We start from the raw sequence: 140,079 nt of genomic DNA on the forward strand, positions 1-140,079 counted from the left end.
TCCTATCACGTGAGTTAATCTGCCGGTCAGGCGGCAGGCGAGATGGGGGCCCAGCGACGGCGCTTCTTTCAAGGGCCATAAAGCGACGCTCTTGGCGGGCTTCGTCTAATCGCTGCTGTCGCTGCTAAGCCGAAGACACAAAATCCACTCCAAGCGTAAGAGCATTCCCTTCGCGGGCGCCTTCCCTCGATCCCTCGTGCACAAAGAATAGGCTCTCGCCCTCGTGTTGTCTCGTCTTTTTTCCACAAGACCCCTCGGGCCTCCGGAAAACTGCTGGCGGTGGCACTGTCGTCGCGCCGTCGTGGTGTGTATACACAGAAGATAATCAATCAATTTCTCGCGCATTTCGTCAGCGCCTCGTCGTCGGCCGCCGTTTTTAAACAAAAGTACGCGCAAACTTTACCACAACCACACAATCGTCACCATCTCGCCGAAGGCACGGACAGGGACAGAGCGACGAACGCGGCGTCGGCCTCGCCGTCGTTCTCTCGGTGGGTGGGTAAACTTTTTCCTTGGAACTCTTGAAGGACCGGGCTCTGCACGGTCGCTGTGGTTCCGTTTTCCGGTGGATGTTATTATTTTTACCATCCACCACCACCACCACCGTTCCTCCCTTCCCAGTCCGCTTCCGCCCGTCGTGTGTGGGGCAATATGGAAAATGGATGTTTCACGGCGAGATATCACCGCTTTACACGGGCGCCGGGCTTCAAGTGTGATTCCACACGCCCAGCGCGAAACAATGGGACCCCGATGGGTCGATGGGTTTTCCCGGCTACGGCTCCGTTTCCGGTCGACCTCTCCCTTCGCTGACGATGCGGAGCCAGCGACAGCAACAACAAAACTTTGAAGCGATCGATGGAGGCGCCCGGTCCTTTTCGAGATGGAGGCGCCCAGTCGTTCACGTTAGGGAAATTGCTGACAAGAAAGCACTCGCTCTCTCTCTCGCTCTCTCTCTGTCGCCCAACCTCGATCGGTCTTGATCCTATTATGGGGTTGCGAATTGTTCAGTCATCCTTTTACTCCACCATACACACCAATAATACGGGTGGAACCAGGAAGGAAGGTGGCACATCCGATATGCCCTTTCGCGTGAACTCTTCTGCTTTTGTCGCTTTTCCGGCGCCGGAATCAGGCATAACGCGATGCTGGTTCGGTGTTCGAACCGGGCCGACGACGATCAAAGTTGCTCCACCGGGGAGGGCGTTTGGAAAGTTTTCATCGATTCAATCGACACCAGACAACAGCGCACACCACAAGTGGAGGGAAAATTTTACGTTTTTCCGCTTGTAAATTTGCTGTTGTGTACCGCCTCGCCGGGTTCATCGGCACTTTCGGCCCCGGGAGCCACTCTGCCAGGAGGATGACAAACCACAGGACACTCGCGTCTTGGGTTGGCAGACGCTGACGCTGGTTCGATAGAGAGAGAGAGAGAGAGCAGAAGTTCAGGTTGCGCCGTTCGGTGTGCCAACGAAACGGAAGTGGTTTCCGGCATACAGACACATGCACACGGACAAGACGGTGCCAACGGCAGGGTCGAGTTGGTTGAAACTTTTGCACCCATTACGACGACGACGACGAAAGGACAACAACGGCCCAACTTCAACCTACGGCGCGCAGCCAAAGGAAAATTCTCGAGGGTAGAGGCCGCCTGCTCGAACGGCGTAAGAAAGTTGATGCGAAAAGCTGATGCAGGCTGGAAATTACATTCCTCATGCATGTTTTAACGGGCTGTGGATGATGGCAGCAAACAACCGAGCGGGAGCAAAGAACTGCAGAGAGTTTTTGGGAGGGAAGCGCTCAGGAGGAGGGAAGGTTACGTAATTTGCGAACTAAAATGAAATGAACCCACCGCCACCGTTGCGCGCCGTTAGTTGTTGCTGAAAGCCAAACGGACGGGTGAGGATGGCGTGCTTCTATTGGGAAACCCGTACCCCGGGATGAGGGCACGAGGTTTAATGAAACTTTCAGCAGTCCGCTCGAGACAGAGCCGAATGTTCGGTGGCCACCGTAAACGAGGCTGTTTCACTGAATGATGTATACATTTTTTAGCGCCCCCGGGAACTATCCTGCTGTGCAGATGATATCAAATATAAAACAACTACCGAATAGCTGGTCCATTTGATTGCCCCATGCCGGTGGCTCGTTACACACCACGATTACGCCACGCTCCGCGATTTATCATATTCCGAGGCCAATCAGTCAACGGCGCTCGGAGAAGGCCCTTTTCGGAATGGGGGGGCAGCGTTTATTCATCCAACTTTAAGGGTTATTTTGCGTGCGAACTTGGCTGGCTAAGTGAATAATGCTCTTCACTCGCCACGCGCAACCCAAAAATAGGGGCCGATGGGGGACGTTTAACCCAACCTTCGGACTTGCTTACAGTTTTCTCGCGCTCACTTGAGTTTTTCCTTGCCTTTCGTTTGCTTCCTCCCGAACGCCCGATTATGGTCACCGTTCGTCATGTGTCGTGTCATTAGAACGTTTGCCCATGCCATTGCCAGCCTGTAGTAGTGCTTCAACAATCGCTTTCGCCTCACCGCCTAGTCGTAGTCAGCGCCACGATAATTAACCACGCGAACGGGACATGCTTCACTCATCACGCTGGGGAACCCTTTTCCGAAAGATACTCCCCCGTTCCAGGTTCCCAAGCGAAACAGAGTAGCAATGAGCAATGTCTTTGGCCTTGAAACGAGTTCTGCGGCATGTGTCAGTTGTGCGAAATTTTAATATCTTTCTTCCAAACGCTCGTTTCCTTTCTGGCGGCCTTCCTTCACATCGATTCTGTCATCTGCGCTCGTTGGCGCGCGTCCGGTTCCGTTCGCGCCGCGTAATTAAATCTATCAACCTCTCGTATGACCTGCATACAAAAAACGATGCAAATAAAACAAAACCACAACCCAAGGTGCTGGTGCTCACAAGCGTGATCTGAACAATCTGTACCAAGTGATCTATTACGGTGACTCGCAGGTCGAGGTCGGCAAACCGTTCTCAATCTCGTGCATCATCAGCATCGCCAACCCGGTCGAGTGGCACAAGGACGGTGAACCGATCCGGAAGCACAGCAACATCCGCCACGGCAAGGACGAGCACAGCTACATCGAGAGCGAGATGGGCATCGCAGGTAACGGGCGCCGACGCCAGGTCTTCTGCTGCTTTCGCACGCATCCGTACCATCATCATCGTCATCATCATCATTACGATCCCATCGGCACCCCGGGGTAGCGGTAGCGAGAGATGTAGTGTTTCTCGATAGCTTGGTGCTTAGTGATCAATTGGCCAATCGGAAGATATCTTCCTGGAAAATTCCATCTCAACGGAAGGGGCGCGCTGTGCCGCGTTCTGTAACTAGTTCAGGTTCACCTTCAACATCATCATCATCATCATCATGGGTCACTTGTGAGTAGGGCCAAAAATTGGAGCTTACCACTTGGCGCAACGACCGTGTGTGTCAGCCGCGCTCACTAATTGAACATATCCGTTATCCTGCGTCACTCAGACGCACTCGGAGTGGACTTGTCATGCGGGTGAAGGTGGTGGGCAAAAGAAAATGCACCCAAGACAAATATCCGTTTCGGTGGACGGCGTGCTTCCCACGCAAACCACCCACCAACAGTATGCCGTCTGGCTGTCAAAAACTGAAGAGAGTAAAAAAATACGATGGTGGACAAGAAAAATGTAAGCCGGCCCCACGGGAGACGGTTTTAAACACCCAACACGTGGCGTGCTTGCCAAGAGCAAAACAAATGTCGAATGTTGCACGATGTTGTCTCGCCCAATGGGAGCTCCAATTTGGTGTGATCGCGCAGAAAAAGAAATAGAGTGTAGAATGCATGCTAGAAATACACATCGTTTGATCGTGAAAAGGATTATTGGTCACAGTTATTGTACAGAGTGTTTATTCATGGGTACGAAACTAATTGGTGTTAAATGAAGGCGATTTACAGTTTTAAAATGTGTAATCATCGCGCCCAAAGCATAATGGATGGCTTCTCCTTTTGCCAAATGCACACAGGTCTTAGAGAAAGCTAGATGCAAACATGTTTAAATAGTCATTTTAGTTATTTTAGTTATTGGAGAAAATGTATTATATTTTTATTGTTATGTAAAATCATTTAAAAACGCCTTTTTTCTCGGAATAAATACTCTGTAGATAAAATTTTTAAATAATTTCATAATCTCATAAATAAAAGGATATTGCTCAGGAAAGTTCATTTGTAGAACAGATCGTTTCAGAAGAAAGCGCTTGGTAGAAATAAAACCATCACCCGATCATAATCGATCGTTCGTGGAAAATTATTTTGATTGCTCGTCTGTTTCTATTGGCACGGGCAGCAAGGAGTTAAAACGATTTCAGTCACCGTAGGGACTCATGCCCCATTTCGCTTGGCCGTTCACACATCACGAAGTTTCATATCAGTAGCATGCCACAGCAACGCGTAAGCTAGCAGAGAGATAGAGAGAGAGAGAGAGAGAGAGGCTTGCACATCATCGTAGTAGACGTTGCCTGGAAACGGCGCGTAAGGAAGTCGTACTTCTTGGCCGTTAAATTGATCGAGATTTTCTCTTCCCCACTTCGTGTTGCACGCACGGCCACGGCCGCTGCTCGGCCAAGGAAACCGAGACAAGATCGAGGCATCGATCAGTGTGCAGCGCGCGCTGCCGAAGCATCAGGGCAAGTACCAGTGTAACGCGCTGTACAAGAACTACCACCAGCTGTACGTGCTCCGGAACGGCTCGCTGCTCGGTCACGTGCCGATGGTCGGTTCGTCCGAGAAACGGCCGGAGGAACCGTTTCTCGGCACGGCCCGATCCACGCTGGTGGCGCCCCTCGCGATCGACCACCACCACTTTACGACGGCCGTAGCCCTGGCACCGGCCGCCATCGATCGATCGCTTCCGTCGGTCGCCGACGAAGACCTACCGCCGCTGCCGAAGATCGGCCACAGTCAACACCACCATCACCAGCAGCCGTCGGCGGTGGCGACGGCGGGCGGTGGGCACCGACACCACGGTGGGCCGAGTTCCGACCATAAACCGTACGGTGGTTCCGCCCAATCCACCAGCAGCAAGGAAGACTTGAAGCGATTCGTCGTCGCGGGACAAAAAGAGTCACCCGAGGGCGGCGGTGGCGGTGAGGACCTACGGTTGAAGGAGAAAGAACTGGAACAGGCTATGTCTGCGGTGGTGGTGCATGGGTCCGGTTCCGGAAAGCACCCCGCCGGTGGTCGCCAGCAACATCCACCACCGCCCCTGATCGAGGCACCGCTCGAGGGTGACGAAGAGGAAGAAGAAGAAGAAGGGGACGAAAGAGGCGCTTCGGGTGTCGATCTGGAGGACTCGATCGGTGGAAGCGATCGAGAGGAAGTGGAGGGTGACATGCGGACCGACACGGAGATCGTGATCGACGGGAAGGCCCTCTCGATCGAGGAGGACAACATCGATAAGTTGATCCAGAACAAGAGCGACATCAGTGGCATCATCCGGGTGGACAGCCTGGAGGAGCTGCAGCTCAATGGCAATCTGCTCCTCCAGCAGCGCCCGCAGCCCCCGCAGCCCGAGGGCGGCCCCACTGTGGACGAAGACGAAGAACCTTCGACCGGTTCCGAAGGAGCGCTGGACGAAGGACCACTACTGCCTACTGCACCGCACATACCGCGAACCGAACCAGCCAGTACTACGGCTCTAGCGACGACAACTACCCCGATGCCAACCACCGCTTCGACCACAACGACCACCTCCAGACCTCCAGAGGCGGCACCCGAACAGGGTCACCATCGGCAGCACCATCATCACGAACATCACACGACACTGAAGGCCGCGGCGAACGGGGCCGTCGCATTCGCCATCACCACCACGACCACGGCCACCATCACCACAACGGCTGCTGCCGGTGAGGATACAAGAATTTCCCTCTATTTTGTTCCGATTCGAGCAAAATTCGTGTTGCAAAACAATTGGGCCAAACCAAACCAATGGGCGGAAAACCAAACCAAAGCGGATCATCGGCAATAATTATTTGCGCTAGTTTTTAGTTTGTTTCACGTTTTACCTTAGCAGAGGGCAAAGTGGATAGTTTTGTAGTTGTTCAATGCTAGAAAGAGAGAGAAAAGAACGGAGGGAGCGTGAATAGTGTGTCCTAGAGTTCCGTTTTTCTTACTGCTAAGTACGCGTTCACGATTTTCTGTTTCAGCCCCCGCCGATCAAAAACCAAAACTAGGAAGGATTCTTCAAATTGTTCGCACAATTGGCTTCTGCGTGGGGCTCGCACCATGATCGGCGATCGGCTTGCACACCGGGGAATGCGCTTCCGGTTTTTACCCCCATATCTCGCTCTGTCTGCGGTATTCGCTTCCGACGTTCCGATCCGTTACTGTGCATTGCAATAAGTTCCGTCGAAAGGCACTCTGTTTGTTCATCGCTAGTCTTACGCCATGATTTTGTTACGCTTTTTAGCATAGTTAGTGCTGGTGCTTTTAATGTTTATCATTTCTGTGCCTAGGTTTTTGCCTATTGATTGCTTTCTGGCTGAGAAGTTTACTTTCATTCATTTGCTTCCATTTATAGTGTTTGCGCTGCGTTTTTCTTGGATTATTGCTTTCATGTTCAATGATTCGTCAGTCGATTATCATTTTTCGGTTCGGTTTTGCTGTGGGCGAGTTTAGTAGCAATAGAACACCCCCAAAAAAGACAAACAAAAAATGAACTGTACGCTCCAATCTGTATTGCCACCTACTTACAAAAAAAAAAACAGTTGCGACATTCTTGTGTACCTTGCCGCGCCTGCAGAGCTTGTGTATGCTGATGCGAGTTTACTGATTCCCCGTAGGCCGGCCGTGCGTAAATCGATGGAATAAAGCGACTCGTTTCGTCTATACTCTCCAACTTGTTTGCTTTACTGTTTTGAGAACCGATTAGCTTGCCCTCTTTTATTTAATCTTCTATCTACCTTCAATCTGTCTGTGTTCGTTTTCTATTGTAGTGCTCGATTATAACTCGCTAGCGGGCAAACCAATAGCCATCTTTTAGTGTTGCTTAATTTTAAATTTTCTTCCGTACCGTTTGCGCCGCCGCTGAGTTTGTAATGAAAAAGGAGCGACTAGCGAAGCACGGCCGCTTCACGGTGGATGCCGGGAAAAGGACGATTTTCCGGGCCCGTGAATCAATTTATGTGTGTTCATTAGCATAGTACCGTGTAGCGGTGCGGGTTATGCACATTTTGCAAAGTGTCTCGCCAACGCATCGTCGTCTTCACGACCCGCAAAATACTCGACGCGCAGCAACAACATAAGTCAGGGCCACTGTTGGGGCCCCGGTTTGTTCATACCTGTTGAGCACACATACGGGGCGAACATTAGCATAATTAGGACACCACATGCACACGCGGGCGTCCTTCGCAAAGAAGTGCGATAAGGTTTTGCCTTTCGTAGGCCTTCTTTAGGCATCAACTTTCGCCACCTTCTTTGGAGTAATAACCCTTCGAAGCCGGCTCTATCCGGTTGGAACCGGATGGCCTACCTGCAGTGCATCGAGCGGCCAATAAGGTTCTGCCATCTTTATCATAAATATTGCAAATGGGGCCGCCATTTCCTGTCGCTTTGCACTGTTAGCGAAGCCTCTCCCGGTCTGCTCTGCTGTGAGCCATAATGTGGTGCTGCCAAAGGCTTAACGGGGGAATAGTACTTGGCTCAAAATTTCCTCACGATGAAATGTGATCTTCCGCTCATCACGCCTTTTCTCGAATGTGGAATTTCGTGACGGGGATATGTCTTTGTTGTGCCGCCTCCGTGCGTTACACATCGCCCGCGCACAGTAAACGGATACGTTCCGAAGCGAAATATCGGTAACGCAAAAGTCAAACTCTCTCGTAAACCACGTGGCGGCCCACACCTACTGCTCGGAACACGGTCCTCGGCTTTCACGGGACGCCGAACCACCTCCGACCGGTTCTCAGCCGGTGGAAACTACTCTACAGGCGAGCATCATTTGCTCGAGACGGTGGGACCATGTTCGACAAAGTGTACTGCTGCGGAGCTAAGCTGTCACTGTCGCCGTGCTTTGATGTTTTCCCCGGCGGTCTTCTCGGTTATCGGTAGAAGATGAACCCGGGGACCCTGCAGCAGCACAAACGTCTAGCACGTAGCAACTTTTATACCGCACTCTTGTCTTACGTCGTCCATTCCGTTTCGTTGTGGCATATTGGTTTTGGCGGCCATGAGAGCAGACTCGGTAATAGACACATGAAACTAACCCGGCCCGGCAGTAAAAAGCCAAATTATGGCGCTGCTTCCACGTCCTGATGTCGGCAAGTGACCGAGCCCCACCAAGGTCGCAGTACGACTCGTCCCTCTAGATGACGCTTGCGGGCGACACTAAAACGCGGTTACGTCCAGTTTCTGGCCACTCAAAACCGGTCTCATCCGGCCATATAAAAGGCGGTGAAATGGTGGGTCCCAAATTTGTGTAGTCATTTTTTGGTTTTGGTACACCGCCAATTAGCTAGAAAAGACACCTTTTTACCCGCAATGTCCTACTCAGAGTGTGGCCCCAACCACCAGTTTTCTGATGGTCGATAGAAAACAAACACCGGTGCCTTGTGGCGCGTGGCGATGCGTAACCGATATCCGTGTTTTAATTGTTTGATTAGTAGTTCGAAGTTCGTAGTTCGCTCGTGTCCGAAGGGGGGTTTACTCAAGAAGTCTGACGGCCGGGGCGACCCTGCGGTGATGTCACGGAACGTCCGCCGCCGCGCCCGAGCTCCGACTGTCAATGTTTGCCGTTGTCCCCGTTTTCCCGCGTCGGTTCTAAACGATTGACAGTTTAATTGGCAGAGGATATGATGTAGCTTTCGGAACGAAACTGGAGGTTCCCCCAAGCCCCACAAAATATCGTCCAAACAAACGAACCGACAGGGAGAGAGAGAGAGAGAGAGAGATGTTTCTATTGGACCCTGCCATACAGCACGGAAATGTCTCAGGTTCCACCCGTTCCCCCGGGGGGTGCCGTTAATCTCTTCGCGATCCTTGGTCGTCGTCGCGATCGCTCCAGCCCGATGACGCCCTCCGGTCCGCGCAGTACTGGGCCGTTCGTGGCCGATAAAAATCGAGCGGTAAAAAGTCAACAGCCACCCATCACCAACCAGTCCAACCCAACCACCCACTTCCACCGGCGGCCCTGGTTTGAGTCGTGGCCGGCGATTGTAAACAACGGCAAATTAAATATTTATTAATTTTATAAATATCGGCAGCGTCGAGCAGCACCGGCAGGTTGCCGCCGGCTGTGTCTCATTTGCGGCTGCTACGGAGGCGTGTATATGTTCCGGACCGGTCCCCGGGCGAGTGCCACCGTCCGCGTTCCGTCCGGCCCTAAGCTCACCAAATTAAAAGCCAGATGACTGCGGTTTTCATTAAGTAATCATGGCATTTCTCGGGTGCTTCGGGGCGTGTGGCATTTTTGGGGAACGGGGCGACCAAGGCGGGGCTATTCCTCGACCCCCCTCCGGCCATCCCTCCGTCCGACGGTCAAGTTAATCCATCGGTTACACCTTCGAAGCAGCACGTGGCCTGTCTCTTTCTCTCCCTCTGTCCGATGAAACTGGGTCGGCCGGTAGACCTTTGGCCAGCCAGCATTATTGTTTTGCCGTGCCACAGCCTCCCGCCGAGCAGGTTGGAGAAGGATCTCTCCCGCTAAACCCACCGACACGCTCCTTGTAGCAATCCAACCACGACCACCGGTCGGCCAAAAGACGATCAGTCAAATTACAGCAAGATGGAAACGGAACAGGTGCTCGCTTGGCGGCCGCCTGTGACCGCCCATCGCATCGTCTTAGGGTGGGTGGAAAATTGGAGCGGCCCTTCCCCGACGTTCCGGCGTTGGAAATTGTGATGGCTTCATTCTCTGCTCAGGGTTGCCGCCGCCCCCGGTAGGAGATTTTTGGATTTTCGAACGGATATTATTATCCGCCGTCCAGTGGCTTTACGGTGGAATTCGGTTATTTGATGCTAGTTATTCTAAGGCCCACTTTAGCTGAGTATTGATGTTATTGCTCGAACCGATTAATTTGTATCCGCTGCTACTGTTTCAGTGCGGCAACAACTTTTGCATTTTAGATACCGAGAAGCGTTTCGATTTATCATCATTTCTGTACATTTTCCTTATCGAACGCGGCTCGTAGTTTCCCGCTTGTCCGTTGCATATTCGATTTTTCTTCGTTTTGTACAATTATTTAATGAGTTTGATGCAAGTTTCTACTTTATCTCTAGCCCCGACCCTTTGTTATCAGTGTCTGCTGCGCACCACCCGTTTGCGGCACTTTTCCACGCTCTGCGTTTCGGTTTTTCTTTCCCATTTTTCTTCCTCTTTCTCTTTTCCACTCTGCTTGCCAGCTGTGTGTCGATTTTCCTTCTTTTTGGTCGCTTTCCAGTTTTTCACTTCCGCCGTTTCCGTTTTATTTCAATCGTTTCCGTTTACAGCAGCAGCCGCCTCTCGAGAAACCGGGAGGTGGTCCCCTGATTCGATTATGAGATATATACTAATAGTTTACCCGGTTTTTCCGCCTCTTTCTCCTCTGTTGCTCACTTACAGATGTACTGCAGCCTAACTACGACGATGCCAGCACTAGTTTAAAAATTTTCGACCTAGGTAAAGCATTGACGCTCGGTTGTAATGTTACAAAGGATGGTTATGAGTTAAGTTGGTAAGTATCTGCTGCCCTAGTTCCTTATCTTTGCTGTTAAGATCCCTGTTCCCTACAGATTCCCTGCTCGTCCGCCTGCGGTTTTGGATCGACCAGATCGATTCACTCTTGTCGCCGTATCATGCCGGTCTAATCTTTTGTTCCCGGGCTCTCCACAGTCCACAGATGCGCTTACAGATTGCAATACCCCCATCATCGGGATGCATTTTAAGGTCAAGCGAGCGCACACCCAACCTGGGTCCACTGGCTGGGTTGTCATTAATATTTATCAAACTCCCCATTTGTGCTTCGTAACTATCTTCCTCGCTGTTTTTTTTTCTTGGGCTCGCTTCCCTTTGAGCCGAAATGGGTCAGCTTCCTTTTTTCGGTCCCCGTTCACTCTTTTGCTTTGTGTGGTCTTTTTGACCTCTGCCAGGTCGATATCGATTTTACCAGCAGGAAAGAAACAGGACGACGCTCTTCATGCCATCGTCTGTTTGGGATGCCGTGGTTGGTGGGTGAATCTTTTAAACCTCAAAATGTGTGCTGCTGGCGCTTGTTTGCTTCTTTATCTGTCTGGTCGGAGGAAAAACTTTTCATCGGTTCTCGCGCGAGATCGTGGCTTAAGTGTATCAAGTGCGGAACTCTGGTCCTTCGTCACCCTGGTGCGTGAGGTCAGAGACGTGGCCGCTTCTCGCCGGCTCCGGTGAACAATGCGCGGCGGGGTTGTCGTGGTACAAACTCAAACGCTAACTCTGTCTCAGGGAACCCACGTGCTATACGCGCCACCAGGCGCCTCCATCGATGGGGGGATCATAAAATTTTCACAACATAATTGTGGCCCAGAAGAGCGTGCGTTTCGCAGCACACCCGGCCGGTGCGGTGCGCGACGATGCTATTGATCCAACAAGATTACCGCCATCCGAAGCTCTCTGTCGGCGTGCTTCTTCCTTTTTCTCTCCTCACAAAAATCCCGACGGTGGAGGGTGTCAAAAGGTATTCAAAAAAAAACGGTGTGGTTCTGAAAGTAAACATCTCCTTAACACCGCCACACACAGACCTCCGTTTGGCTGACGTCAGCCCGTTCGGTGGCGTTGAACATTTATTTATCGTGTTTCGTGCTCCACACATTCTCTCGCATGAATGGCTTCTGACACTGACTTTTCTTTGGCCAGAGTGGGCCGAATAGTCTTCTTGGTGCGCGCCAGTCATGCAGAGGGAGGCAAGAACTTGACCTAAATAATTTGAACCCGCTGCTGGTGGTACCACTGGATGATGGAACGATGGCGCACAGTATCACTTCAGATCGATTTGTCGAAGAGCTAACTTTTGAAAAGCAATTCCCAAGCGTCGGAAACTTGATGCCCTGGCATTTCTCCCTGCCACCTTCTCTCGACAGAGAGAAATAACAGAGGCAGAGGCAGAGAGCTTGTGGGACCCCCGACGACGTTGACGTCAGGTGGACGATAAAGTTCTGCAACAAGCATCTTCTGGGTAATTAAACTGTTTATCTTTCGGCTTCGGCCGAGAACAACGGTGACGTGACGTGCCGTGCTGGCTTCCCGAGAACTGGCCCGGGCAAATAATCATGAATTTCCTGTGCACCCAGTGACGTCCTTTGACGTAAGCACACGTTCTCCGAGCTTTATGCCCTCGGCTAAAAGCATATCGTATTCCATCTTCCGTCAGAAAGCGTCGCCAGAGAGAGAAAGAGAGAGAGAGAGGAGCTCGACTAATCTTTTCGCCGCCTTTCTGTTTCAGGTCAAAAGACGGTAAAAACGTAAGTGAAATCGAGTCGCTGAAGGGTCGCTACAATTTGATTCCGGCGGAACGGAAGTTCATCATCACCCGGGCACTGGAGACCGATGCCGGCGTGTACACGTGTAGTGTGCATCAGCTGAATGCATCCAAAAATTTTACCGTAGTTGGTAAGCACCAAGGGCCACCGCCACCGCAACACTCGAGTAACTGTGATTGATTTTGTTTTTGGTTTCGTTGTAGCAAATGTTGTTGTTAAATTTGAAAGCACAGAGGTAGGCAAAACGAACATAGTGGAGGGCGAGAAGCTAACGATCCGCTGTATAGCCTACGGAACGGATCCGAAGATCACCTGGACAATCGGTAAGTGCGGACAGCGGCCGAAGACGACCCACCATTAGCACGTCCGTAAACGTTTTCGCGAATCGATAAGAGTCGCTGAAGCGTGACCAACGCGAAGACGCACTAGGGATGAAAAATGATATCGCTCGCTACATCGTCTAGCTCCATGATTGACGCCTTTATTTGTGGGTCGTTATCTTAAATTGTTCAAGCGATGATTGAATTTATCACTTCGCGCTCATCGGCATACGATGCCGGGTTGGATTTTTATTCAATTTGTTATCATATACCACGTCTGATTAGATGAAAGCGCTTCGGAGTGGCGCATGATGATTATTCAAGTGCTGTTTCAAATATTTGCGCATCATTGGAACACTCGATAAGGATTATCGCTTTCGCTTGTTCGCTTTTAACGCTGATTGTCAGCGTTGTCACTGCAATACGAAAATTACACCATCAATCAGATTGCGAGGTCAGGATGGGGGACAGCTTGAGGTCGTAAAATGCCCTCCAAGGAGAGAGAAGGAAAGAAAACATTTACACACATGGCTCACGAAAAGTCCATTATTGTGCCGTTAGTGGCTACTCCCTAAGCTGAGCAACATATTTCTTTTCCATACGGCGAACCGGCCACCCTATGGTCACTCCTGAATGCCGCGAGGGCTGTATCAGACCACACACTCACAGACATGAGAAGAGGCTCCGCCGTGTGTATTGTGTCGCTCCGCGCCCTGCTCGTCGCAGCGTTCACCTTGAAAGCCATTATGTTTGTCACTATTTTTATGCTGGAGAAGCAAATGAGTGGAGCAAAAGCCCTGGCGTGCGGCGGCCCCTACGACGCGGCCCACGACGAGATGAGAGCATTGGCGTAGCATCACCGCCACCGCCAAACGCAGAGGACGCGCTTGTACTTCTTGCCAACAAAATCGACGGCCAGAGAAATGTCGTGCAAAACGCAAACGGGGAACGACATTATTGGGACGCTCGGAACTGACGGTGACGGTGGACGGGCCCACGAGGAGGACGGAAGGAATAGGACAAAAATATTCCGACGCTATAAATAGCGGCGAGTGGGCGCACACGGCGAGGAACGATATCTGCTCACGGCTCATAAGCATTATCAGCTTAATTTAAAATTTATTTTTAATACACCGCCTGAAGGGGGGCGATTGTGTGTTTTCGTGCTGCTCTCTTTTGGACTTTTTATGGCTTTTCGTCGACCGTCCTCATTTGCATTCCACCACACGCGACAAACAATCGGCGTCCCCCCCCCCGTACTGGTTGTCGTGAGTTGTTGTGTCCTTGATGTGGCTCGCAGCCGGAACCGGATTATGGCAATCACTGCAGGTTTTTGAACACACTCTTTATGTGACATCGTGTATCATTGTGAAACGAACGTATTTTCCGTTGATCGCATACTGTCTCCCGCTTGAAATCGCCATCGCATTGATGGGAAAAACATCCAGAAATCCATAAAACAATGCCAAAACGAGCGCCCATAAAAGCGGTTGTTTGTTTGCTTTAAAATAATGACCATCACGCGCATTGAAGCCGATTCGCGGCCAGAAACCGTCCACTGTGGACACATTCGATTAACAGTAGTCAAATCAATAAACAAACACGATCCACGATCGACTGCTCGTCACGGCACCCTCCACTAAACCGGCCTCGGGAGACACCGATGAACATCTTCCGGCATAAAAAGAGAATGATTGACGTGTGCTCGGTTGCGGCACACAACAAGCCGTTCCCGGGCGCAATGGTGCCGGTGTTTCTTAAGCTATTGATTCTTTTTCTTATGCCTGTACACCATAAAATCGATCGGTTTTATGTTTCTTCATAAACCTGTCGCGGTGATCGATATGACGCTGTCCAGAGGCTGGTGTTCGCGACCGTCTTGCTGCGCTGCGCTGGTGGCTGCCAGCAAATAAAAAGACGATGGCACAGTTTACCGCTTCCTCGGCACCCACCGGGGGCTCGCACCGCAAACTTAATCTGCAGCTGCTCCGCTTTGTGTGCAGTGTGCAGAATTTGTTTACCCGTGAAGAGAATGTAAATTTAAATACAAAAACCCCGAAACCCCGAGCGACGGAGTCTCTCTCGCGCCGGACATAAACAACGCCGTTTATCTTACCACCAGCCGATGGGGTGGCGAAAAAGGATTCAACCGGAACACCACAAATCGGATAAATATTTACTACTGCTGTCAGTGTCAAGTATGACATCGTGCTATGTCATTGACCGCCCCGTGGGAGTAGTTATTTTTCGGTTATTTTTTAAACCAACAGCACACGCTGCTTGGAAGAAATGGTTTGCCCGTAACCAGAGGTCCTCTTTTAAAGCCCCAGCCGTTCCGAGATGATAAATAGAAATGTTGTTGTGACCGATTCGGTTTATTGATGACGGTGTTCGATCGATAAGTGAAGCCTTTTTCACCTCCAATTTGCGTCCGGACAAAACTACAGGACAGTGGGTAGCAGCGTAGACGAATGGAATAATGTGATTCGTTATAATTTCTTTACTTTGATCTCATTACGATCAACAGTTCGCTTCTGTTTGTTGGATTTTGCGGTCCCTTGTTTTCAATCGGTAGTAGCTCCGCTTCGGATTGTTGGAACGCGCGCGCATCGCACGGAAGTGGTTTCGTAATTGATCAAATTTAACGTCGCGGCCCCACGCTCCCTGCATACGCGGTGGGCAGACGGCGGCTCCAGGCACAAACCAGAGCCAACGCGCGCCGAACCCGTGCCATGGTATTGCAGAGGAAGCACGGAGCACATTAGTCTTGCGTGTTTCGGGAAGCGACAGCTAGCTCTGGGGAACGGCCAAGCACACACCTCACGCGGTCACGCAATCTTTTCGGCATAAATTAAATTGTTCAACATGACGACGACGGTTGGCGCCGTCGAAGAATCCGGGCGTGCGCTACGCCTGTCCTGTGTCGTCCTCTGCCGGTCGATCGACCAAAACATCGCCCTCCCTTGAAGGTGCCCGCGGTAGGACTAATGGATGCAACCACAGTCAGTGGATGGTCCGGGATAGTCCTGTGAACGGCAACCCCAGACACGGTCCTCTAATTTCCGGCCCATTGCCAGTGGTAGTTTTGCTTGGGAAAAAAAACAGGACGAAATTGCGAGAACATCCCCCGGCACACGAATCGAACGAAGACATTATCGTGGGGCTTACTAAAGCCTGTCACAAGCCAGAAAGGGGGGACGCTTTGTCGGGAGGCTGGACGCGGAAATTCTCGTCCACGACCGCGCACACGCTGGACAGCCCACTAATGGACTTTTGTTCTACTTCCGGGGCTCGCTTTGCAGCTGCGGCGGTGGCGTGGCTGTGTGTAGTTAATGATGGTCTTCGCGGAAGCGATGATTTTTGCGCAAAGTGTGTTCTCATCGCGAGCGCGAGCTACACAACCACCGCGTGGTGTGGAGTGTGTGCTTCAAGAGCACTATACGTGACTTGTGGTCTCTCTTCGGTACCTTCTTTCCGGTAACGACAATGTGGGGATGCGTTCCAAACTGATGCCACAAACAGTCCCCAACAGTACCACCATTTGTGGTAGGTCGCGAGTTCGTAATCGTGCTGCAGCTTGTTCGTTGACTGTGTTGCACATTTTCTACAAAGAAAGATACATTATCTTCGCATTAGAGACTCGTCGGTATTTTTTCTACAATCTGATGGCTTTCCCTTCTTCACAGGCAACAATACTTATAACGCGTCGAAAGATCGCATCGTGCTGCAGCAGGACGACAGGGGCGTGGAGAACGCAGTGCTCACCATCGAAAGCATAACGATGAACGACTACACCGACTATACCTGCGAGGCGCGAAATAATGCCACCGACATCACGGGCAAACCGGCGCAGGTCTCGATGACCGTTAGAGTTAGAGGTGCAGTAGTGTGTGCGACCGATTCCGACGGATCGACCAAACTAATCCTGCCGTTTTGTGCCTGTTTTAGGAAAGTACGCTGCGCTGTACGTGTTTTTGGGTATCATTGCGGAAGTTGTTGTATTATGTGCGATTATTTTAATATGCGAAAAAAGACGTAACAAGACAGAGATCGAGGAGAGTGATACCGACCAGAGTCCGGACCAGTAAGTAGCACCCGACCCCCACTAGCTCTCTAAGCCCCCATTCAGTCCTCCCGCTACGCCTCATCTCTGTACCCCGTAGTGTATCCCCGGATGGCCTCACCGGGGTGACTGACCAGCGTGGTAAACTGTATGGTTTGACTACAGCGTCCTGCCGTCGTCACCCCGAGTGAATGCCATATTTGTGTCGCGAACTGCGAGTTGACCGCGAGTAGTGATCCAGTAGCGCTTACGTTTTTTGTTTATCCATTTATTTGTCTCAATCTCGAGAACTCATCCATTTCCATCCATCGTCGTCCTATCAACCGTTCCGTGTCGTGTCACTGTTTCGTTTCGCTTCATAGTATCGTTTTGTGTGGTCTTTCTTTCTGTTTGATAACACAAACCGAGGGGAGGGTTCGTTTGGCCATGCTGCCACAGGTAAACCGTTCCTCGGTTCAGCACTAGCTGAGGGCTCAACTATCGATCGCTGGTCGGTAGCGTTGAACCACGTGGTCCGAACTTCGTAATAATTGCCAAGAGTCACTAGCTTTCCAAGCCTCGGTGTGAGTGGTTATTACTAACAAGGTGATGTAGCTAGCCGGTTTGTTTTCGTCACTAATCGAATGCCTTCATTCGCGGCAGTGGTTTCGCCATCATCGTTGGCCTCTCTCTTTCGAACCCCAGCCTAACCGCCGTTAGCGGTGGGCATACTAACCATTTCCGCCGTTAACCAGTACTAACCGCACTAAACCCGGCGGGAGAATTGTTTTCGACTCTCTGCCTCTAACCTCACGCGGTCGCTCGCTGCCTGACAATTATTAGCCCAAAACCACCGAAACTTTCCTAACCGAAGCTACCTTTTTCTTTCTCTCTCTCTCTCTTTTTCATTTCTTCCTTTTCCCGCTTCCCGCAGAACCAAGAACGGCTACAATGGTAAAGATTCCGAACTACGCCAAAGAAAGTAGAGAGACACTCGCGCAAACGGGCGAGAAATTCCGCGGGATGCCGCCGCGTGCGCACGTGCGTGTTGTGTGGCGATACGTGCGTAATTTGTGTGTTGACGAGCGCGGGAACCAACAGCTACCATCTTAATGCTTTTCGGTGTTTGTAATTTCTGTTGTTTTATTTTTCTTTATTTTCCTATCGAACCCGAATAACCCGGGATTTGCGAAACAAGTTTAGTTTTTCCGGCGATTTAGTGCCGCCTTTTTGAGTGTGTTTTTTTTTTCCTCTCTCGTACTCTCTCTCTTTCTCTATCTCACCCTGTTGCCAGTTCCCAACAAGCGCGATCTTACTAGATTTGAACTTTTCAATACCGAAGCAAGGGGTTGGTATCGTGCCCGCTTGCAAATATCTTGTCCCCGGGATCGTGGCAGGCCAGTGGGTTATTTCGAAAGCAGGGTCCCATTTTTGCGATCCAACTTCCCGGTCGCGGAGGCCCTGGGCCCGAATCGTACCGCCACGTACTTAAAGATTTCACTAGCCTTTGCGTGCTTCCCATCGTAAAGCCGCACCCGTACGCCACGCGACCCCACGTGCGTTGGCGCTTATGAATGTTGGGCATCAGCAGAGCGCCTGGAAACAGTGGGCGAACTTTAATCGAGTTAAACTTTTTTCCGTATCTTTCAACACCCCGCCCGAGGGCGAAACCTAGAGCAGTGATGTTGCCACTTTGTTGTTAGCCTTTGTCAGTATTTTAACAACGGAAACGGAACACACACCTGGTTGACACAAACCTACACCACCTAGCATACCTATTGTAGTAGCGACGACGGGCACCCGAGGCGGATAGGTGCACTTAGTGCCGACTAGAATCTCAATAAAAAGGAATTCGTTTCTTCTAACAACATCACTACCGCTGATGAGTTTCATTTGTAGCGCCAGATAGCAAGGCCATCTCTTGCTTCAGTCAGTAAGGTTGGGGCGGAAAACGGGTTCAAACAGATAATACATTCGCAACCGTCGTTGAACTATTCGGGTCCATGCATCGAACGCAGTTGGAAAGAAATATTTTAAATTGTTTGATTCTCCACACACCACCACCGTATTGTTTCCATCCATCGCCATAGCATCGCCGCATCGCTTCCGTTTTGAGTTTCCCTTCAGCATTGTTGCGTTATTGTTTCGACGACACCCTCCGGCTTCTGACCCTTTCGAGCGCGCAGTGCGGATACATTATTTGCATGCATTTCCCCGCGTAACACCTGCGCGTGCTGTGCTTCGGACGAGTCGTCGATGTAGTGGCAACGTAGTTCCGCCATTTCCGTTTAAAATTTACTAATTACTCGCTTGCACTACGCCCGGGCGAGAGCAGCTTCGCAAACCGGACCGAGTTCCTTGTAGAGTCAGTAGAGCGCCCTCTTCCAGTTGTATGAAACCTCATTAATGCCGACTCCCGATTTGTATGCAAACTAAATGTTGTGAACCAGTGACCGATGAAATTGACGCATTTTCTCTCTTCTCTCTTCCTTCCGTTTGCGTTACACGATGTTTGAACTCGTTACATTTCTCTGTTCCTACTACTACTACTACACCATCAACACCACCACTACTTTCTCGTGCGTGCAACAACAACAACCGAACGTGGTGCAACGGAAATCGGACCACTTGTTGCGAATGTTGCTAATGGAAAACCGAAACTTGTGATCTGTTAATGTTCCCCACTCTCTCTCTCTCTCTCTCTCTGTCTCTCGGTCTCACGCTGTGGTCCTTATTCGATTATTTTTCGTTTTCGTTTTTCTGTGTTTTCATGTATCTGTATGTGTATCTGTACGTGTTTCGATGTGTAAATGTACCAAACTCTGATAATGATTGTGCGAACAAAATGGTGAATTCTCCGTTCACGGTCGCACAGGAGAAGGCGAAAAAGCTCTCGAAATTACAACTAATGATAAGTCTAGCGCCGTACAACGACCGTTGGTCGAAATCATTAAACTAATGAATTGTTGACGTGTAGGTCAGGGTTTTTTTTTTCGAAGTGATGTCCTCGCTACAATACACTCGACTCGACATGCAGAGGGCCGCGTTACGCCACGGTCGCAGCGTCCGTGGTCAATCGAACGTTGAGCGCTAATTGTAGAAATAACGTAAGAAGCGATTGAGCTAGAGCGTAAGAACGAAACACGTTTAAACAAAACGGAGAACATAAACGAAGAACAACAGTTTACGGTAAGCATTAAACTAGACGAGCAGTAAGCTTCTAAACCTGCAAGGAGAACGAAGTAGACACCTTTAAAACTCATCACAACAAACTACGGATAGATACCGGTACTTTTGAGAATCTAGAATAAAAGTTGATAATGAGAATTTGAATTAACAAAAGCATTCACCAACAAACAAATACTGCTACTGAAAAACAGAGAAATACAGAGACGGAGAGAGAGAAGACAGGGGAGACCTAAGAACCACATTAAACAAACGAGAAAAGCAACAAAAACGGAAAATACCAAAACTCTGACACTAAATAACCTAATTTCGACTACCCTACAATGGGCAGATAAGTAGAGCAAAAAAGTAAAACAGTAATGAACAAAAAAATAAATAAAACAAACAAAAAATCAATACGACATGCATTAGCGTATAGTGTGAACTTATGATGCGAATCTTAAAGATACGAAATCGCAGAAAAGCGCAACCTCTGGCCGGCAGAGGAACTGGGCTGGCTGGGCGTGTCGATCCTGCCAACTCAGAGGCGCCGTGCGCAAGGGCCCGTTTTACATCCACCAAACCTACAACACCTCCTCAAATAACTCAAACATAGACACAGAGACAGAGAGGTGCATCCGGCAGGCAGCCGAGTAGCTGCCGGTCCGCCGATTGGTGGGCTAAAAAATTAACCACAGATGTCCAAAACACAGACACAGTTCAGCTGAGAAAACCCGTTGCAGTTTACGCATTGAATCCCACCAGAGAGTGACATCAAGTAGAGTTACCACTTACCGAAACAGCAAGTCAGCAGCATATTGTAATGAGTGCAGGAGGAAAAGAAGTACAGGAAACCCAAAGGCTTATTGCAAACACGTCGGTGCAGTAATTTTTTTCCGTACACCCGGTGCGACAGAACCACGGAACACGTTGCAACAAGGGATCGAGCGGGCGAAGAAATTTTGTAGATCAATACGCAAAAATTGCATCACTGTGTCCTTTCGCTGAAAGTTTTCCTTCTCGATGTCCAGACCGCCAGCGCCGGTAGGATGCACGTTTACGGATTAGCCAGAGGATTCGGTTTTACAAAATAGTGTTAAGCGTAAGGCTACAGAGGATGGAAAACCAAAACCATACACACTATCAATCGTCGAATCATTCCTAGCGCGGAGCAATCTTATCACCGTTTTCCCACGTAGCTTTCAAACACATGCTCAATCGGTTATCGGTTCTATTGGATGTGCAAACACTCACAAACCAGGCAAACAGGTGTAAACAATGCACACCGAAAACTGTCCAACCTACCCATCATCTCGTCCGAGTCCTGTACTCTCCTCCTTGTCGTCTCTCTCGTTAACCACCTACGTCCCCTGACCATCACACTGATGAAATCGATAGCTTTACATCCATTGTCCTTCATAGCGGTGATATTTCAACTATTACTACTAGTAAAAACTACTACTACTATTACTACTAATACTAAATCAACATGATGGGGTACGTTTAGATAATTGAATGAGAAGAAAAATCATGCTTTAAAAATTCTACCCTTTGAAAGACTATTTTTCAAACCCCAAACTGTCGGAGAAATGCAGCGAGCGGCGTCTTTTCGTGTTCTAAAGATGTAACCGACTGGCGGACCAGCTGGGTCGCTCAACTGCCTGCGGCGGTTGCGCCAGCTGACTTGAGACGACGATCTATTCCTCAATCTTCCAGTGAAGTGCCAGGACACACACGTAGATTCGTAGCGGACGGTAATACAGAACAGTAATAAGACAAGAACCCCCTGATTGTTTAGTGTTTTATCACGGTTAAGCGCTCTCTTGTGTTGTAGCGAAGGTTGTTTCGGTAAAAACAAAGCAAAAAACACAATTAGTTAGTAATCATGGTATGGTCAAATTTCTCGTCAAACGATTCTGGCACGTTGCTGCGCCGATTCAGCAAACGCCACTTCATTCACTCACTTGCAAACGAATCACGAGCCTGTCGCTCATCTTACCACACAATTCCCTCGTTCTTTGTATCATATAGTCCACGAAAGCAACACGGGCTTTTGGAGAGTTTATCATAGGGAACATTTTTAAAATCACAAAACTAAAGCAAAGCGGTCACAGGCGCGATTGGTGGCGCCGAAAAGGGTAGCTGACTGTGACCATCTCTACATTCACGCATTCGAACAGGAATCGGAGACTGGCGCACCAGAAAAGATTCATTTTGTACATCGATTGCTTCCCGCGCGCAACATCCCATGCCACGCGAGTTGATACATGGAGAAAGAAGACGACTGTGGTCAAATTGCTACGAACGAACGCAAGTGCAGGTTTGCAATTCGAAAGTATCTGCCAGTTGACCGTTACATTTCAAACCCCCTTCAAGCTCCCGACTCTCAGGCAAAGGGCTGAAGAGATGAATGAGACGATACAAGAGACACGTAGCAATTAAGCAACTGGCGATAAGTTGTAGTTGATCGGTATTAACAAACGTCAGCAGCGAACGTCTGTATGCTTTTGCACCACTGTACATATTGTAAAATAAGAGTAAACAAAAAAGCAGAGTAGCTTATCAGTTATAGGCGGCGAGCAGAGTGAACTAATATTAGGCAAAACTGGGGAAGTCGAATGCAGTCTTGGGCGCGTCTGGAGCGTCCCAGGAGCCAACAGTACGGATAGATCAATTCAGCGAATGGAATGCGCTAGTCAGTTGTTGATGAACAGCGTGGAAACCGGAGTAGCGAGCCCTATAGGCCGACAGACAGGGTCGAAAGGTTTTTGGGTTTTCCTTTTCCTCTCAATGTTCGTAGCGTTTCGGTGGTTAGTTTTTGATCTTTCTGCGTAGCACAGCCAGCCAGCAGGATAGCCGCGTCGTAGCAGGGCGTAGGTTTAGTGGAACTAGTAGCAGACACTTGTGGAAAGGCCCTGGCAACCCCAAAACCAACCCACAAGACACAACAGGACAGGAAACGCAAGGTTTTGAGGATAGGGAGAAAACAGAATTGTGGACGGGTTCCTCCGGGCACACGAAGGCTTCGAGAGTCAATCGCTCCGAGAGCGATTATTATTAACGCTACTCGAACATATTTATTTTTGTAGCCAACTTCAATAAAACTAAATTATGGGCAAAGAGAAGTATTAGGATAAAATCAAATCGGACTTAGCTAACAACACCGTGCGCACTTTTACTGGAGCGTATTACACCTAGCGGAGGAGACTTGATTTGGCAAATTTATGGTTTCTCTCCCTGGCTGTCGGATGCGCTGGCTTTTAGTGTTTCTACTCGAACGTTCTAGCTACATCGCGCAGGACAAATTTCTATGCAACTGAACGGCGAACGGATAAAGCTGTTGGCCTATGGCTTGTGAGCATTGTTGGAGCCATTCGAAAACCAAACCACCACCAAAAAACGCTCCAGCTCAGTGGCTCTGGCGCTCTGTCAAAAACTAGTGTCCATCATTCGCTTCTTTTCAGTACCGGTTCGTTTTGTACAATGTTCTGCCGATGGAAACCAGCAAGCAAAACTCCAAGTACGATACTTCCTCGCCTTTTCCCGGCACGCGCGAATGGTGGGAATAAATAAGCAAATCATTTGTTTACTAGTCGCCTTATCAGTAAAGAAAACAGACAAGAGACAGAGATTGTATGTAGACAATTTAAATGCTAAGCAAACGAATACCTGCTAAGGACACGCGTTGCATTTCACAGAACGATGCAACAGAACGCGTGCGACGTACACACGTAAAGTAATTGTGAAAGACGAGCAAATGCAATGCAAAAAAGGGAAAACAGAGGAAAACGGAAATTTAAAAACAACCCACACACTTTCCTTTTACTTCGTACTATAAAAGCAAACCGAAGGAAAGGAAGCATAAAAGTTAGAGTAGAAACCCAAAAACAAGGAAAAACAAAAGGAAACACCACCCACAGCGGGGCGGTGATGCTTCGGCGAATAGTGTAGAAAGAGTAAGTTCGAGGGAAAGAAAAAGAAACCGTAAGTGGAGCCTCTTCGAGAGCGTTCACTGCTGCTGCTGCCGGACACGAGTTATCAGAAGATGAAGCAAATGAAGACATCGTGTTCATAGCCTTTCGTATTGCAATAATAATAACTGAGAAGAGCAAGAGAGAGATAAAGAGCAAAAGAAGTATTACCTAATAGAGTCTTAAACACCCGTTCAACTGTGTTCGGTCTATTCGTTGATTAATGTTGTTTACCGTTTGTTGAATCGATTCAAGGGCACTGCTTTCGGGGGGGCCCCTTTCGGGCAATTGAACTTTGCGCCATGTTGCCGGGTTCCTGCAGGTGTGCGCTCTGCACGTTCGTTTCCGCCTTATCCTTCTCGCGTCCCGCGTCCCATTGGTTCAGCGTCTTCAGTGTACATGTCTTCGATGCGTTTCGGTTTCCGTTACTAGTTACTAGTTTTCGATAACCGTATCACCAAACTGTGCGCGTGCATACGCCAGGCACGATCAGCACAGAAAGCACACACAGAGACACACACTGTAGATATCTTGAATAAAATATTTGCAAATTGCGCATTATTATGCATAGGGCGACGGTGTGGTGCGACCGTTAGAATAACGTTTATTGAAATACGAACCAGGAGACGGAGCGGCAAAACGATGCAACAACAGATTTACCCGATTTAAATACGAAACTAATGCATGGTACGTTTTAAAACGAGAGCTAAACGCAAACAGGAACAACAATATACCACGGATGAAGCCCTCTTGATCCAGGATTTGTTTTATACAAACATGTACACAAACACATACACAAACACACACACATTATGTGTTCAAATTACTTTCTCACTAAACCATAAAAGGGAAAGAGCTGCAAAACCACAGCACAGTAAGACGGGGCGAAGAACGGTTGGGAAATTTTGCTAAAACCGGAAACTGAAACACTCCACCGCGCCGCGTCATCGTCGCCGCCGGAAGCCGGAAGCCGGATGGGCGCGACTGGCCCGATTGACTGTACAGGAATTTTGAAACGGATTCTCAACACACATTTCGTCTACTCGTCGTCGTTCGCGTCGCCCCTTCCCGTGGATGTAAGTTAAGCCTCTGTACATCGCAACTCTGCGCCACACCCAGGACTCACAGTTACATTACGTGCACACTCCACTGGAAGCTACCGGACACATTTGCGCACCTCGTCCACATTTATCAAATTCCACACGAAGAACCACACGCAAGCATTTTTACGTACTCGGAAAAGTTTACATCATCCAAACGAATGCACGACCGCGTTTGATCTTTAAAGAACTCGTATTCCAAAACCATTGTAGCTACAAAAAATGAATCATTAGCCAATTTTCTTATCGTATTTTCCTCTCGCGACCAGTTTGTGGGGAAAAGAGGATGTAAAGGTGCGCACGAGACACGTGTGAACCATTGCGGGTAGCAAGAAAAGACTCTTGCAAGCAAAAAGAGCTAGAAGAAAGAAACAACTCCAATCTGCGTGTCGCGCATTCGGGATGTTCGTCTGAGAGGAGGTGCGCGTGAATCCTTAGGTGCTGAGCCAAAACAGGAAGCTTCAAACCGTTTTGACCAGTGAGGGCAGTTTCTTTACTCAATTTATCTCTGGCGAATCCAGGCTACACCATTTAGTGTAAAGTTTATCAAACCCGAATGCGGGTTTTGGCAACTTCACAGCGGAATAATGGTTAATGGAGATGCGTGGAACGAAGACCGCGAGAATCGCAAAACACGAATCAAAAGCACAGCGTTTCCTAGCCCTTCTGTGGACGTCATCAAAAGATGATCCAATCGTGACCACGGTCTCTACAAATTAGCCATAGTTAGCGGGAAACTGATGCGGAAGTAAAGCCGCCATCATTTGCTTATTTACACTTGTTAACTTTTAATGCGTTTACCTCGTTACTTGCTTGTCTGCCGTAGTTTATTTGCTGACAGCCACCCATACGGGCGCCATTGTTAGCTGCGTTAGTAAGGACCACCACCAGGACCATTCGTTGTTGGCAAGAGGAAGTAGGGCCGCCATCGATGATAGCTGTTCGTCTTTTCCAGTTCATTTAAGCGACGCAATCCGCAATCGTGTTCGCGTACAATGATTACGGATGGATGGTGGCATCGGTTCAGCGCTACTTATAAATTTCACCACCTGAACTGAACTGTGTAATTATTAGTTTCCCCTACTGACTGTCCGCCTCCTGGAAATGAAGTATTTTGTAGTGCGTGAAAGTGAAACGCCAGACGTGCGGAAGTTCCGAGTTCTCAGCTGGAAATCGTGACCATCGGCACCACCGGCCAATGGCAAGAGAGCAAACATCTCGCGCGAAACTAAAAATTAAGCGTACCACGAAGGAGTACGGCCCAGCTTATCATACGCCCCATCTCAAGAGCACCAACCATTAAGCATTATACACAATTATACAACACTAAAGTCTAAAGCAATGCGCAGACGGAACAGTGAACCATTCTTCTTGCACACAAGAGGTACTGGCCACCGCCGAAGGGGCGGGTGAGGGTGAAATGAAGGGGGTTCGGAAACAAAGTATGTAAGAGGAGTCAAAACAAACCGAAAAGAAAACCAAACGAAACTAATTTGGCAACCCGCCGCTTCCGGTACGGTGCGCAGCAGCACAGCAGACACACAACGCACGAAATCACTGTGCCCGGGTGTGCAAGGCGCGCGGAGACACGAGAAAAGCCTGTGCCGCGGCGCTGGCCAACCAGAGTAAATAAAACAAACACCCGTAGAGTTATGATAAATAAAAGAAATGAAAAACATCAAACACAGTACACTCTCTCAGACAAACAGACACACGCAGACAAAGAAATGAAATATTAAATTAAAAGAAAAATACAAACAGAAGAGAGAACCTAAATAAACAGCAAACATAAACGAGAGAGCTACGTAGAGAGTGGATGGAAATGAGCATGGCGAGAGAGCGAAGAGAGAGAGAGAAAACCAGGCAAAAGAAAGCAGGAAAAACTACCAGATATTGTTATTATGTATAATGTTTGACCAATAAAAGAAAAACAGTTGATTTAAAATAACGCTCTGTCTTCTTCTGCCACTAGTTGAATGTTGAGTTGTTGAGTGGTTTCGTTGTGCAACTGTGCCTTCCTACGCTTTCTCTATTGTGTTGCTCTACCCTCCGTTCCATTGTGTTTTGCGTGTTTCCGGGACCTTGCGTCCTGCGCATTTATTTATCAGTTTCCATTACCGATTTCCCGTTACTGTGCCTGTTCTGCTTGTGTTTCGATTGTGTTGTTCAAACTCATACACTAAAGTCTTTTCGTTTTCCGTTGCCATTTTTCCAATCTTTTTCGTTTGTTTTTCTTCCGCCATTTCTTTGCAGGGAAAAGCTGAAGAAGTGATGCTCTCCACCCGTACCGCCTTTGACCGATGTTGTACATATGAGAAAGCAACCGACAGCAAAGCATTAAATCGCAACATTACAGGCCTTCGTCGAACAGTTTTTGCAGCCGGCGACCGATCGTTAGTCGTAACATTGTTCCGGTTTAGTCACGTTGCTCCCGCGGAGTCGTGGAACAGTTTTTCTTTTATCCGATTTGGTGAAATCAACAATTGTAACATCGCAAACACACATCCAATCGTTACGATTCAATTTAAAGAGAGTATTTGAATTGTCTTTTAGACCGCTCTTCACTTGTATGCTCCTCGTAGTTTGAGGATGTTTTATTTAATGGTTTTCAATGCAATGCACGTGTACGCAGCGGCGAGTTAGAAGTTATGATTGCGATTTGAACTGGAAGTTCAGCAGAGCCCCGATAATTGTATCACCAAAATCAAAACCTTGAAAAGCATTAGCAGCAGCCGCACCACCAGAAAAAAAAAACAGTGATACAATGCTAAACCATTGTTGATCGTTGTACTTTAGGAATAGGAAGCAAACGGTAAAACTATCAGTCTCCGGTGCGCCGGTTAAATCGACGGAAAAATATCGTTTTCTCCGTCAACAGAAGCGGCGGAACAGTTTGTAGTTGAACACAGTTGTAGAGCAAATCGGTAAATAGTGAAACGATGCAGTGTGTAGAATGAATTACATAAAACAGTAAATTAGGATGTACAACCGTACAACGGATACCAAACCAATGAAAGTCCACCACCAACAACTTCAATGGCATTCTTTCGATAATTTGTAGCTGCATAAAGACCACCATTTCTTATTAAGTAGATAGTGTAGGAAACGGAAACGACACCAGCGGGAGCCCATTTTTGCCGAGCTGTAGGAACGCCTGATTCAATTTAACAACAATATTATGAATATTTTCGCACGGCTGCCCGATCAACCGGTGCCAACTCAAGCAATTCGTTTTACTTCTTGTACCTTTGAACGCATGATCAAATGGATGCAAGAGCGGAACCTTTAATCGTTCAATTAAGCACGCAAGCGGTGACAGGCCATACTTGTCGGCCCAGTTACCGGCCGGTGATTTCTAAAATAATAAAATAATAAAATTACCACGTTCAGCGCGAAATCTTCACCGCTAAACCTCTCTTCCACATCTTCGCAATCAACTGGCCTGAACGGCTTTTACATTAATTAGCACACAGCATCGAGGGCTCTCATTGAAATCGCTTTGGGCGACATTTTTCTTTTTCTAATAACATCAACAACCGACAATGTTAAACTATTTCTAAGAAAACCAACAAAATTTAACCTAGCGAAAATAATAAACCAACCGTTTGTTTTTTTCTCTGAAGGCATGGTGTTTTTATTTGAATTTTCTGTAATTTGTTAACTAAAGATAACTGTGGGGCTACATCAAGCGTAACGTAATGATTTTGACATTAACGATTAATGCCAAACTGCTGCGGCGCTGTCAAAACGTTTACGGCTCGCGCGAGGCGTAAACCCGAGCGTAATTATTTTTTTTATACGCTTTGCTTACAAACAGAGAATAATTTATGTTTTTATTTGCTGGTATAGCAACAAAATCGGAAAAAACAGATGAAAAAATTCAGAAATCAATTAATTTCTCTTCTATTTCTATTTTCTTGGACCAAAAACACGAACGTAAACACGTTTCACGTTTCGTTTTTATATTTTTGCTGCCACACGAAGCGTAAACGTTTTGACATTACAAATTAATTTTACGCTAGTTTTCACGCTTCGTGTAGCCCCCTAGTAAAGGTTATCGTTTGAGTGTGTTGGTGACCGCGATTCGTCTAGGCCCCCTAGTAAGATTTTATATTGCATTTGAACTGCTCGAAAACTGCTCGACAGTTTGTCTTCTAACGTTACTTTGCGCCCCTTCGGGAGCGTTTGGGATCTCTTTCGCGTTCGTAAGTCACAAAACGCTTCAAACGTTTGTAACGCATTATCTCGCAAAATCATATGGGCGGTCTACACGCTACGATAACGATAACGATATCTGCGTAACTGACGTTTCTCGGAGATGTCATTAATGTCGCTGACGCAGATCTACAAATCTGAACAAACGAGCATCAATTTGTGAACAACCTGCAAAAGTTGCCGGCTAACTCCACCGCAATACTAGGCTGTTCAATGAGTTTTCGCCTCGATAAGAGAAACACAATTTCACAGGTCTCCCAGGACATCAACACACTGGTTTCAACGAGACTCCCATTTGTGAATTCCATAAATGTTGGCCATTTTCAAAATGTTCCCTTTTTTATCGAACCGCAGAACTTATGGAACAATCCAATTCAAGCCCCATCGCACGCACACACGCGAATGCCTGTCTCGCTCTAGCGTCAGCTATCTCTTTCCCATTGAAAGTCAGATATCAGAGACCAGGAACGTTTGCGAACCTGCAAGCGAAAACCAGGGACCGGGAACGCAGAGGTTTCACAGGTTTCAACATCTTCAGTTGGTCAGAAAGTGCAGATCCTAAAAAATTTAAATTCGAGCAAGAAGGAAATATTTGAAACGTACGTATTTTCCGGTTTCACGCGTACGGAAAATTTTCACTGTTCTTTTTTTTGTCGAACATTCGAACAAGAAGGAGTAATATAAAATTTGAAAACTTCTCGTAGCAACAATAATATCGTTCAATCGGAAAATCAGAGTGGTCGTTTCGTTTGCGTACTGTTGGTAATATTTCGGGACGTTAAGTATTTATCGGGATTTCGGGACGTTAAGGAAGTCGCGTATTCAGTGTTTTCGGTTGGTTTTGTGTTTCGGGAAAAGTGCTAACGACGATCACAGTTCCCGGGTCATTTACCTGGGAATAAGAAATAAAATAACGTGATCAAGATATGCCCGAATAAAGTGTGCCAACGAATGCCTGGAGGCTCTTCGAACCGTGGCGGTGAATCCTTTTCCAGTGCCGGAGCATTACGAAAGCGCCGATTAGCGAGTATGTGTCCGCCGTCGAGAAAAGAGGGTGCGGCGCGTACAACATAATAAGTGACGCCAGCAAAAGTGACCAGTGATCTCTTGACCGCTCGAATATAATTCTATTAAGAAGCTTCCAAGAGGTTCTCCGTCCCGCGACCTCCCCTGCGACCGGTGCAATTATTCTTCGCCATCGCTCGACATTATGCTGCTCCAGCCTGGTGTTTGATAATTCGGCGTTAAAAATACGTTGTTAAAGGCACCCAACAAGCCACAAGTTTACCGGATTGAAGTTAAATTCGAGTTTCAGGTTCAATAGTGGCATTCTTCAACGTTGGGTGTTGCCCGCGAGCCGTTTGCGCGTGTGTTGGTGATTTCGCGGCCGCGATCGTCGCTGGGCTTTTCAGCCGCGATCGCCACGAATCGAGCCGTGTGAGAAGTAACCGAAGAAACCAGGTAAATACCGCCTCGATCATTACTAGTGTCTGTGCCATCTTTTGGTGCTTGTTTTTGGTTGCTGCCGGAAAAAAGGTAAAGCCTGCGTTTTCGATGGAAATTCCAGACGATCGCCAGACAACAATGTAGCCAACGCTCACTCATTGTGTTCTTCGTCGAGCAGGAAATGGCAAATTAATTAGGTTCGTTCGCAGAACTGAGGTTTTATCGTTGTGCCGTTCGTTGGACGCTTCCAACAAATTCCTCGAATTCGCAACAGGAATGCACGCGAAATATCATTTCTTTTGAACGCGCGAAAAGCAACGAACCTCCGGATTTCAGGTGAAATTCCCGTGCGGCCCAAAGAGCGATAGTGGTGTGCGTACACACGGTAATTGTGACGAAGCTGATCACAATCCCAGATCCAAGGATCACTCACGAATACACACCTGTTGCTCCAAAGGGCGTGGATCGGATCGGCGTTTGTTGTGGATCGCGGAACGTGCAGGTGTGTGCGTGTTACAAACTATCATCCACGCCGATCATCATCACTGACGCCGCGGTGTTCTGTTTCGCTATCACTGTTGTGAAGTCAAAAAGTGCCCTCAAAATTACCAATAATAAATACGAGCATCATCCTTCGTTAGAGATTGATCTAGCGATCGTATAGCGAAATGGGTGTGATGCACCTCACGCACACGAAGGTGATCGTCGCAAGGTGCGATCGCGATCAAGGCGATGACGCACCGTTGTCGTCTGTCGTGTCGTGTCACCGAAAAGGGGTCGTTCCGCGGCCGCAACTGAGTCAATTAACGCGTCTCACTACGCGTGAGCCCCTTGTGCAGTTGATTGTTTCTTCTCCCGAACCAGACACGCACTCACGGCCAGCCGGTGGTCAGCTTCTCCGGTGATTCATCGTTTGGAGGCCGCCTCACAAACGAATTGTTTTCGCCGATCACCATATGGGTTTGATATGAATTTTCAATTACCGTTCAATCAACGTGTATCTGTTTCTAATTTCTCTGGCCACATGCTGTTCTGTTTGATTCCAGCGGCAAGGGAAACATGAAGTTCTCAACGAAAACGACACTGGATCGTTTCAGATTTGCCTTCTTTTCCCGCTCGATTAGGATTGTAGTTGTAGCGGAACAGAAATGAATTGCAAACCCTCTCCCCTGGTCAGAGTGCGTCCATGGGCCCTCGTCCCAAAATATACGGGGGACCGTTGATCACGTGGCATAGATTGGCATAGAAAATGTGACAAGGAAAGACAAATATTTTTTAAATTAAAAACCTCCTCCTAACGGCAAGTTCTGTATCACCCTCAGGTTTTTAAAACCGTTTATCTGCTCGATGAATTCCCCAAATCGGTTGCCCCCCTCGATAAGGCCTGTAAGTAACTACTCGGCGTGAAGTAAACGTTACTTTCCGCAATAGCAAAACCTGAGGGTATTGCGATAGACGGAATTCCTGAAACAACCCGTCAAAAGCCACCATCCGCAGCTTGTGTTTGTGTACCATCGACCTGTCGCCGTGGCAACGGCCGGCATTATTTGCCGGTTTCGATCCGCCAGCCGGTTTATTGGCCTATGGAAATTATATTTGCTTTGGCCAACATTGTTGCAACATTGTTGGAGAGGGTGTATTGGAATTAGAGCTGTAGTGGGAAAGAATTCCGTTTCGTTTTAATTTTTAGCGGCTTCTCTCGTTTCGGGCCACAAAATGGGAAGTGAGAAAAAATAAATTAATTTCCTGTCTAGACGGGTCTATACAGGTTGGCGTGTCTCGGGTGTCATCAGGTGAACGAGCGAAGGTTTTATAAGAAGTCAAAATTCTCATCGTTGATAATGTGTAGGAACAAGGGTTCCCTTTTTCTAATCTAACCGTCTACCGTTTACCCACCGATCGAAACGGAAAATATGCTATTCACGCTATTAAACCGTCGTCGTTGCTTTTTTTCAGGCCGCAACGAGATTCAATTCAGTAAATGTGAATGCAAATTAGTGCTTTTTGGGGTGGTGTTCAAGAAATGGCCATTTGACGAACAAACGGGCCTCAAAAACCAGTGGAGACCAGTGGTCGGCGAGAGGGTCGCCGGCAATGATCGATATCGTTTTTGGTGGGAACAACTGGCCACCGTATTCCTTATTGCCCTCCTCGTGGAGGAGACCCCTTTTTGTACACTCGCTTAGCTCACCGTCGGAAGTTACATGCAATTTTGGCCACCCGGTTCCGGTCTGCTGAATTCGGACCGCGGGTTGATGGATAAAATCAGCTCCTTCGGAAAGAGTATAATGAATAACTAAACAGAAAACTGCAACGCATTGTTTAGGCTGTAATTTTTTTTCGATAATTAAATATCATTAAATATTGCACGCTACAGCCATAGGTCCATCTGTTCTTATCTGTGGCTGCAATATCGTTTCCCCTTTCTAATGCCAGCACAGCACGACGGTACGCGGTTGAGGCAGCGTCTGTTTCTGACTGATTAGCTAGCTGCATTACCACATGTGTGTCTGCCGCACCGTAGGGACATCCCGGACTCCGCCATATCCTTCTTCCCAGTCTACGTCCGTTATCCTTCCACACCGGGCTCCGAGGAACCCGGGGTTACCCTTCGCTCGCGGTCTGTGCGAACAAACCATAATTCGGAAAATGCAAACGTAATGGATTTTAATGAAAAGAAGCAGAACCATCCGTCGCCGCGCTTGGTCCTTTCACACGCGGGAAAGGGTCTCGCTCGCTTTTGATGAATTTTGTTGGTAACCCTGTAATGGTCCTCTTATTGACCGCCGTCGTCTGGAATCGTTGATTTTCGAGTCCTGTCCCTCTTGTCCTGGGGTAAGCTTTCAATGGGGTCCTTTTGCGGTCTCGGCGATGCACCACGTTTCCAGGTACCACACGACCACAGGACAATTCGGTTCAAGTGGACATTTAACGGCGCCGGGACATGAGCCGCTCGGCGGGCCCGGGTTTTGTATGTTCATCAGTAAACATTTGTCAGTGGCTCTTGTTGAGTGTATGCCATGGTGGGCTACGCAAATACGCTTCCCGATAATCAAATGAAAAATGGGAAAATTTATCATTTATCTTCCATCGCCAGCGGATTTATGTTGCACCCGAATCGTAAGCCCAAAAACGTTAGATCATATCCGTCATTGATGTGTTCATTAAAATGTTTTGTCTTTGTCTACCAATCGAGCAAAAAAAATGTTGTAACCACGGCACGGGCAAGTGGCATGATTAAGGACAGTTATTTATCGTGAGACAGCAGCAAGAGAACATGCACCTCCCCTAGACCGGTGACGCTTACCATAAGGTCCTCAATGGATGCCGGACGACGTGAACACAGAGATCGGAGTCAAGTTTATCGCTCGATCTCGGATCGTTGAATTTTTGTTTTAATCAAATACGCTAATCGACCGACCCGCAGGAGAGTAGAAACACACCCCTGCAGCGATGTTGTGTGCCGGAAACACACTAGGATCAGTGTTGTTCGTGTGGCGGGAGGATAAAACGGAACGATAAGGGCCCGAGCTGAGTGGTACGAACCTTGCCTGTTCCTCCTGTACAGGACAAGGGCTCTGTTTTGAGTGCGCTTTTACACGCCATGCAGTTCAGCGGGCCTCCACTGACCAAACCATGATCACCGGAAGTCATATGGGGAAATCGTCCTAATCATGCATCGTTTAAATAAACTTTCCTTCATTACCACCTAAACATACTGGCGGAACAATTTTTCATCTTCATAAACCTAATGAACAATGAACCTAATGAATGAATGCAAACAATGTGTTTATGGCCTCGAGATAAGAATTCCACTTCCGCATTTCGAAGGAAATCGTCGGTCAAATGCGTTTTCCGGTGGTTAACTTTTCACGGTTCTTTCCCCGAATCGTGAGCCGATTCGCGCCGCGCCGAGTCTGATCCTTCAATCGCTAATCCTCCCGCAAGGCTAATCCTCGCTGTCGCCTGCACAAGCACTCTCTTTATCCTGTTACTGAGGGCTACTTCCTGGTTTCCGAGGAACTTCCCCCGCCGGTCCACGGCAAGTAGTTTGAAATCGAAACCACACCTTTTTTTAAAACTCAATTACACCACTAGAGAACTGTGACTGGTTGGGGCTGTGTTGCGACAAGTGGCCTAATTCTTCGTTCGAAAAAGTCCGGCCGGTGTTCGGTTTCCTGGGGCTGTCTAATTACCTTAGCCATTAGATACGAACGAGCTTGGCGGCGCGCTTGAGGTACACGAAATAAGGCAGCAAGAGGGACGTTATATACACCAAAAAGAACAGCTGTGGTATGGACTGTGTACCGATGCAGTTGCAGTTTAGATGCGTGGATTATCCCATCGGGAAGCGTCATGAAAGGCTACTGTTACAGAGTACCGGGTTTCTTCTTAAAACATACGATGACTTTACACTGGCTCGAAGATCGTGTCCAATTTGGAGCAAGTTTTCGGTTTCCTCCTACGCGGTAACTGCTCAATAAATTTATCTTAGGAAATTGGAGCGTAACGGATTCAATGAAATGCATCATCCATCCATGGCTTAGAATCTTCTCTTCAATTTGGTTGGATCTGTTTGCGATTTCCAAAAGATCCGTTCATGCGTACAATTGATCTCCTTCAACCGAAGACGATGATGAGCATTTGATTCGCCGGCCCTATTCCGATTGAGTGTCATTAATAATGGATCAGAAGCAGCAGAGGCGTACACAATTCACAATTGATGCACAAAACAAGGGGGGGTTGCATGTGTCTTTTTCAGCCCCTTAAAAATATCACCATACACGTGTGCGTCGCGCTTGCTTCTGTGCTTCACTCAGCAAATGGCCACATACTCCTTCCTATCTTCTCTACTGTTGAGGCATTGACGAATGTCTACGATGACTCTTTGGGTGTTTTTTTTAAGTTCCGGAACTGCTTCCATTGCTGATCGCGACTGTCTGTAGCCGTGCGCATTGTTATGCTCGTCGAAAGCCAGTTAGTTATAAGGGGATTAGCTAGCCTAATCCACGGGAGCGACGAGACATTCCATGTCCACTTCGAAGTGAGTGATAGTCGAAGTGAAGTGAGAAATCGATAGTCAATCTACTGTGTCAACCGTTGGAAGAAGGAACTTTTTTGCGGTTTAGCAAAGTACCAAGACACATGGCATATAATAATCATAAAAATTGCATAAAACTAGAAAGACTTCCATAAAGTGAAGCAAACCACAGACAACCGCACAGGCAGACTGTGAGACTTCGATGCACTTGACCCACCCATCCGGGGACACGTCCATTGCAGAAGGGGTAAAGGACCTGCAGTTGACGGTTATCTTCCGCCGACCGTTACCACCTAACGGGGTGCGCATGGGTCCTTTACGCCTTTCGAAGGGTGCCCTCGCATGACGAACATGCTGGCGGGTACAGCAGGAGAAACAAAAGGAAAACTATTTTTTCGAGACTACCAACCGCCATTTGCATTTTTTTATCCTACCTGCCCCCAAGGGAAAGCAAATTAGCAAACGAAATGTGCTGTCCTTGCCTGTCCACTTGCGAGCGTCACGTTAATAACACGACGTGTCTAGAGCAAGGACGCGGACGGACGGCAATAACCTCTCTAAGTAGCGTGTTGAGGGGATAACCCTTTGCCCAAATATTATAAAAGTTATTTGATATTTTAATCATTATTTCCTACCGAGTCGCACTGACCTGACCACCAACGGTTCGTTCTCTCCTCAAAATGGAGCATAATTTTTATTGCATTAGGGGCGGGCGGTGTTGCGTTGCCTCGAATCCGTGAGTCACTTCCTGGGTGGTAAGTTATTGTTTTAACACATTGCCTTTAATTAGGGTTACTTTATGCCCAGGGCACATTTGTGGGGCCTCATGGAAACCACCTTGCTGTACAACAATAATATTCACAGCAGTGAGGGCATCAACAAAAACCGATTACGATTTTTTATTTATTTGTATTGTACCATTGAATTGTTGTCGGTCAAGTACAGGTTGGATTGCATCACTTTATGAAAGTAATTTAAGTATCAAAACCTGCACCGCCCAATTGTTTTCGTTTCGCTTTTTCACCCCCAAAATATGGTGCATCGCAGCGCCAGGTGGCAATGTTTTTCTTTTCACTTATATTCATGTATTCCGGCCACGGGTTCAGCAAGTTTACTCTCCGGTTGTGGCTTGTCCTAATTACGACGCTGCTGTAACCACTTCAAAGCACACGAATGCATACGTATGTTGTTGCTGCTTCGCTTTGAGCAAAATCGTATTTATTTTTGTTACTGCTTTTCTAGAACGGTTCCGTTTGGACCAAATTATCCAGTTCAAAGAAATGAAAGAATGGTTTCAAAATGTATGCGAAGCAATAATATGTTGCAGTCATCGATGATGATTCTCGTAAGCAGGATGTGCATCTCTTTATTTTCCTTAATCTGGTAATTAAGAGTAGTCTGCAGCGACCAGTGACCCAAATGCAAAAAAAAATCTTCTGTGGCCCTTTCCCGCTCAGGAGAAAATATTGGGCATGCCCGATTGCATCGAACGGAGCTTATCGAAATCGGATTACTTCTCTCTGACTCTCGAAGCACGGAAAAAAACGTATCCTCGAAGGGGAATTTATTGTGCCACGAACCGTTTGAGGCGCGTGTTTTGCCACCGGAACCGGAAAGGAAATGGCGGTTCAGTTTGCGTGCACCCGGTCGGTCGTCCGTTGGTTGACTTCTTTCCCGGCTCGTCTATAATCCGGTAAATTCCCAAAACATGTATCGCCAACGGCGGGGATATGCAGTTCTCTGGTCAAGCGCACGTGGCCGAATGATTTCCACATTATTGGCGGCACTACTGCACCCATTTTGGTGTAGTGGTGTGATGGTAAAGGGAATCCGAAGAAGGGCAGCTGTTGCTGGTGGTGCCTCGTTGTGATTCGCGAAGGATTTGATTTCACACCATCTCATCGGCACACGACGCACGTGCCCGGCACATGCTCGGCATTTTGGATTTGCCGTGGCTTCTGTGAGGGAAGAACAAACGGAAGAAAGGACCTTTTTAGAGTGCGTGAGTCTCTGTGCCGTTCCAGCTGTGGATGATGCCGTCAGCTTTTCATTCGTACCATAAAGGTCCTTTTGAACCAAACGATCAAATAACGCACTCTCTCTTTCGCGTCAGGACATTCTTTTCTCTGTCGAAATCTCATTTTGATGGATAACTGATTTCTGTTATCCTGTGACGTGCCTAAGGTAGGCACGAAATTAGCAATGCAAAAGCAACTTGGAGTAATGTAAGACTGAGTGAAATTTGATACGAGTGAACCGTTGAAGCCGCCGGAACAAAGGAGAAGTGGTCCCCAGGGCTTATACGGTTCAGGAGGAAATATATTTTTTCAAATCATCTTTCAACAATGTTGTATGGTTTTATATTTGCTATTAAGCCTATATTATGCAATTTATTATTGTTTATTTAATTGTGCCACACAACATTCGTCGCACAATGTTTACTCAAACCATTTGTCTCTGTCGGCGATTAGTTCCTTTAATGTTTAACATTTGCTTTCCCCACGTTCAGTTGCGGCCATGCCGAATTGTTTGCTCAAATCCCGTTCTAATTACTTCATCATTTGCTATTTCCTTCTTATGAACAAACATTTTGAGTGTGCGATGAGAGAGAGACCCAAGGACGAACGGAATTCATTGTAGTGGGTCACAGTCGTGCAGAATGACCACCTCACAAAATGGCTGACCGGTAGGGGTGACGGTACAGCAGGGTCTGTCTCGATCCCTTCGACTCACTGTGCAGCTGCATCGTTGACCGTGGCTGCAGAAAGGAGGGGACCACTATCAAATGCAAACTGCAATACTGTCCTCGTGCTGCGTGTGTGGGTCAGTTTGTTAGCCCTTCGTGTCCTCTTTTCGGTCTCGGTCTCTCGAGCCCTTGTCACGACCGTAGCAGCACAAGGACGATGATTCGCTCTGCATGAGCGAATCATTTGCTGACAAACGAAAAGTGCCTCTAATAACTGCCGAGCAGCGAGAAACAGTGAGCCCAACATCTGTGAACATCCTGTGTTCGCAGGATATCCTTTCCCATTCAGGGAAACACACCGCGGTGGTGATCGCGCGGAGGTGCAATAAACTTGTACCCGAGCCGCGAGCGCGTTCCCTTCCGAAAAGGTGATGGCCCTCGTCGAAATCAGTACCATCACGTGGAGGGTGTGAGCACACTGTGTGCGCCTTGGCATCGGTTTCCGTTCCACTTTTTCTGCCGACGGACAGGGACACACACATTCCAACCTCATTTTCCCCTTTTTCGGCAGATGCGAACCGACGTGACGCGAGCGCGCGCGCCCTTCCGTACAGAGGTGATGGAAAACGATTGAAATGTATGTTTTTATCCAATTGTTTTGAAGTGATTTATGGCATGGCGTAACGCGAGAAGGAATTCCACCCTACACACTGCACCACGTTTTCCACGCGAGCCCCACGCGAGTTCCAGGCGATCATATTTTTACGATCAAAAGTGCTTCACGCAGAACACTGTGAGTGCATTCCAGTGTCCCGGGCGATAGTTTTTGGCGTAAAACTCCGTCAACGTTACCCATTTGTCAATCATCTGTTCGCTCTTGTGGGAATCGGAAATAGTCCCCTCCGTCGAAGGTGGCTTCAAATGGCGCATGTTCGATCAGGAAGAAACGTTCAGGTCTCTCTCATCCGTCGAACGGTCGGGACAATAAAATTGCACTCAATGTTAAAAGGAATTGCACGTTTCGGTCTATTTTACAATGGAACGTGTCCACGGTCCCAGCTTCCTAGGTCCTACCGACAGAAATTCACTTATGTTTGCATTTCAAGTTCCGAGCCCTTTCTTCCCCCTTATCCCGTTGATCGGCGATGCAACAGCGCTGGGTCTAAACAGTTTTTTCTTCTCCCTACTTTTGAAGGGTTAAAACTCTGGTTGTGGTTGGTTTGCCTTGTCAACGGTAGTGTCGTCCCTAACGTTGTAGCGTATAGCTTCCCTGCTGTTTCAAGTGAGATAAGAGTCTCGTTGTTTGCACAGGCTGAGAATGGGGAGGATGTTTGTTCCGCGTACAGCGCGGACTGGGTCAGCCACCATCAACCGAAAACCCACAGAGACACAGAACAAATAGAGGTAAAGGAAAGCAAGCAAAGACTGGTACGTCACGTGGATTGAACGAATATCCCTTTACCGGAAGCAATTGGGACAGGTAGAGTGCCTTGGCCCGGCAAAATCGGATTAGAGAAATTAAAAGGGAAATTGTGGACAGGGACATGTAACGTGCCGCAAAGACTGCCTATCATCGGCACGTGCCTCATCTTTGGGTGCGAAATTGTGTGCTGGAGTTTGCGGCAAGAGACCCTTTCCCGGGTTTTTCGTCAGCTTTACGCCACACTGGAGCCGTGATTTATCTTCCGTCAGTGTGTTATTGACATTAATCAGTGAATGAGATTTGCAATTGCGTGTTTTAGATGATCAAATGATCCTTAATGATGATAGGTGTCAGAACATTATTTTCGCTGTATATTTTTTGGGAAACTTAATTGCTATTTTTGGTTCAAAACTTTTGGAATTACGTTTCTTTTAATATTTTAAATCAACCTTCGAATTTATGCTTAGTGACAAGAGTCTTTTATTTGAAGTACGTTTGATCACTCCAATTTCAAACTGCCAGCATTCCTCTAAATCAAATATTAATACAGGAAAGTCTACGGCAACGGGAGCAACATGGTCTCTCGTTTACATTCTAAATGATGTTTCCTGTCGCTCGACTTGTCTAACTAATTGTCATACATATTAAAATTTAATAGACCCCTCCTGTTAATTATGCTCAAGAAAAGGTGGACTTGTTTTTCTTCTAACACCTCACCATTGCTGTCACTTTCGGTTTGCCGTCAATTCGTCATGTTTCACAGATCGTAGATCTTTCTTCAATTCTCGTAGCGATCGAGAGCGTCATAGGGGAAAAGCGCGCTGTCCGCGCTGCTCTGTGTCGGTCACAAACTTTAACCAAATAGTAATTTAATATCTTCTCTTTGCGCCATCCGCCAGCGAGAAATGTTGTCTACAAATTTCTATTCGATGCAGCAAACGGTTCCTGGCGTTTCTTCTTCTTTTTCGGGTGAGGACATACTTTCTTTCGCTTGCTCGTGTTCCGCCGATCACATGGAAGGCCACATGGGATGAACATGGAAAAAACGTCAAAACAAACACCACCGCAAAAGGCTCGGTTGTGGGCTGTGGTTGGGAAACGCCGAACGATCGAAGTTTGAGACTGCTGCCATTTTCGAAGGTAATGATCCTCTTGGGTACACACGACGGAGGACGGACGCCCCGTCGAAGGGTATATATTTATCTCAATGAGAAAATACTAATGACGACGACGACAGACGTGTTGAGCCTAAGACGAGGGAACAAAGTCAAAGAAAGTCGCGTGTCGCCCAAAAGACCGCCGGGGTGTCTCTCTGCAAACGAAGACTGTTGTTGTGGCCTTCACCGTCAGATTTATCGGTCCTCCAGTGTACATTATTTCTTGTACCGTCCTTTTCGTGGTCCAAAACCGCCAAGTATCTCAACAATTTCCGCGTCGTGCGCGTGCACACTTAACGGCACAGAGCGCGACCCTCACGTGGCTTTGTGGGTAAATGAAAAGCAGGAATGCACTCCGAATCCACGATGAGAGCGGAGACCCTAGCGCTGGTTTCGGATTTCCTTTCAACACCCGGAAAATGCGCCTTCTGCAAAGACACGTTTGTTTCTTGCGTCGATCGGTGGCGTCGATCTTTTTAAACCCTTAAGCACCGCGCCGCCGGGGCGCTTAGACCAGACGCCAGCTGCATGTTGGACCGTTTTCTCATTCTTTCGATGCATTTTTCGATCGGAAGCAACACTTCGCCTGGTTGGAATATTCTTTGGAATCGGGAAAAGGAAGAGAAACACTTGACAACCGAAAATGGCCAAAACTCGAATCGATCTTCGTTCCCTTCGATACTCTAGTGAACAGAAAATAGCTGTATTTTTCACACCCTTTAGGAATTGTTAATAATTGTTGTTTCTACTCCTTACTCTATGTGCTTAGATCAGTGCACTGCCTGGGCCTCCCCTTGGTGCAACGAATTTGTCATTTCCGCTTTTTCATGGGTCACAATTTTTCCCTAACGTTGGAAACCGCCCCAAGAGAGAAAATGCACCACCCGACAGTGGTTTTTGGTTTCCGTTCCGCTTCAAATGATTTCACTGCACGCGTGACTCGTGCTCGGACCCTAATTACCCTCGAGTGAGACAGAACATGGGGCACGGGTCATTCTTGGTACACCACCGGCCCACCAGCGCCCGTATCCGGTATGCTGCTGAGTGAGCATTATGTTCCCAACGCAACTGTCCGATCATGTGAGTTACGATGGCCCCGTGCACTTTTCGGTCATCTAAACATTTTCCCTATCAACTTTGGCCGTTGCAGCGCAGGTGCGTTGTGTCACAGAACTGTGGAGTTCCTCGAAACATTCGCTCGGGAAACCTTTCACCCAAAACTCTGTTCCACGTTAAATATGGCATTTGTTCTAAAAGTTGTATAATTCGATTCGGCAGAGAACATCATGTAATGCGTCGTCATGCATCGAGTGAAGAGGAGTTCGATTTTCCCGCGATCGTAAAAACCATTTCCCTGATCCCCGTTTTTATTGTTTTTCAGCATTTATAGACAAACAAATTTCTCCAAAAAACGGGAACCGGGCGCACTGCATCAAGTTTCGTTTCATGTTCGCCGAGGGTGAAATGCTTTTCTCGGTTAATTGTAAATTTATGACGAACGCTGAAGCGCAAGGATGATAAAAAACGTGTGGCTCCCAGAGAGAGAGACAGGCTCCTCTGGCTTTAAAGTAGGGAACACATGACTCCAAACGATAAATTCTTTCAGGAGAATGTTGTTTTTTCCCTCGCGCTGATGATAAGGGTCCTCTTCTAATAATTAACGTCCATTGTCGTCTAGCACATATAGAAAACGGCACATATCGTGTTCTGGCGCCTCACATCATTTTTCTACAACATAAACTACGGCGGAACGCGCGGGCATCAACAAACACCGATCCACTAGCGTGCCGTGATCAATTTTAATCGGGCGTGGTGTCTCTATTTTAGACTAAATTTATGCATGACTGGTATGCTGTATGGGAAAATTGCTTTTTGCCACAACATCATCCACCAAGCCGAACATCGCTAATGGATCAATTATTAGTGCTGTGCCCAACAGTTCTCGTGCGTCGCGCCCCGTGACTAGCTTCTGTAGTTTTCAAACGCAGTTGGGTAGCATAATAGCACAATGCGGCGGCGGCACTACCTCTGTTGTTGTTCTGTGTTCCGTTGTTCAATCTAATCGTAGGTTCATATTGTTCAAACTTTTGGGTACAACACAATTTACTCTTCCAGTCAAGTGTAGGATTTTAATGCTCGATTTCCGCCATCAGTTTTCGAACCGGAAATTAGTTTGGGAACGTTATTGGGAATTTTTCAAGTATTTCTTTCCATTCGGCTCCAAAGTTTGCGGCACAGCGTTCTCTCGAAAGGTTTGCTGTCAGATGGTTTATGTCCTATCCAAGTATTAGCGTGTGCCCTCCTAACCACTTGCGCCCTGTTCCGATAATACGAACACATTACGACACATTGCTGTTGGGCTGTGTGGCCATCGAGAGGCGGCCTCTCCCGAGGGAGATGATTGCACACTTGCAACCCTCCCAATTTCGGTCGGTGCTCTGCATCTGCCCCCTCCGGAAAATGTGTGTCAAGGGAGGCGCCGGGAACCACAATTCCGTTTGCGTTGCCCTCGGGGCAAACCCAGGAGTGGTGTATCCATCCTACCGTAAGAAACGCATCTTCCGGCCCATAATCTCATTTCCACGATTTGGGAGCGATGATTAGATTTGCACATAAGCGAGGGGTGCCAACGATGCCGGGCCACAAGCTGTCGTTCCCGGAGAGTCCGTCATTTAATCACCATCAGACGAACCGAATCTTCTCCATACATGGAAAGGCACATAACGCCGAAGGAAAACAGAAGCCGGAATTGGGGGAAAAGTCACCCAAAAATCGCGCAGCAAGGGAAGCAAGTTTGGTTTTTGGCGGCTGGCTGGGTCGGAATTGCATAAAATGCTAATCTTTTCCGCCGCCCGTCCACGTGTTTGACCGCAAGGAGGGTTTCGAAAGGCTCGAGGAGAAATCACCCTACGGGCGGCAGCCAGAATATTAATTGTGAAAGCGCGCACGGCTCCGGCGCGAAAGTGAAGAAAATGTTGTTAAACTTTAATGACTCACTCGCTCTCTGCGGCGCTGGCCCGAGATACGATCCGTCTTTCCGAAGGGGATTTAAAACCTTATAAAATACATTTTCACTCAGAACGCCGCCGCACAGCGAGTCATATATTTCACTTTGCCTGTTAAACCGTGGAAAATTGAACCGCACCGAAAAGCGAATAAATAAAATTTCCTCTTTTCTAAAACGCCAATGCTGAAATGTTGTTGGTGGCGTACTGCTGCTCTCCTTACACAGAACGTTAACTTACGTCATGTTAAACGATTGCGCTCAAAAATTTAATCAACCTTCATCAATAAGCTGTCGTTCTAAGTGTCTCGTAAGTTCCATTGCCATCGGCACAAGGGATGACAAGAAATAATTTATTTCTTCCACTCTATACTCCTTTAAGAACATTCTTTTTTAAGCTACTTTAGTCGTTTCAATAAAGAAATTTACAGCATTGGGATTTGTTGAGGAGCTCAAATTTTATAGTAACAGAGCAGCTAGAGCCATGAATTAGATTCTTCCATCGAAGGGTCAGAAAACTAATTTCATCTTGGATTAATAATGAATTATTCAATTCGTACCGTGTGGGAGGTTGTGGGCCTCGAATCCTTTAACCAGAGGCACACAACAACAAACACATTTGTGACTGATTTTCATCAGCGAGAGCATCGGAGAGAGAGAATGTATCGATTTTTACCGGTAAAACTCTCCGTCGTTACCGGCAACCGGCTTTTTCGGGTTTGCCTCCCAAATAATGGGATACGAATTTTAATTAAATTTTCCAGCCCAATGCCGAAGCGAAGCAGCAGCGCTTCTTCAAGCCATCAGCACACCAGTTGGGTGTAAGTGTAGTTCCATCCCGGGAAATGAGGCTCTCATTCGAAAAGAAGTCACGTTTCTCGAGTGATAAAGATAACAGAAACATCAGGCTTCCAAAATGACAACAACCCAAGTCGATCCCAAGAAGAAGCGAGAGAGAGAGCACAAGGACACGTCTGCGAAGGCAATTTACTCTCTGTCGGTCGCGAAAGGGAAAGTTTTGAAAATGATGGCACTTTCATGGCCATTTTCTTGTTTAGAGTTTCCCGAGAAAAAAAAACGACGACGCCAAGTTACGACCAGTGTAAAAACCGAGCTAGAAGAAGGACGTTGAACCTTGGCGCGCGCACTCAGTTTTAGTCTCTCTGGGGTTGTCTGGAAAAGCAGGGAATTTGAAGGGGGAATTAAGTTCTAGTTTGGGGAGGTGGTTTGGTCCGCACGCAGGGGGTTGTTGTGTGTGCAGGTGGACGATGGAAGCAAGATTTATGGGGCACAGCAACCGTCAACAATGCTGAACAAATTATTGGGGTAGTATGTGGCTCTCTGGATGGTAAGCGGCCGCTTTTACCAACTTCTTCACTTGTTTCTGGGGTTTTATGGACGCTCTTAAAATGCAGGTCAAGTAAAAGAAAGAGCTCTGCTTTTTGTGCCCGATGTTGGTTGACTTCTCTCAGCCCTTTAGTGGGTCATGGACGTTTCCTTTCTTTTCGATGGCCCAAAAAGGCCGAAGCTTAGAATTAGTTATCTATGATTTATGATTATGAGAGGGAGCAAAAGTAGGGGGAGCATCAAATAAATGGCCTCTTCTTTTTTATGTTCCGTTTGTTTTTTGGTGGGGCAAACGGCCACTAATCTTTCTGTTTTCCGGATCGCTCTCCAGAGATATCCTTTATTGGTTGTTTGTTGCCGTTGTGTTGTCATGGAATGGCCTCTTCTTCGATCGTTACTGTTTCTTATGAGTGGTGGTAAGCTTAACTGGCAAATACGGAAGCCGTAGATTATGATGTGTGATGATCTGCGGCGATCAATCTAAAAATGAAAATTGTTCGAAGCCGCCATCAACACCACCATCAGCCAGAAGGGAGTTACTTTTCCAGTTCATGGCGAAGGAAGGATACGAATCTCTGGACCTGACCCGGCGGAACGGAGCTGAACTAAAGTTAGAATGCGCCGCGCCTCATGACGTTCTCAACACTTCACTGTGGTCGATCCATTTTTAACGATCGACTGACCGGACTCCTCCTGGTTGTGATTAATGTCGATCCAAGCCACGTCAAAGCTGTTTCAACGCTGTTTTGTCTCCCTGGGCACCTTCCAAACGAGGGATCGTACCTCTTCTCTAGAAAGGGTTCATTCCGGAGATCAGTCGGTTGCTTCCCCGTGTCCTACTGCCAGCCAGCCGATCCATCCATTTCGCGTTTGTTTATGTTATCGTAGTAAATTATTTTCACCAAAAAATTTACTTCAGCCGTTCAATCCGATTCTCGATTCCGTGTGACGGTGGGTGGTGGGTGATGCTGCAACATTTTCTTCCGTCTATTACACGGATCCGCTTCTCGTGGCGCCGCAGTCCAACCGACCGCCAAGGTTTAATGCAGTTTGGAGTATTTTTAGAAGCCTCCATTCTTTTCGACGATGGTCCATTACTCTCCCCGAGACTGGAAATGCGAAGGAGCATTTGGCTTCACACGACGTAGTGCCGCAGCTGCTACTACTTTCCTAGTGGCCCCCCCTCGGGACATGAATGGATGAAGCATTTTTAGTTTTCCATAAAACATCTCTTCTCCGGGTTGATTAGCATGCATCGCACACGGCTCTAAAGTGGTCGAAATTATGTCTTGTGCGTCACGAGGAATGCAGAAAAGTAGATTAATTTGTTGCGAAGATCCTCCTCCTCCTCAACTCGCGTTCTGATTTACGAGAGATTGATTTAAAAACCAAAACCGAAATAAAAAACTGGCGTGTGGCCATCATAAGCCGCGTGGCGGCGGTCGACTCGCGTGTTGCTCTGCAATAACTAATGTGTTTAACCGATACGCACGCCGCCCCGAGGCACATGTTTTCATGTGGTTTTCATATTCATGCCCACCATCATCATCGTCTTCGTAGAGGAGGAAGATGCTCTCTCGAGGGAACATCTGGTCGGGAATCGCATTAACAATCCAGAAGAGGATGCAGCTGCAGCACACAGTCGATCTCCGGTTGCAATCCGTTCGCTTCCGTGTGCTCTCCGTACTCTTTCCGAGCGACCAACATATTGTAAAAGGCACGCCAAATTGATGTTTGTTGAAGAACGGCACCCGCGAACCCCTGAAAAGCAAACAACGGAATCTGGACCACGGAATGCTGAGAAATGGGAGTTTGTAATTGAAGCGTTTTTTAATAGATTTCTGTGAGATGAAAATTCCCGCTTTGCTGTGTCCAATTTATGTCTCGTTTTTATCCCGCAGACATCGAACATTAATTACTTTTGTGCACAATCTCAGTTTGATCTTTACTCTATATCTTGGAACATGTTTTGAAAATTCTTTAATATTTCACTACTTGACTTCAGCCTGTAATTGGTCAATAGACACACACCTCCGTTCTAGATTCCCCAGAACCGAGAAACCCTTTGATTTTTCGTCCGGACGAACCCATCTGCTGGAAGCATCTTACGCTATGCTTTTATCGATACGTCTGGTTAGTATCACAAGTTTCACAGCGGCAGGAACGTAAGAAGTGCTGTTCCGGAGCCACTCTTTGACGAGAACCAAAACGGATCGATATCGACGTTTGTTGGAAAACAAACCACTAACGAACTTGGGGAACCTCAGCACCACCACCAACCAGTGGCCGGCCAGTGTTGGCTTCATTTAACCACGAGTAGCCGTGATCCTCCGGAGCCTCGCTCGCGTTGAGTTGGTGGCTGACATGCCTTTCCCTGCAAGCAACAAATATGTGTGCCGTGCGTCTCAAACCTCTCAAGTAGACCACCGATCGGGCATATTCCTGCCAGATAGTGGCCTGTATGTTTTTCTCTCCTACACATACATTTGCCCCGATCGTGCCCCCGTCGCTGCTGGACCACATTTTTTCTCGCGCATCGGTGTCCGGTGTCAGGAAAACATATTCTGACGGCTCAAGTGGTGCGCAGAGAAACAGATAACGTTACATCACACCCCGAGGGGGGTGGCAACCGCAATTCTTAGGCGAAGACAAGATTTGAAAAATCATCACCACCGTTTCGGGACCACCCAGGCACATGTTTGTAAACGGCCGACAAAATCGGTTTATTACTCCGTTTCTTATTCAGCAATAATTTTGTAGCAAAATGTGTCTCAATAGTTCTTTGGTTAATGACGGACGTTCGCTGACAGACACCGTCAGTGACCCCACGCGTGTCATCGTGATGATGATCATTGTGTTTTGGCTCTTTCGTCACTGTGCCTGTGCCCCACAATGCATGAATATGTTAAACATGCAACTAACCATCGCGGTCACGCTCTTATGGAAGTCGCGCCCTGACCACGTTTTGTTGCCGAACAATGCTCAACACGAAATAAGAAGGCCCCAAATGAAGTCAATTGATTGTCGCTGGGTCCATTCACGTTCCATCGATTGTGCGCTTGGAAAAGAGTATTTTCACGGTCACGGCCGGGCTTTGAATGGCGTTCTGTGAATATGTTCATGAATTTCCACGAAAAAAAATAAAAACATTTTGGATACTTGGAAAAAGGTTCTTTGGGTACTCTCGCAACATACTTTTCTTTTATCTCTTTTCAGAATGGGATAAAAAATCACAAACGATAGCCAAAAATGCCGTGTATTTTTCACGCCGTTTTTCTTTCCAGAACGGCGAGCACTCTTCCGAAGCGCTCGTCGCGAATCAAAGTGCCGTGAAATGAAGTGTCACATTATGGACCTTTTTTGCTTGCCCTTTTTTCCTCTCTCTGTGTCCAGGATCCAGGAGTTTTTGCGTGGCACTTGTCGTTAACCTTTATTAACCCCCGGCCTCGGCTGTGACCTTCAGTAGTCCTACTATCGATTTTCCGGTTGAGGGTCTCCGCTGTGCCTGTTCAGCGCAACAAATGGTGTGACTTCTGGCAGTATTGACCATATCTCCCCGAAAGGATTCGGTTTGCCATTATTTAGCGCCACGGTTCGAGTGTCGCTTCCGAACGAAATCACTTTACAGATTTTAAATACGCATCACGATGGGGGAGAAGGCAGTGCTAAAATTGGCTTAAATGTGCCGTTCTTAATCGCTGATTTAAATCCGACATTCAATTTTCCCGGGGGCTGGCGCCGTCGTGTGCTACTGCTGTTGTGCCTGTCTGTTCTGGAAAGTGTCGGAGATGTGGTCGACGGAGTTGCGCCACCACCCAACCGAGCGTAATAAATTCATTTCCATTTTCCAACCAACGAGGAAGGTGGTGAGCGAATGAGCAATAGATAACGATCATGGCGCGATTTTTTTTTTGGTTCAAAATGTGAACTTTCATTGTGCGAGATTTAATTACATCCCTGACACATGAACACTCCACTTCCACTTCGCAGGAAAGGAACAGTAAATGGATGCCAAAAGATTGAAGTCTGCGCCCATACATTCGTGGCGGCGCCATCATGATAAACGATCTTCGAGAGAGGTCGTTCGTCCAGGCGCTTGATGACTAATTATGGTTGATATATGGAGTAACCAAAGGGGCCCATCACCCAAGTTTAATGGCACCGTAGTGAACCCAAGACTATGCGGAGTCAATCGGGGCGAGTAAAGAAAAGGATGTCCACAGTCGGTTCGGATAATGAGTTTATTGTTGAAGACTTTCGGAGGGACCTCATTAAATACGTTGGCTTATGATTTGATAATGCTGTCGCGTAACTTTTCCCAAAGTACTCTTACCATAGACAGAATCGAGATTATTTGGGACACTGTCGTCTGATTGATGGTGGCCCGAAATGAAGTGTCACTTTTTCCTTAAGTTGATACAAATCAAAGAACATGCTGAAAAATTAATTAAAATGATTAATGATCGATCGGTCGCCTCCCAGATGACACTTGCTGGCCACAGTTTGCTTCACGTCTTTGTTGATCCTTTTGTCTCCGCTGGCAATTAGCTTAATTCGGAGTCGGTCCGAGGCCATCCCAAAAATGGGTGGCATTTTTCGCCATTTGTTGAAAGGCCGTCGCCGCGTTTCTAACGCGGGAGAAAGTGCACCATGTGCGTCTATCATTATTGATCTTAAATGATATTAATTTTATGGCTTAGTTAAGACCTCCATGCTGCGTCCTTCGCTAATACGCAAAAGCCGCCCCGAAGTTTTCGAGGGTTGGTACCCCTTGCTGCCTGTGTCGGCTAGAGGCATTTGCTTTTATGTGCAGGTCTCTGAGGATTGTTGAAACACATCTGCCAAACACAGCGTTAGATAATGGATTGGTTGGTGCGGGCGTGAAATTGTCTGCGAAAGGCACTTGCCTGAGCCATCGTTGAGATTAAACCTTCCCCCCCCCCCGGGGGGGGGATGCTTTTAGTGAATTATTCGTAATACCTTCCATTTTATGGGCTATATTTTTGGAAAGGTAGAAATATTGCACAAACTAACTTTATCTTTTTTTCCAACCATTGAACTCATTATAATCGTATGCATCGAAATAACATTAATATTCTGTTCATTTTCGTATCCTTCGCAGAGTGCGCAACAAACCAAGGCCCTAACCGATCGCAACATGAGCCCCGGTGGGCATCCGACCTATGGGTCGGGTGCGCTGAAAACGCTCCTCTGTGTTCTGCTCCTGTCCCGCTCGGTTGTCCTGCACGCCCGGGCCCAGCAGACCCAACCACAGCAACAATCGAACAATGATGCCACGCGCTACAGCAGTAACAACCCGCAGAGTAACCCGTTCGGGCGACAGTACGACAATCCACCGTTTCAAAGCGGCGGCCAGTACGATCCGAATACGTCGTCCCGGCAGAACCAAGGCTTCGGAAGTGGTGCTGGTGGCCTACCGCCAACATCCGGTACGAACTATCAGCCCAACTACTACAACGGCAACAACAACTTCAACAACCGCGACTCGAACAGCATCGACAACCGGTTCGATCCGGAGAACCGGAACAACGTGATCTTCCAGTCGACCACCCCGCGCGACTACTTCTTCAACAACCGCCAAACGACGACCCGGCCGCGCGTCAGCTTCAACCGCAACCCGCTGGTCAAGGATTACGGTGCCGGTAATCAGTTCTCGCGTGGCATCACGTACTTCATCGTCGCCTCGAAGATGGTGCGCCCCGGACAAGTGTACAAGGTGTCCGTGTCGGTGCTGGAGTCCCGGCTGCCGATCAGCATCCGGGCCAGTATTTCGCGGGACGGCGTGGAGATGAGCAGCGAGACGAAACCGATCACACCGGGAGTGCCGGAGTCACTGCTGATGCGAGTCCCGCCGACCAGCGTGGTGGGCGAGTACAAGCTGCGGGTCGAGGGTTCGCACGACAAGAACTTTGGCGGTTACGTGTTCGCCAACGAGACGAAGCTGATCTTCTCCCAGCGCTCGATGACGATCTTCGTGCAGACGGACAAACCGGTGTACATGCAGGGGGAAACGGTGCGATTCCGGGCCATTCCCATCACGACCGAGCTGAAGGGTTTCGATAGGGAGATGGACGTGTACATGCTCGACCCGAACGAACACATCATGCGCCGCTGGTTGTCACGGCAGTCGAACCAGGGTTCGGTTAGCTTGCAGTATCAGCTATCCGATCAGCCGGTGTTCGGTGATTGGACGGTACGGATCCAGGCGCAGGGTCAAACGGAGGAGGCCGTCTTCAGCGTCGAGGAGTACTACCAGACCCGGTTCGAGGTGAACGTCACGATGCCGGCTTTCTTCTTCAACACCCAGCGCTACGTGCATGGGCGCATTATGGCCAACTTTACGAACGGTACACCGGTGAAGGGTAATCTGACGCTGAAGGCTACGATCCGACCGATCGGTTGGTTCAACCCGCAGGCCATCAATCAGATGCACCGCGTAGGCAATCTGGGTCGCTTGACGAACCTTGCCAGCCAGAACGTGCCGTACTATCTGCAGAAATCGAACCCCGACCTGCTGTACAACAATCCCCAGAATACCTTCACGAGCACGGTGAACCGTGACCAGGCTGGCGGGATCAGTGGGTATGAGACTAACCAGAACTACGACGGTGGGCGCTATCCTACGTCGTCGTCATCCGGTAGCTTCCAGGATTCGTACGTCATCGAGCGGCACCTAAACTTCGACGAAGAGTGGCCCTTCTGGGTGAAGAAACCGATCGAAACGGACGCCCAGTGGGACTCGTGGACCAACACGTACCGGGAAAGCTTGCCGTTTTTGCGCTACTTCAACGGTACCTACCATTTCCGGTTCCCGATGTCCGAATTGGCCCAGCTCGTTCCCAATCTGTCCGGTATGGAGATTCTGTTCACGGCGCGCGTCGGGGAGCGGTTCTACGACGAGGTCGTGGAAGGTTACGCCCTGACCCGCGTCTACAACTCGTCGATCCGTATCGCGTTCCTTGGCGATTCACCTCAGGTTGGTTGCGATCAGCACGCGACTTTTTGTTGGCCACGGCCACTGAAACCCTTTTTTTCTTTTAGGTCTTCAAACCATCGATGCCATTCACCGTGTATTTGATCGCGGAATATCACGACGGATCACCGCTGCCACTGAGTATGTACAACCCGGGCCGGATGGAGGTTTCGGGTTCGATCGACAGCCGCGCATCGGGTGGACGGAACACACTGGAACCACGGCTCCTGCACATGTCGGAAAAGGCGGGCGTTTGGGAGATGAAGATCGACATCCGCAACGATCTGAACCTCGAAAATACGAAGCAAACGACGGAGTTTCTGAACGAAATTCAATCGATGCGCCTGACTGCGACCTACGAAGATCCGTTCGGGGAGCGGGCGACCACCGAGCTGCTGCTGCTGTCCCACTTTTCGCCCAAGAACCACAACATCAAGGTGTACACGAGCACCACCGATCCGAAGGTGGGCGAGTACATAACGCTGCACGTGCAGAGCAACTTCTACCTGAAGGCGTTCGACTATCTGGTCATGTCGAAGGGCATCATTCTGATCACGGGGCACGAGAACATGGACGGTGGCGTGAAGACGATGTCGATTACGCTCAGCGCAGAAATGGCACCGGCGGCCACGATCGTCGTGTGGCACATTGGCCGATACGGTAAGCTGCTGGCCGACAGTCTGACTTTCCCGGTGAACGGGATCTCGCGCAACAACTTCACCGTGTACATCAACAACCGGAAGGCGCGCACCGGCGAGAAGGTGGAGGTGGCAATCTACGGCGAACCCGGCTCGTACGTCGGTCTGTCCGGTATCGACAACGCGTTCTACACGATGCAGGCCGGAAACGAGCTGACGTACGCGAACGTCATCTCGAAGATGCTCTCGTTCGACGAGCACACCAACGGAACGTTCAAGAAAACGTGGATGTCACACGAGGGCGATCCGGACGAGCTGGTGTACTACCCGGCGTCGACCTTCGGTATTGATGCGAACCGGACATTCGAATACGCGGGCCTGATCGTGTTCACCGACGGTATTGTTCCGTTGCGTCCGTCCGCCTGCGATCGTACACTCAACTATAGCGAGTGCCTTAACGGGCGGTGCTACCGGAATGACAAACGGTGCGATGGTTACATGGACTGTGAGGATGGTACGGATGAGGCCGGGTGCCACATGCGCAACGAAACGCAGCTGCTCGAGTTCCGCAAGTACCGCTTCAACCGTATCCTGCGCCAGTACCAGAACGTGTGGGTCTGGAAGGACGTCAACATCGGGCCGCACGGAAGGTACATCTTCAACCTGGAGGTTCCGAAAACTCCGGCCCTGTGGTCGGTGTCGGCGTTCGGTATTAGTGGGACGCGCGGTTTCGGAATGATCCGGCGGCCGATCGAGTACGTCGGCATTCAGCCGTTCTTCATCAACGTCGAAATGCCGACCAAGTGTCACCAGGGCGAACAGGTCGGTATCCGTGTGGCCGTGTTCAACTATCAAACGGTGGACATCGAGGCCACGGTCGTACTGCACAGCTCACCCGACTACAAGTTCGTGCACGTCGAAGAGGACGGTATCGTGCGATCGTACAACCCCCGGACCTCGTACGGAGAGCATCAGTTCTACATCTACCTGAACGCACAGGATTCCGCCAACGTGTACCTCCCGATCGTACCGACGCGGCTCGGTGAGATTGAGGTTACGATCCACGCTTCCACGTTGCTCGGGGCATCGCAAATCAGCCGCCAAATTACGGTCGAAGCGGACGGGCTGCCCCAGTACCGGCACCAGTCGATTTTGCTCGATCTCCGCAACCGTGCCTACCTGGTGCAGTTCATGCACGTCAACGTCACCGAAACACCGATCATTCCGTACGAAATCGATCGCTACTATGTGTTCGGTTCGAACAAGGCCCGCATTTCCGTGGTGGGCGACGTTGTCGGAGCGATCTTCCCGACGATGCCGATCAACACGACGTCCCTGCTGACGCTGCCGATGGATGCGGCCGAGCAGAACATGTTCAGCTTCGCGGCCAACTTTTACACGATCAAGTACATGCGCGCCAGTACGCTGCGGGACAAGAAAACGGAACGGGATGCGTTCCACTTCATGAACATCCTCTACCAGCGCCAGCTCAGCTACCTGATGGAGGACGGCGCGTTTTCGTTGTTCCGTGCGGACTGGAACCAATCGGCCCCGTCCGTGTGGCTGACGGCGTACTGTGCGCAGGTGTTCGGCGAGATGGCCGGCCAGTACGAGTACGAGAACTTTATCTTCATCGACCCGACGATGATCCAGAAGAACATGCGCTGGCTGCTGCGCCACCAGAAGGAGGACGGTTCGTTCTGGGAGGTGTCGTGGATGCCCGATCGAAAGGCTAACCATTCCGGATTTTTCTCCCGCAACGAGCTGGTTCGCGAGAAGAACATTACGCTGACGGCGCACGTTTTGATTACACTGACCACGGTTACGCTTCCATCGGGGGTAGGTTGTTTAGCGGGAGCTGTACTTTTTGGGCGTTAGCTTAAATTCCTTATTTATGATTACAGAAATTGGCCTCCAGAGTGGCGCTGGCACAGCAACGGGCGGTACAGTACTTGCAGAGGAACGTAGCATCGATTAAGGATGCCGGTTCGACGTACGAAATCGCGATCGTCGCGTACGCCCTTATGATAGCGAAGGCACCGAAGGCGGAAGCCGCTTTTACGATGCTATCGTTCAAGATGAGATCGATCGGTAAGCAAGAAACGGGCGGCCATATCGTTGAAGCGTGTTTTCTATTAATTCGTCCTTCTTTCACGTAGGTGAATTCAATTACTGGGGCGAAGAGGAAGTGCCATTGCCGCCGACAAAGCTGGAAAATCAGCGTTACTTCTCGTTGCCCCGCTTGCCGTACAAATACGACTCGCTGAACATCCAGGCTACGGCTTACGCGTTGCTCACGTTCGTCTCGCGCCAGGAACTGCACGTCGATCCGATTGTGGCGTGGCTGAACGCTCAGCGGTTGATGGACGGTGGATGGGCTTCCAGTCAGGATACGGGTCTGGCGATGAAAGCTCTCACGGAGTACAGCACCCGAAACCGCGTTTCCAACGTGACGCAGCTCGCCATCAAGGTGGAAGCCACATCGTTGCCCGGTGAAACGAGACACCTGCACATCACGAGAAAGACCCTCGCCCAGCAGCAACATTTGGAAGTTCCCAACGCTTGGGGTACGGTGCGAGTAGAGGCCACCGGTGTTGGTTACGCCATATTGCAAATGCACGTTCAGTACTCGGTCGACACGTACAAATTCCAAACGCAACCACCAGTTCCGGCGTTCGATCTCACTACCCGCACGATCTTCCACGGCAGGAATCAGTCGCACATTAGCTACGTCATTTGCCAGAGGTAAGCGTGGCCGAGATAGCCGATACCAGATCTATCTACAAATTATTACAACTCTCTGAACAGATGGACCAACACAGCCGAATCGATACGCTCGGGAATGGCGGTGCTGGATGTGGCCGTACCGACCGGCTACATGATCCAGCAGCAGAAACTCGACTCGTACATCCTCAGCCAACGTGTCCGCAACCTGCAGCGCGCCCGTTACCAGGAACGGAAGGTGCTCTTCTACTTCGACTACGTGAGTGATGGCAATTTGTTAAAGTAGAAGAATGGCGAGCTAAATCTTTGTCTGTTATTACACTCTCTCTAGCTGGACGATGAATATGTTTGCGTAAACTTCACGCTGGAACGCTGGATGCCGGTAGCCAACATGTCCCGCTATCTTCCGATCCGTGTTTACGACTACTACGCACCAGGTATGTTCCACAAACCAAGTTCTACGATTTTTAGAGATATTTTAATTTTATTTTTCAACCAATCTCCCATCAGAACGCTTCAACGAAACGATCTTCGACTCGCTGCAAACCTATCTGCTGAACATTTGTGAAGTCTGCGGTAGCTCCCAGTGTCCGTACTGTTCGATCTACAATCTTGCCACCCGGTCGCCCGTTTCGATCGCACTGATGCTGCTGACCGGGCTCGTTATCGTTGCCCGGCACTATCGAATAGTGCATCCAAACAGTTGGATTTTCTGGCACGACTAAATGCGTGAAGCACGCAGCCTTACCGCTAGACCGCGCGTGCACCCACCGAAAAGACCCGTGGTGTGACCCGTGGTGAAAAGACGTGTAAAGAACACTTTTGGGAGGTAAGAACAAAAATCGTATTTGGTGTGCTTTTCGTTTCACTTTATGAGCAATATAATTCGTCCGCGAATGCGTTCCACAGAAGCTTGACCAGTGGAGCGTCTGTAAATACTATTATTTTGCCGTTTTTTTAAACAATGTCCAAAAAGAATCCTACGGAATCTCTTGGCAAGAATCTTCAATGAAGTGCTAGCGCAGACACTAGGAAACGGTCGAAACATACTTTGAAAAGCATCTGAATTAACTCTAGGCTCTAGGATTACTGTGAACTTTGTTGCGTCCGTTTTTTATGTATTACTTTTTTCGTCCATTTTTTATAATCAAGAACCTCGGATGAGGATAGAAGGAGAAAGTTTTGCATGCACCGATGCGCTCATGCCAGCCACGTATAAAGCAGTTGAAGCAGAGAAGGATCTCTGCAGGATCTAATTTTAGGGAATGAAGAAACGAATCCAGGATCATTCGTGAGAGACACTTTATATGGCGAACAATTGCAAACCCATCACCATTAGAAGAATATGAACCCATTTTCGAACCACAGACGCGCCCGTCAAAGACTAGAATTTAAGACGAAAGGCGAGTGACAAAGAAAGAAATGTATGATGCTAGCTAATATTTTTTGTGAATCTTTTGTAGGTTCTGCTTAACACTTTTTTCACATTATTTGACATCATTCTCTTTTTGTCTGTACATCATCTGCCAGTACTGGACCGTTTTCTTTAAATTTACTTTCCGCGCCACACTCTCGTTTTAGTATCTAAGTTCCACCATCTTAAAAAAAATCGAGTAAAGATTAGCGAATCTCGAAGCAAAGCAAAAGGCCGTCCATTATGATTCTGGTCATAAATAAATCGTTCCACGTTCTCGATTTACCTATTTCTTAATTTTATATCTTTTTAATTTCGTTTTTTATTACACGCGTTTACATGTTTAGTATTGAAGTAGGTTGAAATATTGTGGCGTAAAGTGAAGCAGAGTGGAAATCAAGTTAAATAATTGTCCTGCAATGATTCATAACGAGAACTACGTATGTGTGTTCAGTCGAAGAGCCTAAACAAGCACTCAGGTGAACTCAGGAGGAGAATGAAAATCTTCTTTCGATGAGCCAGCAGATTGTGTAGTGGTGGTGCTGTATTAGCCAATTTGCGAAAGCACGAAGAGAAATATTTACGAACGAATGATACAAATTGTTAAGGTGCCTTAGCGTCGTGCTCATTACACCAAGACCTCCGACCTCTGAGATCCCTCAGGAGGAGTATTTTTGAAGAACAGATAAAGTGGTTCTAATAATCGTGTAATAATCAACCCGGAAACGGAACCACACGTGTCCAGGTTAGGATGAATTTTTGAAAAGCATTTTTCTTTCAGTAAGCCGCGCAGTTACTACCATCACCAAATGGTGCACATAGAAATCGTAGCAAGCATTTGCGTTCATATCATCGCGGAAAAAAGTATTAACGATCGAAGTGAATTTTTCGTCAACAATGAAATTGTGAGTTAATCGTCAATGGAAAAACGTGTAAACCGAGCGAAAATAAACGAAAACGTTGCTCTATTGAGGAAATTTGTAATTATTTTTGTGTGTTTTAAAGCAACGTGACAAGCTTTTGAACTGAACGAACGAATGGGTGAAAAATGGTCATATCCTTATAATGTAAGTCAAAATACTTAACAATCAGCGCTGATGATGAGTTTACAGATCTACAGCTATTCCATAATAGCTCCATAATCGTCTTACAGCATGAATTTTTTACACAACATTTAAGACCTCTGCCGTTCCTCTTTTTGGAACTATCGTTTTAAATGATGGCATGATGGCGCTTCGTAAAAGTGGGAGAAATAACCGGTTAAGTAAAGGTCAACATAACTGCTACGCGCGGTGTATTACATCTTACCAGTGGCCTTCGCGCTGTGCAGGTAATCAGCTTCCAAAGCGTCGTGATAATCAGTACCATAAACGTCGAATCCGCGCACTATGCAAACGAAACGTGATCGCCGCCAACTTCCCAGCAGCAGCAGCATCGCGGATGATGATCTTGTCGAAAGGTAATTGCAGCGACCCGTCGCTCTTATCACAAGACAAACACCGTTTCCCGCTACGCTAATAAGTTACAGCTCCTACGTGCGTTGAATCACAAAGAATCAGCAAACAAGTTTTATTTCTTGTGGTTTGTTTTCTTTCGACGAGATGTGATGCCAGGGTGTTGTGACCCCGGTCAGTTTCCCATGGAATTGACAAGATCTCCCAGGCGTTTACTCTAAAACAGCTTTATTACACAATCGCGGGACCCGTCTTAAGCACTACAATTTATGCCGCCATGCTGTGTTCCGTCTTTTTTTCCTGCTTCCGACGCTTGTCCTACTATCCCCTGCTTCATTTATGTTCTCTTCGTGGGGTGTACTGTCGATCGGGAGCGTTTTCGACGGTGTCCGCACAGCACAACAAAATACGCTATTACCAATTGATAAGCGACCGCTCTTTTAATGCTAACGATGACGATTGTAAAGTGCCTGTACACAATCTTGCCGCCTCAAGCCTGCCTTAAAAAAAGTTTTCGCTAAGCGTAGTTGTTTTGTCCACCCCAAACTGCCCTTGCCCCCCTCCTGCCAAACAGTTCCTGACCGCTAAAACAAATAAATACACTTTGTACTTCCCCCGTCGGGAGAGAAACCGTGAATCACAAACAAAACCGAAATCGATGGACTCCACTTCGAACGAATCTCTACTAGGTTTGTGCGCCGTTCCGTTGTAGCACCCATGCACGCAAGCCTGCTACTCGATATGCAGTGCCACCTGGCCATTTGAGCACGCGTGGCCATCCCGCTCGACACCCCAGTTACGTTGCAGCTCCTGTAAATGACGGTAGGCACGCTGCGATATGTTCAAACTCGGCACCACCTCCTGCAGACCGGGCTCGTTCAGGAAGCTTAACCCGCACAGGCCAAAGTACGTGTGAAATGGATCGGTGTACGCCTGCGGCCACTTGGAAAACCCGCCGACAGTGGTGTCCTGCGTCGAGAGTACGTAGTCGCGATTGTCCTTGAAGTTTGTCAGCTCGAACGCCCCGAGAATCTTCAGTGTCGCGCCGATCCAGAACGCATAGCAGGTGTCGACCGGTTTGTTCGGTCGGCCCTGGAATCCATCCTCCTGACGAAACACCAGCCACCGGATGATTCGTTCCCGCACTTCGGCCGTGAGGAGGTGCAGCTGACCACTCAGTTCGAGCGCCGCAATGGCACAGAATGTTGTGCCTCCGTGGGACTCCATCTCGTAGTGCTGACTGATGCCGTAATCGTACCGCTGAAAACGAACTCTCAATCATGGCTCGAACGAGAACGGAAACCGTAACACACTTACGATGCTATTCATTATGTACTCAGCCATCTTCTGCCGGTCGACCTGTCCCCAATCGTTGAGCATTGCGCAGATGGCGGCCGCACAGTACACGAATCGCATATCGTGCTCACTGCCCTCGATCGTGGCACTGAAGCTGCCATCGTCCCGCTGCACGGCCGCAACCCCTTCGATGATAGCCCGCCGGTTGAGCCGCGACAGATCATCACCGAGCGCTACGAGGACGGCGATGCCAGTGTACGTGATCGCCAGATGACCCCAGCGGTACTGCTGGAGCCCGTTGCCGTTGTGAACGGTGCTGCCGGGGAGCACATCGAACGTGCTCGATCCCTGAATGCCGCCGGCTGGCCGGTCCCCCGGTCCCGGTACCACCTGCAGCTTGTAGATCCAATTGATAATGTCTTGCTGAAAGCTGTCCGTGAGCAGATCGAGCGAGTTGAGTACATCCAGTCCGCTGACTGCAAAGAAGGCAATGGTGACCCTGTGCGAAAGACAAAATGTGAATGCCGTGAAATGCGTGCAAAAACAATGGCGCAAACGGAAAACAAACCTGGTGGAGTCGTGCGAGGCAAGGCGCTCCGGCAGGATGTGTAGGAAGCGTTTGAAGTACTTGGCATGCTTTTGAAATTCCACATCATCGTCCTCAACGTTGCTGGCCATCTCACCGCCCAGAAGTGCACCCAGCTTTCTAGCGTTCGCGCCTCTAACGACAATCGATCGGAAGGTCACCGGTAAGCAACGAAAAAGCCCAAAGAAACAGACGGTAATTCCAACAATCACTGCCCTCCGGAGACGGTGCTCAAGGATGTTCGAGGGTGATTCAACACAAAGCGAAAGGAACTAGGAGACGGTTCCGGGTCAGCTACGGGAAGGTCAGCACTGTGGCACTGAAAGCGAGAGCATCGCTCGAGAACGGTCGTAGCGGATTGCCGTAAATACCCGGTAGTGGACCGATGTGTGCCGCAGGCGATTAAGATAAAACGATGGCCAAACTCCAACCGGACTCTAGGCGAGTCATTTTTTTTTTTGGTCGTCAACAAAGTGCCGATTGCGAATCTGACGTAAGAGTTTGTAAACAAACCGGAAGATTTGAAGAGGATAGCAAAAGCTTGGAATTGATCAGATTAAGGATCATTTTAGAATTCTGCGCTAAACACTACTGCACCGGAAACGCTAATCGTATGAAACAATCAATTGTTGGTACCTAAAACAATAGTTTTCACATAAAATCCCACAACACCCCTGCAGAAACGTATTCTATCATTCTGACAGTTCTGACAACAGTGAGAACTGTCAAAACAGCCGGTTGTTTCATAATATCGGGGAACACAACAAAATCGCGAGATATAGTTTATAAAACAGTTAATTAGTTTATCAAATAGTTAGTTTATCAAATAGTTTATCATCCCACAAACCAGTGCAAAAAAGAGGCCACGAAATGCGCCTCACGGGTGTGCTGCAGAAGGTTGGCGAGTGGTCGAAGAAGTTTGCCAACTTTCCAGACTCCTACGTTAAACGTTCCATGGAACAGGTAAAAAAAGCAACATAAACATCACACGACCGAACTAATTTGCATCTTACTCTTTGGCCAGGTTTACTGGAAAACACCCCGCGGAAAGCCCCAGTATCTGCCCCGCACGGTTGAGCGGAAAAAGTTTCGCTTCACCACCAACCGCCCATGGTCGGGACAGTTCCGGCAACAGAATATGCCGGGCACAATCCGGAAGAAGGTGTTCCTGGAACCGATCGCTCAATGGAGCTTTTTCCGGGGCGACCGAGTAGAGGTGCTGGTGGGCAAGGATAAAGGTAAACAGGGTATCGTGAGCCAGGTGATACAGGAACGCAACTGGGTCATCGTGAGTGGTCTTAACTGCCACCTGCGGAAGGTGGCGGACGAAAAAGAGTATCCGGGCATTATGATTCGTTCCGAGAGCCCTCTGCTGGTGACGAACCAAGTGCAGCTGGTGGATCCAGCGGATCTGCAGGCGACACCGATCGAGTGGCGCTACACGGAGGACGGAGAGCCGGTGCGGGTTTCGATGCGAACTGGACGCATCATTCCGGTGCCGAAAGCCAACGAAGAAACGCACGACTACAAAACGAAGGGAACATATATCGAGCGAGACAAGGACACGACGGCGGACGTCGTGAAGGAGATCACCTTCCAGCCGGCCCTCTGTACATTCGAGATGGACATAATGCGGGAACAGGGCATCGAGGAGGATCGCGTTCCGTACAAAACTTATTGGTATTGAGCGTGTGGGAATGTGTTAATATAGGATCGTAGAAGGAACAACTTAGTTGGAACACATTTTATTTCGCCAGCTTTTTACCTGAAATATTGCAAATGATTCTAGCGCTTTGTTTCGCGAGATTTTCTCTGGCTTCCTTTGGATTCTTGGGGTTTTTGAGCTATGGGTCGGAATCGTTTTTGTAGCCAATAGACCGTCAGGAGAAGCAGCACGAAGGGGACAACCACCAAATCGTAGTTGTAGTACGTGAACCAGCTCAGATTCACGGCTCGAGACTTCAGGTGCGGTGCTCCGCCGTGTCGGGCCACGTACTCGATCCAGAAGATCGACTCTTCCATCGGATCGACAAGCGTGTCCGTGAACAGGGCAGCCACTTTCTTTGCCTGCTCGTAGTATCGCTTGTCCTCGATCAGTGCCCGAATGTTACCTCCGAACGTGTCCTCGGTGATGGAGTTGAAGTCCATTTTTCGCGCAAACCCGGCCCTTATCGCTCGGTCCGCGTTTCGTTGCTGATCACCAAAGAATGGTATGAACAGTGTCGGAACGCCATGGTGCATCGTTTCGAACGTTCCAAACTGACCGCCGTGTGAGATGAACAGGCGCACGTTCTTCTCCGCCAGGATGTCGTTCTGCGGAGCCCACTTGCGTATCAGCACGTTCGATGGCACGTCCTTCAGCAGCCCATCGCTTTCAAACTTCCAGATGATGCGCTGGGGTAGGCTGGCAAATACTTTCAGGATCGTTCGACGCTTCTCTTCCGGCATGACCGAACTCTGCATGTACGCACCGAGCGAAAAGTAGATGACCCCATGCGCCCCTGCCCCGTCGATGAACGCGCGCAACTCCGGATCCAGCGGTCGTGCCGGACGGATGTGCGCTCCCCCGATGTCGACCAGTCCGCGAATCGAGGGTCTTGGGCGACTCAGAATCGGATGGCTATTGACCAGTATCAGGGAGATTGATCGTTCCAGGTCTGCCACGCTGGGCAGCGTTCCAGTGCCCGCTATGGAACCAAAGGCTTGCGCCGCCAACCGATCCTGTTCCGGTAGATAGTAATATCTGCGGCAGAATGCATCGTACATCGAAACGATGACGTTGTACACACGCTGCTGGTAGGTCATATCGTCTTCGTACGAGAAGACCATGTGAGGCACGAAAGACAGTGGCGTCCGTAGGCCCATGATGCGGTCGAAAAAGTCCGAATACCCGTACGTGCTAATGGTAACGATCGGGGCACCATATTGGTGGGCGAACATGAGCCAACTTTCTTGAAAGAACTGCTCTGCGAGGATCAGGTCGAAGGTGAGATCACGTCGGTTGATAAACTGGCGGACGGGTTCCGATTCGAGCCCGTGGCGGCTTGTGTTGATACCGAGGTCCCAGTACATGGCGAGCTTGGTGAAATCGCTTGATTGGCTCGCCTCGAACAGACTCTCAACCGGGACTGGGGGAGGAACGATTTGAAGGTGAGGTCTCGATTGAATGTTCCGAAGCCATAGCTTTTACTTACACGTCTTCCGAATCGGATACGGTGGATCGATAAGCACTTCATTGTAGAGCGATGGCAACGGTTCCCCGAACGGGAATGCCGTAATGGTCGTTACTTCGTGTCCGCGCTCGGACAGTGCGCGAATGAAATGCTTCATCATCAGCCAGTGGCTCGGCCCGGGAAATGGGGCAAGAAACAGAATCTTATGCCCATCGCTGACCGTTACTAGCGCGAAGAACAGGATGAACGCAGCTCCGCACAAAACCGAATGTAGTCGCATCTTTGATGCGATCGTAAGCACAACTGACCCATCCGAGCGCGATTTCCTGGATGGCCTGTGGATGGTCAACCGTTATCAATTGGTCAAGAAACGCTCGCGATAAGGCACGTTTTTTAGTGACCCGATGACAATGGAACATTTTTCGAATAAAGTGCGTTAGTATGATTACGAAATTAGCACACAGTGTCACTGATAAGCGTAGGTTCAATGGACCTGACTCTTTTCTATGCAACTATTTGTTTAACATATTAACATATTTTGTCACTTAACATTAAACATTTTCAAAAAAGGAGTTGTTTGCAGGAGCAATTCTAGCGATCGACTTAATGCCTTTAAGGCTACTCCCGGACTATATCATCTGTTTGATCCATCCAATGTAGGACGATATTCTCGCGTACACTCCTAGCTGCTGGTCGGCAAGGCCCGAACTTATAATGCCCACCAGGTACTGGGTCGACGAGTTATCGGCAGTGTTTAGTCGGTACCACACGAGAGGATCGCCGGATATAGCTCCCTTCGGACTTCCGTTGATGTCCGTGCACAGTTCGTTCGGAAACAGATCACGTGCATCATGCTCCTGAAGCACCGCTCGACAGTCCACGTTATACTTGGGGTAACTTTCCACAAAAACGGACTCGCCGTCAGCTGCGGGGAAAAGAAGGAACACAATTCAACAGGGTAGCAACAGGATCTCATCATCGGTTTGATTTTGACCCGTACCTACGACCATGCGGAACAGCAAAAGCGGTGTGTGCGTTTCGTTTTGGTACAGACAGATCGGGTACTTGCGCGCAGTGGGGACAACGTCTCTCTCCAGACGCACCAACCCGATATCGTTTTGCAAACTTTTCGCATCGTAGCCAGGATGGATGATCACTTCCTTGATGCGCACGACTCGGGGCTGGTACCAGGTTGCGTTGGGGTTCCCTTCCGCCACGTTTGCCACTGTCGGGAGGGCTTCTCCCCTGGTGAGACAGTACGCCGACGACAGGACGACATTACGCGTGATCAGCGTACCGGAGCAATCCCATTTCGTCTCACCGTTAGCCTCCCATCCTAAGTATACCTATAAAGAAAGTGATAGAGACCGATTTAGCTTACGAATTCCGGGTAAAATGGTGTCAACTCCATACCGTATGGTAGAAGTGCTCAATTAGATCCCGTTGATACATTTTATATTCCTCGTGGAACTGTTTGTAGCGATTCTCGCAATCGTCCAACTCTCGAGCACCGGGATTGGTTGCGTTCCGAATATTGTCGTATGGACAGCACACTATCTCGCCACCATGACAAAAGTTCACATTTCGTTTCGATTGAATGTCGTACCGTATCTTTGGACATTGGTCTATGTTCACACACAGCCCAGCGATTCCATCCGTTCCCACGCAGGATTCCGATTCGCTGAGATCTGCGTTCAGGAAATGAATGCCTTCTCCATCGTCGCGATAATTGGGCAAGAGCACCGAATTCAGCCACTGTAAGTGCTCGCCAAGTCGAGTTGCCAGTGCAGCCCGTCCAAAGCCACAGTCCTTTCCGAGCAAGTTTAGCCCGTAGATATGCTCAAAATGGCGACCGTAACGCCAAATGTTACGTCTCAACGGTGCACCGAATAGCATCTCACAGGAATCCGGTACGAGGAATGGTTTGTTACCGAAGCACAGATGTTCCCGCGCTAGGCCGCGACTTAGACCCGTCAGGTACTCCTCAGGAATCGAACAGTTGGCCGCCTCCAGTATGTTGGCCCTCGGGGACAACCCCACGATCGTTGGATCTGTTGCATGGTGGCGAAATGAAGGGAACTAGTTCAAGTGGCAAGAGCGGTAGGTGCGTTGCTTACCCAGCGTTATGGGCGTGGAACGTTGATGAAACTTGTTCAAATCGTTCCTTCCCTGACCAGTGACGTAGAACTGAGGATCGGGAAGCTCGTTTGCACTCCAGATACAGGCTGGTACAAACTTAGAGGAAAACTTTAAACGGTCCTTCAGTTTCAAGATGGCGATATCATTGTAGAAAGAGTTGGGCCTGTAAGCGGGATGCCAGCGAGCTTGCACGACATCGTTTCTCCTTTCTCCCTGGTGAACAACGTGTGAGGGTTGAGTTCTGGAAAGTAACGTAAAGAAGGAGTAATTCCACACACCAATATGTTGTTCCACTGCAAACCTGTTCGCAATCGCGCACCGAGCCAACGTAACGACGGTGTCCTCGTCGATCACAACGCCATAACAGTTGCTCGGACCCTTGCCAGATCGTGGCCAATGTATGGATACGGTTTGGCTCGAGTCAAAGACGTTCATGTGCGCTTTACTGGAGTCGAGCCCTTCAAAACCGCCCGATTTACTCATAACCACATCGTCCTCGTACTCTCGCAAATGGACGTATCGCAATGCACAGGCGTACGGTTTGAAGCTCCACTCTACAATCGATAGCCAATTTGAAGTAACTCCGAAAATGCTTCCTTGCTGATACCCGGTTCTCCCGTAATACCTTGTACATTCTCTCCACGTTTCGCCAGCTCCGAACTAATCCACGGGATGTACGGAGCCACCTTCATGTACACTCCGGGTATCGATTGGCCGCACACACCACCGAACGAGGTAACCCCCACCACGAATGGGGTCATCTTGCCGTTGTGCAGCAGTTTCATTTGCAACGGTCCACCCGAGTCACCCTACAGGGCCCGACCATTGATTCGTAACTAAGAGCGCTAGGTTGGCTTTCGGGAAGGACTTACCGGACAGGTGTCCATTTTCACATCGCCAGCGCACAGCTGATAGTCCTGTAAGCCCTGCTTCAATCCTCGGTCACCAACGCGATAGAACCTATCACATTCGGTCTTTTTCACCAACCCGAGGGACACCTTGAGAAGAATCGGAGTGGACTTTTGACCTGCGAGCGGTGAGTTGGTTAGTTGGACTATTTTGAACCACAAGATCATCACCTACCGAATCCTGTTGCTCCCCAGCCAGTGGCTTCCATCGACGGGAAAGGAATCTCTTCATCGTTCCACAGACAGCCGGGCGCCACCGTATCATGTAGTCTATCATGTAGGTTGAAGATGATTACCAAACAAATGAATTATTAATGAAAATCTTCAATAGTCAAATTAATTCTTTGTGAGCCATTTTATGAGCCATCTTCATACTCACCTAACATTCCTCTCCAACCTCAACAGCGCCAGATCGTGATAACGCGTGCTGAACCGGTGTTCCGGGTGGCGCACTATTTCGACAATCTTCAGCTGCTGCGCATACTGGTCGTCCGTGTCATTGTACAGATTAATATCCCCAAGGCGAACCACATCGGGCGGCACGTTGCTAATGAAATGAACGGACGTAACTTAACGGCTCACCAACACGCTCGTAGTCGGGGCGATGGCTGAACTTACTCATCGTCCTCTACACAGTGAGCCGCCGTGAGGACGTAGTTCTCCCAGATGAGCGATCCTCCACAGTTCCACGCGATGGACGCGTTTGACGTCGTCCATCCAATTGCGGCCATGTGGGCGAACTCTCGCAAATAGGCTGGTCTCCCGAAGGCAGGCTTTGGCTCTGGGCCTGCCCCCCACTTGTAATAACGCATATGACAATCTATGGAACACAGGGGACGAACAAACTGCGGTCAGCTGAAAGGACACATAGTTCAACCATCCTACCATCGATCGATTCGCGGATGTTGGGCATGAATGCTTCAGCAAAGCTCTCTTGCAACCCGGATGAGACAACATCTAGTGACCCGTGGCCTAGAAGGGTGGAAACAGGATTGATTCGCTACTCGCACCACAAATAATCTCTCTTTGGCCCACTGTACTTACATAATCCCGTGAGATAAACAACTACAATTAGCACCAACGGTAGCGGTGATCCGTCTGCAGCCATGCTTCGACAACTGCTCGATGCGCAATGAAGCGTCGTTTCGTTAGTGGGTCTCAGAAACGCCTTACAGACCGGAAACCGGTTTGATCATTACTGACCGACCGGTAGACTGAGTATTCTTTTGGGAATTCCCTTGACATATGTGAGGCCGTATGTTGTATTTTACCGCCAATGGCTTCACCAATCTCGCCGATAACCATTTCAACCTGTTGCAAATCCTCCGCGTCCGCAGAAGCGAATCCTTATCGCAGACTGTTTACATGACCGATGACCCTTGGTATTCGAATAAAAATACATGTCCTATGTGGGTCGCCGCATAGCATGTTTTGCGGATTAAGTCTCTTTGACTGTTTTAATGTTTCTAAATGCCACTTTCTCAATTTCGTTAGATTCGTGATTTATAAAATTTTACATTTACTCGCGCTTTGTTATCGCAGCAAACCGAGACAACTTTCTGCGATTGTCTCAATAGCGCTTTGCACCTTCGAATCATAGTAGACATCGTGATATTCAGATCTAAATCGGATCAAAACGTTGCAAGATGTCAGCTTCTCGAGCGAAAATGTCCCCACTGTCGAACGAAGAACTGTGCGAACTGTGCGTTTGGCTGCAGCAGTTTCATTTATCGAAATCAATCAAACACTTTACCCGCGACATGTCGGATGGTGGTACGTGCGTTGGAATCGGCGCCGGTTCGAGTGAGTCCACTAACGCTGTTTCGTTCATTTTCGTAGTTCTTGTGGCAGAGATTCTGAAGAGCCTGTTTCCCAAGCTGGTGGATTTGCATAACTACTCAAAATGTAGCTCCACAGCGAACAAGCTGAGCAACTGGCAAACGCTGAACCGCAAGGTACTGCGACGTCTGAACATATATCTCGACGACGGAATGATAATGGATCTCGTCAGCGGAAGCAACGGTATCATGGAGATACTGCTAAACGAACTGATGGTCCTAACCACTCGGGAAGAAGCCGGAAAAAATGCAAAGCGGTAGATAAGTCAGTCCGTCCAAAATGAATGTCCGTCAAAGAATGCATAACTACACTTTCTTTCGAACCTTTCCTTTGTAAAATGAATTCATTGAAGGTTTTTAGTTTATTTTAAATTTTCTTAACGGGTCTCTCTTTGGCGTTGGTTTCGGTGGCTTCGCTAACATAGTACCCAGAACCAAGTAGAATACGGATGCCATCAGAAGGAAGACAAGCAAGAAGAAGCCCACCACATCCAGCATTAGATACTGCGCCCAGGACAGTTCGATGGCCCGCGTTTTCAGGTGCTTTGCCCCCCGGTGCCTTATGACGTACTCGATCCAGTGCATCGCTTCCTGCATCGGCGGCACGATGTTGTCTCGGAACAGCTCCGACGCTCGTTTGGCCTGCTTCATGAACGCGGGGTTCGTGAGCAGCTCGTTGAGCCGCGATCCGAGCGTTATGACGTTCAGCTCGGAAAAGTTGATCGTGAGTGCATAGCCGGCCTTTTCCGCTTTCAGCGCGTTCCGATGCTGGTCCCCGTAGAACGGAATGTACAGCATCGGCACACCTCGGAAGAGGCCTTCCTGGCTACCGAACATACCGCCGTGGGTGATGAACAGCACCACGTTCGGGTGTGCCAGGATGTCGCTCTGCGGTAGCCACTTGCGCACCATCACGTTCTTGGGCAGGTGGGCGACATCCTCGTCTTCGTACTTCCACAGCACCCGCTGCTTCAGATTGCGGAACACCTCCAGGAATGCTTTCATTTTGTCCTTCGGCATATCGACACTCTTCATGTACGAGCCGAGGCTAAAGAAGATGACACCGTCGCGGGCTCCATCGAGAAACTTGCCGATGTCCTCCGGCAACTCTTTGGCCGACTTGATGTGGGCGCCGGCCACGTTCACCAACCCCGGTATCGTTGGCCGCGGTGGGGACGTCGAAGTGTGGCTGTTGACCAGTATGACCGAGATGGACTTTTCCAGATCCCGTATCGAAGGCATCAGCTCGGGCCCTGCCAGGGGAAAGAGATATTTCAGATGCACCGCCATCGGCCGCCAAACGTCTTCAGTGTCACTACCTTCAATCTTGGCGAAGTGCTTTTGTGCCAATCGGTTCTGCTGGGGGATGTAGTAGACGTTGCGCAGCACGAGATCGGCCAGCGAGATCATAAAGTTGTAGCAACGCTGCGCGAAGGTCATGTCGTCGGTCAGCAGCAGCACCGGATGTGGAACGAAGGACCAGGGTGTGACGAGTCCCATCGCTTGGTCCATGTGATTGGCATGTCCTAACGTGCCTGAAACGGGGGAACATCATTGAAACGCTGCCCGCAGACCACGGCAATCAGCCCTTGGCTTCTTACATAGCGTCACAGTGGGCGCCCGATATTTGTGGGCAAACATGAGGAATGCTTCCTGGTAGAACTGCTCCGACACGATCACATCGTAGTCGGTGTCGTCCTGCTCGATGAACTGCTGCACATTTGCATTCTCGAGGGCATACTGCGTCGTCGAGAGGCCTACCCTCCAGTAGAGGAACAGGTTGCTTAGGTCGCTGTTGTACTTTGAATCGTATATGTCCGACACGGGAACTGCAAAGGAGGCAAAATCAACGGGGTTAGGTCGAGATCGACGGTGCCGCTTTCGCCTTCGAACTCACAGTAGTACGGTATGTCGTACGGTGGGTCAATCAGGACTTCGGTGTAGTTCGGATGGGGCTCTTTGGCACCGAAGTTGGTGATGGCCGTCACCTCGTGGCCGCGCGCTAACAGCTCCCTGACGAAGTGGTCTATCCAGAGCCAGTGGCTGGGCGCCGGGAACGGAACGAGGAACAGCACCTTGGCGCTCTCGGTGCGCGGCAAGGCGGTAAATGCAAATACGCCAGCGACGAAACACGACACTACCGTGAAATGCTGCGACGGCAGAGAGAAGGGGCGGATATGCATAAATCTGCGGGCGTAATCAACCTTTCCGCCGAGGGCGGGATTTATTTGAAATTTTGTTTCCGATTGCATCACACAAAACGCAACAACCTGTGTTTGATGTCTTTCAACGCCGGCAGTAACGCGGGAATATGTTTTTTTTACCAGCGAAAAATCGCAGAAAAATGAAGGATCCAGTGATAAATCAAAAACAAAGACAATTACTTAAATTAAGCAATAACTACATGTATTGCAGGCCATGATTGGGTGACGAAGTTTTGTTTTTTGGCAAACAAGAAACCTAGAATCGAACACTGGTCTAACTGCTGCTAGTTCGCCAAAAGTGGCGGGCAGAGAAATCGGGTTTTCCATTGGACAAAGTGCCAAACCATCGTTCCACCGTGGGCCGCGGTTCATCTTGTGGACTAATGGCTTTTCGTCGTGCACTTTAATTGAATGCGATGGTCTTTATTGATAGTTGTTTACACTTCCCGAAGGTGGAGAAGGATTGGTGCACCCATTTTCTTTCGGCCACGGGATAGGCGCCCAGAAACTCCTAGTCCACTGGAGTGGATTCGTGTGACCCATTTTTCGCCTTAAAATTTGAACTATTTCAGCCACAGTGAGATAATCCACAGACGAAACAGAAGGTCGCTGAAGATGCTCGCAGTTTAACACGCGCCACGGGTAAGCTCTCTGGCGGGGCATTTTTTTTTATCACCATCAACCGGTTGCACCGACAAGCGCCGGCGAAGGAAACAAATAGATATACCGGCATCCATAATCAAAACAAAATCCGTTCGCGACGCGCCAAGACCACGGCGGGGGTCTAAAAATATGCTTAATGTTTACGCGAGAGCAGCAGAATCGAACCGAGCAGAACGCTGGCTGGCTGGCTGGCTGATGGGCCGGCGTCGTCACCACTGCCTGAACTTGGCACTTGGAAAGTGGCGTCCTATTTATAGGGGCCATTTTAAAGCGCCTGCCGTTCCACTCGCATAATAATCTACACCTAATTGCCGAACTCAGTTTTCGGCGAACCGAACGAACGCCTCCCGAATGACCTCTTTCTAGCCGCGCGGGGTCGTTCTTATCGACACACCTTCTCCTGCGTTATCTGCGGCGACCCGGCGATAACCCAAATCCTGCGCCAGAACTGAGAGTGCAGCAGGCGAGACTCCGCATAGGTCCCGCACTCGCTAATGTACACGGCGCACTTGCTTACCATGCTGCTAGTTGGCGTGATGTTCACTGCACAATTGATGGCCTACCATCAACCCGTTATCGTCACTGCGCACGAGAGGAGGCCTCTAGACCCGAGGCTGGTCACTCAATCACCCCCCACAGAGAGAAAACTAATGTCACCCAACCCTGTTATGTAATGCACGTTCGTAGTGCACCTCGAAGGTGCAACGCCATCACAGGCGCCGACTCTGGGCACTTCACGCTACTTCCCGGGCACACTAGCTGTCCGCGGTCCTTGGCTTCCGGACGAATTCGGTCTGCCGAACGGACTGCCGGACGGACGATGGTTGACTGATCGGCTTGGACGCTGATCGGCGGCGATCTCAGCGAATCCGATTCGCCGAACTGTCTGCCTGTCGGCTCGACAGCGGTGTATAAATATCCACCCGAAACGTGTGCCGTGTGCGGACAACGGACGAGGAAGCTCGATCCTCGCCGGCCACCGGAACAGCCCGAAACCTTCTCGCTCGATGGCTGCTGCACCGTTACTGTGCGGCGAGTTGACTGAGATGCAGCTGTCGCTCTGGCGCGAAGTGTTCTGCCGTTAAGCCGGCCCCGAAGCTGGCCAGTGGACGCTGGGTAGGGCTACTAGGTGCTCCCCGGTGCTCTTCCTGCTCCCCGGTGTCCCCGCCCGGTGGTTGCTGATAAATCACGCGCCGGCCAACGGTTGATAGCCGTTGCGCTGTAATCGCGGGCGAACGGTTCAAACGTATCGGCGATACGTAGTGTCGTCTCGTGTCTGAGGAATACATTTATCAATGCCGCCGCAAAAATGTAGGTTGACGAAAAGGTGCTGGGTTTGGGAAGTTTTTGGGCTGTAGAAAGATTGGATAATCCAACAAAATAATCAACCAAGCGATAAACGTCTGAAAGTTTGCAATCTATTAGTAGCGGCATTAACGGCCCGGATCGTATGTTTGCCGTGTAAATTCCAAATTGCGACTTTTATTGATAAAATATTCAACATATTTTCGGAATTTTGAACAAAACTTATCGATCTAATTAAAATGATCAAATTTAGATTTCTATATCGAGAAAAAGTAACCTCAACCTGCCAGTCTTTTTGTTGGGAATGCTCATTATTTTTAATCTTAATTTACTTTCACCTTATCCGACCGCCTGGAAACGAACAACCTGGCCAGGTAGCTTAGCAGCCTCTTCAGCATCCACACAACCATTCCCAGCACCAGCAACATGGCCGCCAGTAGATCCAGCAGCAGGTACTTGTACCACGGCAGTTGCACCGCAGCTGATTTCAGATGCCGAGCGCCACGGTGCCGCAAAACGTACTCGATCCAGAACAAGGCCGCCCGGAGCGGATCGGTTGGGTTATCGCGGAAGATGGCCGACAGCCGGTCCGCGTTGCGCTGGAAGCTGGGTTCGCCCGTGATCCGTTCAATCTTCGACTCCAGCTCCGAGACCGTGACATTGATAATGCGCAGCGTGAGCCCGAGGCCGGCCTGCTCGAACTTGAGTGCGTTGCTGTGCTGATCGCCGTAGAACGGCACGAACAGCATCGGGCGGGCCCAGTAGATGGCTTCCTGCGTCCCGAAGAGGCCACCGTGCGATACGAACAGCCGCACGTTCCGGTGGGCCAGCACGTCGTTCTGGGGCAGCCACTTCTGGAGCAGCACGTTCGGCGGGAGGTTCGCTGGCGCCGTCTCTGCTTCCCACTTCCACAGGAATCGCGCGTGCGGTAGGTTGCGGAACACGGTCAGAAACACTTGAAGCGTTTCCTCCGGCATGCCGGAGCTGCGCATGAACGTACCGAAGTTTATGTACACCACACCACGCGTGGCTTCGTCCAGGAAGGTCTGTCGAATCGAAACAGGCAGGGGATCTGTTAAATCTGGAACCTACTACGAAGTGGAGTGTCTCACTCTCCCTGTACCTTAACCGTAGCCGGGAGCTGCTTCGGTTGCCGGATGTGCAGCCCGGCGATATCGATCATCCCGTCCATGTGTGGCCTCGGCCGGGACGAGACGATATGGTTGTTCACCAGCACCAAACTCACGTTCCGTTCCAGATCTTCAAGCGAGGGCAGCGAACCACCGGTGGTAGCCTGCAAGTGGCCAAGGTGCTTCTCGGCCAGTGCCGTGTGGGCCGGGAGATAGTAGAACTTCCGGTGGAACGCACCCCACGCCGACAGCATCACGTTGTAGGCGCGCTCCGCAATCGTCATCTGATCGCCGTACTGCAGCATGAAGTGTGGCACGAAGGACCACGGTGTTATCAACCCGAACGCCCGGTCTATGTAGTCCGCGTGGCCAAGAGTGTCTGCAATAAAGAGGGCACACAAATTATCTTTCACCATACAGTGCCTACACCCACCGATCTTACTGATGGTCACGATCGGCACTCGATACTGATGCGCCAGCATCAGGAAGCTCTCCTGGACGAACTGCTCGGCAATGAGCAGATCAAAGTGCAAACCCTTCGTTTGCAGGAACTTTTGCACGATCGGACTCTCGAACGCATGCTCGGTCGTCTCGAGGCCCAGCTTCCACAGGATGGACATCTTGAAGAACGGATTGCTGAACGATTGCGACCTAAAGAAGACCTCCATCGGCAGCCCGTTCGACTCGAAGTCGTAGATCGGATCGATCAACACCTCGCGGTAGCCGGGGTCGGTCCGATTCGGTTCCACCCCTCGCAGCCGGTAGCTGGTGATGGCCGTCACGGTGTGACCTCGTTGCAGCAACTCGCCGATGATGTGCTCGAACATCAGCCAATGACTCACGCCCGGGAACACCGACACGAGCAGTATGTTGGCTGCCTCGCCGTGCCGCGCCGGAAGAAGAACAAGCAGGAGAAGCAGTGTGGTCCACTTCTGAAAACAGCACCAGGCGATGGGTTATTTTTCCCCACGCTGCTTTAGAGGACAATAAAAATCGACGTATTGCTTACCATCGCGTTAGAATGTTTAGATGTTTACGGAATTTTCAATCGGGACGCCACGGATCGGGAATGAAAATCGATCTCCACCACCACGAATCAGCTGAGCCAGGGAAGAGAGAGTGAGATGGCAGGAGGGCCAAAAGTATGCTCACAACCCACAGCAGCACCTGACCTATGCTGCGCGTGATGCTGCGAACCGATCGTAAACGCGAACTAGCCGAAGTGGTTGCCGCTGCGATCACCGGACGCATCTCGATCGCGCCGATAGCTGCCGCAGCTGTGTGAGTGCGTGTTTGCCCTCGAAGGACGGGGCGAAAGAAAAACGATCATGATGATGATGATGATGATGATGACGGTAGGCTATTTCGGTTCGGAAGCCACCGGCAACGGGTTGGATTGGCCCCGATGGCTGGTGCTACAGTTACGCCGAGCAGTGTAGAGCTCTTTGTGGCCGCAACGTGAGGGAAATCAGCAGATAGAGAGCGATAAAGATAGATCGTAAAGGAAGGACCAGCGAAAAGGAGAAGCGATGCGGAGTGTAATGGTGTCGTGGTGCATCCCGTCGTCTTAATATGGGCCTCTACAACCTACCTAACGTAACGGAAGAACCCTTTTGCGTTATTTAGCCAACTTGTTAACGAATAATAAAGATTTCAATCGGAGGTTTACGGTACACGTCTTATATTTATATAATTAAAATACCTTTACCTTTTAGTATGATGCAACTTGATTTGATAGTAATTCACATTAAATTACTGGGTTGTTAAATAAGTGAGAATCTGGAAGGGCTTCCACTAAATCCTTTTCAGTCACTCGACGATTTTCCAATACGATATCCTGTACTTTTCCTACGACTTCAGGTACTGGTACTGTTTTTGAACGTACTTGACGTGGATCGTCTTGAAGGCTAGTACGACCAACTTTCAACTCAGAAACCCCTCTTTTAATGTGCTAATTGAAGGTGAAGAGTCCTTATACACTAAACATTCGTTCATAAATTTCCGTTGGTTTTCCAAAAATAAGAGATCAAAAAAATAAAAATATTTAGATTGGCAGCCCTCTATTAGAGCCCTCTGCCCTCTTCCCATAAACCATCGATTCCCATTCTCAGCCCATAGCAAATAAAAAGAAACCATTTGAGTGCGTACAACAATTGAATGAACGTTAATTGAATCTAAACACCGTTAAATAACCAATTGATCTGAGCAGCGAACTGAAACGTTTATATTTTCCAATCAAAATAAACTGATAAGCACTAACCATTTCCAGCTAACTAGCTGAAGTTCCTGGGCTTTGACGATCCTTGCTTCCACTTGATAAGATGTTGCGATAGGACGCGTCCTGGAAGCACCGAAAGCCTTAACGACGCCGTTAATGAAGGGCGCGATAATCCAATTGCAGTTTGCACGTTTGTTGCGTGCCCCCTAGTTGGGTGGCTGGGAAAACCGGAACACCCGCGGGAAGCGGCAACCGCCAGAATTTCGCTCCCTTCTCTCTCCGAAAAAAAAACCAACATATCCGATGCGCGGTCGCGTTCTAACGCATGCTCCCATCCCATCAACAGCGAGGGAAAAAAAACGGAAAACCGCCCGCACAATTCTCGGGCGCACGACGATCGGGCACGCGGCGGCCATCAGTTGCGACGAAATTCTCGAACGGAACGCACGCCATCTGCCATCTAGTCGATCCCCGGGATCCGCCGTCGGTTGGGCGTTTCGGTTCCGAAAAGTGGTGAGAAGTGGTGAATGTCGTGAAAGGCGCTGATCCTCAAAGAAGACCACGCGAGACGCAAAAAGACGGTTTTCGCACGCGGATTACGCGAACCATCTCTAGCTCGGAGCGGAGCATAAATCCAGTCCTGCCTGCGTGCGTTTTTGTGTGTGTGCTGAAGGTGTCTGGCGTAACGAATTTGAATGAATTGGGCAAGATGCGTGAAAAACCGTCAGGGGTCCTCCGGCCGGCGAGGAAAATATAAACAGACGCCCTCGCTCTCTCTCTCTCTCTCTCTCTCTCTCGGTCCGCAGACGTCACGGCCAAGACGACGGGACGGCCGACGGGCCCGGTTCGAGGGGGAACGAATTTTCCGTTCGAGAGCGCACGAGAGTTCGGAATCGCACGCACGATCCCGCGGCTCGGAGCGAGAGTGGGATGATCCCAGCGGGGAGATGATCCTGCCGTGTGCGTGGTGCTTAAAAATTAAGTGGAAAAACGGCACCGGTGCGGCCGCGCACGTTGAAAAGGGGAATTTATTTTTGTCACCGTCACTGTCGCCTTTTAGCAGCCGCCGCTGCCTCCTTCGTAGCCACCGCTTTTCCGCACCGGGGACGGGGAACGTCCCGAAAACCGGGCCCGTTCATTTGCGCCCGAGACGGTCCACGGTGCGGTTGTTTGTGGTGGCCACGATCGTGCGCGCGCCGCAGTGATTCACGATCCTTGCTCTGCTATTCGCTTTTTGTGGAAAGCGGGAAAATCCCGTCCCAAGCGGCGATATCGTATCACCGAGGTTGTGGCGAAAATTGACTTCCCTCGAGTGCGTGCGAGTGAGTGTTGATGGTGGTGGAAATTTTGTGAAAATATTCGAGCACTCCGCTCAGTGGCCGGTGATGAGTGTGAAGCTACGGCAAGAAAATCCGGAAAAAGGGCCACCTAACGTCAGCTCGAGTTGGACGATGTCCCTGGTGTGGCGGTTCTGACGGTGGCCGTGACTCACGCACGGCCCACGGGTGATTCACTGGTGCGCGGTGACAATCTCGACGTTTTCCGAGAAGCACCCGAGCCAGGTTTGTTGTGATAGCCGCCATTGCCATTGCGTGACAGTGTTTTATAAACCACGGCCCGGCCCGCGGTTTCGGTCTGCGCCGGGCAATAAGTCATGCCCGCGTCGTTGTGAATTTCGTGAAAACAGTAGCCCTCTGGACCGGAGGAACCAGAGGCCCAGAGCCGTGTATTTATAGCCCTCACACTGTGCGCTCCGTAGCGGCGAGTCGCCGAAGTCTCCGAGAAGGGCCCTTAGCTCCTGGAGCGGGATCGCCGTCAAAGAACCCGCAGCGCAGTTCTTCGTCGGCCATGCGGAACGGACACGCGGACTGCAGTCAGTGGTGGAGCAGCTACCAGCCTGGCCGCGCCCAGCCGCGGGCAGATATCGGTTTTCCGTCGTCGGGCGCTGCGGCTCGGTGCACTGCAATTTATTTGATCGACCTCCGTGCGAGACGGCGACGTCGGGTTAAAAGTGGATTAATTACCTCGCTCACCCACATCCGTCCGCGGACTGTCCGCGTTTGGGTCGGGGCGCTCTACTTCGCTCTACTCAGAAGTGATCGGCGGTGGCCGAACACTGACTCACCATCGTTAGATTGGAAATTGATGATTGCCATTTTACAGATCGCGAGGATCAGCTCCGGCTGGGTGTAAGCGATCGCGTGAAACAGGTCTCCGAATGCGCCAGATGATGATGGCGTTGGCCTCTTGGAAGAAATCTCCAAAACGTGCCATCATTAATTAATGAAACAACCCCATAAGTCGCGCGGGCCAACTCATCCGGAACGGCTGCGGCTCCGTTAGAGTTCCAGGGACCGTTCCGTGCTGCCGTCTGGGCGTCTCCCCCATAAGTCATTCTTTTATTGTCGTCAGCTAATCTCGCTGCATTTCGGGGACCGGTAATTTATGTCACTCCCGACCGAACCGACCTGAAACGGAACAAGGGGAAGATAGTTCGAATACCTCGGCTACCTCGGCACTAAAGACACAATTTTCGCCATCATCGCGGGTCTTCACGCGGAAGCAAATATTTATGGCTTCACCGCTCTACGCATATGTGTGTTCCTGCCGGGGAGGGAAATTTATGAGATCCTAGCTCTGCGTTTTCCCCCCCCCCCGCAATGGGGACAGAAGTCTAGACAACGAAGCGAAGGCACCCCTTAATGGGTGCGATTGTGATACTTCGTGCCACGGTCCGGTGCCTTGTACGGTGTTGTTTTCCAGGTTTTCCGACGACACGGTTGGTCATTAATTTTTCCCTAACTCTTTCACTAAACCATCCAACACCGACAGTGGCCACGCCGTTCGTCCTTCTTGTTCGCCCGATGTCTTAAGTTGTCGCTCACCGACCGACCGACACGACGCGAGGTTTCACTTTCCGTCGTACCCCCATAAAGCAGCTAATTAACGTGGGATCGCTGGGGGGGGGGGAGTGTGCTTAAATATAGAAGGAAACCACCGTCAGCTCCAAGCTTAGTTTTGGATCGCCCGAATCGGTGCGGCGAGAAGCGCGCTTCGGCGAATCAAAAACTTCACCATCTTCTAACACAGCCCCGACCCGACGAACAGCTTTGAAGTAGCTCCACCCGATTCGCGCGCGGCCAAGGATAATTAAGGACTATAATTGTCGTCTGCTGCCCGGTGGACGTGACAGGTTGTGACGGATTGATGGGGCGCGATGGATGTTGCCGTGCCGTGCCGTGTCGACGGCCCTCTTCGGGGCGACCAAAGTGCATTTTCCTGCACCGAATGGAAAATGGTTTCTTTAGCTCTCTGTCTTTTCCTCGCGTGACTGGGGGAAGCTAATTTAAGAGCGTCTCTAGTTTGTTTTACCACTCGGAATCGGCTGCAGCTGACTAACGACCTGCGCCCGGATTGGATGCGATGCGCGAATGCATCGCGTTTGTTTGGCCGATCTCGGTAAAAGTGCATCTCGGTGGAAGAAAGGAAGAATGAAATGTTTATGGAAGTGTCATAAATTGTGGCCCAAGAAATAAGATTAAATTACGTTCCGCGTGTGGATTTATTGCTTCGGGATGTGGCGGTTGTGACGAATCAAAGCGATGGTTAAAAATAGTTACCTAAACCAAATCATAACTAACGGTGACTAACCGGGTTTTCTCGGCCTGATGATCGCAAAAGAACGGTGGGCTGAAACGAATAAGCAGGCTACGGGCATATCTTAGCAACATAGAGTGACCTAATCGTTCGCACGGACTAATTTCACACCCCAAGCGGCGCTTCCATCAACGGCACTTATCAATCCACTCGCGGCGCCCGTGATTTCGACGCCACCGTCGGCAGGGAAAATGCCGCCACATTTTTCACGTTGCATGCTCGGCTGGTGTTTGTTTGCACTCTGCCGTTTCCCCCGAAGAGGATTACGATCGATTACGGCGATCGTCCCGTGTCCCTCCGACCCGGCGATTTCGGGAGTGCTTTTCTGTTTGTTATGACCACAGTGCGACGGTTGCGTGATTACTGGAATGAGCTGTGATGATCGTGATGTGGATCGCGACGGTGGCCAGCGACTGCGAAATGCGGCCAGGAATGTGGTGAATGTGTTTTCCTTCTAGCGCCCAGACGACGAGGGTCACACCGTTCCTGATCCGATCCGATCGATGTGATAAAATTTCCCACTGTTCTTCCTTCCCGCAGGCGAATGGGAATGTGATGATTTGGAAATTCGGGCCCGGCGAAAGTTGGGAAAGCCTGTGAACAAAGAATCGGCAACACGTGACTCACGGTGGTGGTGTGATAATGAGAAAATGCGATCGCTATGCGGTCAAACATGCGCCCGTGTTGCCCGCGCTGACATGTGACGGAAACTCGCCCGGGCGCTGTTGGAACCGGAGGGTGGAACGAAACGCGAAAGACGGCATCCTCTAATCGTGCGATCGTGATTTATGCTCCACGCACGAGGCGTGAATACGAGTGATTACGGTCGACGGAAAATAATTAACCAAAGTGAAACCAAATCGGCGATCGCCATGGGTCGGCATCTTCAGCGGCGGATGATGCGGATGTGGTTAGTGATCTCAATCCTCTGCCTGCCGGTGCTCATCGATGCCGTCAAGGGTAAGTGTTGGGGCAGGGGCACTGCTGCTCAAAATCACGCGTCAGACGTCAACGTAACGGCGGCTTTTAATTACTACCCTCTTTGCCGGGCTGCGTCTGGAGAAGAAGTCTTTTTAACGATCATGAAGATTGATGAATAAAGATGTCATATGGTGCGGAAATGCCGGGTTTTGGGTTCGCTACCCGGAAGGTGACAGATGTTTGTGGAGACACCCGCACACACACACGCCGTTGCTGCCGTTCGAGCAGAAGGAGTTCCTTTCTCGTTGCCCTTTACGGAACGGTTCCGTTGGTGGAATGAAAATAAATTGCTTTACGATCGCCGCCCGAGGGCTACGAGGGCTTAAACCATACTCGGGGTGCCACTTTTCGGAGGGCTTCCTGGAACAGACGGACCAGCATTCGTTCCGTAATTTGGAAGTATTGACTTTGTGTTGATCGCACAGTTTACAAGGGTGTTGAACACATTTGTTTGCATTGTTAAAGGTGTGGAAAATACTTTACTAATTGTATCCAATGTATCAAAGTCTCTCCGAAGTGTTTGAAATTGGCGAGCTCCATAAGGTCTTTTGTTGAAATATTAAAGACATTTTTGGTAAAAAATCATAGCGAACTTGGCGTGAATTGATCGTTTTTTTTATTTTGACAGTTCTACGACTGCATTTTTCCGATGCCTAACTGAATGCCAATAACTGTAAGCAATCGTAAGACAGACATTTTCTTTCATAAGTTTTACATGTTATTGTTTTCTATTTTTGATATTTTTTGTATCTTTTATTTATTTTTTACATAGCGAAAAATTCTGTCCTCTTTTTGCAATGAAACATTTATTGTACTTTAAATAAAACCGATTGAATAGTTTAATTGTCACAATTTTACACGCTTTCGTGGCCGTGTTTGAAACTTACACTAAGTACAAAACATAAACACTTCAAAATTGATAAAGCTGCTAAGAAATTACGTGAAACCATATCGTGTTATAATAGAACTAAATTTGGCGTCGATACCGCTGATGGCTGCAAAATATACAATGAAATAAGGTTCAAGCAGCTGACCACTTCAAGTGTTTTTCAATATTCTACATTTGCACTACATTCTACATTTAAAATAAATAGCTGGACTTTGCACAAAAGCACAACAAGAGGGAATATCTGACGAAAAGTCTTTCTGTTTCGATTAGCAGAAGAACTTGCCTCAGAACCAGATACAATTTTAATTTCTGTTGCTTTCTGTAACGGTGTAACGATCTGTAACGATAACGAACTGTAAAGCAAAATCTACCTATGAAAAATTTGTAACCGACAAAGCATAAACAATCAAGTTGTTTTTATTTGAAAACGTCTATAAATACCAAATGCCTAGACCGTAAATTTAACCTATGCATATTTAGCTTCTTTGTTTGCTTATTGTTTCAATGTTTTGAAAACAAAGAAACGGCTTTTAATAATAAATAAACAGATCAACTAAGAAACAGGTACAAGATTTCAAGTTACTAAAAATTATAAACATTATATTTCGAAATCGACAAAGCTACACCGTGCCGTTGCAACAAACTCCGTGCCAGAACAATCCGCGCCAGAATGCGCTTCCCTTTGCGGCACATGTTCCGACCACAACAACGACGCGTCGGACGCAACGCAATCTATTCCGATTGCGTCAGTTCGCGGCTCGGTCCTCTGGTCCGTGAAGTGGAGGCAATAAAAAAATATTAACTTCTACTAGCGTCCCGCTGAAAGCTTGAGCACTCCCATTTGGGGGCTAATAGATTCCGGCGGGCGCCGTAATGGGCCCGCCGGGAGCTCCGGAACTGGCCCCGGCCGGGAGGCGGAGTGGCGTTTGTTGTTTTTCCTCATTTCCCGCCGTCCCCGCCGGAGCCGATTGACGAATATTGACAGAACAGCTCCCGGAGTGCGCTGAACGCGCGCGTGAAGTCAAACAAACAATGATCGCGCTCTGCGCGGGGGATGCTCTTCCTACTCAAGGTCGCCAGCCATTATGCTCAAGAAGGAGCGGCCCCGCCGTGGCACCAGATACGGACACCGAAACGTGCGCGATTGTTTCAGCCGACATGGCAGCCACTCCAAGCCGATGGAACCCACATGGCGGACCGTGATCCCGGTGGTGGTGGCTTCCCGATGGGAGACCCGGCCCTCTCGGCGAAGATCGTGACTTTAAATGGTTCCGTCCCACCCCGGGGGGAAACGAAATTAGAATACATCCCGCTACATGGTCCGTGTTCGCCGTGAAACAATGTAGATAGTTTTTGGAAGCAATAAAACGGAGGGTTCGCCATGATTTATGGACGGGGCCACGTGACTGACTGGAAAATCCCGCGATCGTGACCAAGCGCCAAACTTTTTCGGTCACGTATGAGAGCTGGGCCGCCTTGACCTACCGTTATACTCGCCGGGAGTGCTCCACTCCTCCCTCGATGAGTTATGGGAAGTGATTACATCCATCTTCGGGAGTCGGGAGTAATAACAAACACTCATCTGCTAGACATCGCCGACGTCCATCACACCTCGTCCCTGGGCCTCGATCAGTTGGTAGCTTTCATCGAAATGGCGTCCTCATTCATTTCCATAATACATTGAATGCGTTTCGACGACGCACTCTCTCTCTCTCTCTCTCTCTGTCTGTTCCAATTTCCAGTGTCCTTCTACGGGGCGAGCCACATCACGATGCCGCTGCAAGAGTCCAAGATTTCCACCAACATTCGGCTGCGGTTTCGGACGCGACAGGAGAACGCCCTGATGCTGCTGACGGCGGGCCGTACCGACTACGCCCTGCTCAGCATCGACGAGGGAAAAGTTAGGTTCAGCTTCAAGATCGACGACTACCAGACGGACGTAAGTGTTTTTTGGGAGACGAAATTCGGTCCACACTCCAACGATCCCGTCTTCCCTCTTCAGCTCTGGTCACCGGTGACACTGAAGATCAACGATCTCCAGTGGCACGACATTTCGATTTCGCGCTACGCCGCCAACCTGACGCTGCAGATCGACGAGTACTTCGCGACGAAGACGCTCCCGCCGAAGGTGGCCGAACTGAACGTACACATGGGCGTGCTGCTCGGTGGCAAGGGGGACTACAATGAGCCGTACCTGGGTGCGTTGGCCAACTTCCGGGGCTGCATCGCCGACGTGTTCTACAACAACATCAACATCTTCAAGCGAGCGCGCGAAGGTACGGGCCACGCGACCACGCAGGACGTGTCGTGGGTCTGCTCGCCCGAGTTCGACGCTGACCGGGAAGTGCCGATGAGCTTCCTGGACGATGACAGTTACGCGGTGGTCCGAAAACCGACGTCCCGGTCCGGTGATCGGTGGAGTTTCGAGTTCCGGACAATCGAACCGTTCGGGACGCTGCTGAGTAATATTCCGCGATCGGCCAAACACGACTACCTGATGCTGGAGATCGTGCAGAGCAAACTGCGCCTGCTGGTGGGCAAGGGTTCGAACGCGGTCGAACTGATCCCGGATCGGAACGTTTCCGATGGGAAGTGGCACAACGTGTCCATCACCTACAGTCCGATGCTGGTCGATGTGAGTACTCCCAGACTGGCTTGAGACATTTTGAGACTCTGTTTTGAACTCTCCCTCCTACAGATTGTCGTCGATGAGCTGAGCAGCAGTGCGACGTTTGCCAACGGCAGCAGCCCGGTGATCGAGCTGGAGGACGATTTCTTTCTCGGCGGTCTCGACGGAGAGCGGCACCGGAAGGCATCGCTGAAGCTAATCCGTGAAACCGAATCCAGCTTCAAGGGTTGCGTGCAGGGCATCGTGCTGGATGATGAGGCGATCGGTTTCCCGAGTTTCACCGTTACGCACCACGTCACGGTGGACTGCGTGTGGAAGTATCCGTGCATCGAGAAGCACCCGTGCATCATCAGTTCGCAGTGCCAGCACCAGGGGATCGAGGATTTCATCTGTTACTGCGACCAGGCGTTCTGCATCAAGGCGGACTACGGCGAGCGGTACAAGATCTTCACCCGCTCGATGTCGCGCGTCGAGCTGGAGCTCCTGGAAATCAACCCGATGGTGGTGATGGAAGGCGGGATCGCGTTCCTGTCGCGCGAGTACATTGGCGTCCTGTTCGACTACCCGGAGATGGGCGTGAAGGAGGCGTCGATCATCTTCCACATCGTGCAGCCACCGAGGCACGGCCGGGTGACGATCTCCTCGTACGGCCCGGAAGCCAACGGGACCGTGACGCAGACCAAGTTCTTCTCCCACATCGATCTCAGCACGGACAAGGTGAAGTACACGCATAACGGGGACGAGCACCCGACCGATCACATGACGATCGACATGCAGCTGGTGTCGATTTCGCGCGAATCCAAACTGCCGGACGTGTCCGGGAAGTACCGGTTCGTCCTGCACGTCAGCGTAACGCCCGTGAACGATCCGCCCGTGCTTCAGCTGCCACCGAATCGCCATCTGCGAATTACGCAAGGTATCCCGAAGGCACTGGGGACCGACGTGCTGAGTGCGGACGATCCCGACAGTCCACCGGACTCGCTGATCTACACCATCCTGATGAGCCCCAATTCCGAGGCCCAGCAGGGCCGCATCGAGGTCAGCGGAAAGTCCGTCACGACGTTCTCGCAGTCGGACATTAATGCGGGCAGCGTGACGTACGTGATCAACACGAAAGGCTCGGAGGACTCACACTTTGATCTGACCGTCCAAGTGTCGGACGGGATAGAAACGAGTCCGGCCAGCTCGGTGCGCGTGTCGGTGTTGCCCCTGCAGCTGCGGATGATCAACAACACGGGTCTGGTGCTGATCCACAAGTCGGCGGCCACGATCACACCCCACAATCTCTCGTTCGTACCGAACGCCGACGAGGAAGTGGTGGACATGAAGTAAGTCACAGGCCATGCGGTTGCAGGGCTCAGCTACTCACTTGGCATCTCCCTTGGACAGGTTCGATGTGGTTCAATCGCCCCTGTACGGCAACTTGCAGAAGCTACGCACGGTGGACGCTTCGTGGGTTAACGTGGACTCGTTCACCAGCAGCCAGGTGATGCTCGGCCAGATCCGGTACCTTCACGTGACGGATTTTCCACAGCACGATGAGTTTAAGGTTTGTACGCAACACCCCTAACGCAGATCCCGATCCTGATCCACTGAAGTTCCTGTTTTTTCTTGTAGTTCACCGTATCGCTGGGACCGGTAACAACACCTACCTACGATTTCCGGATCTCGTTCACGAAGCTACGGATCGGTATCGTACGGCAGAACAATATGCACATCAGCACCAAAGACAACACGATCCGGGTGGACTTTCTGTTCCACCAGACGACCCCCCTCGTAACGCTGGCCCGCAACGTCATCTACACCGTCGTGACCGCACCGAAGTTTGGGCTGATCTACGTCGAAGGCCATCCGCAAACGGCCCGCCCGGGACACTCCTTCACCCAGCACGAGATCGACAAGAACCTCATCAAGTACCGCACGTACCGATCCTCGTACGGCAGCTTCATCGATACGTTCGAGTTCCTGGTCAGTGTGCCCGAGTGTGAGGACGTTCAGGGCAAGATCGACTTCATCTACACGCCGCCCGATTACCTGGCGAAGCAGATCATCTACCAGAAGCGCGAGAAGCTGTACGTCCACGAGGGCAACCGGACGGCCCTTTCGCGAACCAACTTCGAGGTGTACTTTAACAAGTTCAACTACCTTTCGTTCAATCTGACGCACCACCCGAAGCACGGAAAAATCTGTATGCTGAATCCGCGCACGTTCGAAGCGAAGGACATTGGCATCGGGTTCACGCTGCAGGACCTATTTCTCGGTGACATCCACTACTGCCACGACGACTCGGAGTCAACGCGCGATGCCTTCCGGCTGCTGATCCTGTCCGACGACGAGACGGATTTTCAGTACGTGTGCGAGATACAGGTGGAAATTACGCTCCAGAACGATAACGGCCCGTACCGGGTGTTCGACAAGGTGTTCCACATCGTGCGCGACGAAACGAAGCTGGTGACGGCGGGTGATCTCAAGTACGCCGATCCGGACATTGAGACGCGCCCCACCGACATCGAGTACCGATCGGTGAGCTGCTCCAACGGGGAACTGTACCGGAACGGGAAGCTATCGGAGCAGTTCACCCAGGACGATCTGGACCACGGGCGGATGCTGTTCCAGCACAACGGGACGGACAACGGGAAGCTCGCGTTCATCGTAACCGACGGACTGTACGAGGTACCCGGTTCACTCGAGATCGAAGCATCCGATCCTTTCCTGCGAGTGCGCGAGAGTAACGCTTCGATCGTCCAGGAAGGACGCGCCGTCCTGCTGACCGGGGCTGACCTGGCCATCGACACCAACCTGAACGCGAAACCACACGAGATCGAGTACCGGGTGATGAGTGGGCCAAACAACGGGCTACTGAAGCTGTTCCTGCCGAAGTTCGACACGGGCCAGCTGCATCGGCTGAACAATGCGACCACGGCGTCCAACTTTTCGCACGCCGACGTCCTCGCCGAGCGGATCGTCTACTGGAACCGGGACGTGGCGTCGATGGATCGGATCAAGTACCGGGTCGGGACGAAGGGCGTGTGGAGCGAGGGTGAGATTTTGCTCCGCATCTACCCACCGGCGTACTGGGAGCAGCTGCGAATACGGCGCAACCAGACCCTGTTCGTCGAGGAGTCCACCAGTGTCATCATCTCGCGGGACGTCCTGGAGGTTCGTAGCGCTTATGCAGCCTTGGGATATGACCTTCATTCTGTTTTTTTTTCCACAGATTGTCCACCCGAACATTTCGCCCGGTGACATTACGTACCTGGTGACGACCCAACCCCAGCACGGGTACCTGGAGATTCAGTCGATCACGTCCGACGATGAGTACAACTCGAAGGTGTTCGACCAGTCGACGATCAACGCGGAGAAGATGTTCTACATTCAGGCCGGCGTCAATCAGTCGTCCGATTGCTTCACGTTCGACGTGACCAACGGAATCACCTGGCTGCGCGAGCTGATGATGAAGATCGTGATCATCCCGGAGCATCTGTATATCCGCACCGGTGAAATCGTCGTCGAGGAGGGTACGGCCTACGGCACTTCGCGCGCTTGTATCCGTTATGCTAACCGTGCGCTTGTTTTGTAGGGAAAACCGTCAATCTGACCCCGGACGATATGATGCCGTACTCGGAGTACTACGTGGGGAAGATACTGGAGTACAAGATACTGGACCATCCGCTGCACGGTGGCATACGGGCCGGGAAGTCGTCGAAGGTGAACCGTTTCACGCAGAAGCAGCTCGAGGCGGGCGTGATCACGTACGTCCACAACGGGAGCGAAAACTCGTCCGACACGATCCGGCTGGTGGCGCTGAGCCGCAGCAAGGAGAGCGTACCGTTCCCGCTGTCCATCCGCATTCTGCCCATCAACGACGAGGTTCCGCTGCTAGTCACCAACACCGGGCTGCACATGTGGATCGGTGGAAAATCCATGATTGGGAGCAAAGACCTAAGTGAGTTCGGTTCCGTCTGCGTTCCGACGGACGGCACACTTCCTAATGTCCCGTTTCTTTGCAGTGGCCCAAGACTACGATACGCCACCGGAAAACCTAACCTTCCACATCCAGCAGATGACCGGCGGATACCTGGCGTTCAAGGATAGCTACAACAGAAAGGTGCACACCTTCACGCAGCAGGACATCAACGGGAACGTGGTGTACTTCATCCACGACAGCAGCAACCAGAACGGCAAGGTGGTGTTCTACGTGAGCGACGGAGTGCACAACACCAGCGAGAGTGTCCTGCACATCGTCACAAATCCGGTGGCGCTGGAAGCGATCCGGAACGAGGTGTTGCACGTGTTTCCGCTGACCCGGAAGCAGATACTGCCCGATCAGCTGTACTACAAGTGCTCCGACGATGACCGGGACGTGAAGTACGTTGTCACGATCCCACCGCAGATGGGCCGGCTGCTGTTCGAGCAGGTCGAGTTTGGGTACTCGAACGAGATCGGCGAGTTCACGCAGTACGACGTGGAGAATGGGCGCATCTTTTACGAGCATACCCACGCCATGGTGGAGCTCAAGACGAACGACTCGTTCTACTTCGACGTGACCGCACCCCTGTCCAACAGCCTGGTGGACCAGATTTTCTCCATCGATGTGTCGGTTTCGTCGGGCGGACTGCTACGGTTCCTGCCGGTACCGCGGATCACGCTGGAAGAGGGCGAATCGGCACCGATCAAGCTGGATCTGTCGAAAGTGCTCGAATACCTGGAGACACGGGCCGGAATCGGTGCCCCGGAGCTGTACATTGAGGTGCACCCTCCGGCGCACGGGATCGTCGAGCTGGGGGACGAAAGCCCCGAGGTGAATCGCTTCTCGCTGAACGACTTCTACTCGAGCAAGGTGATCTACCGGCACGACCACTCGGACACGGTCGAGGACAAGATTTCGCTGGCCGTGTTTCTGGTGCCGGGCCACCTGTTTCTCTGCAACATCACCATCCCGGTGACGATCAACCCGGTGAACGATCAGCCGTTCCATCTGCTCACGCCATCGCCCCACCTTTCGGTGATCGAGGGCGAGAACGAAACGATCACCTCGACGCACCTGCTGACGGAGGATGCCGATACGGATCCGCGGGACATCGTGTACGACGTGATCAGCGGGCCCAACCTGGGCGTGCTGCTCAAGATATCGGACGAGGGCTACCCGCAGGATATCATCACCTACGGCAACCAGTTCACGCAGGCGGACATCAACGAGAACCGGATCATCTACACGCACTCGGGCACACCGCAGTCCACCACGTTCTACTTCCGCGTGTCGGACGGCAAGTTTAAGCCGGCGTACGAGATCTTTAACCTGAAGATACTGCCCATCACGATCCTGCCCGGGTTCGGCAGCCAACCGATCATGGTCCAGCAGGGTTCGAATCTGGGCGTGCTGGAACCGCGGCATGTCGCGGTCGAAACGAACGTTCAGAAGGGTCGGATCGTGTACAACATCACGAAGAGTGCCCTCGGGGGGATCATCGTTGCGAACAATAAACCGATCGTGAAGTTTACCCAGCGCCAGCTCGAGGACGGCAAGATCAGCTACATGCAGACGGATATGAGCCGGTCGAACGATACGTTCCAGCTGGATGCGTTCATCCCGGACACGACCTCCGCGTGCCTGGTGGACGTGCACGTGATCGTGCAGCCGTTCATCATCATCAACCCCATCACGATCACGCCCGGCGATCGGGTCCGGCTCAGCTCGACGTTCATCTTCGACAACCCGGCCCAGCTGAAGCTGAACCGGTACAACCCGAAGATAACGATCACCCGGCGGCCGAAGTACGGGCGGCTGAAGAAGATCGTCCGCAGCACGGGGCTCGACTACGCGGAGCAACCGAGCGACAAGGACATCGGCACGTTCACCTACAAGGAGCTCAAGAGTGGCGTCATCTACTACTCGGCGCGCAAGTTCAACCAGGACTTCCAGTCGATCAACGACAACTTCGAGTACGTCCTGTCGACGAAGACGGCCCAGCCCGGCCAGGGGACGGTGCCGATCGAGATCTACTCGCCGGCGCGGGCCCACGACAGCACTGACGTCAACATCGTCACGACCGAGTCGACCATCCCGCTCGACTACCTCATAGCGGGTTGCATCGCCGTGGCCACGATCATCCTCATCCTCATCACCGTGCTGCTACTGCGGTGTCGCTCCAAGTCCGCGCGCAAAGACGACCCGGACAAGGACAACCCTCCATCGTTGCCACGGCCACCGGATTTTATGACGCTCAGCAACCGGATGTACACACCGTCGGAGAACGAGTCGCTCCCGGTGACTAACTCCTCGACGCCGCTACCGATCATGAGCAGCATTCCGCACTGCAAGGTGATCCCGATCGGTGGGCTGGACAACACGCTCCAGCTCGACTCCGAGACGGACGACATGATGGACGGGGAGCTGCTACCGAGCCTGGGCCACGGCTACCGGTACGGGGGGTACGGGGACGAGAACGGGGACGAGTGCTGGAGCTCGTCCTGCGATATGGGACCCGACGTCAAGTATTCCACGATTTCCCGACCCCATCTGCAGCAGCACCATCTGCTGCAGCAGCACCACCAACAACTGTTGCCCCTGCAGCCCCAACCTCTGCAGCAACCTCTGTCGACGCCGCAGCTTTCGAAGGCGAACCCTCTGCTCCGCCGTAACCAGTATTGGGTGTAGGTCGCGCCCAAAAGGACCAACGGCAAGCTGGAATCTTGTCGCCACGGGTCGGTCTGTAATGGGGCGAACGGGAGCCAAACGATTTTGTAAATAATTTTTCCCCCCACAATGGAGGACACTTTATCGATTAGGACCGTATGGGAAGGTGATAAAATTGAGTGAAAAACGCATCCTCTCGTTTCAGTTCGTAGGGGCATTACATTACTTTACTATATTGGCCGCCGGCGCGGTTTCCGGACGGATCTTGCGAATGGACCGACTTGCTATGCAAACCGGTGTCTCGCGCCTCGTTTCCCTACGCTCCCAGCTGAACGGAACGTATAGTCAATTGTCCTACACACCCCGCCCGAGGTAGCTCTACCGCTACAAGTTCCACTACTAACGCGTGTGAATCTCGAAAATGGCGCACGCGAGGCGCAAGTGAACGTGCAATGTCGGTTCACGAAGTACTCTAGCTAAAAACGATAATAAGATAGTGAAAATAAAACTTCGAAATGCCAACACATGGTCCACCTTTGATCGAAAGAAGATCGAAGTAAGATCGTGGAATTGAAGCATTGGGGTGGTCATAACCTACGCACTACGAGATTCGTCTTAAGGCTCTATGCTCCTATAGGTAATACTTTTTTTTGCATTATTTTCCATCAACGTTACTTGCTCAAGGGTCCGTGCCTGATGAAGTCCTCGTTTAAAACCATCTGAAAAACCGTTTGTGAGCGCACCACACCGTAACTAGACTAGAACTGAGCGGAAGATCGTGAAGGGAGTGCGATGCTTCATGGAAACACGGGCTTAAGTACGAACGGGTCACGTAAACCGCAGGATCCTCCACGGGAGCCTAGTACTTCGGGGGCTTCGGCAGCACACTGGTCGGGGTGACGTTGAGACCCGCATTATCGTACGAGTAGCTCTCGGTGGAATCTTCCGCCGGGTGCCGATGGCTGATCGAGGTCGTTCCCGTCTGCACCGAGTGGTCCGCTTCCGTGTCCGGGTAGATGCTGACCGTGGTGGACGTGGGCTGCTGTTTCACCTGGCCCTGGCCCCCACTCTTGGGGCCCAGTCGGGGGCTTTTGGTGTTGGGATTTTCATGCGTGTACGCGACGGGTCCGGCCGAGCCTGGCTGGGCCTTCTCGTGGGGCCGCCAACGTAGGCACTCGACCAGTTTGTGCTTCCGCTTGTACCCTAGCCAGACCAGGGCGAGGAACACCAGCACCGCCACCGCGACGAGCAGCATAATCTGGAACGCCACAATAGTCTTCTGCAGCGATGAGACTTCGCGCTCCAACACTGCGAATCACAATGCAAACACAGAAAAATAGAGAGAGAGAGAGAGAGAGATAGAATGCGGTATGGCGACCGGACACACCAACACCACGCCGTTGCGGGTCCGAGCTTCACAACCACTTACCCTTTAGCTTGTAGTCTGCGGGGAGTCGCCGATGGAAGAGTGGAAAAATGAAAGAATTCTTATTAGAACGGACGCACGCCCGTCGGACTTTAAAGGGACTCGGGCACCCCCCGATCCCGCTACACATACCACTGCAATTATGAAAGCAGCCGTAATCGTCCTTTGCGCAAAGCTGCTCACAGTGCAGGCATTTGTTGCCGTGCGTGTCACAGTACTCGTACCGATCGCACTTCCCTTGGCATCCCAGGGCGTACGGAAGAGCCAGGACCACTAGTATCACCACTGGCAGAAGGCCCACCTTCGCGATCACCATTTTCCACGCCTATGGGAAGCCTTCGAAAATTATGTACCCCGTCTGAGCCTCGTTCGATAGGTCAATGGCACGAGATGAAACTGTATCTAGGCGAGGCTGCCCAACTAACGCCCAATCACTTCACTTCTATGACCAACTCTCACGGTTGCGTTGCGCGCGGCCGAACACTAAGCGCTGCGTGACTCATGCGCGTTCGGATTTTGGTGGGTTTTAAACGCGGAAGAAGCAGTGGTTCGCCGCACACCTCGGAACTGAAGCTCTTTCGCAGGCTCTGCCGCTCGTCAGCACCATTCGGGCCACCATGACGCAATGTACCCAGACTACGCCAACGGATCGTGCATCGCGATGCTCCCTATTTGCTTATCTCGTGTATGTGCCCGTGCCTCGAACGCTTCTCGGTCATTATGTATAGGTGCCACACACGGCACAGGTGCCACTGTGAAGCTGTGCGGAGAGGGAAACAAAAACCAAAAAAAAAGCATCACCGTGCACAGCACAGTCACGCTGCAGGTAGTTGTGTGTGCCCCGTTTTATAGCAAAACCGGATAAAATGCTGTGTGATCTAGAGCAGATCGAGGGCTGTTGGGTAGGGATTTGTTGGGATCCCGGAAATCAATAATGGCGTCGATGATATTTTATTTCATTCTTATCTTGCCTTATTTATGTTCATTAATGCTTTTTTAAAGGTAAGGGTTCTCTGATAAATTATTTATCCTTGAACGGCATTTACACGCATACAACCACGTGCCATAAAAAGCTCGCCTCAAAATACGGTCCAGCAGACGCGGGGAAGCTCACCCAGCACAGCGAACCCGATCTTAGTTTGTTTTCGTACTCCGCCTGAGCAGCGCGCTACGGACGTGGTCGGAATAGGATCGGACCCAGTGGTGAGCTTCGATGCTTCGGTGTAGACTGTGAATAGCTAATTACGCCACCGTGGACAGCTAGAATCGGTGACAAGCCCAAACGTGCTAGCCCAAACCCCACTCTCTGTCGCTAGCCACCTGCGCGGACGTGGCCTTCACCAGACAGGGGACGCCCAAGAGAGCGTTACCACAGCTGCCAAGGTATAATTACCCTTTGTGCTGCGCAGTTCAACCTGTTCCCGTGTGCCGCGGCGGAGTATTGTGCAAAGGCCCCATAAAACAATATTCTATTCAATTTGAATCCTCGCCGTAGTTTAAAGATCGATCGATAAGTTGGGGAGTTGATGGATAAAAAGTGACACCCGTCAACGGTGTGCGGTGCAAAAGTGATCATATTTCGCCGCGATTCTCACGGGAAGCGATCAGCGAAAGATCGAACCGAATCGGAGGGATGAAAAAATTGTCTCCCTCAGTGGCGCTGGTGCGCTGGTGCCGTTGTTGAGCTGAAACAAAAAAACGCAACGCTACCGCAAGCGACGAACCCGAGCGACGAGACGCGCGCTGGGCCCACAGGTAACGGCAAACGGGCGCAAAAAACAACAACATTCCATTCCGGGCTGGCTCTTCAGGGGCCCACCCCGCAAGGGGAGGACTCGCATGAGAGGATGGGAAAACGGCAGCCATGCGTAGGGCCGTGATTGCGCTGGCTCGTCGTTCGTCCACGTAACCGGATCCACTCTTTCTTCGCCAGCCGTTGCGCGATTGCGACCTTTCTCTGATCGCAGACGTTCGAGCTGGAGCCCCTGTGGTCAGTGGGAGTGAAAGAGTAACTGAACCATTTCACTTTTTCCTTAACGGGTTCGCGCGAACTGGTATCTGTGTACCGGTGCGCGGTATAAGCAACACACGGATAGCTAACAAAGACGCTGGCCGGGGGGAGGCTCGTGGATAATCCGCTTCCCTATAGGTTCTAACCGCCACGGGGAGCGATTGAACGATACAAGCCAATGATCGGTGGCCGTAAATTCCGACGTGTGTATGGAATGTTGACCGAGCCCTGTCCACGGTGGTATTACTCATCCCGATCGCAACGTGCCTGCGGTGGTGTGGCGGGAGATCGTGCAAACAACTAATTCACATGTTCACCGTATCCCGTCACGAACTGTTTACAAAACCAAGCCCTTGTAGGCCGTGCCAATGGCCAGCCGAACGCTCAAACCTGTGTTCCGGTCTGCAGTAACTTCTATCTTCAAACGCCGGTATCCAGATCCGCTGCCTGCGGTGGATAATTGCACAGAGGCCGGGGCGGAAAGCGAGACGGAGTGCTGCCCGGGTGCTGCGCGTATTACAACACACGAACGCAGGAAGGAATCGAGGTCATTTGCAGGATATGAGTAATTATTGAGCCTTTTTACATCTGGCAACGAACCCCGATCGTTTGCCGGGAGCCTGTCGAACATGTGGCAGATCTTTGACCGAGGCGAAGGGTCCTTGAGAAAATAATGACGTCCCTCTCGGACGATCATTCGTTGGTATGGAAATCGCAATTATTATTTAAAAAGTATTGTATTTATGTTTTCTTACCATTTTCTCCGCTCCCTCTTCGCCGGTTAATAATGTTGCTGTACAAGCCTCTTTTGTGTTCTTGAGATGCTTCTTTTTTGTTGATCGTGCCGAAAAATAAAAGAGAAAACACTTTTCGGATCATTCGCACTGCGGCGCCAGACGAAGAGTAATGTAACGTTTTCGGCATTTCAGATTAATGCCAAACTTGTTGCGCTTCTGTCGAAACATTTATGTGTCGACCGCAAAACCCGTTAGCAAACGCTTTCTTTACAAACAGAGTATAAGTTCTTATTTGCTTGTATAGCAACAAAATCGAAAAAGAAACGTAAACGTAATGACGTTTTTGTGGTCTGAGTTGCATTTCGTCTGGCCCCGCAGATACGAATAAGTCGTATTTTGACGTTTCTGGGGTGCCACACGGAGCGTAAATCGGAGTGTAGAAATGACGAGATTAGATTTTGCTGTAGCAGCAAATAAGAACTTTATGCTTCGTTTGTAAACCAAGCGTTTGCTAGCGGTTTTAACGTGTTATAAACGTTTTCACATAGGCGAAAACAATTTGGCATTTATCTGAAATGTTGGATCGAGTGTTTGCGCTCCGTGTGGCACCCAGTTTCGCTCTCTCTCGCTTCGCTCTTCTCTCGCGAGCGCCGCGTTCTGTCAGATCTGCTGTTTCGCGCTCAGTTGTTTTTTGTCGTCATTTCGGTTGTTGAGTTCGCAGCATTTGTTTATTTCCGTTCTGGCCACTTTCACTACTTTGGCGTGTGTTGCTCCATTGTGGAGGTTATGCTAATTGCCAATTGTGGACGATTCAACACCACCGGAACCGGTGTGTGGACCAGCGAATAGAAGCGGAGCAATAGAGACGACCAGCCGCGTCCCATTGCCGAGGGTTGGACAGTTTGTTTACGCATTAACGGAACGCAGAGACGGGGAGAACCGGCTGAGCTAGAGTCCCGGAAATGGAACGCAACGAGGTCACCAAAGTCCGGGGGGCGATGGTGAGCTGCATAGCAGGCGCTGCATTCTAAACAAATCAACCGTCGCGCACCGTCCGCGTGCACTCTTCTCTGTTCTCTGTGCTGTGTGTTTTGTGTGTGCAACGATCATTGTTTGTCGTTTAAATTAAAAAATCGCCTTTCTTCCGCTCTTTTACACGTTTCAACCGAAAAGAAGCGCTTCACGGTTCGATAGCGAGCGACGAGTTTCGGAAAAAGAGGGCGGAAAAGCGAAGAGGCTGAACGCGGAGCGTCGAGAAGTGCCGATCAAAGTTGCCCGCGTTTGTGCTATTTGCCAGTGTGTGGTGGGCCGTGACACGAGCGCGACAACAAAAAGGCCCAGAATTCCCCTCCGACCGGATCGCAACCGGAAGAGGGAGCATAATAAGCATACAACGATCGCGTACAAAAAAAGCGCGCGGAGTGAAAGTTCCAAGAATTTGTCGCAACGGGTTCCAGCAAGTTGAAGGATTAGCCACGGCCACGAAAATGGCCCACTTCTCGATCACCGAAATGCCGGACCTGAAGGTGACGGACACGTTCCCCAAGAGTGGCCGTGTAACCGAAGGTAAGTTTGCACGATCATGGTGTCACGCCCCTCGTCGGCAGGGCACAGGAAGCGATTTATCGTTATCACCGATTGCCTAACCGAGAACCGGGACCGGCTACTACCGTGACTGATAACGTCTATTAGGGGCTGATTGTGGCATTCTGTTTCGGCTAGGGCCATCACAGCGAAACGGAGGCCAACATAAACACGACAAATGTACCATGCACACATACACCAGCACACCTACACACCGGCCGAAGGCCAAAGAAATTAAGAAAAAACCTAGGGGCCCTTCGCCAATTTGGTCTGATTAATGATCACTCTCGGCAATTAGTGTCACACTTGCGGCTGGAAACGGAAAACTGCAGCACGATGGGTAAAGAAAATGGACAATCGAGAAGAAAACGGCTTTCACCCCGTGGCCGTGGTCATAAGCGAGCAATGCGCAATGTTAACACCGCAAACCCCACCACCCGATCGGTGAGGTTTAATTTAATTCGCCTCTTATGTTGACTTTTAATTGGACACAATTTGTTGCCTTCCACCCATCGCCGAGATCGCTGACTGATGGATGCCCTGCCGATGGCAATGGAGGGCACGATTGAGAAGAACAGAGGCAAACATTCAACTTCCTTAATACTGCGCCCGCTTCTGTGGTGAGGTGTGGGAACTTTACGTGGCCCAGGGACATGGCCAATTATCGCATCGGTTCGCCACCAGAGATCACCGCCGTTTGACAGTTCGCGGGACCAACAGACACTTGATAACCGGGGCGTATCATGTGCTCCGTGGCGCCAATCCGTTGGCTACGCCCCATTTCGCTCCAAGAAGCGATCCCGTTCATCAACGGAATCCAGCGCATCAGGCGCTAAATGTGTGCAGTGCGGCAATCGGTTGCTTGCCCTTTCCGATGTAAGTTATAGACGGTTAATGAGGACCAGAGGTGCTTGCTTGAAGTAATAACCTAAGAGAAGCACTTCACCGTATGCCTTATTTTAGTGTCTCGCTCACAGATCGACCCTCATTGGTATGCACAGCTTGATGATCTTCCCAGAAGGAAGTCACCGCCAGGCTTGGCTTTCAGATGCACCGATCAAGACCAACATGGAAACCCAAAACAACGACCCCATGTGTCACCTTCGGGTGACAACGCACAGTGGAAGAAGCATTCTGGAGCGACTAGCTCCCTCTTGGTCGATGGCAATGAACTCTTTCCGAAGTGCCGTCGACTCCCAAAACTTGCATGCGGCACATTTTGCGGCCATGCTTCAACAATATTTGTAGCCTCTTTAGACGCATTTAGCGTTACCGAGCGACATGCTTTAAGAGGCTGTGTCCGTCCCCGACCGACGGAGGGAAAAAGCGGCGCGGCAATCCATCGTTTTCCGGTGCACTGCGTCCGTTCATCATCAGCCGCCGCCGTGAAACAACAACGCCGCGAGTCGAGAGGGCATCGGATGGGTCCGCGGCTATTTTTGGATGATTCACGATCGCCCCACCGGTCGGTGACTTTTCGATGAAAACGATTTTCCCGTCACCGTTCCAATGGCCCATGTGGATGATGTGGATTGATTTTCGAAATGGTTTTCCGCACGAAATCGGATGATGATGATCAACCCACGAAAGTTACTCTCTCGCCATATCTTTCATTTTTGCATAAACCCCACCTCGGCTCGGCTCCCCAACTAGGGGGCGAGAGAGGTTTCAAATTCGTTGTGAAAATAGTGCTTCTTAGCTTGATGATGATTGTTGTCGACGGTGGTGCACTTTCTCCCAAACACCACTCTCACTCCGGAGCACACGCGTCATTCATTCACACACGAAAACACCCCGTCAAGTGCCATTTTGCAACGAGGTACGATGCTGTCCTGGCGGGGGCAGCGGGGTTACGCTGGTCGGATTGTGCCGCTCGGCACCAGCACCGTTCGTTTTGGCTCTACGATCATCACCGCGGTTGCGCTCCATTTTCCGATCTCCGATTTTCCGACCCCGGCCCCGAGCGACGATCATCTGCGCTTCCGTGGTTCAGTGTTCATAATTTGAGAAAATTCCCCTGGCGAGAAGGGGGAGTGCATTGACACCGTAGTCGTCGTCGTCGTCGTGGCCACCGAACTGGGAATGGAAACGATTCACTGGAATGTACTCGCGCGCCAGTGCCGAGTGGGTCGAATGGAAAGTGCCAGGTGTTTCACTGAGCCCCCATTTGCATTGCCAACGGTTCGGTGCATTTCCGGTGAAAGGTGATCGCTTTGATGGCCGCAGCGTGAACAATAGAGATACGTCCATCGGGATCAATTTTTCGAAGTTTCCGCGATCATAATGTTAATGTGACGCACCGCACCCAAACCACTCCATCATGTTCAGAGTATCTGCATTTCCCAAATGATGAAACCAACAACAATACCATGTCGTCTGTCTGGTAGATGCGTATTTAGATAGTACTTTGACTCTCACGGCGACTACAAACCGTTGGCCACACGAAGCCGGATGATCCTCGGTGATCATTAAACGAAACGCTCATCTAAGCCCGTTCCTCAGCGACGGTCTGGTAACTGTCCAACCAACCCTCCCGGTTGCGCCGCGGTCGATCTGGTTACCAATCCCGTTAGTTTGCCGAGGAAAAAGACTTTCATTGCATTCGAAAAACAAAACCAGTTCCCAGTGCCGCTGCCCGATGAAGGCCCCATTTTCAAGGCCCGGGCGGTGGACGTCCACCGATAAGCGTTTGCAAGGCGAGGGTTTTTGTTTCTCTATGCCCTTCGACGACCGGGACCTGTTCTGCTGTGGCCCACCGATCACGGCGATGATGATGATGATGACGATGGGCGTCAAACAGGGGACAATCAGTTGATAATGCTGCTGCGGGGCTCGTTGGAAAGTGAAACCGGCTTCGGATGCGCCTGAGCGGCGCCCAGGATGGCAAATTAAGGGTCGGTTATCAAAGTTCCCAAATAAAGTTCATGCGCGGTCCGGCGGTTCCGGCGGTTCCGGCGTGAAGATCGTGAGAAAGCAGCGCGCACTTACTCAGCTCTGAGACCGCGCTCTCTGATAAGCAGCATGTTGTGAAGCACGGTGAGTGGGATTTATGCGCCGAGTTCAACAGCCCTGTGGAGAACCTGTTTGCCATCATATGATAGATGATGGTTCGGGATGGCAAGAGAACCTGCACACGCGTACCAACTCGTTACGAGCGCTGATTTATGAATGGATCGCTGGTGCACCAGCAGGCAGCCTAATGCAGCTCATAAATCTTGCCCGTCACGATGGTTCCACGGTATCGATCCGCTGCTAGGTTGGTCCGGCCATAAAGTACCGCTAATTGAAATGTCTTGCTCGATCGAGGGCCCTCGCCTGCCTTTTGCATGGTCCATATTTTTGAAGTCTTTATCTGTTCCGTCATTCGACTATGAGATGCTCATTAACGTTTGGGAAAATGTGCGCCACTGCCTAAGACAATGTTACGTTTTCCGCCCACCAGACTTTTGTACTTAAAAAGCGTAACCGATCAAACGACAGATATGGACAAAAAAAGCGTTTTATTCGGCAAACGCCCCATGGAAAATGTTTGTTCGCTTTTGATCCGATTCTCTCACAACGGACTAGGGTCCCAACACTTTGTGGCGTGGCCAAGCGCACCGAGTACAATTTTCCACTCGATCAAGCCCACGCTGAGCTCTTATTAGGCGAGCGTTTTCCCCGTCGCAAATCAAAAGGTTATTTCTTTTTTTCGGGTTGGCGCATAAAAGGCGCATTTAAAACAAACGACCGACAGCGACCCATGATACTCACCAATAATAAATGGGGATCAAAACAAGATAGAAAGTTGGGCGATTGCGTTGGCGATCGCACTGTGGAGATTAATTAATGATTTTTTTCTGTTGAACGAGGAAATGGTCGGTATCGGTAAGTGTCCCCCGAATCCCTTTCACCGCAACACACACTAAAATGCCTAATGCCAATTTGTAGTATTGCTCAATAATAACTTTTAATGGCGGGTCTTTATTAATTTATGTAACAGAGTGCGGCATTCCTCAGCTGGCAGCGTGTATCAGAAGGAAGGCTTAGTCGAAGATCGATTTGTTTTTGTGGTAACACTGGTACAGTCCGAAGGCCTTATCGCACTTCGACTCCCCTACGTCGCTTTTCTCGCACAGATCGGCAAACCGTTCCACCTTCTCGATCGGGTTGCCCTTCGACAGCTTCGCCACCAGCACGGTCCGGTTGGTGGCTCCGTTTTCGTCCGTGAAGCCAACCTTGGCAAAGATGCACTGGATGGTGCACTGGATCAGACGGATGAAAGAGGAGAGTTGTTATCGTTGTGAACGCCATCTGCAACCTTGGTGTGCTTACCTTGGCCACCTCACTGTCCAGCGACGGATCACCTTGGCGCATTTTCTTGGCAAACTCTTCCGGCAGCTCGCCGCCCAACTCGGCGTGGCAGGCATCCGCAAGCGATTTGGCGACCTCGTGTTGCTCCTCGGTGAAGAATGCCTACCCGTAACAGAGACCGGTGGGGTTAGCTATGGACGAATCCCTAGGCGAATTCCCCTCCCAGATCGCACACTAGCCAGACTTACCATCACCGTCACCGCGGCCAGCAGGACACCGAACACGATCTGAAGGCTCTGCATTGCGTTGGCGTCGGAATCAGCGGATCGAAGGACTGTATCACGTTCCGCACCGAAGTCGCGCTTCCGAATGGGATGCTCCTTGCTGACTGCCGTCGCCTTTTATATGCTGACCAGGGCAGACAAATAATAATAAAACAACCACTAGCCGCGTGACCATGATTTATGCTCTCCAAAGAGGATCCCCCGTCGGTTCACAGGCTCAGGATCAAATTAATGCAGCCCCGCCAGAAGGATGCTGTTGTTTGGCTGTGGCGATCATTCTCGTTTTCGAATGATCACGGTCAAGGTTTTCAGTGCCGTGGTCGCGATCGTAATAGGACGCTTCGCGAAGGTTAACCTCTTCTTTTCCGATGGCATAATTTAGACACTTTACGTAACTGTACGATGTCGTCGGTCGCACTCAAGGACGCGTGTCTGGAGTGTTGTCTTGTTCCGTGCCGGTTCCTCGTCCTGTTGCAGTTTACGCCTCGGCTCGGGTTCTTAGCTTCAGTTTCAGTTTCTGCATTTCTTGTCCTCTTTCTTGACGTCTATCTTAAACCTGTAAACCGCAAACGTGTTTTCGCTTATTTATAGCCCCTTAGCAGCTATAAACAAACCATTCTTTTATTAATCGTTCCTTTCGCAATGCATTTTGGGATTAAATACAAAAGCCATGATTTATCTATCTCGAAATGTCAAAGAAATTTACGTGACTAATGGTTTTCCCTGTTTTCAGTTTGCAAGGAATGGCTCGTGCGGGAAGACGGAGCATTGGCCTATCAGCTACAAAACCAAGAGAGTGAGTTACCTAGAGCCAGTTCTAATGACCCCAATCAATAACCATAGTTCCCGTCGTGTACGTTCCCGTTGCAGTAAGTGAGCACTATAGAGGCAACAAACAGCGCAACCAAATCGTCCGGCAGGACTTTCCGACCGCCCTCACGGAGCAGATACGCGAGAAAGAGGATGCCGAGCGGCAGGCGGCTCTCTACCATCAAATGATCAACGAACAGTAAGTGGCGGCTTGCGGTCTTCCTGTCGGATTGAACTAGCTAACACATCCTTTCCGTTCTTTTACAGGGAGGAGATGGACGCAAAAGTTGCTCGCGAAGTGGCGGATGAACTGAACCGTGAGACGCAGCTGAAGCGTCAAATGGAGCAACAAAGAAGCGAGATGTTAGCGCGCCGGCTACAGGAGCAAGCCCGTCTAGGAGACAGGAGACACCAACCGGCCACCGATGGTCGGCCTGTGCACATGGAACCTTCGCCGGAACACGGCTTCCCTTTGCCACTGCCACCACGAACACAACCGAAACCGACAACGTCGCCGAATGGCAGTGGTCAATCGCAGCCATTCCCGGCGGCACACTCTCCACCGTTTGCCACGCCGCAAACACCTCTCCAAAGCACTGCCAGCGGTTCTGGGGGATATCGCCAAAATAGTGCGGTACCCCAGCAATCACCGCCCGATCTGCACTACGCTTCGCTGGATCTAAACTCACCGAAACGGCCACCGCCGCAGCCGATCTTCCAAAATGGCCGTACCACAGACTACCACGAACCATTCCCTCCGCCACCACCACCAATAGCTGAGCCGAACCGGGCGGCAACGATCAACTACCATCAGTACTCGGACGAGGAGGACGAACCGACGGCCACCGACGGAGGTTACGCCAACGTTAACCTACATGCACACACGCCGGAAAAGAAGCAACCGAAACGACCTCACCTGCCGCCGGTAGGCATCGACAGCGTGGACAGCATACGGCCCTACGATATGCCGCTAACGGTCGACCATTACAATGGCGGCGCAGGATGCGGATACCCGGCGTCGATGAACAACATAGCCGCAGCGGCAAGGGGCGCGGGAGGTCTCCCGGCCGGGGCTGCTACCCGCTACTCGCACAACATTCTTCCCGGGAACCCAGAGCCGGAGTATCAAAACAATACCAACTTCAACAAAATGTCCCCGGAAAAGTATGTCGTTCCGGGGGCGATCCCCGGACCACCCGGAGGCCGATCTCAGACGGGGTTGGCAGCGGGCAGCGAGATTCCTTCGTACTCGATGGGTGATGGACCGACGGGCGGCTACCGTCGGGCTGAGGCTGGTATTCTGCGGAACACTGGCAAACCACCGATTAACTATAACCTATACGATGACGACGACATCGAGGAAGCGCTAGCAACAACCCAGGCCGGGGGCCCATCTTCCTCGGGTTACGGTGCTCAACAACAGCTACAACATAACCTCAACCAACACATTGGTCTACCGGTGGAGCTGGGCTCGGCGATGATGATAGGAAGCCAAGGACCAAGCGGTGTCAGCAGCCGCTACACTGGCAGCGGTGGTGCTACACCGAAAGTTGGCGGCTCCGGAATGGGTCCGTCGCATCATGCTCAGCCACCGGTACAGCAGCAACATCTCTACCAGAACCATCATCATCATCATCATCCACAGGCATCCACGTCGTCCCATGGCTCGTCACCGAGCCACTCGAAGCACAGCAGCTACGACAAGACCGACCGCATAAGAACGTTGCAGGACTTGGGCCTCGCTCCGGACGAGATACAGGAGATCGATCAGCGGCTCGAGCAGGAACTTCGTGACGCGGTAAGCTACTGTAACGTTTTCTCGGGGCAAGTGGATCGAATCGACGATGGGCTACGAACGGGCCGCCGGCTATCCCGAGCGAGTCGGAGCTCTGGACTTCATGTGAACCTCCTGTCGAATACCATGACTAGAGACTGACTCGTTTGGGATGGACGGTGATTGTGTTGATCCCTCGTCGAGGATCGCGCGAGACAGTAAGGGAATGGTTTGGGACGGTGCCGCTTTTATTTATTTTGCTCTGCTCTACACTTCCCGTAGGAATTGGCCCGGAAACTGCAGGAGGAGGAAGGCGATGGGCTGGATCAGGAGTTTATCGATCGTAAGGTGGCGATGGAGGCGCAGGACAAGGAGCTGGCCAAAATGCTCCAAGAGCGGGAACGGGCCAAAGCAAAACGGGCCCGGGAAAAGGCCCGGCTCAAGAAGGAACAGCGAATGCAACAACAGCAACAACAGTCCGCCCCGAATGGTGGCGCTCCCTTGGATGGTGGAACCCTGGAATCCATCGGCGACCGAGGAGAACCGCCCTCGGCCACCGGTGGAGACGTCGGTGGACAAGATGTCGTAGGGGACACTTCTTATTCGAACCCGATCGATATGCTTCAGCAACAGGAGCAGCAATATCAACGGCCGGTACACGGAACGGGTTCTTCGGGAGCGTCCAGCACCCGACAGTACTACGGAGCACCGATGCCTGCTCCCGGCGCACTCGATCCTCATCACGCTCACCACTATCGCCAGCAGGGCAGCATCTCGTCGCATGGCTCCGGTGCCGGAAGCCAGCATCACATCCCAAACACCCAGCAGACTTCACCTCAAGCGGCGATCAGTGACGAAAACTACTCCAATCCTATCGACATGATCAAACAGCAGAGGCAACAGCAACAGCTTCTGCTGCAGCAACAACAGCTACAGCAGCAACAACGCGGAGGACCAAACCTGAAGCTGTCGGCCAATGTGCAGCGGTTGATTGAGAATGGTCGCAAGGACGACGAAATCTACGTTCTTCCCGTGTCGGAGGAGCCCGGACTTCCGCCAGTTACGAGTGACCTTCAGCAGGCCCCACAGAGAAGTCCTCAGCGAGCAGCAGCAGCACCAACCAGCAGTGGAACTGGCCGATTGATGGCCTCTCCGGGATCGAGGTACCCGCGTGGCTTTTTTCGCAATCTGCTCCTCGATCATTGTTAATGGTTTTTGGTGTTGTTGTCAGGAACCAGTACTTGGACGATAATATCGCAGCAAAGATCGATCCCACGTTCGCGATGGGAGGTTCCCTGGGGTCTCCGGGTACGGCCACCACTTCACTAACGACTTCACCGGTCGCGCACTCCACACAGCCCGGTAAGACCACTCTCGCTTTCAAGCTTCTCACCGTTCCGTTCTCCATGACCAATTTTCTCGATTTCCCTGCTCTTTGGTAGATATTCTAGAGTTTTCCGATCCCGGTTCGTCTAGTCCTGTGCCACCGTACATGCCGATACAGGGCACGCGGCGTAACAACACGGCCGAGGGTAAGAAGCGCAAGTCGAAGGAACGCTGCGCCCAGCAGTAGAGCCGGCGCGACGTAGGGCTCATAGTATGTTCGGAGCGGGCCGCTGGACGGGAACTCTCTACTCTTGCGTTTGTTTAGTGATGCCATCGCAAGGCGCGCGATAAAATTTGGGGCCGAAAGATTATGAATCTATATTATATTTGCGTTTATTTATCGAAAAAACATGGATTAGTACGGAGGCAGCAAGAGTGTAAAAGTGAAACAGCTCGAACGGAGGTTGTTTATTTAATAAAAGCGAAATCGTAAGTTTTTTATAATCTTCCTTTTTGTTGTCCCCCGATGATGCATCGCATGTCCGAAGAGATAAATGATCCCGAAAAGGGGGTACTTCACGGCACCAATTTAAACGCACGTACCACCATCCGACATGTCCCGGGTAAAGTGTTTGATTGATTTCGATAAATGAAACTGCTGCAGCGAAACGCACAGTTCGCACAATTCTTCGTTCGACAGTGGGGCCATTTTCGCTCGAGAAGCTGACATCTTGCGACGTTTTGATCCGATTTAGATCTGAATATCACGATGTCTACTATGATTCGAAGGTGCAAAGCGCTATTGAGACAATCGCAGAAAGTTGTCACGGTTTGCTGCGTTATTTAACAAAGCGCGAGTAAATGTAAAATTTAAAAAATCACGAATCTAACGAAATTGGACATTAGAGGCATTAAAACAGTCAAAGAGACTTAATCCGCAAAACACGCTATGCGGCGACCCACATACGACATGTATTTTTATTCGAATACCAAGGGTCATCGGTCATGTAAACAATCTGCGATAAGGATTCGCTTCTGCGGACGCGGAGGATTTGCAACAGGTTGAAATGGTTATCGGCGAGATTGGTGAAGCCATTGGCGGTAAAATACAACATACGGTCTCACCTATGTCAAGGGAATTCCCAAAAGAATACTCAGTCTACCGGCCGGCCAGAAATGATCAAACCAGTTTGTGAGACCCACTAGCGAAACGACGCTTCATTGCGCATCGAGCAGTTCTCGAAGCATGGCCGCAGACGGATCACCGCTACCGTTGGTGCTAATTGCAGTTGTTTATCTCACGGGATTATGTAAGTACAGTGGGCCAAAGAGAGATTATTTGTGGTGCGAGTAGCGAATCAACCCTGTTTCCACTCTTCTAGGCCACGAGTCATTGTATGCTGTTTCATCCGAGTTGCAAGAGAGCTTTGGCGAAACCTTCATGCCCAACATCCGCGAATCGATCGATGGTAGGATGGTTGAACTATGTGTCCTTTCAGTTGACCGCAGTTTGTTTGTCCCCTGTGCTCCATAGATTGTCATATGCGTTATTACAAGTGGGGGGCAGGACTCAAGCCGAAGCCTGCCTTCGGGAGACCAGCCTATATGCGGGAGTTCGCCCATATGGCCGCAATTGGATGGACGACGTCAAACGCGTCCGTCGCGTGGAACTGCGGAGGATCGTTCATCTGGGAGAACTACGTCCTCACGGCGGCTCACTGTGTAGAGGACGATGAGTAAGTTCAGCCATCGCCCCGACTACGAGCGTGTTGGTGAGCCGTTAAGTTACGTCCGTTTATTTCATTAGCAACGTGCCGCCCGATGTGGTTCGCCTTGGGGATATTAATCTGTACAATGACACGGACGACCAGTATGCGCAGCAGCTGAAGATTGTCGAAATTGTGCGCCACCCGGAACACCGGTTCAGCACGCGTTATCACGATCTGGCGCTGTTGAGGTTGGAGAGGAATGTTAAGTGAGTATGAAGATGGCTCATAAAATGGCTCACAAAGAATTAATTTGGCTATTGGAGATTTTCATTAATAATTCATTTGTTTTGTCATCATCCCCAACCGCCTGTAGACTACATGATACGGTGGCGCCGGGCTGTCTGTGGAACGATGAAGAGATTCCTTTCCCGTCGATGGAAGCCACTGGCTGGGGAGCAACAGGATTCGGTAGGGTATGATCTTGTGGTTCAAAAAAGTTCAACTAACCAACTCACCGCTCGCAGGTCAAAAGTCCACTCCGATTCTTCTCAAGGTGTCCCTCGGGTTGGTGAAAAAGACCGAATGTGATAGGTTCTATCGCGTTGGTGACCGAGGATTGAAGCAGGGCTTACAGGACTATCAGCTGTGCGCTGGCGATGTGAAAATGGACACCTGTCCGGTAAGTCCTTCCCGAAAGCCAACCTAGCGCTCTTAGTGACGAATCAATGGTCGGGCCCTGTAGGGTGACTCGGGTGGACCATTGCAAATGAAACTGCTGCACAAAGGCAAGATGACCCCATTCGTGGTGGGTGTTACCTCGTTCGGTGGTGTGTGCGGCCAATCGATACCGGGAGTGTACATGAAGGTGGCCCCGTACATCCCGTGGATTAGTTCGGAGCTGGCGAAACGTGGAGAGAATGTACAAGGTATTACGGGAGAACCGGGTATCAGCAAGGAAGCATTTTCGGAGTTACTTCAGATTGGCTATCGATTGTAGAGTGGAGCTTCAAACCGTACGCCTGTGCATTGCGATACGTCCATTTGCGAGAGTACGAGGACGATGTTGTGCTCAATATATGGGATAATTTTGAATCGCTCGACGTAGGTAAGACGCACATGAGCATCTTTGACTCGAGCCAAACTGTATCCATACATTGGCCACGATCTGGCATGAGTCCGAGCAACTGTTATGGCGTTGTGATCGACGAGGACACTGTCGTTACATTGGCGCGGTGCGCGATTGCGAACAGGTTTGCAGTGGAACTACAGATTGTTGTGTGGAATTACTCCTTCTTTACGTTACCTTCCAGAACTCAACCCTCACACGTTGTTCACCAGGGAGAAAGGAGAAACGATGTTGTGCAAGCTCGATGGTATCCCGCATACAGGCCCAACTCTTTCTACAATGATATCGCCATCTTGAAACTGAAGGACCGGTTAAAATTTTCTTCTCAGTTTGTACCAGCCTGTATCTGGAGTGCAAACGAGCTTCCCGATCCTCAGTTCTACGTCACTGGTCAGGGAAGGAACGATTTGAACGAGTTTCATCTGGGTTCCACGCCCATAACGCTGGGTAAGCAACGCACCTACCGATCTTGCCACCTGAACTAGTTCCCTTCATTTCGCCACCATGCGGCAGATCCAACGATCGTGCGGTTGTCTGCAAGGGCCAACATTCTGGAGGCGGCCAACTGTTCGATTCCTGAGGAGTTCCTGACGGGTCTAAGTCGCGGTCTAGCGCAGGAACATCTGTGCTTCGGTAACAAACCATTCCTCGTACCGGATTCCTGTGAGATGCTATTCGGCGCACCGTTGAGACGTAACATTTTTCGTTTGCAACGCTTTTTTGAGCACATCTACGGGCTAAACTTGCTCGGAAAGGACTGTGGCTTTGGGCGGGCAGCACTGGCAACTTGACTTGGTGAGCACTTACAGTGGCTGAATTCGGTGCTCTTGCCCAATTATCGCGACGATGGAGAGGGCATTCATTTCCTGAACGCAGATCTCAGCGAATCGGAACCCTGCGTGGGAACGGATGGAATCGCTGGGCTGTGTGTGAACATAGACCAATGTCCAAAGATACGGTACGACATTCAATCGAAACGAAATGTGAATTTTTGTCATGGTGGCGAGATAGTGTGCTGTCCATACGACAATATTCGGAACGCAACCAATCCCGGTGCTCGAGAGTTGGACGATTGCGAGAATCGCTACAAACAGTTCCACGAGGAATATAAGATGTATCAACGGGATCGAATTGATCACTTCTACCATATGGTATGGAGTTGTCACCATTTTACTGGGAATTTGTAAGATAAATCGGTATCTATCAATTTTTTTACAGGTGTACTTAGGATGGGAGGCTAACGGTGAGACGAAATGGTATTGCTCCGGTACGCTGATCACGCGTAATGTCGTCCTGTCGTCGGCGTATTGTCTCACCAGGGGAGAAGCCCTCCCGACAGTGGCAAACGTGGCGGAAGGGAACCCCAACGCAACCTGGTACCAGCCCCGAGTCGTGCGCATCAAGGAAGTGATCATCCATCCTGGCTACGATGCGAAGAGTCTGCAAAACGATATCGGGTTGGTGCGTCTGGAGACAGACATTGTCCCCACTGCGCACAAGTACCCGATCTGTCTGTACCAAAACGAAACGCACACACCGCTTTTGCTGTTCCGCATGGTCGTAGGTACGGGTCAAAATCAAACCGATGATGAGATCCTGTTGCTACCCTGTTGAATTGTGTTCCTTGTTTTCCCCGCAGCTGACGGCGAGTCCGTTTTTGTGGAAAGTTACCCCAAGTATAACGTGGACTGTCGAGCGGTGCTTCAGGAGCATGATGCACGTGATCTGTTTCCAAACGAACTGTGCACGGACATCGACGGAAGTCCGGAGGGAGCTATATCCGGCGATCCTCTCGTGTGGTACCGACTAAACACTGCCGATAACTCATCGACCCAGTACCTGGTGGGCATGATAAGTTCGGGCCTTGCCGACCAGCAGCTAGGAGTGTACGCGAGAATATCGTCCCATATTGGATGGATCAAACGGATAATATAGTTCAGGATTAGCCTTCACAAGCAATAGGAATACAGTTTCTAGTGTTCCGAATGGAGACGCCTGGTGGGGCACAATGTCCAAAAAATCATGGCGTCCCCATGCCATCCCGAGTGATTCTTCGACTCCAGGATGGGACGTGGACACCCGAAGGCGAGATTTACTATGATGCCCTGGCCGTGACGGACTGGGAGACACTGGCACGGGCCTTTTTCGCTTGGAATTACATTTTGGATCAGGAGCAGGATTACATCAATTACAGGGTTACAAGGATTACGAAACAGTAAGTGTTCCAGAGAAGAGCTAGCTGGCCGAAGAAAATGACCGATCATACAAAATGCTGGGCGCGGAATGTTCAGTTTCGCAAACATCAGCTACGATCACTTCAAAGATACGGTAAGTTACGTTACATTCCTGATATAGTTACAGATTGGATTGTTGGATTGTGTGGATGAAGCAATAGGCTAATAAATTAAAGTTTCTATTAACCGTTAAAATAATAGTTCTTTCAAATTCCGCGAAGTCGATGCAAATTTCGAGCAGGCGTTCAACGCGAAGAAAATGAAGTGTTTATGGCAACTTTTTATGGCCAGCTGTCATTCAGCGCCACCTGCCTTCGTGTAGCCGAAACATAAACTTTGAGTGCTTTTAAATTTGAAAGCAACAGCTTTTCCGTTAAAATTTGATAATTTAAATTCGACGCAATTAACATTAAATTCCTCCGCTTTCCGCGGACCGCTTCAATTTTCAAGGCTCTTTTCGCTGCCTTCCCCGCTTCCGATGGAAATCGGTGCATATCCCCGACGTTGCAACGAAAATGCAACGCTCGGCGCATGTGTTCCGCGGGTCGGTGCAAATGCAACGCCTCCCCGTTGGAGAGCGTTCTGGGTGTGCGTGAGTGCGCCGTTTCCAGTTGCGGCGGGTGGTTGCAATCTGTGTGTGCAGCCCCAGGAAGAGATTTCCGGGCGGATTTGGTGGTGGAGCTGCAGGTGAACTTTGCACATATACACAGACGCGGACGGGCAAATGCAGCCAAAACTCACCGATCGAAACTCACGAACGTTTTCACGGAATCCGATGGGGGGGGCTCAGCAGTGTGCTGACCGATCCGGGGCATCCGGACGAGTTTGAAAGCGTTACTCCCCGCACCACCACCGCTCCCACTATCGAGCGATCAAATTCAACCCACGGTGTGTGCTGTATTCCTCGAATCCGAACCATTGTGGAACGAACTGGCCGTTAATGATTTTTTCTTTTGCCGAGCCGTTTCCGGGACCAAGTGGAGTCCGGAACCCGGCAAACGCTTCCTGGAACCGTGGAACAGAACAAAAGCACGACCCCAAAACGGAGTCGAAGGCTCGACCAGTTCCCCTGCACGGGGAGGTGTGGGCACTTCGCGATGTGTATGTGTCTTGCCACCCAAGGTTCCGCCGTAGTGTACAAAGTAATCGCACCCTGCTCCGTGTGTATTTGTGTGTGCACACATTCAACGCAGAAGCTGATAAGCGATTAGGCTGTGCGTTTTTTGTCTTTCTTTCCTCAGTTGCACACACAAGTGCATGGCCCAATACTCGGTTCGGGGTCACAACCGGGGCTCCGTGTTTGTGTGGATCTCGTTCGCTCGAGCTTGTGTGACGTCAAATGTGCATGTTGCACCTTTCTGAAGGCTTCGTCGGGGGGGGACCCCCACTATAAAAAGTGCAACGAATGTGCATGTGCAAGGTGACGGATAAAAATGTGTGACAAGGACTGGTGCGCGAGCGAGAGAGAGACAGCGAACTCACGAACACCGCGGGACAGTAAACTGCAAGCATGACGCATGCACCTTCCGGTGCAGTTCGCTGCACTCACACGCAGACACACGCTTCGGAGTGTGAAGATGTGTGCAAAAACGATCCCCATGAAAACGAAACAAAGCAACCAGAGAGAGAGAGAGAGAGAGCGAGAGCTGTGTGGTGCGCCGATGCAACGTTTGTGCAACGGAATTGCAACGGGGAGGGGGGGCGACCCCGATGCACCAACACAGACACACGGGCGGGCTCGGACAACCAACGCGAGTGACTGAAACGGCGATGACGGAAGAGTGCAGCGAATAGCGAAAAGTGCATCGGGGCCACGCACACACATCAAGCATATCATTATTCGCGAAGGCGCAAAGGCCAAAAGTTGGCGGTGGTGGCCCGGGGGCCGCGGGTGTTGGAAGTTATGCTCGTCCCGAGACTCCCCGGTCAGTGGCGGCCAACGGCGAGTGACAGTCCGGGGTAAAAGTCGCAACGGTTCGGGACGACCCGGCGGCGTTCCGTCGTCGTCGTCGTCGTCAGTTGCATCGGCTGCTGCACATCCGTTGCACATCGGTTTTTTTTTGCTCGGTCACTGGTCGGGACGGCGCGTTGTTGTGTGCTGTGTGCTGCCGCTGCTATTGCCGTACTTCTTCACAACCATAGCCAGGTCCAGGAGTTCGCGGAGTTCGTATGTGGGGGGCTGAGCGTGTGCAGTGATCGCGCGAGAATTCGAGCCCCTTCTTTCCTTCACTGCTGTCCCTCTTTTCTAATTGCCTTTCGCGTGCGTTTACTTTTGAAATATGTCCACCGTTTGTTACAGGCTGAACTTTTCTTTTTTGCCCCTCTTTTTTTTCACGATCACTCACGGGATTCCGTCGGCTACTGTGCGTGCGTGCGCGATTGTGTGCGTTGTTTCCGATGACAGACAGAGCACAGAGACGTGGTGTTACTAAAGTTCCAAGTAGTAGTAAACCGTGGACAGCGTTCGCAAGAGCGAAAGAAAGTATTCGCAAATGGTCGCGCGTGTTTTCCTTTTTCCCATTTGTGGCCTCATTTTGGAGATTTAATTTTAGTCACACGCAGCAGTGTTTGTTGTCTTCAGTTTTCTTGCCGCTATCGGTCATGTAAAGGATGTTCCGAGAAGCGTTGCTTTCTTGTCGATCACCTTGTTGAAGGTTTGATTCTCTCCAGCATGATTCCCTCCACTTTTGGGGTCTGAGGCGTTCTAAGGTAGGTCTTCTTTTCGAGGATCGTTCCTTCGATTCCCATGTTTTGATTTTTGCCAAGTGAGAAAGAAAGAGTGTGGAAAATTCTCCGACGTGTCTTGTGACTTTGTTCGCAGTTCCAGGTTCGATTGCTCGATTCGAACTTACATTACGATTCGATTTCCGGGTAGTACACTTCCTCCCCACCTTAATTAACCGTCCAATAATGGGAATTCATTTCGGAGATTTTTTTCCACGGGGGACCTAGTTAGTGGAAGCAGCGCAAAAAAAAAACCACACAGCAGAATGCGTGATCGACGGCTTCGACATCGTCTAGTGCTTATCTACGTGTATCTGATCCTCTGTGCTTATCTGATCCTTACGTGTTGTGTGTGGTACAGAGAGTGATGTGTAACGACCACGCGAAGAATTTCTCTTTGACGAATTGACGACTGCAAAACGAAAAAGTGTGATCATGATCGCGAAAGAAGAGTGTCCTGTTTGTTGTGCGTATTGCTCTCTGCTGTGTTAAAAAGCGAACGCCGTTCATCCTGTGGCCGACAGGCCTTAAATAGGACTCTCTGAGCGATGCCAGTTCAGTTTTGTGAAGATCTTGTTGTTTATAGTCCGATGCCACATCTTTCAGACTACGAAAAGGTAAAGTTTGGTCCACATATTAATCACATTTACGTACATTTATCGGCCTTAATGGTCCATCATCCCTTCAGTTCTTTCACTTATTCTCCCGACCACTGACCACTTCTGCAGCTGTCTGTGTCCTTCGTCGATTGATCTCGTTGTGGGCAAACGACAGAAAGCACAGGAGGTAGACAAAAGGGGTCCAAAATGCGCTTTCTTTTCCGGAAAGGAGTTTTCTTTCCGCGGAGGAGTTCCTCTGCTGTGCGCACCTCCTGGTCATCTTCCTGTGTTCCACTCTGGCCTCGGCCACTCTGTTGCAGGTTTGATTTAGTTTCGCGTCGCATTTTTCTTTGTTCCTTTCGAGTGTCTGTTGTCTGAACGGTGCGTCCCGGTTCTCTCCTTGTGCTCGGGTTCGGGGAAATTTACAATCGTAAGAAATGTGAGATACTAACGTGTATTAGCGACCGACAGAACAAAGTACGGTTGAAAGGTAAGAATAATTCTATATAATAAAGCACGAACTGAAATACTTTCCTTCCTAATTATAATATTATATAATTAGAAGCATCACAGCGAATAAAGTTTAAAACCTTCCTAAGTGTCACGTGGGGTCTTATGGTAGTGATGTTTGTTTCGAAATAACGTTCGTGCCTTACAAACACCTTTTTTTAAATAAAAAAACACACTGAAAAAGGTCATAATGAAAGACAAACAACGAAACATGCTTAGTGTGTTGCTTTCTCGTCGAGGGGTTCCTCATATTATTGCTTAGTCTAGGCTGGTGGGCCGTTTTTCTTGCCACAAATGGCGCCTAAGTGAACGCGGGAGGCAGTGTTTGGATTTTTTTAAGTGGACTAAATTAAAACACAAAACCGTAGCAAAATTAAAACTTGAGCGGCGGCAGCAAACTTCTCTTCGATTGCCAAACAAAATCAGGTCAGCTAACGGGATCGACCTCAAGCCCGCCACCACTACCTGTGTGGCTGTTGGTTCCTGCTCTATGCTTGAGGAAGTGGACTTGGTTGGGTTGCGAAGAACCGAAATGTGCATTTCTCACGGAAGTGTCGCTGGTTTTGCGCTTTTTTGTACCTTTGGTTTATGTTTTTATATGCAGAAATCATGTTGAAAGTCGGTGTCAATGTGTACGGTTCTATTTAGTTCACCGTGTTGGGTTTTTATGCTCAATTGAATCCGTTTCGTATGGTCTTCGATTGTGTTGGTTAAGAGATTCAATGAAAATCGTCTTGCAAAGGATCACATTTTTACTCGGAAACTCCCAGTCAGAGTCAGTTCTAGCCAGCATAAATAAGCACACACTGCACAGGGTACGCCCAACGAGACCTAATTTATGATTGATTGAGGCGCGCATTTATAAGTTGGCCAATTGCGCCCTTAATAATGCAGTTTTCTGCGGGTTCTGTACACTTTTGTGTCTGTGCAGTGCAAAAGTAAAATGATGGCCGATGGCGGCTCTTCCGCGCCGGCCAGTCAGCCAAAAAGCAACCGTTTTTGAGAAGATTGGAGAAAATAGTTTAATAAAACATTTGTCATATTTTGATCTGAAATTTACAGCTAGTTTTGCTCTGTTTCTACACCGCGCAAAAGTGGGTTCCTCTCGCGGATCTTGTGAAATGATCGTCTTGCAGCAAGTGCACCTTAACATTTTCAAAGGCGTACTGGTCCTCACCCTGACATAAGATGCCCGACATTTGAGAGGCTTCAAAGGATGATCATGAATCCCCCACGATTCGTTCCTTTCACCTTTAACGCGACAAGATAATGGCTTAATCAACCCACTTGATGGTATCTTAAAACATCTCTGTGTTAGGCAACGTCCGTTCAGTTTCCTACGAAAGAAGGTCTCATTAGAAAGCCATTGCTGCTGCTGCCTGCAGCCCCAACAACAATGCAAAGTGAGATACAGCAATACAGGGAATATGCTAATCCTCCTCCAGAGTGAAAGGAAGTCTCTCGAAATGCAGAAAACGTGGTAAGGAAGCAGCACTGCGAGGCAAATGACGCAAGCCTGTCTCGATAGAAACCAAAGGAGCGCTGCCCTGAGGCGCAAGACAAGTATTTTGTACAGGAGATTTTAGGGCTCATCTTCTCCGTGTTAGCTGGCTGGCTTTGTGGCAAGCGATGCCCCCGAAGGCACAATTATTGCTGTTTTCCTTCACTTTCGAGAAGTGGATCTTTTATTTCCACAATCAGAGAACCGTTTACTACTCTAATGTGACTTCAGGATACTATCCCGGACCGATTTTTTTGTTCCCCACCATGTGTGTCGGGAAAAAGACCACTAGAAGAATGTCAGCCTGAAGTTTTTCTATCATTATAATTACTGATGAATACACTCGCGCTTCTTATGTTGTCTCATTCAATTACCTAGTTCCTCCAGCAATATTTCATTTTGTCCTCATCTATTGTTAATTGAAGATTTGAACATTTCAACAACAAATTATGCCAACGAACCAAAAGTTCTTACGTCACTTTGCTAATTCCAGAATTCTCCACAACTTTTAACGACTCGCGGTCGTAGTAGTAATAAGTAATGATAAGTAGTGATAAGGGACAATCAAAAATATTAAGTCTCAAGCTCAAATAAAAATTCTAAAAATAGATCTGGTCTGTTTCAACAACTTATTCACCTGCCCAACTACACAGGTAATGTTGCCCGAGCCGTGCCGTCTTTTTATTCAGGGTGTGGGTGTGGTGGCGGGGTTTAATCGCTCGCGATCCAGAGTTCGAGGAGTTCGAGGGGCGATCGATGGAGTTCAACACTGATCCAGCTTTACGCCAGTTACGTTTCGGGTTCTGCTCTTTAACTCTGCTCGAGATAATAACTGATTTTATTGATTTTTGATTGTCGCATTGCCTTCCGCTTCCGCTTTGAGAGACGATTCAACGATTTAACGAAACTTGAACGAAAAATACGAAATTGAACGAAGATTCTTCGTTAAGTTTTCCGAAAGAATGAATTTTTTAACGAAAAAAGTAGGCGTATCCAACATGGCGGAAGGGAAAATGTGGTATACTGTTATACAAACTGTTCTACTGTTATACCTGACGGTTCAGAATTGAAAAATCGGTTAAATCGACCCAAAGTTCGAATTGTTGGTCTAAAAAAACTTTCCGTCAGAGGAGCTATTTTCGATCACCCAGGACATTGATGATTAATAATTATGCGATGGCGTGATCCTATTCCAACCAGGGACCTTCTTTGTGTACACCAAGTTGAAATGGAAGCGTTCCCAATAACTCATTTAATTGAAATTGCTCAGATTAGTAGTGCTACAAAGAACAAAGTAACGACCCTCTGGCGGTTCGAACGAAGCTCTTTGTTCCACCACACCAACCAGCGGATCACTTCCTGGACCGCCAACGCCGAATTGTAATTATTGTGGGGTTTCGATTATCGGACCATAATTTTCTGACAAAGAACTCGGGTCTCTTTTCTGGAGGAAGCACGACGTGACTTTGTCATCGTGTTTTCACAGTCGTCTGCCACCGTCCGGACGGTGGTGATTAGAGACAGGATTCCCAATTCCTGGAATATAGACCGCGTTGGCTTCTGGTGAACTCCAGGACTTCCGTTAAAGAGAGAGGGGACACAGATCGAAGGAACACAAAGAAACAAAGGTTTTCCAAGAAGCCTTTGAAGCAAGGCTCCTTTCGGTCATCATTATTTGGGCTTTCCATGCAATTCCCGTGCGATGATCCATACGATTTGTGTGGCACACGGATCAAAAGTCCTGAATGTGAATGTGTCTGGGCGCTGCTTTTCTCTTCCTGGGAGAGGAGAGCAGTTCCAACCAATGCCGGAAGTAAGGGGTCCCTAGAAACGGTTTGTGTTGGGTGGGGACACCTCCACGGAAACACACGACGATGGCGCGCGGAGTGTCCTGTGCGCAAGCGCAGCCAGAATTCAAATCACAGAACCCAGCGAACCGCGCGGAACCACGCTTTCTGTGGTGTGCTGCAATCGAAGGGAGTAAAGGATATACTAGCGAGAGAGTAACGGTGGGAGACCAATAATTTGGTCTGTGGAAATTAGGTCACGGAAATTGGATGGAAAATGGCGGACGGATCGTGGAGTCGTGACATCTTTGGCAGTTGGAAACGTCGGAAGGGACCCATTCTTTGGCCAGCCTTTGGTTTGTGGAAAAGAGGGAGAAAGAGAAAACTCCTGGACTGAAGAGCAGTATTCCAAGAGGATTACGAACAATTTTCTCTAAATTGTCTTTGTTCAAAGCACCACTGCCGGCCACATTAGTCTCTGTCGTACTGTAATCGATAACTTTTGCCGTGGCTCCTTTTTGCCTTTCTCTGTCGCACCCTCACTGTTGGGTTGGTTTTTTTTGTTGTGGTCTGTGATCGTTGTTTTAATGAGTCACAGATAAAATGTGACCGCAATTTACCCGCATTGTGAAGTCCCTTTCGATCGTGTGCGGAACACTTTAATATGCTACAAACGAGGACAACGCAGGATTAGGGTGTTTCTTTTTACAACTGCTGCACGCGTGGTTTTCTCTGCTGATCTTTGGACCTCCACTACTGACCAGCCATCAATCAAAATCAGTCCAACAGACTTCAGCTACTATTCTACAGTGTGGAAAGTAGTAACACCACAACCAACACACTCGCTCCATTAACGAGTAAACGAACGCGTGTCTCGTCACGTTCCGTCCTTGGCGTTTAATTTGAGCTTGTCTAGCGGAAACCCTTGTGGTGGTCTCGACGTCGACGTCAACACTCGGTCCAAAGCTCTTCCACTACTTGATGGGTGTGTTGTAGTCTAAGTGGACGACAATTGTCATTCATGGACACCATTTTTAGCGCACTTGACAAGTAGTGCAGGCCGCGGATTCTCCGAAATGCTGACAAATAGTAAATCGTGTGTTGGTTTTAACCTCAAACTTTGCGCGCCTCCACTGCGCGACGCAATTATAGATGCAAATGGAAAACATCTATTCAGGGGTCGTCTGGGGACTCTCTTTAATCCAATTAATTGTCTTACGTAAATGGAAATATTGCTGCGTGTGACACGTTTCGCCCATACGTTGAGTTAATGGGATGTAGACGCGTGTCTCCACTTGCGTTGTGGGAACCCAAACCGGAAACGATGATGACACATGATTGTGCTTTTTTTTAGATAGAGGAGGCACCAATATGCGAGTAATTCATCATCACCCCGGGCAAAAGATCATAATTTACAAACAAATTTTGTAATCGACCTCATTCGAGTGGTAGTGGCCTTGCACTCTACTACTGTAGTGCTCCACAGTACTTGTCCAAGGGTGGCGCCGCCATATTACTACACAGAGTCCAAGCAACGCATTAAAACAATCACTCTAATACTCTTCCTCCAAGCAGCTCATCCAATTCCGGCCTCCGTACGCGATCTACGGTGTTCGAGCTGTCGTGTTGGTGATGATATTAGTACTCTAGCTATCAGCAGCCGGGAGATCATTACAAGTCCCCGTGGTGGAAGTGTGTCCGCCATCGTCTATGACTCACCAACAGTAGTGTGATGATGTAAGCCTAGAAATAGTTCCGTCATGTGCATTTGCTGCGCGCGCCCGTTCGCCTATCTTTCTATGATCGAATCAGATAGTTACGCCAGCCAGGCGGGTTGGAACAACTCCTTCAAAATACGGGCGCGCGTGCAACGTTCGGTTTCTTCTAGAATACCGAAAATAGAGTGCGCACGCCTTCCCGTCTTCGCAGAGTGGCCTAGAAATGAGAAACACGTTTTCAAATTTAGTAAATGCGCCGTAGAAGAATCCGTTACGGGAAAAAGATGGCGTACTTCTGGCGATGGAAATATGGTAATGCGATGTTTGTTGGTTGTTGATGGTGATCATCCTTTTCGCGTGTCAGTCAAAGCAACACGGAAGAGTGAGTTTATAATAATGAGTGTGCTGTGCACTACACTCTGACAAGTGCGTGCCCAAGTGGAGAGGAGTACCTTTGTGAATGAGCACAGTTGGCATTGGCAGCGACTTCCTGAGCCGAGAACAGAAGACACATTCGTGTTCCGCGAGCTGCACTATATTGGCGTAGATTTCGAAATAATAGTGCTCCCCTTTCCTGTGGAAAAGAAACAGTGCCAAAGCTTTTTTGACATGTAGTGTGCAGCAGCAGAACGAACGAGAAACCCTATGGCAACGGTAGAAAATAAACTATGTCAATTGACGTGCTGTGGCTGTCACTGTGTTTGAATACGCGACCGGCAGTTAGGAGCAACTCTTCTCCGGGCACTTACCCCGTGGGTGCTATAACTTCTCCTTGGCACACTGATCCTATTTGCCTTTGGCTTTTTTACGCGGCCTGTTGCGTCTACAGCGAGCTCTTTTCTTTATTTTGTCTCGCGCAAACCACCACCGAGAGATAGTGTCGTTGGTCGCGCAACGAGTTCTTGAATAATGGTTGGCACATTCTTCCTAATAAGGGGTACTTTTGAAAAGAGTATATGTGGGGATGCTACGAAATACGACCACAGCAGCGCGCGAAATCTGATTCTGCGCCAGTCAGGACCACCAAGTGATTAATTGAACTCCTCAGTCGCAGAAGGTCGGGTTAATGAGAAGTTGTCCGGAATAAGTGCATCCGGGTGCAGTTCTCGTATGCGTCGTGTCTGTGTCCATCGTCCGCACAACACCACCGCAGATAGTTTTAGTTGGGACCGATGAACCGGAGCAGGGGCATATAGTCCTGGCCTATAGAAGTTCCTAGACCGCCGGTGTGTCTAGCGCGTTTCAATATCGAAACATCAAAGGGATCGAAACAACGCACAGCAAGGATGATGTCACCAATATGCGCTCTCCTCTTCATCGGAAATCACCACCCGGAGAAGGCCTCGGGTTTGTGGTATGTGGCTACCACACCGGAGTTCTGCAGCGTGTTTGTGGTTTTGTTGCTGTCTGGGGCCGGGCACACGCTGTGTTTATGCTTAATTCTCCATTCCGCAGCATTATGTAGTTTTGTTTGGCTCGGGTCTGCCGGGCCAGTTGTGTTTGTCACCGAGATGTGTCCCTCGTTATGGTTGTTCATCAAAGAGTTGACAGAACATGCTTTTTTGAGGGGCACTCCGGTACTCGAATCAGTAAAAGCTTCCTGCGCCGTAACGAACTCAAACGATATGATTTGTAGAGAACAAAGCACAGTAGGCTTTTGTGGGGAGAGAGCATAAGTTTTGTGAGGTACATCTACATGTTTCATGAATAGTGAATGGAAAGAAGGAAAACTACAAACCACTACGGTTTTTTAGTGGATAGTTGCTACCGTCTGAATAAGAACTGGAATTGAATCGCCCACCACTGGAGCGATGGGTGGAAGGTAATTTGATGGGAAACGACTTCTCTAAACGACAGATTGCTCAAAATGAGTGTTTTCCCCGTACATTTTCAAACACTAACCAATCTCCATCGCCTTTTCAGTGGGCAGCGTTCCTTATGTGCTGTAGTTAGAAGGACCAACAATTTGGCGGAAGCGTCTTGTGACAGACTGTGTGAAGGTCGTCTTTGGTACTGAACGGCGTGTGGTTATTGTGGGGAGATGAGGTTTTATCTCATCACTATGCAAATTCAATATATTGACCCGAATGTCTGCAGCTCTTCGTCTGATACACATGATGAGAGCATATAAAGGAGCCTCCAATCGCACCAGGAGTGGCTCGATTTAAGGCAGTATACGGAGCAACCGCTTATCGATAACTCTTTCGGCACCTATCGTCGTCGTCGTCGTCGGCTGTCGTCTAAAGATGATGATGGTAGTGCGACAATCTCGTAGAAGATGATGTCTCTAACATATGTCAAGAAGGCGCAACGAGCTTCTTCCGTAGCAATGCTCCTTCTTGGGTCGTGGGTCGTGTGCCATGCTGAGTCGGCGCTGACCCCCCTTGCTAACGGATTCATAATATGTCCGTTTTTCTACGCCCTCCGGCACGTTGTCGTGTGCGGTTGCCGATCGAAGCGGGTTCTCCTATCCACCAGGGGAGCGCATAGAATTTAGGTATAATGTACCAGATGTGACGTTGTCGTCGAGGTGAAAATTCAATTAGAAACAACGTGCAAAAGTGGAAAATCGTTCAACGCGCGCAGTGTCGTGCCCCTCCGTCCCCCAGTTTTCTCTGTTAGAGGGAAGAGTAACCGATTCCCCGATAAATGAACGCAAGGAGGTTGAGTGGAGCAGAATTTGACATTCTCTTCCTAAATACTGCACTTTGGCCTTTTCGCTCCATTTCCGAAAGGGAATTCTGCCATTGGTAAACTCTGGTATTAGTGGGGCGAGTTTGGCGAACGCCAACACTAATTGGTTTGGTGATCCGTGGGTGAAGAACTATAACTATTTCATATGATTGTGAGCGAATATTTTTGAATTGCTGTTTGTATAGTTTTAGGGCAGAATTTTGGCCATAACGCTGTTACTAAAGTGTCCTTGCAAACTATTCTTCAAAATAATGTATTTTTTGGGACTCAATTCTTCCTTAACCGAGGAAATCATGGCTTCGTGTCATAAAGGCTATGTCTTGTTTAATTTCTGAGCCGACCTGATTTTCGGTGGTGTGTCTTCCAGGTCGTGGCCAACGTGAGAGAGAAGATTGGGTTTTCTAGGGGGGTTTGATCGATATGCTGCTGCGACTGTGTGCGACTTCTTCCTGTGCGCCTCGATTCTCTCCCTGCTGCAATTAGTGGCTTCCTGATTGACGGAATGAGATTAACGAACGACGCAAAATTGTGTCCGATTACCAAAACGGCCAAAACGATATTTTGCGCGTTCCTCCTCCTGGTTTCGGGGTCGGATGGTGGCGTGCGCTTGTCTTTTGATGAGCCAGCGCGCTAAGGGTGATGGTTGAACAAAACACTCTCGTAATAATTACGGCGCATTGCAGGAGAACTCCTCAATCGCCATTTTCCGAATGTATGGGGCGCGAGTTACTGAACTCTGTGAGAACGTAAGGTGGATCCTTGCCAAAGAAAGAACTTGAGTCAGACGATTGCAATGAAATCGATCAAAATTACCTAATTATAGGCATGGATATTGATTACGACAAAACACAGGACAGGAGAGGAATGTCTAACGAATCCCATTTTTCTTTTTTGCAGGTAAATGTATGCAGTCGATTGTGTGGATATTAACTTTGACGAACGTTTTATAGGAGAACAGAGGTTAGTGTGAATACTCCAACTGTATTTCAAATTAAACTCCTCCATTTATTATCCAACATTATTAATTTGAACCAAATTTATTTAAATGCCGCATTTCTGATGCTCTGAAAATGAACAAAGCTCATCGTCTCAAGGACACCAATCCCGACGCGCCCGCGATACCCATCAGCCCAGAAGTGCAGCAAAAATGGCACAACGATAAATTTTATTCAAGTGGTGGACTCGTTCCAAAAAAAATTCAAACATATTTTCCCGATGGTGGTGTGATGGCCACCACCCACCTGATGGAAAATCGTGGCACGTTTCCTTTGTTTTCCGGCGCCACCAGAGAGCGGAGAGAGAGAGAAAAGAGTGTCGGAAAATGGCACTCCACGCGCACACGTCACTGGTGACGTCAGGTTCATCGAAACGCATCACATGGCCCGGAATCTGGTGGAGCTCCTCTTCACTATAAATAATAATAACGAGGAAGGCAATGTGGTTTTCACCGCCACCCCCAGATACATCGCCCCCGTGCCTCGGATCAACCCCCTCTGATCCGAAGCATAACTCCTTGCGACTTGTGATACGGAGAGAGGGAGCGTTTTGCTGGTGGCCGCCATGCTTTTCGGCCTTCACAAGTGCAGTTTGAAGAAAATTGCATTTCTTTTCTTTTTCTCTCACCGATTTTCTCGCACCGAACACCTACGCACACCCATACAGTGAGAAAAGCGCCCTCCGTAACACGGCGCGGTGATCGCTCATCATCTTCACGACGGCGGCCAGGTTGGGAAAATGCAAGAGTCCCGTGTGGAAAACTCCACAAGGCACGGCAGCACTCTCTCCGTCTCTCATTCACGAACCGGTTGTGTCTGGCTGTTACTCTCTCTCTCTTTCTCGCTGGGGTGGCTCTTCGGTGTGTGCCCTGACCTACGGTAATTTTTCCTGTCAGTTTCATTGAGACGTGGAAATGGTGTTTTTCCTTCCCGTCCACGCTCTTTATCATCCCCCCACAACAAGGAGTGGCTCTCGTCTGGTTGAAGATGAGTAAATATTGTCCGCAGGAGGAGGAACCGTACATTTTTAAAGTCGTCGGACTGTTTGTGTTCCGTGTGCCCCCTTTGCGTTTTTAAGGGGGTTGATTTATGTTCCAGCGGCCAGCTGGTTGGTGGGCCCACGCGCTCCTGGCACGCATATTTTCGTGCGTGACGAAGGATCTCTTGTGTTCCGACCTTTGGTGCACTGGTTCTGCTGACTTCCGGCTCCTTCCTTCAGGTGTTAAGCGACGACGGAATATTGTTTAATGATGACCGGGGGGTGGATGATTTGATGATGGGCAATTTACATTTTTTCAAACAATTTAAATTGCTTTTTGAGTTGCCGCCGCCTCGCGCCATCCTGTTGTGCGTGTTTCAATTTAGTGTGGTCCCTCTGGTCGAGGTCCTTTAATGTGTAGAACTTCAGGCTTCCGGTTTCAGGTCGGGGATGATTCCACTTCGGATCCATCGATTTGGTTTCGAACTGGCTTTTCTTTCATACCGCTGCAGCACTCATACGCACGCAATGGAGTTGCATACGGAGTCCTACTGCTGCACCATCACGCGCATTATTGCACACACCATCGCGCGCCTGTCTTGGCGACCCCAAAAACCAGTTCCCGGTCGGGGCAGTGCCAGAGTTTTGGTCCCTGGGCTCTTCCTGTGCCCCTCTCGATTTTGAGACGTGTCCTGCAAAGCTGCCGACCTCCTCAGCCGCAGCCAGAGCCCAGAAGCAGGCTGCAGCAAGCCCACCAGAGAATTCCTTGGCGGTCGCGCCACAACAGAGAGCGGAGAACAACCCGCTTGCTGTCCTCTTGCTGGCTGTCCGGTGCATCGTCCCGGAGTGTAATGTGCGTACACACTCATACACAGAGACTCTCCGTGGCCAAATCCTTGTTCCCCGGTGCAGGAGCAGTCGTGCCCCGGTTCCAACGTGGGTCGCCACCTCGCCGCTCTGCGCTACTATAAAGAGCCCGAGGTACGGTCCGGTCTCGGACCAGGTCGTTACCTGGTCGTGGATTTGCCAGACTGCAGACGGGAAGTGTGCACTGTATGTGTGTCTGTGTGTGTCGGGAGAGGAAATTGCATAGGAAACACGCCACCGCCGCTGCATGAGAGATGCATTCATCGCCGCGCGCGCCGTCGTTCAAATAAATTCGTATTTTATTTTACTTCGGCGGGCGGCGGCGTATTGTGGATGGACACGCGCGGGGAGAAGCCATGAATCAAAGCCACACACGCGCGCAGGACCCGCGACCGGTTGGCCAGCCTCTCGGTAGACAGATTTATGCGAAAACCGGATCGTGTTCTATGCGCCACGCTCTCTCCCGTACATAAAAAGCGGCAGCATCAAAACCCGGGCTCTGGACGCGAGGAGAACGTCCCGTGGCCAGATGCAGCAGCAGCATCGATGCACTGTAAGAAAGAGGAGTCTTCGCTCTAATCTAATAATTAGAAAAGGAAAAAGAGGCTGCCTTTTTGTGGCTGAGGTTCGGTTATGAGATGAATCGTTGTTGCAGGGTATTTGTATGGTGAGATACGATTAAGGTCTGTGAAATGTGCTCTCGTTTAGAAGGATTTTTAAGCGCCTTTTCTGAGCTTTTTTCTATTCGAGGTGTAATCATTAAAGGCATTGAAATCATTAAAAACAACGAATGGAGTGAAGATAGACGTTTTTGAATGCAAAAATTAACTTAAGGAGAAATTTGATTTTGGTTTTATGTTGATTTCAATAGGTTGATGTTTTCAAAATATGTTCTCTGCATATATTATTTTCATTGAATTAGTTTAATATATTCAGTAAAAGATTTCGTATAAAACGAGGGATGATTAGTTGGTAATGTCCGTCCACCAAAGGTAATCCATTTGCCGCAAATTACATGCAAAACTAATGTATACAAATGTAACAAATATACAAATATACAAATATATAAATATACAAATATACATGCAAAACTAATGTATACAAATGTAACAAATATACAAGGAGCCACGCCAGCCTTGAAAATTCCTTTTTAGAACTGGGGATTTTGCTGTTGTTGTGGATCCGCGGGTCTGATCTGGAAATTCCACCGACGGACGCGCGGGAGATGGGCAGTGTCTGTGGAGTGTATCAATTTCACGGCAGCAAACACCCTCAATTCAGACATTGATGCACTTTCCTTCGCTCTTCATACTCTATCACACACTCCCTCACGCACCTGCGTGGGAAGTACATTCTTTGCTGGCAAAGTCCACATAAACAACATAAACGCCAATAAAACGCCAGAAATCTGGAACACAAGAGGGCGGCTTTTGAGTCAACAGTGAGCAAACGACACCCGGAGGAAGTCATCCGTCCGCCCTGTGGCGTCATCAGCAGAGAAGAATAGAGAGACGAGACCGCTGTTGTTGTTGTCGGATGGGGGCAGATCGTTCGTGAAATTGCTGCCTATGCACTTTACCCCATCGCTGCAACGACGAATAGGCGATTCGATTATTTTGCCATCCATCACTCTCTTCCCGAGCGCATCACAGGCAGGGTGCAGTTGCATTTGATGCGTCTGTGTGCCATCTTTCTTGACGTTGCAATGATCTGTGGTGGTTTAGCAGTCCCCTGGACATACTATCAACATACCACCTCCCAAAATCCTGCCATCACAAGAAGAGCGATGTGCTATGCTGCTGCATGTTTTTGGTTGTGTTTTAGTGTTTAATGAGCATGTGCATATGACCACCCCACACACACCCATCGCATTTCCGAATCGAGAATATCTACTACGGATCTACCCCACTCGATGACGAGCCAATGGCGGGCTGCACCCAAAATTAGTTTCTTGCAAATGTGTATCCAGAAAGGATTAGAAGGGATGATCCTCTATATTTAGATTCCAGACCGGAACACTGCCCTTTCTTGTGATGTCCAATCATAAACCACAGCTAGGAACCCCTATTAGTGTGTTTCTTCGACAGTTAATAAAATCAGAAGAGAGAAGCGAACGACATTGGGCTCTGACCAAGCCAATTTAACCGACGGAAGCGTCTTTACGGATTTTGATGAAACAGAACAATGGAGAATATTTTAATCTTCGTATCTATACTGCACTAATTTGTCTGCATCAAACTCACTCACTCAAACAAAACACACCTAGAAAAGGAAAAGGATAATAGTAATGGATTAATTTATAAAAACAGGTTTTGGTCTAATTGCGGTAGTCTCTGGGAGAGAAGGCAACTTATTCTCATCTCAATCTCATCCTGATCTCACTCTCATTAGCTTCTGTTAACAATTCTTGATCAATGCTTGCTGCGATTAGCTTCTGACAATACACGCTTTTGACGGTTCGCTGACAAAAACCCTAAAATTAACGGAGAATTGATGGACTCATCGCAGATGGTTACACTTGAAATATTATTATTCAAGTGCCAGTAACCAATCGTTATATGTTACGGATAGTTTTATAAAACTTTAGCAATTTAAAACTATCATAAAAACTTTATTTCATTTTAATTTACATAACGAACGTTACGGTATGAAGTCTTGAAACTTCAATTTCGAAGAAGTTCTCCAGCAGAACCACTCAATATGGTTCCCTCTCTTGTTGCGCTCGCGAAGAGGTGAAGGAAGTTTACAAACTTTTGGAATTTCTGCCGCAAGAAGAATTCGAGACTCTATCAAGCGAGACCGTAAAATAGCAATTTGTAGGCCCGCGTGTCCGCTTCTCTCTGGATGACGACGATGCGCCGCGTTTTGTTAACGAAACAGACGCTGATTCCCGTCCCGCGCGAAATGTGCCTTGTGTATGTGTGGCCCACGATGATAGTGTAATGATGACCTGCTGCGAAGTCGAGCAAAGGTCGATGACACGGCGGGCGCGCACGAACGAGAACCACCACCCACCCTTCCTTTCTGTCTTCTCTCGGTTTGGTTGTGTGGTGGTTGGGTGGGCCGCGCCAGACTTTTGTCAATTCCGCTTTTGATTCCGTAGAGAGCAGCAAAACACAAACACCGGGTTGGGAAACAACAACGGGGTGAGTGGTGAAGTGTGACGGAAGTGGCGAAATGCGGAACAAATGATCAAAAACGGAAGCAAACCGAGAAAGAGTTATGGTGCCAAACGGGAACTGTCAAAAGATATGAATCGATTGCGAAAGGTAAAAGAAAATGGAGCGAAGCAAGGACGCACACAAAATAGAAGAAAGGTTCAAAACAAAGAAGTCGAATAGATAAAGAGAAAGAGAGAAAAATAAGGCAAACAAAAGAACCGATAAATTACATAATGTAATAAAGCAGTAGGAAAAGACAAAAGCGCCAGACATACGGAGCAAAAAGTCGCCGATTGAATAACAGCGAGAATAATGGTATGGTGCAATCAAAAAGCAGCTCCACACACACGTTAACCTGTGTAAAGGCCAAATGCTAAGTTTTCGGTCCCCGAGGCGGCGGGCGCATAAATCGAGGTTCTGTCGTGTCCGTAGACAGGGTTAAATCGATGAAAATTCGTTCTCGCATACACACGGCGTGACCACCTTATGGGGTCCATACAGTCTGGCACGAAAAGTGTTAAACGCCCCTGGATGTGTAGAAACTGTTCTCGACATCCTCGTTTTTGGAAGGAATCCTGTGTAGCATCAGAAACACTGTTGCCAGCAAAGACAGTGCTTTCTAGTATGGTATGTGAAGCGAGTGTGGAGATACTTTAGTTGAGAGAATGTTTTTACTAGACCCATTTTTTACTGCTCTGTTGTGTACTCCTCTTCCTCAAGGAAAGACTCGAACGGTTTGCTTCATTACAAAAAAACAAAAACTCTGAACACTTGTTTCTCGTTGTTCTCCGCGGCAATGAAGAGACCGCGAATCGGGGGCTCGGTGGCTCCCCTTCAAACTTTTCTTCTCTCTGGGCCCCCGGAAGCGACCACAAAACACCATACTGTGCGCCGCTCACAACCGCACACCGTGTTTTAACACATGGATGGACGCGCGTGTAAAGCACACGTTAAACAGCAGCAAAACAATATTTTGTTTTTTGTTGTGTTTTGTGCTCTCCGCAGTTTAATTGTTTTTTTTCTCTCGGTCGTTTCACCCTTTTTTTGTCCAATATCACATCATATTACAAGTGAGTCGAATTGAACTTTAATACAAGCTGAGATGAAAACAAATAAGCGATAATAAATTGAGTGCGCTCTTTGGCGCTTGATTATGATTGAAATATAATCGGCAAAGCTAACACACTTTTTGCGAGCTTTTTTTGGCCATTTCCTGCACATCCGGTTCTGCTGCTGCGAGGCGAAACACTTGAAATGCAAACATAAATCAAAACATGAACAAAAAAACTGAAAAAAATGGCCAAGCGATCGGTTGAACCAACGGGGGGTGGGTCAACGGTTATTTTCCGGTGCGCGTTTTTCCTTCACCTAGCTAGAGCGAGAGAGGTGTTCCGCCAGACAATTTCCGGTCGTGTCCGAGCACCACACCGCCAAAAAGCGCCACAAAACGCGGGGCTCCGCTCGACAATTAGCGCACATTTCTCCGGCGGAGACAAGACTGGTGAAAAATTAATAACACCACCACCGCCTCCAAACGCGGTCTCGCGGAAAATGGCTTTATTTACTCTCCAATTCCTTCCAAAAACTGTTAAAAATCGTCCGTTGAATGAAACAGAGAAGTGAAAAACGTAGGAAAAATCCATCATCATCAGGAAGAGAAGCTTTTCCGGTCAAAAATGCAGTCGCTTTTAAAAGGTATATGATTGCGCTTTTGCCGAATTCTCTTGTGTTAGTTAAGCGCCAACGGAGAACGGGAGAGCATATTTGATGAGAAAAGCTGATGTTTTGAAGTTGTTTTATGTCTCATCCCCAAAATTGCCACTGCTGGCCCGGTTTGTTAGGTTTAGGGGAAAAAAACGGCAGCAAGTCGCGCTCTGGCGGGATGTTTGCAAGAAAATTATCCTTCATTGGGCGCCTCATCTTATTGTTTCCATTTAGTTGTTGTGCTCTGTTTGTTTATTGCTGTTGCTCATCGTTCTTTGACGTTCATAATCGTGTTTCATCATATTGTTTGTCTTACAATTGTGAATATGCTTCGTGTAATATTGAATGACACATTGAATGGCACGCGGTACTCTAGGAGAAGATGTAGAGAATGTTGTTTTTTGTGCCCCTTTCCGTGTTCTTCACGTTTTGGCAAAGACCGCGCCGCAATCGGAGAGCAAGAGGTGTGTTACGTGTCGTAAATTAATGCATTATCAAGAGACGACGCCACAACACGAGCCAAAAGCAGGAGCAGCAGCAGCTGGCAACGAATGTGGTCACCACCGAACACATCATCACTTCAACGTGCAGCCCTCCCCAACATAACCCCAAAGTAACCCCCAACACGGGAGAGGCTTTGGGTGAGTTGTGGTTCGCTGGCGCATCATATTTGGTCACAGATAAATGCACGCACGTGCTTTGCGTGGAGCCAGAAGAGAGACCGCAGCGTCTTCCGATTCGGGGGGGTATCCCTTTCGTTGGATTTTATAAAACTTCGTACAATGCAGGAGTTTTTGTATGAGATTTGCTGACGAATTTCCGAATACGGATTGTGCTTTACTACTGACCTACGGGATATGCGCTCCGTCGTCGAGAGAGAGGTGCGAAAGGATTGTGCAACGGCCTCTGGGGGGGGTTGTGAGGTGCATAAGGGAAATGGGTGCGGTACGCGGGAGGAAGGGATCACGCTTTTTGCACGCGGAACCCCCCTCACACATACACATGCCGTAAGTGTGTTCCAGTCAACCTTGCTCTCTCTCTCTTTCTGTTGCTCTCCCTTTCTTTCTCTGTCTCTCTCTTTCTTTGTCTCTCTCTCTTTTCAACCGCCAAGGGTCGATTCTAACGCGGTTTTTGCATCATTCTCTTCTGTTGCACAAATACAGCGTCAACTGTAGACGAGTGAGTGTGTTTGTGTGCATGGGCGCACTACAAACCCCACAGACCACCATCATCGTCCAGACACACTAACACCACGGCAACTACGTCAGCCAGAGCCAGTCCAGCGAACAGAGGTCAACAACCTTTGCGAAATATAAATACATAATAAAAACAGGAATCGCCGGGTGGTGGGGCGCAGGAAGAGTACGCGGAGGACTAGCCAGGGACTTGGCTGGCTGGCTGGCTGGCTGGACGGCTAGCTGGGGATGGCTAGGGGGGCTTAGCGTGTGAGACGGGGAATGACGCGGCGCGAAATCGCCCAACGCTTCCTTTCTTTGTCACACCCATTTACTTTCTATCCCACTGGCCGCCTGGCCTGCCCCACCGATGGGGCCACCAGGAGCAGAGCGGACTTGCTGCATTCTTCGCCACCCGAATTCCCACGACTCTCGGCTGTCTGGTTGTCATCGTCGTCGTCGGGTGTGAGCCGCTCTCTGTGGTGTCGGTCGGGTTAGTCTGCCGTTTCGCGAGGCCCGTGGGTTTGGTTGTTGGGGTCGTCCATTGGTTTGGTTGTGGTTGTCGTCGGTGCAAAGTGTCTGTCCCGGCGAGCCTTCCGCTGGTACCGGCGAATTGACTTCTCCAGGTCCCGGTATCTGTTCGGTATCCAGACTAGTCTTCCGCCTTCTCTCCATGGCGGCGTGCGGCCGGCCAGGTCCACCCATCCGGAAGCGCGAGGAGTTTGTCTGTGCAAGTTGTTGGTCCCTTCCACTGTGTCCACTGATCTGGAGGGAGCGTCCCGAAAGTGACCCGAAGGAAGGACTACCACCAGTAGGTGATGCGCTATCTGTGGTGGCCGGTTGGTTGAAGAAATCCAATATCTTTTGCTTTTCTTGAAGAAACCACCCCACCGTTCAAGAAGATGGTAAAAGAACTTAGTTACCTCTTGTTGGGCAGTAGACAAACTTTCACGAAAAAGATGCACCCCCGGGCGGCTGTGTCTGGGATGGCATATCAACACACAATTTGGATTGATTGGAATCAAATTTCGTTACTTTTCACTTTGTCAGCAGTAACCATTGTGTACTTTTTTAAAATATAATTCAAACCAATAAGTCATTCTGAGACCATATTGGCTAGAGTTTTCTACCAGAACATTAAAGATCGGTACAATATTGGCTTATTTTAATCGAAACATACTTAGTTTGTGGCATGCTCTGGACTTACGCAACTGTTCCTTTATTCATCGCAGTAGTCATGAAATGATTCCTCTCAAAAACACTGGCATTAGATGGCCAATGCATCGGCTACACCTGAGTGATCGCTATTCTCACAAATTGGCAGTCCTCCTCAGGGCGATTCAGCTGGTTTGAAATTCATGTTTTCTTGAAAATATTTATCGTTGAGATTTTTCTTGGCATAGCCACCTGGAAACTTACAATCCTATCAAGAGACCCAGTCACAGACTTTCTTGATACTTTTGATGCTGGCTTCCTGACTACTAGATGTGTTGTGTCGTGTCGCATGTAGCGGTAACCATGTGTCACGTTCTTCTAAGCGCATTTCGCATCAACAACAATTTGAACCTATCGAAAGATTGAGTTTGAATTTAGTCCATTTATAATATTTTTTTTAAGTTGGTAATTGCAAGAATATCCATAGTTTTGCATAAACATAGTGTCCAACCCAAGATTTTTTATTCGAAAGCAACCTGAGTTAGAGCGGGCAAAGTCGCTTGTGCATTAGCCCAGAAGGCCATCAGTTCATCAATCATCAGCAACCTTCACTGGACAAGCTACACAAACTACTGAGCAGAGTTTGTGTTGTCCTTTTTGAACGACCTTAGGACCGCGGCACTCCAGTGGAAGTATAAACATTGTTAGCTAATTAATGTTTGATCGGCAGAAAGAAATAGATATGCTTCATTCGCTCCCGTCGTCCGATCCATGGATCCTTTGCGCTGGTGGTCATATTAGGGGCTTACTCACGATTCCATCGGTTCCTTTATCGAGAACACCTTCCCGCGGCGCGGTATAACCCACCTGGAGGAAGCGAGGGGAGTGTACCCGGTGATGCATTTGAATGATTTCGATGATGGAGTGCATTTTGCTGCTGGAGTCGCCCTTTCCCTGGAGAGTTAGAGAAGTTGAGTCGCGTCTCGCGTAGAGTCGTGTTTGTCTGCTTTTTGTTTTCGTCTGATGGCCACGGCTTCATATAGCGCTCGTCAGCTAGAATAGACGGATCCTCGTTGGTGGGAGATGGCATGTGTACCTCGTCTGGAAGTGCATTGTACCCAGCCTCTGGTGCAACTCCACTGTTCCCAGCCGCGAACGACGACGGAGGTGGGTGATCAACAACGATTGGAGCAATATTTATTTTATTTCATCGACTCCGCTCTTTCTGCCGGGTGCAATGTGGGTGCGTTGTGCGCCGAGGGAAGGATTGCTTCCACGAAAGAGTTCGACGACGGTGTCTGTGGCAATAAATGTCCAGTGAAACATAATCCCCTCTTTCAGCCCATTCTGCCCGCTGTTGTGGAGTCGATACTGAAGAGAGGAACGCGCGCCCCTCTTCCCACACTGGCTGGCTGGCCTGTCCTTCGTGTTGCATAAATTATTTTAATGCTCCCACAGAAAGGATTTCGCGCGGTGCGGCCGTCGTCGCTCCTACGCGCGCACTCGAAAGCGGATTGGCTGGTGGATGGCCTCTAATCTCGCTGTGGTCGGTCTATGCCATGGGGTGTTGGTTGATACCGCGAAAGCCTTCGCTTGTGTTGGGCTCTGTGTAAAGTCTGTGCGGTTCCCAAGATGACGATTACCGTTATTCTCTGCGTGGCACTACCGAATTCCAAACCCATCCTGTAGTAGTGATTGAGAGATTCAGGATAAGGTTCTTAGAACGGGGGAGACTGTGTACATCGTTATCACCGGCCACGCTATTTCTTCACGAAGTGCTCTCAGGATCGCCGTTAATTAAATCGCTATTCGCTGATTGGGTAAATGAGGTTGAACATATCCTCGAAACATTCTCTTGCCTTCTTGCAACAGCAACCAGCTCTCTGACCTATGGTCCTGCGCTGCAGTGTGTGACCTCCGTGTGTATTGTGTTCCTGTAGGTTTTCTAGCCTCGTAGATCTATTTGATGATCACTACGCGAACGGCGCACTACGCTGAATTTCCGCGAGCTATGTAACGAAAGGCTAACATGAAAATGCTTTCAACGATCCTCTGGTGTTGGTGTTCTGCAATAAAAAAAATCGTGGACTCCACACTCTAACGACGCGGACCTATTTGCTGTTGTGACCCTTTCAGACCCCCGACATTGCTGCTGCTGACATTCAAATCTCTCCCGGGGTTGCGCAGAGGCGATCGTGCAATGGCGCAAGTCCGTTTTTGCCGTCAGCCCATAAGACAAGACATCTCGAGTGCGCGGTCCTCCCTTCTGATTGATCAAGAAGGGGCTGTGTTTCAGCTGAGACACGATTAATGAACATTCGATCGTATCGAACTCTAGGCAAGAGAAGAAGCGATCAAGAAAAAACGACTCAAATACGCTAAAATGTGGATTCTGCAGCAGCGGGGAAGCAGCGTGTCCAACTGTCACGGTCGTTGGATGTGGCCTTTTTCCGCCGATAGAGCAATGAAAAATGGCGCAGATGGACCAACGTTTTCTGCTGGATGAATGCTAGAGAAAACGAGAAGCGCGCAGGAAAGCATACCTTCTCTAGTTTGCGCGAGGGTATAAAGAATGACATTAAAACGTGAAGTGGCACCGAGTCACGATTCCTTTGCGCATTTTATGCATCGATCGTGACAATCATTCATTGCCATTGTCAATTGGGTGGGATGGGCAACGCAAGTGTGAGGTGAGGTGCGCGAAGTCCCTTGCAATCCTGTGGCTTGTGACTGGTTTTCTAGAGAAGATGATTGAGGCCAGGCCATACTCTCTCTGGCGAAGAAGCGTACAACGATCAATTATCGTCAATTTGTACCATCATCTTGTGACATCTTTTTTCTTTTTAATTCCTGTTAGTAAAGTAATAAGAATCGTCTCAGATACCTTTTTATGATTATTTGTAGAACGGATTTATTAGAAATAGTTCACAAAAGACGAGAAAGCATATACCTTTCAAAAGCTTCATTTTAACCGCACAACCTTCGTGCTATAGAATATTAGATGATGCTTCGAGATTTATTTTTGCTTCGCCACAGAGAGCAGCATGTGTTTTCCATGTGCCTTGGAAGTAAAAAAGAAATAGAGAGCACGTACCCACAGGACACGTGTGTTCCTTCAATTTAACATATGATCTACTGAGCTTGCACATAAAATGCTATAGACGTTAAATACTGCAATTCTTTGGGGGTCTCTAGCAAGGACGTTCATAGTCTAGAAGACATATCTCGGTTGCAAATGGTCACGAATAGATCTCTTTGGTGAACGCTGGGAAACCGTGTGTACCGCACTGATGAAGAAAAAGCATCCTAATTCTTAATAATTGCCTTTTAATTCGTTTTTCTACCGGCGGTTGCTGCAACAGCAGAGCACGTTATTTTAACTGCTTTGAAGGTGCTGTCTTGCGCCACCGAATCACTGGCCCCTTCTCTTAGTCCCCACAAAGTACTTGGATGGGTTAGAATTGACGGTACCTTGGGGTTGTTGTGTGCCTCTTCTTTGATTGGTGTTTCATGTGGGTGAAAACTGTTCAACGAGTGTAGCTACCAAGTAATGACCATCAAACTCCCAGTAATTCATTGCGAAACATCCCTGTTGGAGGAGAGGGCCGTGTCAGGAAATGCAGTTTACATTCATTAATTAATGCAATGGTTTGAACGTGTTTCGTGCTCCATTTCGCGTGTATTCAGGATCGTGTTTTGTATGCCACACAGAGAAGCATAGCTTTTTCATAGGGCATAAATCACTGGTTGAATTAAAAGAACGCGATGATGATTGGGACGATTTTAGAAAAGCTCTCTTCAGGGTTTTTTTGGGTTTCGAAATTGAAAACTCCCAAAATTTCGTTATTTAATGTAAAGAAAACATGAGAGAGATATTCTTGGAAGTTAAAGAAATGTGAAAGATGAGAATCTTAACTGTGTTTAATCATACAAATGTAATATGACTTTGTTTAGTTTAGTGTTTAGAAATACTCCAGAGAAGTATTGAAATATTGAATAATAAACCCCCCAATAGTATGAAAGTGCTCCTTTTTTCAAAAAGCGTAATTCAATAACTAACTAAATGTGGCCAATCAGCCATCAGTCAAACATCCAATGTGCGATCGCTGCTGCTACACGCTTTGAATTTTGGTCTCGTGATGCCGCGCGAATCCCTTCGAATTTCTCATAGCTTTTCCAGTATAATGCTCCGTCTTTCTCTTTCTCCCTCAAAAATATAAAAGGTTAAGGAAAAATCGTCCGCTTTTCCCATTGTACTACTCTCTGCCATTATGCCAGAAAAAGGAGCCTCAAATAGCGCCCCCAAAGAGCGTGGGACTCGAGTTTAAGGAGAGATTCGCTCCCAATAAATGCACGCCACGACGACTTTGCTTTTCTTTATTTCCGCAAACAAACTTGACTGCCGCCGAAGAAATTAGTGGCTCTCTCTGCTCTGCTGGCTCGCCAAGGATATATCAAAGGACGTTGCCGTGTCTCGCCACTGTCTAACGTTGCTCCTGGAGGGAATAGTATGCTTGTTGGTGTTGGCGGGCCTCTCTCTAGTGTTATAGTCTGCTGCTTGGGCCTGTGTGTGGGGCCAGTAACTTTTGCTTCCCGAGGAGCAGCACACGGCTCGGCTGTCTTTTCGGTCATGCGCATCGAGCAGTGGCATTATGTAGGGCAGTAGTCGTTTTTTCTGCTACCACTAGAAAGAGAAAGAGACAGAGAGACAGAGAGAAAGAAAGAAGAAATGCACAGAGAGACAGGAGTAGAGAGAGAGAATCTTTCTGTGTTGAAAGTGGTGGTGAGCGATTGTGGGGGACACTATTTCCATTTTCAGCCAAATCATCATCCATCCCAGCTGGTGTGGCGGTGTCGAGTCAAACGAGTCAGTAGCAGCAGCCAGAAAGAGGTCGATAAAAAGGAATCCTTCTCAAGTGCTGTGATGCCTTTAACGACCCGTTGCTAATCATAATCACAACCTTTAGGAAACGTTATGCGAACTCCTTCTAGCCATCGTGTGCAAACTCCTTTTAGTTTACAACCCGAATATGTATCGCTGCTCTGTTCGGATTCTGCTTCTACCTACCACTACTATCCCTTCGTGTTAATAAGCATAAATTGCATAACACAAAGTAATGGATGAAACGCAGCCCGAGCAAGTCTGAGAGAGGGAGTCCGGAGAGTTTTGGCTCGAGGTGTTCCCACGACTCAATGATGATGATGCACTTCACATAAAGTTTGGATTCAAGGAAGTTCCGTGGAGCTCCCCTTTGTGTTACAGTTTTTCAATCGTATCCTGTGGTAGTCCTTTAATGATTTTTCTTTTCCCATGAGCCTTCTTGGTATCAGGTGGATCAATTGAGAAGGTGTTCTCTCATAGCTCAGAAGAGGAGCCTCGCCAGCCTGTCTTGTTATGGTGTGGTCGCTTGTCGAGCCGTTGAAGAAATCTGGATTAGGCCATAAGACACTACTAGAATCCAGAGGGGGCTACCTCACAAAGGAGTTGGTTGCCCTGTTTTGTATGAGAGAGATACGCAAGGAAAATAGACACTACTTCTCCGTTGAGAAGTACCGGAAAACGAACTCCACTTCCTGCCGGCGGCAAGCAGCGTGGAGGGAAAAGAAGATAATGATTATGATATGAGGAGATGCACGGGGAATATAAATCGCGCACCGCGCTTTGCGGAAAATTAATGACGCCACATTTTACATTTCCACCGCGGGCGCGTTGGAGAAATGCATTTAAGAGTTGGCGGAAATGTGGGGAATTTGATGCGGGCGCGTTTGTCTGACTTCTTTTGGTCTATGTGGCCCTCAGGTTCGCCCAATAAAACAGAAAAAGCGGGGATAGAGAGAATGATGCGTTTTGTGGAAAATGAAATACATTATGAGTAAAAATAATTACACTCGGACGATTCTATTCCTCTTTTGGGGCTCGGCGTGCAGTGGACGTAAAAAAATGTTACATCAAAAACCAATCGTTCATAGAAGAAGACGATAAGTGTGATGGATGGACCTCTTAAAGAAAATGAAATGCCTCTCAACAATATGTTATAAACTGAACATAATTACAATTATACAATATTATACATTTATAATAAGAACATTAAAAAATTTCCGGGAACACCAAGATGTGATGCCAAAAAAAAAGGAAAAGGATAATTGCGAATCCGGTTCCCGTCACCGTCGGTTTTCGATTGTTTGATAACTGAACTGAGATGGGGTCAGACTTGGCCTTATTTCCTGATGTTAATTGCCAGCAATTGCTGGGGATAAATATTGATTTCTCTCGTGGCGAAACAGCAACAACGGTCGAGAGGAGCGCTCTCCTCAGCCTATCATCGGCGAGGCGAGCATAAATATGCTTTTCAACACTCGACCGCGAGTGTGATGATGGGGCGATGAGCAGCAGAGCGCCCCGCGACACGGTCAGCGTCCACCACCTCCGTGTCGATTCGTTTTCCTCGCTTTTCCGGAGCCGCTGTGTGAATTCTAATCAGCAACCTCACTTCGTGGCGATCGTAAACTTTTGCTCTATATTCGTCAGAAATGCCTCCGTTTAAGGTATTCTTGCTATTCTGGGCTTGGCTCTCGGAGACCGTTTCGTCCTAAATTAGATGCAACGAAACACAGTTTGGGATTGTTCACTTCTCTTGTTCTGGGTTTTCTCTACCTTAGGAGGTTTCGAGGTCGGTTAAGAAATGCTTAAAGCATCTCCGACGGAGGGTTATTTTAGAATCGACACAGAGTGTACCAAAAAGGATTAAATATTGAACTGCTGTTCTCTCTCTGTTTCTTTGTGTGTGAGATGCTGATCACATGATCAGCAGCAGCGCCCGAGTTAGCAGGGTGAGGAAAATTCTTGCTCCTTCGTCGCACGCCGACCGGTACACGGTTCTCACTCGGCCAGAGCGGAGCGAAACCTATTTTTCGTGCACCGTATGAGTGTGTTGTGAAAAATCGAAGAAAAGAAAATCGCATTTGCTTTTCTCGTTCCTCTCCAACAAAGCGCAACGCGAAGGTTACATTCTTGTCGCCGTCGCCTCAAGTTTTCTTCTCGCTAATGCGTTGTTTTGGCGAACTTCACTCTTTCATCTCTCTCACTCTCCGATGCAAATCGGTGTCCTCTCACTCGCTCTCGCACTCTGGCAGTCTCCTGGTTTTTGGCCGGCACAGATCTCCTCTCGGGGTGTCCTGTTCACGTGCTTTCATTCGCGTTTTCCCACGGTAGAAGGAAAACCGTGGCCGATGAACGCGCGCATTCCTGTACACATATTCTCTCTCTCTCTCTCACAGTTCGATGATCTCTATCTAGCTCTCTGTCTCGTCTCTTTCGGATCATTCCTCGTTTTTGCTCTCCCAGGGCGCATTTTTCCATGTGTGGCCCCATACTGTGGCCCCTGCTGAGTTGTGGGCTCGCTTTGCGCGCGCCAGTGTGAGAGAGAGAGAGAGAGAGAAAAAGAGAGGGAAAGAGTCCCCAATGTACACCGCTCTTCGTTTCGGGTTTTCCGTGGACCCACCAACATCCCACAGCTTTTCCATCACCGACGACATCTCATCTCGGGCAACCGCCACACTAGTCGCAGCGGCAGGTCTCGCGCGAAAGGATCCCCGGATCCTCCGCTCGGAGCGGCCCAGTCAGTCGGTCGGTGGATTAGTCTCTCTTCCGTTGTCGCTCCGAACGGAACGTGTGCGAGTGGTGAGTGAGGGTTTTTTTCGCACACAGACACATGTGGTGTTTTCTACTGTGGCCATCGCCGTCTGTCCTTCTGCCAAGGATTTCTAAAGTGCTCGGTTTCTCCGGCGAGGACTCCCGGACCGCGCGCCCGGACACCAATTGTTGGACGTTTTGGTCGGGGTGTGGGGAGTCGACATCCGGCCACCAGCCATCTAGGCTGTCCTGCCAGCAACACAGGTCACCCGGCCGAGGAGCTGCTGTGTGCGATTGCTGATGTACTGTGTGCGCCAGGTAGCCCAAAGGATTTTTGCAGTAGTGCCACCATGCTCTTGTCCTCTTTTGAAAGCTGCTCTCTAAAAAGATTATGGTGACGTACGCAGGCGCAACGCCGTCACCTAATATGTTTGTAGCAGCAGCAGCAACAACAACAACGACGATGAGCTGCGTTTGTTCTCCGTGTTGGGGATAATATACTACTACGCAGGGTTGTCCTAGAGAACGCGCTCACCTATTCCCTATCGAAAAGAGGGTCCAAAGGACCCAGAGAAAGAGAGAGAGAGAGAGCGTGAAATGGTGTGAAACAAAGACCCCCCGCTGGGCTGTTGTGTGTCTATATTGTACTGTGTGCTTCGTGGCAAAATTATCCCAAGGACCCCTACAAACGACAGAGAG

At 49.5% G+C, this 140,079-nt stretch overlaps 13 protein-coding genes across 13 annotated transcripts; 6 read left to right on the forward strand and 7 right to left on the reverse strand.

The window, feature by feature from the left end:
- The first annotated feature begins 42,089 nt into the window (after positions 1-42,089).
- LOC131208174 (CD109 antigen) lies at positions 42,090-58,068 on the forward strand. Its single transcript, XM_058200825.1, has 8 exons — positions 42,090-42,116; positions 50,510-52,384; positions 52,450-54,858; positions 54,924-55,110; positions 55,179-55,764; positions 55,828-56,002; positions 56,075-56,180; positions 56,254-58,068. Exons 1-8 carry the CDS (start codon positions 42,090-42,092, stop codon positions 56,466-56,468), a joined length of 5,580 nt encoding a protein of 1,859 aa, XP_058056808.1. The 3' UTR covers positions 56,469-58,068.
- A 784-nt stretch (positions 58,069-58,852) lies between these two features.
- On the reverse strand, positions 58,853-60,933 carry LOC131209300 (geranylgeranyl transferase type-1 subunit beta). Its single transcript, XM_058202337.1, has 3 exons — positions 60,476-60,933; positions 59,929-60,406; positions 58,853-59,871 (listed from the first exon to the last, which is right to left on the reverse strand). The coding sequence occupies exons 1-3, from the start codon at positions 60,583-60,585 to the stop codon at positions 59,344-59,346; spliced, it is 1,116 nt and encodes a 371-aa protein (XP_058058320.1). The 5' UTR covers positions 60,586-60,933; the 3' UTR covers positions 58,853-59,343.
- Positions 60,934-61,252: 319 nt separating this feature from the next.
- Positions 61,253-62,211, forward strand: LOC131211707 (large ribosomal subunit protein uL24m). Its single transcript, XM_058205289.1, has 2 exons — positions 61,253-61,456; positions 61,518-62,211. Exons 1-2 carry the CDS (start codon positions 61,364-61,366, stop codon positions 62,178-62,180), a joined length of 756 nt encoding a protein of 251 aa, XP_058061272.1. The 5' UTR covers positions 61,253-61,363; the 3' UTR covers positions 62,181-62,211.
- A 20-nt stretch (positions 62,212-62,231) lies between these two features.
- On the reverse strand, positions 62,232-63,957 carry LOC131211708 (UDP-glucosyltransferase 2-like). The gene is made up of 2 exons (XM_058205290.1): positions 63,688-63,957; positions 62,232-63,621 (listed from the first exon to the last, which is right to left on the reverse strand). Exons 1-2 carry the CDS (start codon positions 63,944-63,946, stop codon positions 62,279-62,281), a joined length of 1,602 nt encoding a protein of 533 aa, XP_058061273.1. The 5' UTR covers positions 63,947-63,957; the 3' UTR covers positions 62,232-62,278.
- Positions 63,958-64,209: 252 nt separating this feature from the next.
- LOC131210038 (uncharacterized) lies at positions 64,210-67,830 on the reverse strand. Its single transcript, XM_058203226.1, has 12 exons — positions 67,758-67,830; positions 67,599-67,685; positions 67,332-67,533; positions 67,093-67,260; positions 66,889-66,983; positions 66,678-66,832; positions 66,431-66,614; positions 66,107-66,359; positions 65,766-66,046; positions 65,080-65,717; positions 64,667-65,012; positions 64,210-64,591 (listed from the first exon to the last, which is right to left on the reverse strand). Exons 1-12 carry the CDS (start codon positions 67,819-67,821, stop codon positions 64,296-64,298), a joined length of 2,769 nt encoding a protein of 922 aa, XP_058059209.1. The 5' UTR covers positions 67,822-67,830; the 3' UTR covers positions 64,210-64,295.
- A 550-nt stretch (positions 67,831-68,380) lies between these two features.
- Positions 68,381-68,812, forward strand: LOC131208175 (sperm flagellar protein 1-like). Its single transcript, XM_058200826.1, has 2 exons — positions 68,381-68,486; positions 68,553-68,812. The coding sequence occupies exons 1-2, from the start codon at positions 68,381-68,383 to the stop codon at positions 68,810-68,812; spliced, it is 366 nt and encodes a 121-aa protein (XP_058056809.1).
- Positions 68,813-68,906: 94 nt separating this feature from the next.
- LOC131208559 (UDP-glycosyltransferase UGT5-like) lies at positions 68,907-72,430 on the reverse strand. The gene is made up of 5 exons (XM_058201351.1): positions 71,936-72,430; positions 70,449-70,701; positions 70,153-70,380; positions 69,871-70,086; positions 68,907-69,804 (listed from the first exon to the last, which is right to left on the reverse strand). The coding sequence occupies exons 1-5, from the start codon at positions 71,936-71,938 to the stop codon at positions 68,909-68,911; spliced, it is 1,596 nt and encodes a 531-aa protein (XP_058057334.1). The 5' UTR covers positions 71,939-72,430; the 3' UTR covers positions 68,907-68,908.
- Positions 72,431-73,046: 616 nt separating this feature from the next.
- Positions 73,047-74,898, reverse strand: LOC131208176 (UDP-glycosyltransferase UGT5-like). Its single transcript, XM_058200827.1, has 4 exons — positions 74,863-74,898; positions 74,296-74,785; positions 73,847-74,232; positions 73,047-73,769 (listed from the first exon to the last, which is right to left on the reverse strand). Exons 1-4 carry the CDS (start codon positions 74,863-74,865, stop codon positions 73,047-73,049), a joined length of 1,602 nt encoding a protein of 533 aa, XP_058056810.1. The 5' UTR covers positions 74,866-74,898.
- A 5,618-nt stretch (positions 74,899-80,516) lies between these two features.
- On the forward strand, positions 80,517-91,379 carry LOC131208177 (chondroitin sulfate proteoglycan 4). Its single transcript, XM_058200828.1, has 9 exons — positions 80,517-80,688; positions 83,341-83,537; positions 83,601-84,233; positions 84,297-85,555; positions 85,617-85,776; positions 85,845-87,386; positions 87,445-87,745; positions 87,808-88,173; positions 88,238-91,379. Exons 1-9 carry the CDS (start codon positions 80,517-80,519, stop codon positions 90,883-90,885), a joined length of 7,278 nt encoding a protein of 2,425 aa, XP_058056811.1. The 3' UTR covers positions 90,886-91,379.
- Positions 91,022-92,913, reverse strand: LOC131209029 (uncharacterized). Its single transcript, XM_058201997.1, has 3 exons — positions 92,423-92,913; positions 92,294-92,308; positions 91,022-92,172 (listed from the first exon to the last, which is right to left on the reverse strand). The coding sequence occupies exons 1-3, from the start codon at positions 92,604-92,606 to the stop codon at positions 91,724-91,726; spliced, it is 648 nt and encodes a 215-aa protein (XP_058057980.1). The 5' UTR covers positions 92,607-92,913; the 3' UTR covers positions 91,022-91,723.
- A 3,585-nt stretch (positions 92,914-96,498) lies between these two features.
- Positions 96,499-105,594, forward strand: LOC131208864 (uncharacterized). Its single transcript, XM_058201778.1, has 8 exons — positions 96,499-96,604; positions 101,933-101,995; positions 102,070-102,208; positions 102,277-102,573; positions 102,640-103,807; positions 104,066-104,946; positions 105,015-105,145; positions 105,226-105,594. Exons 1-8 carry the CDS (start codon positions 96,526-96,528, stop codon positions 105,354-105,356), a joined length of 2,889 nt encoding a protein of 962 aa, XP_058057761.1. The 5' UTR covers positions 96,499-96,525; the 3' UTR covers positions 105,357-105,594.
- Positions 100,615-101,258, reverse strand: LOC131208867 (general odorant-binding protein 56d-like). The gene is made up of 3 exons (XM_058201780.1): positions 101,164-101,258; positions 100,937-101,077; positions 100,615-100,866 (listed from the first exon to the last, which is right to left on the reverse strand). Exons 1-3 carry the CDS (start codon positions 101,215-101,217, stop codon positions 100,648-100,650), a joined length of 414 nt encoding a protein of 137 aa, XP_058057763.1. The 5' UTR covers positions 101,218-101,258; the 3' UTR covers positions 100,615-100,647.
- A 956-nt stretch (positions 105,595-106,550) lies between the features above and the next one.
- Positions 106,551-109,879, forward strand: LOC131208865 (uncharacterized). The gene is given in 11 exon segments (XM_058201779.1): positions 106,551-106,578; positions 106,644-106,845; positions 106,917-107,084; positions 107,192-107,286; positions 107,343-107,497; positions 107,561-107,744; positions 107,816-108,068; positions 108,129-108,391; positions 108,458-109,095; positions 109,163-109,508; positions 109,584-109,879. Coding segments are annotated over 11 exon segments (2,628 nt in total).
- Positions 109,880-140,079: the final 30,200 nt, after the last annotated feature.

Source organism: Anopheles bellator, chromosome 2 (genome assembly GCF_943735745.2).
Source record: "Anopheles bellator chromosome 2, idAnoBellAS_SP24_06.2, whole genome shotgun sequence".
NCBI classification, from domain to species: domain Eukaryota; kingdom Metazoa; phylum Arthropoda; class Insecta; order Diptera; family Culicidae; genus Anopheles; species Anopheles bellator.

Coding starts and splice junctions, on each gene's coding strand:
- LOC131208176 (XM_058200827.1), bottom strand. Junction 74,233..74,295: donor AGTGCCGATCGTGACCATCA/GTAAGATCGGTG, acceptor TCTTTATTGCAG/ACACTCTTGGCCACGCGGAC. Junction 73,770..73,846: donor AGCTCCCGGCTACGGTTAAG/GTACAGGGAGAG, acceptor TCGATTCGACAG/ACCTTCCTGGACGAAGCCAC.
- LOC131208864 (XM_058201778.1), top strand. CDS start 96,526: ATGGCCCACTTCTCGATCACCGAAATGCCGGACCTGAAGGTGACGGAC. Junction 102,209..102,276: donor CATCAAATGATCAACGAACA/GTAAGTGGCGGC, acceptor GTTCTTTTACAG/GGAGGAGATGGACGCAAAAG. Junction 105,146..105,225: donor CGCGCACTCCACACAGCCCG/GTAAGACCACTC, acceptor GCTCTTTGGTAG/ATATTCTAGAGTTTTCCGAT.
- LOC131209300 (XM_058202337.1), bottom strand. CDS start 60,585: ATGGCCAGCAACGTTGAGGACGATGATGTGGAATTTCAAAAGCATGCC. Junction 60,407..60,475: donor GCCTCGCACGACTCCACCAG/GTTTGTTTTCCG, acceptor TCTTTCGCACAG/GGTCACCATTGCCTTCTTTG. Junction 59,872..59,928: donor AGTACATAATGAATAGCATC/GTAAGTGTGTTA, acceptor GTTCGTTTTCAG/CGGTACGATTACGGCATCAG.
- LOC131210038 (XM_058203226.1), bottom strand. CDS start 67,821: ATGGCTGCAGACGGATCACCGCTACCGTTGGTGCTAATTGTAGTTGTT. Junction 66,833..66,888: donor CTGGGGAGCAACAGGATTCG/GTAGGTGATGAT, acceptor CACCGCTCGCAG/GTCAAAAGTCCACTCCGATT. Junction 64,592..64,666: donor GCTGTTCCGCATGGTCGTAG/GTACGGGTCAAA, acceptor TTTTCCCCGCAG/CTGACGGCGAGTCCGTTTTT.
- LOC131208175 (XM_058200826.1), top strand. CDS start 68,381: ATGTCCCCACTGTCGAACGAAGAACTGTGCGAACTGTGCGTTTGGCTG. Junction 68,487..68,552: donor CCGCGACATGTCGGATGGTG/GTACGTGCGTTG, acceptor TCATTTTCGTAG/TTCTTGTGGCAGAGATTCTG.
- LOC131208559 (XM_058201351.1), bottom strand. Junction 70,381..70,448: donor GTACGACATACCGTACTACT/GTGAGTTCGAAG, acceptor CCTCCTTTGCAG/TTCCCGTGTCGGACATATAC. Junction 70,087..70,152: donor GGCGCCCACTGTGACGCTAT/GTAAGAAGCCAA, acceptor CCCCCGTTTCAG/GCACGTTAGGACATGCCAAT.
- LOC131209029 (XM_058201997.1), bottom strand. CDS start 92,606: ATGGTGATCGCGAAGGTGGGCCTTCTGCCAGTGGTGATACTAGTGGTC.
- LOC131208867 (XM_058201780.1), bottom strand. CDS start 101,217: ATGCAGAGCCTTCAGATCGTGTTCGGTGTCCTGCTGGCCGCGGTGACG. Junction 101,078..101,163: donor TGGCCGCGGTGACGGTGATG/GTAAGTCTGGCT, acceptor TGTTACGGGTAG/GCATTCTTCACCGAGGAGCA. Junction 100,867..100,936: donor TGGACAGTGAGGTGGCCAAG/GTAAGCACACCA, acceptor CGTCTGATCCAG/TGCACCATCCAGTGCATCTT.
- LOC131211708 (XM_058205290.1), bottom strand. CDS start 63,946: ATGCGACTACATTCGGTTTTGTGCGGAGCTGCGTTCATCCTGTTCTTC. Junction 63,622..63,687: donor GTATCCGATTCGGAAGACGT/GTAAGTAAAAGC, acceptor TTCCTCCCCCAG/TCCCGGTTGAGAGTCTGTTC.
- LOC131208177 (XM_058200828.1), top strand. CDS start 80,517: ATGCTCCACGCACGAGGCGTGAATACGAGTGATTACGGTCGACGGAAA. Junction 83,538..83,600: donor TCGACGACTACCAGACGGAC/GTAAGTGTTTTT, acceptor TTCCCTCTTCAG/CTCTGGTCACCGGTGACACT. Junction 87,387..87,444: donor TCTCGCGGGACGTCCTGGAG/GTTCGTAGCGCT, acceptor TTTTTTCCACAG/ATTGTCCACCCGAACATTTC.
- LOC131208174 (XM_058200825.1), top strand. CDS start 42,090: ATGTTCCCAACGCAACTGTCCGATCAT. Junction 54,859..54,923: donor CGGTTACGCTTCCATCGGGG/GTAGGTTGTTTA, acceptor TTATGATTACAG/AAATTGGCCTCCAGAGTGGC. Junction 55,111..55,178: donor GTTCAAGATGAGATCGATCG/GTAAGCAAGAAA, acceptor TCTTTCACGTAG/GTGAATTCAATTACTGGGGC.
- LOC131211707 (XM_058205289.1), top strand. CDS start 61,364: ATGCGCCTCACGGGTGTGCTGCAGAAGGTTGGCGAGTGGTCGAAGAAG. Junction 61,457..61,517: donor TTAAACGTTCCATGGAACAG/GTAAAAAAAGCA, acceptor CTCTTTGGCCAG/GTTTACTGGAAAACACCCCG.